Raw genomic sequence first — 138,325 nt, forward strand, 5'->3', positions numbered from 1 at the left:
AATGAAAAGCTAAAAAGTATCCCGTACACGTTGATTACATGTGTACTGCGGTGATTGATTAAATGATGATGTAGATTCTAATGTGGTGCACAGAAATGCGCACCATGTCAGGCCATCATTGAGAAATCTTCCCCTCTTTATGGCGTGAATGGCACACTGATGTGTGTCATTTATTAAGGAATATAAATATAAAGACAAAATGTTGTGGCGCATGATGACGCATCGCCATGTCACGATTACATAAGAGTTAATAAAAAAGCGAGTATTTGTCTTTACACTACAGGTACACGTGGCATTCTCAAAGAATGTAATTGTGGAAGACATGGCAATCATCCAAGATTAATCTATGGCAATTTGATGACTGAACTGAAAATGTAAAAGGAGGAGGCGTTAGCACCAATCACCAGAGAAAAGATGGACAACTAGGATTGCTCCAAGTTCAAAGCGAGATATCTAACAGCACAAAGGTCCAATTGGGATGAATTTTTTAGGGATGTTTCATCTTTACCTCCTCTTTCCATCCATTCTTATGATCCATATATAGATGTGTGGATCACTGTCAAAATCATCTTTCAACTTGCTTTTTCTACTCATGTGGGATGATTGAAAGCTAGTATATTTCGGAGACCCATCAAGTGTGCTCTTGGTGTCCTAGATGTGCGGGAAGAAGTAACATAGAAGAGAGAGAGAGTTTATCTGCACTCACAAATCATCATGATATTGGCAGAATGTAATGATCTATGGTAAGCACATTTGCTTTACATTGTTATTTCTCGACATTGTTAGTAGCCTAGATCGCTTTCACTACTGCATCTCGCTATCACATCAGCTCCATATGTTCTCTAGATCATGTTTTACCAGCTTTGCATCATCGTTATCTCATTCTTGCATTCACTAAATTTTCTCAAACCCAAATTACTACTATTTACTAACTACTCTTCTCAGCTTAATATCAATATCTCACTTCACATTTTCTTAATATTTGATTTTGTCTTCCATACATATCTTTAATCATGGGATTCAAATAAGTAATAGGTCAGATGTAGTAAGAAGCTTATGCAAATGATTGAGTGGTCCAGAGGGGATCATCCGCCCTCAGTGTTAGAGGAGATTGACTCAAGGAAGATGATGAAAAGAATACCCTGGCCAGGGTATTGAGGATATTAGAGAAGGCGTTCTCCAGTGATCCCCGTTGTGCACCAATACTATTCGAATGACAAATTAGGGTTTGACAATAAACCATACCCTAAGTCATATACGATAACCGATGACGGTAAAGGTTCCATAAGAGAGTTCGAGACTACTCGGTATCTTCTAGAGCACGAGGTGTAGCTTGGCACCCCGCGGGCTAGAAACTTCACCTATCGATTGGGTTAAATTGATCATTATTTAATTAATCTATATATTGATATAATTAGTTAATAAGGTTGGCGAATAAATGTTATTGTGAAACTAAAGTTATTAACTAGAATGATGCATGGGCATAGAGGGTCACACACACAAGGTCATAATGTCATTGGTGGATAAATTTAAATTTGCATGGCCTTTGAGAAAAACCTTAAGTGAAATATGAAGAGGGAAAGGGGTCTTATTTTAAACACCCATGCAAGCCTGCTTTGAGAGCCCCTCCCTTTCTCCACTCTCTTCTCCACTCTTCTAAGGAAGAGTGTCTTCATGGTGAGGAGATCTTCAAGATTTTCAATAAGAGTTGAAGAAGAAGACATGGAGATCCAAGCACCGAGTGATCACGTGGATACTTCTAGAGGCCGGACGCATGAATGGCTTCAGAATGATCTCAAAGCAGCAAAGTCAAGGGTGGAACGAGTTCCCAAAAAGATACATGCAATGTTTTGTTTTAAAGATCGATTGTGAATCGATCAACACGCTTCTGCATCCATGGAACGTGTTTTCCATGGACGAACCAAGGCACAGAACCCAAAAAATGTCTAGTCCCATTCATTTGATGAATATAATCCCATAGCCATTAGGTTAGTTTAAGTGGCTAAGGAATAACCTAGGACGGGATGATTTAGGTTATCTAGTTGTATTAACTTTTTCTTATTTAAATAGGAATTTTCTATCTAGGAAATGTGGTAAAGGAAATGGGAGACAGTTATTTTTTTTAGACAACCTAGGCTAATCCTTAATGTTGTTCGGTAGTATCCATGTCGAGGCGATGATGTGTCCTAACCGTGTTTTTGTTAATGCCCCCCACAAGTAGGGCTAAACAAGGATACCAAAAGAAAAAGTAGATGAATTTTTGTTGTCCTCAACCCCTAAAGTCTTCCAGGGAACAATGTTGCTTGACCTACTTCAACTTGGCCCCTAAAGCCTTTATAGCCCCCAAAGACTTAACCTGATAGACCATAAAGATCTAGCAATAACAAATATTTCTAAAAATATGTATTTCTCCTCAACAACAGTTGGTACATAGTAACTCCTTTAGTATCCAAAACAAGGCGTAATTTCTTGTATTTAAGCAGGAATATTTTTTGATAATAAATTAATTATTGAAGAGCTAAAATTTTCGATAAGAACTTCCACACAACAATACCTCCTTTTTTGTAGTCGTTCTTTCCTCAAGTCCTCTTCTCCTCTACATTTCTCCTTCGATCAAATTTATTGATTTGAGTTTGACCTTTGATGTTTGAAACTACAATATCTACTTTATTCCTACATTAGTGAGATGATTCTAATTGCTTCACACAAGATCACACAAAAATCACACAAAATCGTGTAACATGATTATGAACAACTATTATCTCACTTAATATCTTCCATGTTCTTAGTTGACATCTGATTCGTCCACGACCAAGTCCTACCTCGATAACTATTTCAATACTCAACCAAAAGATGTGATTATAATTTATATAGTTTTATATGAATTAAAAAGACATTTCTAACTTATCACAAGGTCGAGCATTAGAGAAATTCAGAGGCGAGCCTTCTTTCCTTTGACTCTTGAATCACCCTATGCCAAGAACTACGATTCTAAGTTCTATAGACTCAGATTGATGTTAACAAAAAAATGTCATCATGAAGAAATGCTGAAAAACTACATGACAATTTTCCAAGGAATGAATTATCTCTATTGGTTGTGGACTATGATTTTCAAAGAACACGGAGAAGGGGAGTTTGAAATTAGAGCTCAAAACTATAAATATGGACTTATAAATCAGAAAGGGCATAATGGTAGTTTATCATTAGTCCAAAAGTCCTATGTATTTATTGCTTATACTTGGAAAATATGAAACGCTAATGATTTTAATTTCAAATTATTATATCTACTATTTTGTGATAAGTTCAAAAGTCCTCTCAAATGTTAGTAGAAAAAACTAGCCACTATGCCAACAAGTTTAGCATTAAAATAATATGAAAATTTTAGGTATGTCTTTATGCCAACATCATTTTAATCCTGATTTCACCATTGGATAGTAATATCTTTATGTAATTTTTTTTTTGTTAAATCATCATGTAATTTTTTTTGTCTTTATGCCAACATCATTTTAATCCTGATTTCACCATTGGATAGTAATACCCAAAGGTAGTAATTAGAAGTTTGACGAAGTTATTCAACCAGTCAAATGAAATGAAATTCAGAAAAATATTTAAATATTGTCAGAGAATATGTTTATCTGTGTATCTCAGTAAATATAAATCCTTAATCCATGATTTAGCTTATTCACCATATGGTAACAATAAGTACCATTTTAATAGAACTAAGGGTGCTAATTGGTCCATGGAATTAAGGGTGCTACATGACATTTTGATCCATGTGAAAACCTGAATGGTATTAAAAATATCTTCAATGAGGTTGATTCATGTCATGGTTGTGTAGGTGGTCCTTAAGACCTAAGCCACCAAAGATGCATTGTGGATGGATGGTGGTGTTTTGACTATCACCTTTGAGTCTCTATTCAGGGGATTTCAAGATGTCCTAGCTCAGATGCTTTGCGGATAGATATTTGATGTCCATTGTAATGAGAGAATATTGACTCAAGGAAGACAATAAAATTAAAACCATGACTAAGGTGCTGAAAATATCAGATAATGTGATATTCGATGATTTCATCACTCATGAGTACTTTGAAGAATGATGAATTAGGCTTGGATGATTAACCATACTATCAGTAATCCAAAAGTTCCACACATACAAAGGATTCTACATTAAAAAACTCATTAAGAGTAAATATTCCATGAGAGAGTTGACAAAATACTTTGTATCTTCTAAGGCACGAGGTGTAGCTTTCTACCCCATGAGCCAGCACCATATCCAATCAATTGGGATAGATCAATCAATTATTAGATTAGTATTTATGTGGTGTAGTTAATAAAAAAGGTCGACCTAAAAAATATTATTCGGCACTTGAATCAATCTATAATGCATGGGCCTAGAGGGTCAATCATACAAGTTGTTTGTGGCAGAAATACTCAACGTTTGGGGATTATTTCTGATTATTCTCATGATGAGTGATAATCTCAAAATTATTGTTTAAAATTGAAATTGACGTTTTTAAGATTATCCATAGAAAAATAAACATGTACTCACTTAGTAATCAAAGCTACCAATGATTAAGGATCGTCTCCATGAGTTACGGTGATAAAGGGTTCGATACTAATAATATGGTGATTATTGCTATGAGAAGGCTCGTAAGTCATAGTCAAAATGTAGTCGTCCACTCACGAGATGTCCTTGGTGTCTCAAGTCAGTGAATCACTTATACAATCGTGACTTGAATCAACCTGATTGACGTTTAGGTATAATACCATTCAGGGATTCGTACGGATCAATTCCATGAGCTCTTTCTCCAAAGATCACCCACTATTTGTCCTTAGTTTTGCCACACTAATAGCCAAAGGATCGGCTATACTTATCGTACAAGTAGGATCAGCTAGTGCTATTCTATTTGGATTACTCGATGTCCGTCTCGATTATCCATCAAATAGGAATATTTAGAATACATGTTTAAATACTAGTGATCACTGTATTATGATCTCATCATAATTCACTAAGTCATTGCAGGTATTCATGGACTTCAATATAAACATCACACGGAATAATATTGAACACAAATATTTTATTCAATGACCACATAATATCCATCAACATTTTCATTTGATTTGGATATTGGGATATCCTTCTTAAGTATACTTCAAATAAGATTGTTTATAACACATGTTTAAATATGAATGATCAATATATGTTGATCTCATCATGATTCATTTAGTCATTGTATGTGTTAATAGATTTAAATTATAAGCATAACACAGACATTATAATGGATATGTATACTAATGAACATTAAATAAGATATGGAATGTGCAGTTGGCTTGCAGACCACATATATTTACAACACTAGATCCTTTGGAGCACTAGTAATTGGGATGAGGGGCATATGGTGTGCATGAGGAATAATAAAATGGGCCGCTTAATAGGATTGATAGGTGGACTGAGGTGGCACCACTTGTTGCAATGGGGTTTATGTTGCCATTGGCTTTGGTCATGATGACCATGGGAATAATGACTAGATCCATGGAGGTTATGCATAAGTTCATTGACATTATTTGTGCTAGCTCCATGGTGGTTATGTTTTATGTATCAACATTAGTTTGAGCTAGAACACTCAGGCACAAATTGACCAAAGTCAACACTGGTGGTGGACAAGAATGTGTGATCCAGATTGGATACAATTAAGGCAAACTATCAGTCCACCTGGTTTGGGAGATATCACATTAGTCTCATAGATTATTTCTTGCTCAAGTCTACCAGATCTTAGCAAATCAGATGCATAAAGCTGACTGAATGGCTTGATCATTTTTCCAAAGACGATTGACTCCAACCAATTATATGAATTGGGAAAGTAGGATCTTCATCACCAATTGACGTAAGATTGTTTAATGTTATTGTATTATATTTTTTGAAGGTTGATGTACGGACTTTTTGGGAGATATCTTGACTGTTAATTTTATGTCATATTAAATCACGAAACGTAAGAATCACTAGCAGTCTAGTTTTATTTTTTTAATTTATCATGGTTATTAGATTCATCTAGGTTGTTGCATCCAATGACCTTTATGAATTTCAATGTTAAAGTGGACACCGCTCATCTTTGTTGACGAGAAAAGACGATGCATTGTCATCATATTTGTGATGACCAAGCCAACTAGCTGATCAATTAAAGTGTTACACACGCTACTAGGGTCTCCTTGGGTTCTACAGAACTCAACAGTCTTCATGTAATATTGCATCACAAAAAGGAAATTTTTTAAAAAATATATTTATATTGAAAAATCAGGTTGAAATGTTAAAAATCATATGAAAAAATCATACATAAAAGTAGGGTGTACAGAGACAAACATGGTAAACCCAAATATGATATGTATTGGGGTTCTCAGTTCCTAGTTAATTGGAATTTAAAAATTGGAGGAAAAATTTTACATTAAATATGGAAGCCTCTTAAATCTTGATCCATTTGCAAAACTTTTTGGGTGGAATCCAAAAGATTTCAGTCTTACAAAGCCAATGAAACTACTCTAAGGTTCATAAAAATGCTTTATAACAAAGTTATGAGCGAAACACTCAATATTTCAGGAGCGAAAAGCTTTGGTCAAGGAGGGATAAAAATTAGACAATAATTTTAGCGGTGGTTGTTCTCGAGGGAAAGACTTCTCTGCATTAATTTGAATACAGATATCTAAATGATATTATTAATAAATTTCTACAAATTGGATTCATGTTATGGCATATAAGTTAACCTTTGACTTCAGACACCAAAGACAAGTTGAGGGACATTTACATTTTAACTATGACTTATTAGTACTTAGGCATGTGCTTTAAATAAGTCTTAGCTTCTATATATTAAGAATTACACGAAGGTGACTGAGTGGACAAGGCAAGATCATCTGCCTTTGGTTTATGAACAGGGTAACCCAAATATGAATATACGCATTAAATCCCTGGAAGATTCGTGGAGAAATGGATAAAGACTAAAGATTTAAACATTTTATTTCAGCAAAATGTATGTTTTTTAATGAATGTTCAAAGTTAAGGATGCCAAGGTACAAACATTCTTATTGATATCAGAAAATAAAGATATGAATATAACCAATTTAATGTATATAAAGACATGTGATGTTTGACCATCAGGTCAGTAGCACCAATCATCGACTTTAGCCTCGAGATTTGTGTGACATGTTGATAATCAGATCATATGTCTCTAATAAAATATTAATGTTAACGACATAACATTTGACCAGTGAAATATAATTTTCAACATGTGCTTATTTACCTACCATGAATATGTATTTCTGAATAAATGAATTAATATAAAAGAGATTGAATAGCTGAATAAATAAAACTTGTTACAACATGTTAAATAATGTTTTAGGGAATTTTTTTATGTTAAAATCATGGATGAGTGTCAACGTTGTAATTACTACACTTCAATATAGAAGAATTTATAGTGTGTTTGTTTCTCTCATAGTAAATTAAAGACTTTCCCTTTCATTTTTTAATAACATATTATCTCTTCTATCTCTTCTTGATGAAAAATAACACTGGGAAGAAGCATAATATATGGCCTTCTTCAATGATTTAGAGGCTGCTGCTTATGAGAACTTTTCAATACTATTTTATCTAGAGTGGTGATGTTTGTGCGGGCTTAAAGAAGACACATGGAGATGAAGACTATTCCCTAAAATTCACGCAATCAGTGACCTTGGTTTGAAGATTGTCAGTTGGACATTTTGGGTAACTTCATTACATTTTATGGAACAGAAAGGTTATTACTAACCTCAATATAAATAGGTAGGGTCTATAGTCACCCTATTTGATCTAGGATTGAATAAATTACAAACACGAGAATATTAGGAGTAAGGAGTTGCATCATTAATGAGCTTTCTCAAAATATCATCATTTTAAGATTTCAGGAAATTTGGTAGTTTTGTTACAAATCATAGTTATTGCTCACATTTATACAAATCAATATCAGCTGAAATCATGCCAAATTATGCACAACTGAAGACATTTCAGATAAACAAAGTGAAGCATTATAAAACCGTAGAGAAATTAAATATCCAACCTCTGAGAAAATTCACTCAAATTCGAATCAGATAATCAACAACTGCTTTTTCTTCAGGTTGTCTGAATGTTCCAGATAGTTTATTCATTCATTTTCTTGTACTATGATGAAATTTAATAGTAAGAGGACAAGGAATCATTTAAAAGGACTCCGACAAGATTTCAAATGTAATATTCTGGTTTCCACTCATCTTCAATTGGTGCAGAGTTTTCTCCTTAGTACGATTAAATCTACATTAACCTCAAAGAAGAGAAAGACAAATATAAGAAGATAATCAAGAGATAGGTAAAAGCAAGGTATATTGAACCATATTGTTATACATGTTTGAATATGGGAATGATTTGAGATTGAAATACATTCAATAATTTATATTGTTGAATATCCTTGATAACTGATTGGGTAAAAATTATCCACATGTGTACGTATTTGGATTAACTAAATATACAGAATGTAAGTCGAACCTAGTAGATTTTAGGGATGAAATAGGTAAAGGCTGTAGGGGCTGAATAATAAAGGGTTTGCTTGCTGAGTTAAATGAGGCCAGGCACTTTCTCTTTGCAAAAGTCGAGGACAATAGAGCTTCACCAAAATTTATTTCCATGAAATCCTTGTTCCACCTTATTTGAAAATGATTTTCTTTTGGGCCATTCACAAACATTTGTTAGGGGCTCATTTTCTGGTGGCGCACACGACCATACATCATCACCAGACACGGCACCACTACCGCAAGAGACGTTCCGTGTCATGACTCATTGCCAGCGTCAACTTCGGGCCTAGGATACGAGCGTCATTTAATTGGATTTGATTTTTTTTAAAGTTATTTAAAATTTCAATTCCCTCTAAGTCCTATATATAGGCCAATGCTGTATTGAAATATTTGGTGATTTTTCTTTGGAATGAAGTTTTCTTCTAAAGCAATTGCCCTAGTCTCGTCTCTATCAACGCTCCCACTGCTTGCCATCGCTACCGTGGTTAAGAGGAAATTTTTTGCCCCTAGCCACCACCAGCGCGTCCACCGCATGCCATTGCAGCCATTGCACACAAGGCCTGTCCACACAGCCACCACCCGTTGCGCCCGCGAGCACGGCCACCGCATGCACAGTTGCTTGAGCCCACTGGGCGCAGCGCAACCTGCGTAGCCCATCGCGTGCAATGTCGCCCGCACAGCCACGGTGTGCAGTGCAGTCGCGCGGCCGCAGCGCGCCGCCACCCCCATGCCCACTGCGTGTTGTCACCCTCTTGCTTTAGACACGTCATCCTCAACGCATGGATTCTGCTACTATGCGCCCTGTTTACCGTTGTCAACCCCTACACCTTATTTCAAAGTGATTTTTTGGTCGAGATTAGACTATTGCATCAGTTGAGTATCAATTATTTTGGCCTACCTTGAAGGGGGATGTAGCTAATATTGTATATCAATGTCTAGTGTGTGCATTAGCCAAGCAAGTGGAACAGAATGCCGGACTCTATACTCCTCTTCTTGTCCCTCATAGATATCGGACGACGTGAGCATCGATGTTGTTTTGGATCTTCCCCGCACTCTTAAGCGTCATGATTCCATCATGGTTGATGTAGATCATTTTTCTAAAATGGCCTATTTCATTCCATGCCCATTTCATTCGTGCTTCCCAACTCTATTTTAATGAAGTTGTATGTCTCCATGGTCTTCCAAAGAGTAAACTATCTGATAGAGATGTACGCTTCACTAGTTATTATTGGAAAACTCATTGGCATCTTTTGGGGACTAAACTCAAGTTTTCCACTACTTTCCTATAACAAAGTGATGGTCAAACTGAGGTTGTTAATAGGAGTCTAAGCAATATTTTATGATCTTTGATTGGGAATAACCTCAAATCTTGGGACAGTATCATTCCACGCGCTGAGTTTGCCTACAACACATGTCAATCATACCACTTGCATGAGTCCCTTTGAAATTTTACATGGTCATTCCCCTCGAAAGCCTACAGATTTGATCCCCATGTAGCCGCATGCTAGAGTCTCAAACAATGGTGAGTCATTTGCAAAGCATATTTGTATGAGGAAATTCATCATCACATCACGAGTAGCAAGGCATCATATAAACAGACCGCATATTTGCACAGTCATTTTCAAAAATTTAATGAAGGTAATATGGTGATGGTGAGGGTAAGGCCAGAGAGATTCTCTCCCAGACGGGCTACTAAGCTTCATGCTCGTAGCGTTGGGTCACTCCCGATCCTCAAGTGAGTAGGGAAAATGCATATAATGTTGGTATACCCTCTGCATTAGGGATAAGCTCCACTTCCAATGTTTAGGATTTGGTTGTCTATAAAGCCCCACCTCTATCATCTAATGACCCATCCCTAACCATGGCCTTTCATTTAGGGAGTTTGCCTTGTCCACTCCCCTCGCGTTATCTTCCAACTGGCATGAAACATCAAGGACATATTGGATGAAGTAATCACTTTCACCGAGGGTGGAACTGTGCAGAGGTTTCTTGTTCATTGGCAGGGCAAACCATCGACAGATGATTCATGGGTCGCGGAAGAAGATTGGCAGGACTATGCCAGATTTGCTGAACCCTCTTGAACTCCCTAACGCGAACTCATCTTAGTCGAGTTATTTTGACCATGAGGGAATTGATGTCCCACACGACCATACATCATCATCAGACATGGCACTACTACCAGTATAGACGTCCCCTGTCATGACTCGTTGCCGCCAGCGCGTGCGCCAAATGGTGTCGTCGCCACTATGTGCAGCACTTGCCCCGCGGCCCACTGCGTGCAACGCCGCCTGCGTGGCTACGGCACGCAGCCACCCACACAACCACCGCGTGGATTCTGCAATTGTGTGCCCCATGGAAAACACCTACATGGCCCCAAGTGCGCACCTGCTGCCCACACGGCTGCGGTGCATAGCTGTCGCCCGCGTGGCTACCGCATGGAGCCACTACCTGCGCCGGCAATGCGTGCAGCCAACGCTCACGGGATCACTGCACAGAGTCGCCACCTGCACCATATTTTACACCGATGTGCTCCACTTGGATCGCTGTTCAGCCTGTCGAAGCGCACGTTATCCGTTCTTGTCAACAAATGCCTCTACAACTTCCTATATCGCCCTATCGCGGTACGCTAGCACTAAAGGTCCACCTTCCCTCTTTGAGGATCCACATTATTTTATCCAGTATATTCTCATGTGCATTTCCACTGCCGTTGGACATAATAGAATAGGCTATTTGATTAGGTTTGCGTCTTCTCGTAGTCGATGCTTGGGATATTGGATTTGGAGCTTTGTTTTCACCCCGGTAGTTGTCAAACAGTCCCCCTGCCGTCGGCCAAGGGAAGGGGCTGCACCATCATCATTTTCTCTAGATTTAAATGTTCAAAATTGATCGTATTGATTTGTGGTTTGTATTATCCATCCTTAGTTGACTTTGGTCCATCCTACTCGCGTTGGTCCTAGTCATCCAGCATCATTATCATCTTGGGCTAGATACCCCCAAACAGCATAAAGGACTAGGCTAAGCTGTATGAAAAAAAGGATTCTAACCTACTATCCACATCATTTCAGATATAGGGAGACCATATTTCACTGATTTAATTCACCAGCTCTTAGGTCATAATCTAGCATTTGAAACTAAAAATGGCATCCTCAAATGATATCCATTACACGTCATTACTAACTAACATCAAAATTGAATATGCGAGGCTCTCACAAGGATAAACGATTGTATATTCACAGTTATTAATGATGATAAATATTACATGAGGGACTTTCTTAAATATTTTTTATATTATAAATCATGAGGTTTAGCTTGGTGCCTCTCAGGCCAGAACTTTAACCAATTGATTGTGTTCATTTGATCATTCATTGATTAATGTACAGTCCGGTATTATCTATTAATAAGGTTGGCCAATAAATATCATAAAGAGACATGTTATAAACTAGATGGATATAGAGGCCTAGGGGGACACACCCATAAGATATATGGACTTTGGCAGATATACTTGTTTTTGGAAAAGTTATGAAGTTTTTTTTTGAAAAGTTTAAAATAAATATACATAGAGGGGGCACCCATTTCAGGTGCCCATGCCAGCAATTTTTAAGCAGTCCCCCTTTTCCATTCCCCCTCTTAAATTATCCATCTTCTAGTGAGACTTGGTTGTGAGAAGATCAACTAAATCTTCCACAAGTGTAGAAGAAGTTTAAGAAGAGACCCAACTAGGGAAGGTCTGTGTGGTGCGGTTTTGTGCAAATGTGCAAAAAATTTTATTGGCCACACCCTCCCCCCTGCCCTCTCTCCGCCGCACCCATGAGGCTTGTCTCTTCTGCCCTTGCTTTCGCTCGCCATCCTCTCTCCGAGAATTTTTCTGAGTTTTTTTTGTGGAGTGAAACTCTGTACTCTCTCCCCATATCTCTTAACTGCTTCTCGTAGTGGAAAGATCCCACTCCAAAGCCAGGGAGGAAGAGAACAGCGGGAGCCTTAACGTTCTCCGATCCTGAAGTTTCATAGTGTACACTGAACTTGGGTTTCCACTCCCAAAGATCCGATTAGGACCTCATCTGCCAGCCCCAAAATCAGGACCTTTGATCCAGATACAATCTTCGTTGTCATGTCTCCAATTGAGGCCCCTGACTCTGCCACATAGCAGTTCATAATCTTCAGAGATCTCGTGGGTCTGGGATTTGGAGCTCGGGTTTGTAGGAGATGGAAGGACTTCTTGTTCACGTGGATTGAGTCTTATGTTGCGTACATACAGCGAGAAGGAAGAAGGGAAGAACAGGAGAGTAGTTCCATCATCTGAAAAAAAGGAGAAAGTTAAGTCCGTTAGTTTATAACAATTTCAGTCTGGAGTCTCTATCGTATCAAGCACTTTTTTCTGCACATCAATTGCTTAAATTTTGCAAAACGTGGAAAAACTATCAATTATTTCCCACGATGAGTTCACTACACTATTAGCCCAGAAGAATTCAGTCTAGATACAACCTCTACTAACAAATACCGATCTTCCGAGAAAGCAGCCCAATTGATTCACCAAAAGTGAAGATAAACTATTCTCTAATTACGCACATCGAGAGATAGATTGCAGGGCAGCGAGGCGGCAGCGGCGCAGGCACTGGTAGAGGAAATGCCAGAGAGGAACGCGGTGATGTGGATGGCGTTCATGTTGGGGCCGACGTAGGCAGACAGCCCAATGGAGGCACTAGCTCAGTTGGAGGGGATGCAGCGCGCGGGGGTGGCACCGCCCTGGTCAGTGTGCTATCGGCCTGCACGCAGCTTGGCGCACTGGCCCAAGGCCGGTATCTCCACGGCTACGCCACCACTGGCAGCGCCACCGTCGAGGTCCAGCTTGGCACAACAATCATCGAGATGTATGGCAAGTGCGGCGACGTGGTGGCGGCGTAGGCGGTTCGAGGGGATGTGGGTGAGGAATCTGGCAGCGTGGACAAGCGTGGTAGTGACGCACGAGGTTGGGGGGGGCACGCACGGAGGGGCGGTGGCTAGGTTCCGGAGATGGAGAAGATGTGCAAATTCATGTGATGTGCGATGTAAATTTCTGCACGAACTCTCACTGCACATTGCACGTACCCTTTCGTGCGATCGAAAATTTGCACAGCGGTGTGAAAATTCCCATCGCACCACATGACCTTCCCTAGGCCCAACATCATAGCGATCACCTGTACTTGTGTAGAAAAGACACACGATTGATTTCAACGTACTCTTTAAGGGAGAAAAATTACAGTCGCATATTCCGTGCACAATAATATATCATACATACTTTAATAGTTCAATTGAGAACTGATTTTCCACATTATGGTGCATGAAATTTGTGTGTGAGTACTCAATTAAAACCGTAGCATTCGACCATATTATCATACATTCTCTCATTCATATTAATATCTACTGTCTTCATACCTTAGCATTTCCCTCATTTTATTTTCTGATATTTTCTATGTATGGCATCTTGCTTCTAGAATCTTCATACAAAGAGTATCATTTTCTAGGAGACGAGCCTTCGACATCACTAGCCACATACATTTCAGCAACTAAAGGTTTTATAAATAGTATTGATTAAACTTTAAGGCCATAAATGATGTACTAATAATAAATGAAATTGTTGAGGTTAATCACATATAAATATATGAACATCTTATTAATCAAAATAGCTTACAGCACACACATTCACCAGCCAATTTTTATCTTAAAGTTGGCCGAGATGATTTGTTATACCAATTAGTGATAATCTTATTTGAGTAAAAGAGAGAGTTCTTTATCATGTAGACCATTCAAATCAGGTTTCCAAGCACAAAGTGTTCAGTTTGTTTCATGTTATGGTCTCATCAACATCTCTGTTATAACTGAATAACAAAATGTGCTACAAGTAACATTATAAATAGAAAAGAGTCCAGTGATGAAACAAGAGAAAGTCTCGCTATAATATACATTGTATGGTGGAGTGAATTGTTTTAACATATAGGATGAATTTTGTATCCTTCCATCTGACCCTTTGAATTACAAATAATGGGCTTCAAACCATTGTGTCATGGGAAAATGTCCAAAATATCAATCTTATCCATAGATTTAAAACTATTCTTTCATGGTATCTTACCAGGTGTGATAACTGAAATCCTGTACGTTTTTTTCTTAAATTAAGGGTTTAGTCCTCCTCCATCAATCAAAATCATCATCATGTTTCTGCATAACTACAATTTAAACATCTAAATCACAAATTTTATTTATCCAATCGATGTTTCACGGGAACTTGTATTTGAGGTTGTCAAGTTATTCATTTGGAATAGAGGATGCACAATCAATTTCAGGAATTTGTGTCACCTAAAGTTGAACATAAATAAAATACAAAATATGTTATTTCCCCATCAAAACTCAATATCCTCTAAGAAATGAGTATTTCGCATCTAAAAAATATATGAGTAGTGTGATGATAAAACTTCAACTCTCTAGGCTTATTATTGTATCAAATAAATAGGAATAGATGGTTATTGAGTTAAGATTTCTATCATGAGTCAAGTAAGATCTTACTTCTACTTGGGAATCTCAAACGTTTTGATGATTTAAGCTATTTGGGAATCTCAAATGTGTTGATGATTTAAGCTATGCTTCTAGCAATCCAAAGATAACAGCGAGTCTTCATAACTTTGGCTTTAAATATCAAAAGTGCATCCCATGATTCTATTTCCTCATGAACAAGCTGTAATTGGATGTATCAACGATAATCTGTAATGACTGTGAAAACATAACGTTTACCATTTTGTCTTGCCATAAAAAATTGTACGTATCAATTGTGAAAAAACCAAAGCATTATTGATCTCTTTTCTCTTAGGGTTGCTTTTCATCAATGCCGTTCATAGAAGTACCAAAGGGATCTATACTTACATCCAAAATCCTTCAATCATGTTTGTGTTTGTAATCCTTCAATCACGAAATCTTTTGTACCCGAATGAAATGGAATTCTTGTTGATTAACTTTCTCTCCTGATCCTTATCATTGCTGACAATCAAAATCCATTCATCAAACACACTAACTCCACGATATCTAAAAACATAGGCATGAATATTTTTGCAAAATATAAACACAATACAAAAGTTCTCTAAAGATTAGTACAATTTAACTCTTAGCATGGTTCAAATATAATTCAAACGTCTCTAAGGTTTCCATTTTAACTGAAATTTTGTTTCTCATGTAGAAAATTTTAATTCTGATAACATACATTATCAATAGATTAATAAGATGTAATTTTCATGTTTATTCACATCAAATTGGTTACCTATGTGTGTTATCAGGCCTAAAATGATTAAATTGATTTTAGAACAATTTTTTGGCTTTTGTGATTCTTTAAGTCTTTCTAGGGTTTTATTGACATCATATTTAAAAAAGGAAATAGTTTGTTTAGTTAAAATATGATTTTTCCTGAATTTTTCAACATTATATTTATAAAGTTGCAACTTTCTTATGACCAAATATATATTCAAACATATATTAGGCTTTATAACTGATTTTCTAGGAATTATCAATGTATGATTATATTTTATTTTCATTGTTCCACCTACCATGATTCAATTTGTTAAATGGCAACCAATATATATTATTCTGGATAATGATTGGCTTCAACCAATCATTGAATTTCATTAATGATTGGTGTCAGCTGGCCATGGAAATGATATGATATGGCATCGTGATAAACAATTCCATTTTGAGCATCAATTATGTCACTTATAATGTTTTTAAAATTATGGTTATCATGTTACCCAGTTGGAAAAAAGAAAACAATTTTGTGCAATAAATGCTATTGTTGATTGATGAGGGAGCATTTAAAACATACATTTATTGCTTAATATTTTATTGGTTTTTAGAGTCAGCAGTTTCTGCACTAATCCCATGGTTCAGCAGACACATAATACCACATGTACATGTGGCATCTATGTGTTGAGTACTAAATGGATGATGATATATAGAGCAGCGAATCACATTGATGTGAGGCCGCTTATCGTGGATTATTTCTGAACCTCAAGGAATAAACCCCAAATGATTGATGGTGTCCACAAGTATGAGGAGAGACAAATCTTTGGATTAAATTAACGGTTAGGAATCATCCAAATTTAGGGATTGATATCCGACAATCGATAAGGTCGATCAAGTTAAAATGTTCAGGGTAGCTTTTTCTTTCTCTCTCGGATCCACAGGGCTGGATCTATAAATTGAGACCCTGATATTTGTAAAAAACATCTTTGACCTTACTTCCTCCTAAAGAAGCAGATTGAAAGAGAGTAAGATTTTGAAGATCCATCAAGAGTGTTCTTGGTGTCTTGAGTGTTTGGAGAAAGGAAACAGAGAACTGGGGAGACTGATCTTCATCAGGAAAATGCATTGCTCCTGGTGGAGCATAAAAATCTAAGGTTAGTCTGTTGCTTGACATCCATCCATCTTCTGTACACTTAGGTAGATCATATACATTCCTCACTCATTTTCAACATCCACTTTCATCACTATGTGTCATCCCATCATCTCCATCACGCCTCATCTTCCAAAACTCATTTAAATCATCAACTCCAATTTCACTATTTCTTTTCATCATTTCCCCTTATTCATCATCTTCTATTATTATCACCTCTTCATTTTTTCCCTTATCTCACCACCCCCTTTTCACTTGCTTTATTTATATTCCACTATCTACCACTCATGGTAACTTCTGGCTTATTTTTATAAAATAGTTAGTATCCGCATATAATCATATTATCTTCATCTTATCACTATCTCTTATCCTATTTGTATCCGTTCTCGTTATCTTACAATCACTAAATCGAGAGAGTTATTTCCCTAAGATCCATTCAATATGGAGATTGAACATACTCATTTTCAATCTAGTACACTTCCTGTATTATTGGTTTATTTATTTTATCAATAAAAATTAAATCAACAATGAAGAAATTTCACCCTAATTTTGAGTTTATACATAGGCCTGATAAATTTCTTCCAAATAGAAACATAAACCAAAAATATATCAAGAGAATGCAAACATAACCTGAAAATCCTTAAGTCATACACTTTCAGTGAAATTTTGTTTCGTGTGTAGAAATATATTTTAGGATCACTCGGTAGCCCAGAATGAGGAAACCCTGTACAGAGATATTAAGATTGGTAGTAATCACGGATTGTCATCACCATGTATCTAAGGGTATGGAGGCAATATTAACTTGAGAAAAAACAAGAGAAATCAAATTAATTTTACTTCCTCTATGATTATTTTACTTGGGATGATTCTTCTTAAAGATTAACTTTTCTGACAATGAAAGAAAGCTGTTACCTTATCTTGCTTCCGTTCCTTTTTAAGATATGACCCACCTGGAACTTGCCTTCGCTTTGATCATTTCGGCATATTTCGATTACAAGTTGTTTAATTAGTCCTCTACTTAGTGGTTAATAAATTTTATTCTTGACAACATAGAGGGAGGAAAACATTAATATAGTTTTTTTCTCGCTGAACCTTATATTCTAACTTGAACTCATCAATATTTTTCATGGAGAGAATCTAGCACAAAACGTATAACTAGGTGAATGTTCTGACAGTAGAGTATATCTCCTTAACATGTTATCCTACTTAGCCCTTGTCATGTTATTTCATGAAGAACAGACTGTATAAAAAGTGATGGATTTCAGTCCATCATGAGTAGCAAGCTTTTTCTCTATTTCTTCGAAGAACAAGGCCTGCTTGATATGATTCTCGAACAAACTTACTGTAGTGTCATCAAACACAAGCTATTCAATCTTTTCCATACCTCGCGATTGACCTTTTCAGATTGAATGGGCTTTTCAGTTCTGATTCTGTAATGAAACTTGAGTATACAGGGACGAGCATCATATCTTTCCTCCAGCTTTTAACGTTGTTGGGATTCAAAATACAAGTGAGGCCTAGGAGTGAATACCTACATAGACAATAAGATAAAGATGTGATCAGATAGTAGTATATATGTTTAGACGTCCTCGCTAATATCAGGAAAATATTTGTTAGTTATCTCATCTTAGCTATCACAAGTCTATGCAGTCTAGTTCAGCACATATTCAGCACATGCCTACGTTTGAGAGCCAGTGACACCATTAGACATTTATATGACATCCAATGTAAAGAGCAAACGACTTCCGGAAGAGAGCCCGGGTTGGAGAGATTTTGCGTTCATCGAATAACTCTTGACGGTAGGTAATGTACTAAATTCATATTCATTTGATGGGTTTTCTGTATGCCCTTGCTTATTTAAACATAGGTAGCCTTTAATCCGATTGAGAACCCGTAAGGACGCGACCAGGTGATTTTTCTTGCATTTTATGCCTTTTCACTGCCTATACCATCTCAGTATGCCCACTTAATGCCCTTACAGGACTTTCTCCAGGCCCCCAGCATGTATCCGGCTGCCAGGATAATTTCGCCCTTCTGTGTCATTAGAGAATGGGAAATAAAAAGGACATGCAGAAAGAACTTCAAGATCCATTATTGCCAGCATAGCATTCCGTACGACCACTGCAAGATAAGATGGAGCGACTACTTTTACTCGCTAAAACCTTGAGTGCGTCACATCGAGTCAAGTCAACTATACTCGTCCGTAAGAAAATATGCAACTGACTCCGATACCGCTTGAAAGAATTAAACGAGTACTTGCGTAGTTCTCACAGATAAGCCCAACTAGAAAACTTAAAGTCTGTGTGGGTCCATCGAGTCTTTAATGGAAAACCCAACACGATCTTGAGGGGTGGTCTTTTGGAGCAGCACGAGATGACAATTATGAATCATTCTAGGTAGTAAGATGCCCAGGAGAATACTCAATAACCCTTGTGACACAAGGATCATGACCCCTATTTGTAAGAAGAGGTAGACTTAATCGTGTTTAGGCTATCTAAACTAATCCCATCATTTACCTAAATGACTTGGCCTCTAAAGATTACATTCAATCACCATACTTTTATTTATTAAGGTCATTATTCCATCAGCATAAGTGATCCTTAAATGTTAGAATAGTTTTATGCATTTATGTGCATACATACATTTGTCCTTATTTAAGACATTAATCTAACACAAGAGTCTTGTGAATTCACTTCTGGAAGGCCAAATTAGTCTAAAAATAATTGTAGGTTTATTCAACCTCCTGGACCTAGGTTTAACATTTTTTTTTGCGAACTATTTCGGTGGGCAGAGAAATTTATGAGACTGCGACGCAAATGAACTTCGAGTCAAATTATTTGGTGGTCAGCCACGGATGACTTTCAGTGTTACGACAATTCCAATGTTCTTCGCCAGATGCAGAGCCACAGTCCAACTGGCATTTATTGAACAAAATAATTGGACAATGCCAACTGTCGGTGTAGCGACTTGACGATTAAACAAGGTAGCCGAACGTGCATGCCACCACCAAGACTCATACGGATAAACCTATCGGTGGATCTCTGTAATTCAGATTTAGGACAGTATCTTACCCAGTTCCTGATTCGCAGTTTAATGACGAGTTCAACTCTTTGGTACGTCAAATCAGTGTTCTAAATCAAGATGAAACCATCACATCGCTTGTCACCCAGTTATCCAGTGGGAAAGATAATTAGAGAGTGATTTCAATGTAAGGAAAATTACTATTGCAGTTTAAAAGTACTAGGCGGCCAAATAAAATGCGTAAATTATTTCATTGAGACAAAGACAGTACAAATAACTGAGAACAAGTATGGGATTCCCAAAAACATAAAAGAACGATGAACGACGGAGTATTTTGTTCAAACGTGAGAGATAATCAGTGGACGAGCTTGTTGAATCTGCTCATCTTCGAGCATCATCTCTCTTCCCCGGCGCAATTGTATCGTTTCCAACGCGATTGGTATCCACAGCGACCGCAACTTTTCATCCCGCGACCGATGCATTATATCGGATTTGTCTCCAAATCCTTCTCCATGGCTTGTCCCACAGGCGAACCTCTCAAAGTTAATGTCAGACATCGACCTGCTGGTGAAGGGAGGAATAGACATTGACTTCGAGGCGGAGAAGCCCACATATCTATCCAATAGGAATCTACCGCGAGTTACACCGCTCGATTCTTCATCTTCACTTCCCTTGGAGAATCGTCTGCTGGATGCCTCTGCGAGCATTTCCGATGTGAGGGAGACAAGATCGGAAGAATGCAGATCACTCCACCGGTTCTTAAAGACGATATCTGATAGAATAATCCGGTGGATATGCTTGTGAAATCCGCCGTTCATCTTTCTAAACAGAGACTCTTCGTTCTTGTTGTAGCTTCTTCTGAAGCTGAAAGCCGAGATAGTGTCCGGCCCTCTAGAAACCCTCTCTACATAAATACCGCTCTCGTCTCCTTGATCCAGCGGTTCTTCAGGGACGCCCTTATTATGGAACAAAGACCGAGAGCTTGTTGAGTACTTGAAGACGGTGGCGTCCTGGACCTCTACTTTGCAGCGGCAAAGTGGACAGCAGGAGTGCACCTGTAGCCATTGGTCAACGCATTTTGTGTGGAAGGCGTGTTTGCAATTGGGTAGCAAGCGAAGAATCTCGGCTTCTTCAAAGCTGGACAAGCAGATAGAGCACTCGAGTCCCTCCCTTGGCCCTTTCAGAGACGAAAATCGAAAGGACGGAAGAGATTCGATCGTTGCCTTGTCAAGCCCAGAGAAACGAGATGGATGAGACACGTTGAACAAGCGCTGCAACTCGTTCTCTCCCTGTATATCGTGCGGAAGGGCGAGCAAATGGCAGTACTTTGTGTATACGACGAGCAAGAAGGTGATGGCGAAGACGATGAAGAAAAGGCCCATTACGATCGCTAAGCTCGGTTGTAAACCGAATGAAATTTCTTGTTGGAGATCTTCGGACGGTGAATCCATGGGTGAAGTATCTGATGGGGGAAGGCCGATGATTTGGTTTCTCTGGGGATAGATGGCTTGCTAAGTTAAGGCAACGAGGTTTATATACGAACATATCGAGACGGGTTACCGCCGACTTGCCCCTATGTTTGTCACCCGGCGGCGTTGAAGTTAGGAAAACGGGGGAAGAAAAACCAAAATCTTGGCTCGTTTCTCTTTCCAATCTTATTAGTAAGGAAACACCATTAAATGTCCATGAATAAAAGAAAATCTCCCTGAGATTCCGGCAGAAAAATCATTGTGAAAGTCATTCCGAAAAGATGCCAGCTAATCATTACGAAATCCAGCTAATTAGTTCATGGACAATCAGAGTGAAAACCCCTTAATTGGTTCATAGAAAATCAAATGTAAGTAAAAATATATAAATTTTAATGCTGGAAATCCATAAAAATTTGAATTCTAACCCATAAAACTGTAATTTTTTCAGATATAAGCATTAATTAACTAATAATTCAGAAAACACCAAACACTTATTTGAAAAATAATTTCATCATTTTAGATTTAATAGCATGCACATGTAATCATTTCAATTCAAATAAACATATAGTCATGTCAACCCAATAATTAGCATGTCATCAGATGTCCATTGAATGATCCATGATATTCTTGTTTCTTCTATGAAGGGAACAGATCTGTCACGTCACATGTCACCGTGACGGAAACGTGAATGATGACGTGACGATGATGGAATGGACGGGTCGTGATGACGACAGTGACACGTGACCGACTGTACGTGACGGTGATGTGACGGTCACGGGATACCCCGAACGTGTGACGTGACGAAATGTCCGTCACAGATGATGGACGTGACGGTTTTTAATGCATTTTAATAATGAATTCATTGACAGAAGAGGTAAATTCTTTATTGTTTTATTAAATACATTTTAATAATTAGTTTGTTTCCGGGAAATGTGTCTTCAAAAAATTTTAATTAATTTCTTGATGAGGAAATTAAGGATTTAGTGACACATTCTTTAGCATTCTTTAGTAATTTCTACTTCTCTTTAGTAATTTACATCTGACAAAATAATAGAAAGCATGATGATGATCTCAATTACTCAGGGAATTCAGTTTTGAAGCAAGATGAAGACTTATTTACTGATGCAGAACATGTCACCTCGTTCTTTTTGTGTTCCTTGCTGTATGATTGGTGTTTCTTTCTAAATGTCATAAAGACAATTTCCAAAAATGAGATGAATAGCACAGTATTTCATTAATCGTCCCTAAAAATGATTATTTTCTATTTTTTTCTTATTACAGGCTTTACAAAACTCCATTCAGGAGTTATCTCCGAGACATGTTGGCCCTGGTCAGCTTTCTATTGACTGGTGTCTAATTTGTCTCTCTAATTTCAGACATCTATTTTTTTACTTGACCGGTGTTTGTTCTTTGATTGGTCTGTTTCAGGTCAAGAAAGAAAAAGCTGAAAGTGAGGTTTTGGACGCTCTTCCTCTCTATCAGCGTATGATCCCTTAAAAACTTTTCTCTCTTCGTCGTTGCTCTGAATAATACCAGAATTTTCTTGGGGTGGAAATTCCGTCATCATGCTTTTCCTTCTTGTTGTATTTTTACTCTTGATGTGGGCCAAGTTCAGATTTCAATCGTGTGACTGGGTTAAGACTGATGAGTTTTACACATAAATGCTTTGTGGGATGTTCCATGAAATTGAAAACTGAAGTTTCCATTACATAAAAATGAATACTTGAATGTCTGCTTCTGGTCAGGTTTACTATTGGGTCTGTAAGGTTAACAGTTTTCTTTATAAAATATCTCGTTACACTTTGAAGCTGCCATGATTTTGTAAACAAACAAACTTAGCTTGGACGATGTCGTTCTCGACTTCTGGTCGAGTTCCAGGCTTCTGACTTCTACCTAAGGGGACTTCGATGCAGAGAAGTAGAAATTACTTCTCCGTGTTCGACGGTGTCGTTCCTTACTTCCGACTTTCGGTCGAGTTCCGGGCTTCCGACTTTGACCTAAGGGGACTTTGATGTTGAGAAGTAGAAATTACATTACTATGTTTATTAACTTAGTAAAATAAAGAACATTATTTCTGTCACCAGTGACGGTGATGGGTTCACAATGACGGTGACATGACAGAACGAGGAGCAAGGGACGCATGATGGGTACGCGATGGAATTTTTTAGAATCCTCAGACGCGTGATCAGACGGTGACGTGACGAACATTTTTTCATGTCACCATTCGTCACGCATCGTCATCCGTGCCGTCACACGGGGTGTCATGTCCCGGACATGCTGTTCCCCACTTCTGTGAATGCTTTTATGTTCTTTAATTTTTATTTATGATTTAGTCATAAGGATTATGAACTTCATTTTGAGGAGATTAGTTCAAATGTTAGATATCAAGAAATTTGCTCGGGATTTAATAATTTTCATGCCCTAATATTGATGTTATAAAACTAACCCCACTTGGCTTAGTTGAAGTCAACTGATAAACTTCACATATTCAACTTTTACTCACTGGAATTGCATAAGTAAATTTAATAATGATTCAAGGAGCCATATGGGAAGAGAATAGTATGCCCATGACACTAGCATATGAAAACATCTAATATCATGAATATTTTCATTCTAATTTTGATTAACATTTTCAGATGAACAAAGAATCCTTGAAATATGCAGATAAATCCTAGAAAGGTAACCTGACGATGATAGAAGGAACAGTTATTAAGATTAGCATGTAGTTGTTTTTTTGTTTGCATCATGTGACGTACCATCCTTGGTAAGATTCATGTTTCTTTAGATCCTTGCTTCAAACAAAAGTATCATTAAATTAGACAGAAAATGAATTTTCTTGATATTATTTAAGAGTATAGGTGATGACTAACTCCGCATAGAGACTATCTTTCGTTTTGAAAAAGAATTACCATCAATTTACACTTCATCAGGCAGTGATATCCAATCCTCATCAATTTACGAAAAGTAATCTAACACCAAATAGAAGATCCATCATATGACATACTCAGGGAATGTAAAACCTTGACTTAATAATGATTTTTCTGGTGGATCTACTACAATACACATTCACCAAGTTCCATCTTCTTTGGGGAAAATTAATGCAATAGACGTACAAGAATTGGGGATTTCACCAATGAAGCCTTTTTCCATAAGTTATTGGACTTTCCATTGTAATTCTTTGATGGAAATATATATGGTTGACAAGCTAATCACATATTCCACATCTCATTTATTGTTAATTAACTTGATGTATCCATAATCATGCTCGTATGATTCTTATAATGAAGTTAATGAACACATGATCCAACTTCGTGAATTATGACGATATCATAATATGACACTGCTAATCTTCAATCATGTGCTCTAAATTTTTGTATTTAAATGATGTTCAGAAGGACATTCAATATCTAGATAGAATAGCATTGGTATGATGAATATAACCTAGTCCCATGGCCATTAGTGTGGACACACTAAGAATAGATAGTGGGTGCTATTTAGTGGAAAGAGTTATCTGAATCGATCTAAATGAATCCCTGAATAGTATTATTCCAAATATATATTATGGATGGAGGGTTGTATTTTCACTATTACCTATGGTTTCTAATTTTGGCATTCTGAACATTCTTAGTTTTGGTGCCACAAGAAGTTCATGAAGATAATGGAGTAGCCAATATGGATCCTCAGCCCTTTGTATAAGAGAAGACAGTGCAAGGAAGACAATGCAATGAATTCATTGGTGAATGCAGTGGAATAACATACAAGAGTTATTCAAACAATGTACCCTAAATCATCCTAGGAGTGTCAAGCCGATGAGGGACTATATGTTAACATTAACCGATGACAAGCATGTTCTACAAGTAAATACATTAATTTGTATCTAGAGCCCCAAGTATATCTTGGCACCCCATGGGCTGGACACTTGACCTATACATGGGTTAAATCAACTTATGATTAATTAATCTACATGATGATAGAGTTAGCTAATTTGGAAGGCCGATAAAGGTGATTGAGCCGTTAGAGTCATTAACTTAACTAATACATAGCCTAGAGGGTCACATGCAAATGGTATTTTGTATGTCAAAAGGTATAATTAAATTTTGAAGGTATTATGAAGAATTCCTACTCAGCAAAAATTAGGAAAGGCCCTAAATAAGATTCACTTGGGCTAGAATTTTTTAACCCCTTTCCTTCTTCTTCGTTTTCCCGTGGCACCTCAACTGTCTTGATGTCATTGGGATGACATAAGAATGACAATGGAGCTTGAACATGGTTCATTCGTCTGAAGGAGGAGATCTGATGTGCTACGATTGTGTAGATAGGTCCAGAGATTGCATCCTGGAATAGTTCAACACATCTCAATCGAGGATCCAACAAGTCACCGATCCAATTTGTGTCTTGATGCTTTGATAAATGACTTTATAAATGTTGTTTCCATTGCTTTCATAATATTCTCCTAAGGAATCCTTTATATTTTATCCAACTCAAAGGCATGGAACCAGGCAGTGGTATGAAAACTAGTTATTCCCTAGATTTAGTAGCAAACAACATCAAAACCATCCAAAACATGGTGCTAAATGTTGCTTTTCCCTTATTTCTGGTCGTTCCAATTGGAGAATTCATCCTTTTCTATTATTCAACCCTCTTTGGGATTGAACCCCTTTCAGATGTTGAACATGATCCATAATGGGAAGAACAGGGGTCATTCAGGCTGAATGGACCCATTCAGCAACTGCAAGGCGTTAGTAGGCCATAGTGGCATTCAAGGAATTTAGTGGATTGGGTTTGATCCAAACTAGTAGCAATAGAGCCAGCCATTAACTTGGTTCATGCCACCGCACAATGATTGGATCAGACTCTATCTACTTTAGGTGGGCCCATCCACATTCAGATGTGGTCGGGAATGGCAAGTAGGGAATGGCCCATCTGGATGTGATATCTCAAATGTGATGGGATGGATGGGGCGTAGTGACAGGAGAGTGTGACATAGATTCTGCCACATCACCTACGCCATCACGCGTCCCAATATTTTCAAAAATTTTGTCATATTTTTGTCATTGTCCTTTGAGCTCTCATCTCATCCTCTTCTTGTCATCTGACAGTGTCCCTATCATAAGTGACATATCTATAATTAAATATTTTAATTCTGAACTTTTAAATATTTAAAACATTTAATCTCTCTCCCTCTCTCTGCCAATCTTGTCTCTCGGACTCCCTCTCCCTCGCTTGTGATCCCTCTCTCTGCCCGTCTCCCTCTCTCTCTCTCTCTACCTCCTTTTTCTTTCGGTCTGCACCCCCTCTCTCGGACTCCCTCTCCCTTTTTTGGTGTCCCTCTCTTTCTCACCCCTCCTCAGATTCCTTATTTTTATCTCCCTCTCTCTCTCTCTCTCTCTCTCTCTCTCTCTCTCTCTCTCTCTCTCTCTCTCTCTCTCTCTCTCTCTCTCTCTCTCTCTCTCTCTCTCTCTCTCTCTCTCTCTCTCTCTCTCTCTCTCTCTCTCTCTCTCTCTCTCTCTCTCTCTCTCTCTCTCTCTCTCTCTCTCTCTCTCTCTCTCTCTCTCTCTCTCTCTCTCTCTCTCTCTCTCTCTCTCTCTGATGTAACACGACGCACTGGGACCAAACGGCTCGTGTTGCACCACAAGGAAGGAGGGCTGATCGGTAGAGCGGCAGTGCAACTGGGTGACGGTAACTGGGTGAACCTCGGCTAGGATTTGTTATAGGTGACAAAGATAGGCGTCAATGGTGCAGAGCGGCAACTGCTTATCCTGCTGGGGCACGAACTTCGGGGCGGTGAACTAGCGGTGCCATGTCATCCGGCTGTCGTCTCCCTTTGAAGCTTCTCTAGGAGACCGTAGCCGTGGGCATGGGATGGCATAAAGGCGCAGCGACATAGGGCGACTGCATCTAGGTACTATCGGAGGTTGGCGACGACGATGTCTGGCATCACTTTGATGATGAAGAGGGTTTTAAGCTAACTACTGGCAGACGAAGGTAGGCAATGGCGGCGATGACGGCGATGGTTCATCCTGCGGCGTCATGTACTTTACGGCGGTGAAGTGGCGGCGGCGGGTCGTCCACGACCCAGTGATTGTTCTCCTCGAAACTACTCTAGAGGACACTGGGCGCGTGTAGACATGGCAGTAGGCTCAAAGGCGAGCGCGGTGGCCAGGACAGCGGTGGCGCAACTAGGCGCAGTGACGAGCTCAGAGGTGAGCGCGATAGTGAGGACGGTGGCGCAACTAGGCGCGGTGATGGGCTTGGTGGCGAGCACTGTGATGAGGATGGTTGAGGCGCAACTAGGCGTGGTGATGGGCTCGGAGGCAAGAGCAATGATGAGGACGGCCAAGGCACAACTAGGCGTGGTGACGCGTTCGCAAGCGAGCGCAGTGGTATGGACAGTGGCAGCGCATGTAGGCACGTTGATGGCTTCGAGGCGAGCATGGTGACGAGGAGGGCGACGGCACATGTAGGCGTCGTGATGCCTCATTGACACGACGAGGTGATAAAGCTGGCGGCTGTAGCTATGGTTGTTACACGACTGCATGATTTTGCGGCTGCGTGGCAGCGGTTGCACCTTGGCTGCACAGTTGCACGGTTGCGGTTGCGGCTGTGGCTGAGGCTGCGTGGCTATGCGGTGGCGTGACTGCGCGGCGGTGTGGCTGCACGGCTACGCGGTGGTGTGGCTGTGGGGTTACGCGATTGTGGCTGCATGGCTACGCAATTGCGACTGCGTGGCTGCGCAGCTGCGGCTGCACGGCTGTGCGGTGCGGCTGCACGGCTGCGCGGCTGTGGCTACATGGCTGCACGGCTAAGGCTTCGCGCCTACACGGCTATGGCTGCTGTGGCAACTCTAGCAATTACGGTTGTTGCCGGTGGCTGCGGTTGCTCAGGCGACTACGGTCTGCTCCGGCAACTGGGGTCGCTCTAGCAGTTGTGGTCACTACGAGCGACTACAGTCACTCTGGCGGCTGCAACCGCTACGAGCGATTGTGGCTATTTTGGCGGCCATGGCCGCTGCAGGCGGCTGCAACCGCTGCTCGCGGCTACGCCTGCTGCTCATGGCGGCGCCCGCTGCTCGCAACGGCACTCGCTGCTCGCGATGGCGACAGCCGTGGGGCAGGCGGTTGCGCCCACAACTCGTGGCTGGGCTCTCGTTTGGTAACGGCGGATGCCCTTTGGTCTGGCGGCAGTGTGGCAAACCTGTGGGCGACGCCAACGGCGGTGGCGGCGCTCTGGCGAAGTCACGATGGATGCCCTAATTTTTCCCTTATCGAGGGGCATTTTTGTATATACCAAAACTCTCAAACTAATAATAAAAACATGTAAAATAACCCAGAAAATACTAAACAACTACATTTTTGCTTTCTTTTTCACTTGGCTCTCCTTCTTACGATGGGCACTCCCCCCCCCTTCTTATAGGGGAAATATGGGCCTTCTCCCTTAGAAAAAAGGGAAGAAGGCCCAATAAGTTTAAAGGAGGGCCCAATTTAGGGAAAAGAAATACAGATACACGCCGGGTGTGGGAAGAAAATCGAAGATATGTCCTTAAGGCTGGATGGTCCCCCATCACTCTCTCTCTTTGTTTCATTTCTTTCTAAGATTCTCTCTCTTTCTCTCTATGACTCCCTCTCTCTCCCACTCCCTCTTTTTCTCTCTCTCCTAACTCCCCCTCTATCTATCTAACTCCCCTTCTCTCTATCTCTCATCCCCCTCTCTCTCTTTTAGTCTCCCCCTCTCTCTCTAACTCTCTCTTAGTCTTTCTTTATCCTTCTCTCTCTCTCTCTTTCCCTTCCCCCTTTCTCTCTTAGACTGTCTCTCCCTCTTTCCGTTTTCTTCACTCTCTCTCACTCTCACTCTCTTTCTTTCAGTCTCCAACCCTGCCTTCTCAGAATCCCTCTCCCGTTTCGGCCTCCCTCTCTCTCTCCATCTCCCTATATATCTCTCCCTCCATGTCCCTCTCTTCCATTTGTTCCCCTATCTCCCTCTTTTTGTCTCCCTCTCTCTCTCTCTCTCTCTCTCTCTCTCTCTCTCTCTCTCTCTCTCTCTCTCTCTCTCTCTCTCTCTCTCTCTCTCTCTCTCCCCCTCTCCCTCTCTCTCTCTCTCTCACACACACACACACACACACTGTCTTCGACAGTACGATCAACCCCACGCGTCGACCACGCAAGCGAAGGGTGCATGTGCCGGCCGCGTGGGCGATGGCCACATGGATGGGCAGCTGCACACGATGGATGCTAGGAAGACGGGGGGAAGCTGTGGACACACAGGCAGGCTGCAGCGTGTGGATGTGGAGGATGCTTGATGATCAGAACAGGACCCAGGGAGGGTAGTCTCCTCTCAGCAATGGCGGCGGTGGCATAGGGAAAACCAAGGTAATTCGTAAAAGACAAAATTCAATTCCAAAAGTCACCAATGATCCATTACAGAAATGGCCTATTTAGAGACCTTGGAGGAAAGAGAAATAACTAGAAATTTCAAACAAATTTCAGAAGTCAAATCTAATAATAAATGAACTTCGGATCCAGGGTCCACGCTTGACAGTGACAACGTGTTATCACACGGGTCATCTCTTCCCGCTTAGTCTTTGTCTTTCCCTCTCTTTTTCTCTCTCGCTTAGTCAATCTCTCTCACTCACTCGCAGACTCCCTTTATCTCTCGCTCTCTTTCTTGGACAATCTATCACGCTCACTTGCGGTCTCCCTGTGTGTGTCTCTCTCAGTCATTTTTACTCTCTCGCTCTGGATCTCTCTCTCTCTCTCTCTTTCTCGATCCATCAATATCTTGCTATCTTTATCTCTCTCAGTCTCAGTCGCCATCTCCCTCTCTCGATTGATCAATCTCTTGCTCTTTCTATCTCTCTTAATCTCAGTCTCAGTCTGCATCTCTCTCTCTCTTGATCGATCAATCTCTCGCTCTCTATATCTCTCTCGATCTCAGTCTCGGTCTCTCTTTCTCCCTCTCTCTCTCTTTCTCTCAGTCAATATCTCTCTCTCGCTCTGGCTCTCCCTCTCTCTATCTCTCTTATTCAATCTCTTGCTCTCTCTTGATCTCCCTATCTATCTCTCTCGCTCTGGCTCTCCCTCTCCTATCTCTCTTAATCAATCTCTTGCTCTCTCTCGATCTCCCTATCTTTCTCTTTCTCAGTCTCTCTTGCTCTCTCTTGATCTTCCTATCTCTCTATCTTCCCCTCTCACTCTCTCTTGCTCTCTCCATATCTTCCTATCTATCTCTCTCTTTCCCTCTCACTCTCTCTCGATCTCCCTATCTCTCTCTCTCAATCTTTTTTGCTCTCTCTCGATCTTCCTATCTCTCTCTCTTTCCCTCTCACTTTCTCTTGCTCTCTCTCCACCTCCCTATCTCTCTCTTTCCCTCTCACTCGTCATGCTCTCTCTCAATCTCCCTATCTCTCTCTCTTTACCTCTCACTCTCTCTTGCTCTCTCTTGATCTCCCTATATCTCTCTCTCTCTTGCTCTCTCTTGATCTCCCTATATCTCTCTCTCTCTTGCTCTCTCTTGATCTCCCTATATCTCTCTCTCTCTCTTTCCCTCTCACTCTCTCTTGCTCTCTCTCAATCTCCCGATCTGTCTCTCTCTTTTTCTCTATCTTGCTCTTGGTCTCTCTCTCTCTGTTGGTTGATAATCTCAATTTTAGGGTTTAAATTCATCGTTGGTGATTGAGATTATTCAATAAAATATATTTGACCATACTTGAAAATACTTAGTTAGTGATGAGTACGGATCGTCTCCACACGGAACGATGATTAAGGAATTACTTTCTTAAACTAGTGATGATCAATGAGCGATCGACAAAAACACAATTCAAGGATATGAGCGAGTGATATCGATTAAGTACTTAATTTATATGTAAAGTTAACTAAAATAAAAGAGTAAGTGATTGTGACGGACACGATAATGAACAATTGTATGAATGAGGATAGTGGTTGGATATGGAATGGCATGATGAGAAGGATGGAGAAATGAGAGAATGGGAACGTATGAAGTGATAAATGAAACGGTGATAATAAAAACTAGAACTATGATAATGATGATGTTGGGAGAGAAACAACGTAAGGTGAAGACACTTACCTTAGATCCTTACGTTCCGCCAGGATCACGGCGGTTTGCGAGTGCCGGTAAGCTCCCCCTCTTCTCTTTTGTCTCTTCCCACACACCCAAGACACCAAGAACACTCTTGATGGATCTCAAAACTCATTGTCTTTCAATCAGCCCACAAAAGTGGGAAGCAAGTTCAAGATGGTTTTTACAATGATCCCAGCCTCTATTTATAGATTAGAGGGTATGGAAGTTGAAGCAATCCTAACCTTTAATTTCTTCTCTCTCCTCATCAATGTCATCAGTTTGTGCCTGTTAAGATGTCAAAGAACTTGGTATTCTGTGGCTTTTCGTATTCCGTGGCTTTTCATATTCCATGCCTTTTTGTATTCCGTGGCTTTTCATATTCCATGGCTTTTCGTATTCCGCGACTTTTCATATTACGTGCCACATGTACATGTCAAAAGGACAAAAAACAAAGAAAAAATCTCTTTCTCAACGCTGACGTGGCGGCGCATCTGCACGCCACGTCACACTATGCCATAAAAAACCAAAATACTTAAATTTCATATTAAATCAAATAAAAGTACAAAAAAATACATATAAATATATATTTTGAATCAGAAAAATCATATCTTTCCAAATTAATATCCAAAAATTCCAAAAAAATCATATTCTTTCTCAAAAAATTATATTCTTTTAGAATATACTATTAGAAAAATCCTAAAAATATAGAAAATTCAGAAATTTGTTCTAAAAATAGATTTAATCATTTTAAGCTTGATAACATACAAATATGAGTAATTTAATGCATAAAGACACATAAATATAATAATATAAGGCACTAAAAATGCATGTTATCATTGGTCAATCTATCTCTCCGCGCTCTCTGGCTCTCTGTCTCCTCTCTCTTAATCAATCTCTCGCTCTCTCTCAATCTCCCTATCTCTCTCTCTTTCTCCCTCTCGGGATCTTGGTCTCTCTTTCTTTTGGTCTCCCACTATCCAGATCCTTCTTTACTGTCACATCACCCATCTTGGATATTTTTTCACATCATCTGTCACCATCACGGATTAAAAAGCATCATCTATCACTGTCACGTTAGCCATCACATATATGTCACCGTGACAAATGGCGTAACATTTGCGGATAACGGTTGTCATTCCCTAATGACAGGAGTCCCCTTGGGAGCCTGCACACATAGTGCCACCTATGTGGCCCATGATAAACTCAAAAATTAAGGTTTTGATAGGTTGTTCAATTTTTTATTTTAATTAATAAAAATATAGACATGTACTAAATTCAGTAAATTTAGCTAGTGATCAGTACCCGTTGCTCCATATGGAATCGTAAGAAGGATTTATTCTTTAAATAGTAATTAGTGAGATGAGATGAGATGAGATGGATATAAAATAGTGTCTTAAACGATGAGAAAATTTACAAGGGAGAGGGTGATAAAATTAAGATGACTACAGTAGAGAGTAGACAGTGATAATGAGGATATTAGAAGAACGAGTGAGATTAAGAAGGGAGTGAGGGTAACAATATAAGAGAGTAAGAAATGAGCCATTAAGTAGGATGATGACAAGGCAGTGATGTGAAAGGGATAACACATGATCAATTGTTATTAAGACGAAATGTGATTGTAGAACAGAACAGCAAAATGCTTGTACCTAACGGTGATGTTGAGAAGAGCCAATGTACATGAAGGATACTTACATTCTGCTAGGAGTGCAACAATTTGTGCGTGCAGGTAAGTTCCCCATCTTCTCTATTGCCTCTTCAGACACACTCGAGACACCAAGAAAAGGCTTGATAGATTTCAAAACCTCACTAGCTTTCAATCAGCCCTCAAGTGTTTAAAACAATTTTGAAGATGAATTTGATAAGGATCCACACCTCTATTCATAGTTCAGATGGCATGGCTAAAAATAAGGGCTGAAGATGAAGTAACATTCAATATTTAAGCTCAATCAACATTCTAGATCATCATATATTATGCTTTCAAGTTGGAGAAATATTTGCCACTAGTTTTTCTCTATCCTTCTCATTAATTTTGCAGCTTCCTTGTTTTGCGTTGGTGATTGAAAGTCCCAAAAGATTCACCACTTTTCTGTTGCAAGAATCTCCTCATCTTTGCAAGTGATTGACAATGATTTTAAGACATGACGATGCATTTTCATGTGCCAAATCATACTCATTATACTTTTTATTGGTTCAGTCACCCCTATAAATAAAAAAGTGTCAATAATCAGAGGGCATTATGGCATCACGATTCGTGATGCCATAACCACACATTTTCACAATGATTCGAGCAGCTAATCATTGCTAAACCTATTGATTACTAACCATTTGATCGAATCGAGTGGCAACCCATGGCAGGGCACACTTATAAGATATATTAATATATCCTTATAAAATAAATATTAAGTCATAAAAATAATATATATATATATAATCCAACTTACAGAATTAATATCTCCACAAATATATATTGCCATAAAATGGATACATTATATATTCTGAATTAGAAAAAAATGTTTAAAAGAATAAGATGTGAAAAAGGTCCATAAAACTACCATTAAATCTACAAAAATCATAATTTCACTCTAAAAATAGTTTTAGGCTTGATCAAATGCATATTAATTAGTCAAATGCATAAAAATAAGTAAATTCATAGAAAAAACCCGATAATAAGCATCTTAATCCTCCCACCCATGTGCCGGGTGCCACCTAGGTTTCACAACCTACATAGCATAACCTGGTAGGCACCACGTGCTACATGGGGCGCTAGGTATGTGCCACAGCTTATGTGGTGAGGTTACACACGTGGGCCCACCCCACATCCAAGTGGATGGCTAGGTTGGCACCACATGTAGTAATGGTCCACCTGTTGGTCACTAGGCCGCCCAACATACGGCAACAAATGGATTAAAACAACCGAACTGTTCATCGTGGGATAGAGATCCTGCCACTATGCCATTATATCCCCTTTGATATAGATATTTACATATATATTCGATACAAAAGTGGTTATTTAATTGACTCAAATAATATAGAAAGCAGTTCCTTTAAATGTGAAATAAATTCTATAAACTTTAAAGAAAAATTAAATGTGAAATAAATAAACTCCATCTCGCTGGCTGATCGTCGTCACGTAGTAGGAGCCCTCATGGCTCTCATGGGGGCACAGCCTGGCCGTCAAATGTGCCATCGCGTCTGCCCCGGAGTATAATTCTTATCGAGCAGCAGGTTGAATCTTTTGCATACAACTTAGATACCCAAGCGAGCTTTTAAGTGGCAGAATGGCATTGATGCCATGATCCATTGAGATCCAGCCCCATGTTGCATGGATTCATCCCTCCCCCTCCTTCCCAATTCATCACTCTTAACTATTGACAGGAGGTTATCACAGTACTTAGCAAATTTTTGAGTCCTGACTCCTATAAAGGCCTCCTATAAAGGATTTTATATAGTTGTGGACACTTAATACACCAGAAAAAGTGGGACAAGGAAGAGGATCTGCATTGCTTAAAGGAGAGGTGGAAGACTCACACATCTAATAGGGCTAAAGTGTTCACGATGCCCAATCCTTCATCAATTTTTTCTTTAATTTTGATATCTTGTGAATTCTCCTTCACTAAGTGTTTTTGCTAATGGGGCATCAAACTTGGGTTAGGGGTTGAATATCCACAATACAGGAGAGAGGAACTAGCCCTAACCTGTACCAAAAGATGAGTGTCAATCTCATTTAACCTTAATAGCTAGCTAGGTGTAATATCACATAATAGGGTTTAAGTTGAACCAGGAATTTAAAAAAGCAAAATTAACCCACTCTTTTAAGTGTAACCCATCCATCATAAACTAACACTTTTTGTTGGGTTATATGGCTTTTATTTGGATGAAACTAAAGTGATACCTAAAGTGATACCTAAAGTTGAAGATTGGATGGAATTAAAGTGGAATTCAAAACCTAATGATTAAATAACATTTGCATGGAGCTGATCCATTATTTCTCAATTCCACGAGTGAGACGTGTTGAGACACTTCAGCTTGTAGCCTCCTGACATATCTACTTGATTACTGGCATGTCAAATCTCCTCCATCCTCTTGAAGAGCCCTGTTCTTTCTCCATGGTCATTATCATGCTATCCCAACCATGTCAGGAATGGAGAGGAGCAAAAGGAAAAAGGGATATGGGAGATGGGAGAAGAATGGTAAGACCCTTACAATGTCTGGCATGTGTGGATTTTTTTCGAGGCCTTACCTATTTATACTATGTGGGATTTTTCATAAATGATATTGTTCAACCTCCAAAACATCATTTGCATATAACCCTCTAGGCACATGTATCATTTTACTCAACAACTCCATTGGCCCAAAAACATTTATTGGTCTTTTAAGTTAATTAAATATATCAGATATATAACTCAATCAATAGAGTGCCAAGGTGTACTACTCCTCTGGCTCTAGAAGATGCAAAGGAGAGTATTGACCCACTCATGCAACATGTATGTCATCTCCTACTATGTACATATTTTTCCATCATCCCCTTGATGCTCCATGAACCAATTAAGGTATAGTAACATATCAAACTGAAATGTATCAACTAAGGTAGCCGAGATGCATTCTGAAATCATTGAAGAACTCTTCTCCAATACTCCATTATGTTGAGCAATGACTTCATCACTTCATATTCCATGGGTGAATGATGACATCGTCACCACTCAATCATATTTCTGAACTTTTCACTGCACTCAAACTAAGACTGTATAGAATTCCATAATTAAGACCTTGCATTCCATAGTTAAAATATAGCCGTCCCTCCATAAAATATCTTTAATCTCTCATGTTTGACAACCAGATACACAACTGAATTCGCACGAATCAGTTTAGTGAACTCTTTACACTAAAGAGCACCCACTGTCTATCCTTGGTATTTCCACACTAAATGGCTACGAGATTGGTGCTACTCATCATATGAGTTTGACTAGATAAATGATATTCTATCTAGATACTTTGAAGTCTTTCTCAAGTATCCTTTATATAGGAATATTTATAGCACGTGCAACAAGATTTGTGACCCTTGTATTATGATCTTATCATTATTCACTACGTTAGATTTTATCTTTCACATTTATTTTTAATATTTATTTGATCTTTCTTATGATATTTCAGAAAATTTTCTCTAATATTTTTTTAGTTCATCTCTTCAAACTAATATTTTAATTTTCCTTCAAAAAATATTTTTATTTTTGTGGCGAATTGTTATATAAGAATGGTATTTCTTTATATACCAGTTAATCTTTTATTATTTTTAATTTCAAATAAATATTTTAGAATTGATAATATTTTACAGTTTAATACCTTCAAATTAAATAATCTGAAATGACTTTGTAATAATCTCTAGTCTAAAATTACAAACACATCCACAAGTCTCTATTATTAAGATATCCATAAACAAATCAGTATTTTTTCCTCTGATATCCATCTATCTCTTTTTATTTTGAAAAAAATAAATTTTCTCATCTTAAAAAGTATTAATCATCATTCAACTCTTATTTACAGAAATAAATTTCCAGAATAAATCTCAACTTTAGTAATATTACATCTATTGATTCAATATTAGATTGCTTTTGATTACTTATAGATATTTTGAAAAACTTTTTCTTGGAAAAAATCATACATAATAAACCATAAAAAATTTTCATTTCATGTCTAGGATTGACAGACATCTAAGACAAAGGGTAAAATAAAGAGGAGATAGAGCCACTAGGGAACCTTATGAAGTCTATCAAGGGAATTAAGGTTGATACCATACATCTAGGAGGCATGTCAGTAATTTCACATAAGATGAGAGTGTCTTTATTTTTTACATGGTCTGGTCTACAAATTATAAAGAAATGTAGCATTTTATAGATAATTATACCCAGTGAATAGGACTCCTAGGTAGGAGGACATATGGGACATTAGGATTCACAAACTCAATAAAAGAATATATATTACTTGCTGAGAGACTTGAAGTGTGTATAATTCAAGAAACAGAAATAAAAATAAGAATAAAAAATATTAATTGACCATAGTCTAGGTCATAACACCACAAATAAGTTTCAACATACAGCATGCATTCACAATATGATAGCTTATTCCCCATGCAGTATAATGTAGCTCATTTTTTAGTTTCATTGTAATGGACTCTTGAGTATTTGATTGTGAAAGATGTACACCTTCTAAGAGAGTTTTTTTTTAATATTTTGACTTCCGAGATCCATAAAAAACTATTGAATCCAAAAACACATAAAAGTTGTCCAAGAAATGAGGGAGAAAACACTATCAGAACCAAGGGCTCTACGATTTAAAGTGCATTACCCCTATAATATGATGCAAGTTATATCATTCCACAAAAGAAACCACAAAGGGCAATGATGAATCCTTAAGTTTTTTTAAAAAATAATATATATTTTATTGAAATAAAATTTATATTAGATTTAATTAAGAAGGACTAAAGTAAGACTGTTCCTTTGGTTTTATTGCCGCACAATCCTCTTTCTATTGATCTCTACCAGAATGGATTAAATATGTAAAAAATATTTATCTAACAATACACTCATAAAATCTCCTCCATTCATTATATAAAGTCAGGATTTCATTCAATAAAATTAATAGGACAATCAAGAGAACTCTTGAGATCTCCTTGATGCATGCGCATGCCATTTTTCAAGAGAGAACAAGGCAATACTTACGCATGCCATTTTTCATGAAAAATTCTCCTGGACTTTTTTTTTCATTTTATAGTATTCTATATGTGCCTTTCTAAGGTCAGGAAGCTGCCTTATGCATATTTTATTCCTGTGGATACTTTTTGTGAATATGTGAAATAAATGGCCAATATTTAAAGATGTTAAATCAATGCAAAAGCCTTCTACACATGGTTAAAAATTGGCATCATATGTATTGGCCACTTATAGATGCATGCCTTCCCCACCTAGGTTCTGAATCATTTTTTTATTGAATCAATATAATTATTGCAACCCCCCATTGTAAGTCTTCGAGGGTGCGTGTAATTTCCAGGATTCATGTAGTTTCATTTGAGGGGGCATCCTTATTTACCATGTGTCACCATCTCATTGGTCAAAATATTATAACCTCATTTGACACGTTGGAAAATAAAATTGACCATAACCTAGACCTCAAGTCATGCATAGAGATAATAAATGTGGAACACCTTTATAGTTAGAGGTGACATCCTCTCATTAGTCCACCTGGCATTTTCCCTTATCCCATTTTTTCAGTATTTTTATCAAGTTCATCTCTTCAAGGAGATCTCAAAAATTTAATACCTGCACTGTTAAAATTATTAATGTAGGTTAAGTCCATAATACTTGCTGTTGAAAAAAAGGCTTTAGTAGCCTTAGATGCATAAACATAAGACAAGTGGGAAATAAAATTATCATGATAAAAAATATGAAAATATATAAAAATACATATATATATATATATTAAATGATGCATTATTTATTTTCTTAAATTTTGGTATAAATCTGCACTAAGCAGCTATCCACTAAGTATACCTAGTCCAAGCAAATCAATCGAGGTTAATGATAAGGATATGGGCACAAGATAATTCTTAATATTTTACTCTTGGTACTACATTTCCAAATTATCTTCACTCTGATTAGAAACTATCCCTTGTTGTTAGTCCCCTAACTAGGCGGCATTCCCTGCCCCGAGGCCTGCGTGCTTATTGGGTGGGCGTGTCCATTGTATTTCAGCTCACGACATTTTAAGGACTGAGTCATAATGGGTAGCGATGCCCAATACCTGATCTTTCAGGCCATTGCCACTGTCGGTGGTGATTCACGGCAGACTGTGCACATGCTCGTCCACGCCCAAGGCGAGACGGATCAGGTACGATCCCCGCGTGTTGAGCGCACGGGCTGAACGGTGTGTGCGCGCGCGCGCCAATGCCAAGCGCCACGCGCGAGCGCCAACGCTACCCACTGCGCGCGGGAGCGGGAAGTGCTGCACGCGGGTGCGGGACGCGCGGGCTGGGTGGCGTGCCGCGGTTGTAGCACGCGGAGTTGTGTGGGGTGCCGCGCAGCGGCCACGTGGGCGGCGCGCGCATTGTGTGTGCGGGGCCCAGGGCTGGGAGACATCCCGCCAAGAGACTTAGGCATGTGGCGCACTGAGAGCGCCAAGACGGCACAGCGGGCGCGTAGCGCTCCCGCGGGTAGTGGTGGGCGTGCAGCGCCCAGGTCGAGGGCATCGAATTCGGCAGCGTCGCGCAGACTGCACGCTAGAGTGTTGACACGGGTGCCGGTGGCGTGTGTGATCGTCAAGGTAGGGGTGGCGTGTGTGATCGTCAGGCCCGCAGGCGCGCAGCGCCCGGCCCGGTGCACTTGTGTAGCGGCAGAGCAGGCGCGCACGCGCAGCGCAACGGCGGCCTTGAGGCGGTGTGGCGACATTACCTCGGCGCAAGGCGCCTCGTCTTGTTCATTGTATCACCCCTCGTCTTCCCCCATGTAATTATCTCCAATGATGATGTACTCTTTATGATATAAATGCAATGATCCTATTCACTGACGGTGCCCAGCACCACCATTTCCTCTAACCCCTTCTATGCGATATTAAGGAATTGCAAAAGCTTCCGCTGCAAGAGATCAAGGCTGCTCAGTGTTCTGCTCCAAGCACTGAGGCCAGCACGCGCCAATTCCGAGCAAGAAACCTAGCTCGAGATTTGACCGTGTGACACTTGTCTATACCCACATTCTTATCAACGAAAACATTAGCAGAATTTTATTAAGTAATATAGATAAAAAATCTAATTCCCGATCTTGGCTAGAAAGGCTTTTGCAACAAGACTCGACATATTCTAATTTTAATTATTTAACCACCAAATATTTCCTTTGGTATTATCTAATATGATGTGTGTTTTGCATTCTGTAGTAAAATCCTACAAGATAAGTAAAAAAAATAAATATATTGATGGCTTTTAAATTAACCAAAACCAATTATCTCAATAGCTCTATCTTTTTTCAAACTTTAGTTAAACATTTTTTCCACAAATAAACTTTTCTAAATAATAAACTAATGTGATCTCTATAAATTCAGGAAAAAAAAGGCTAAGATATGTTCAAAATTATCTATTAAATTAAATTCAACTTGTATGGATCATGTTCGACTCAATATTGTAGTAAGCCTCTCAAACATCGTTCTTTACCACAATATATTTAAATGTTTTTTGTACTTAAGGAGAAGATTGAAGTTATTTGCGTCCAGCCCATAATTATTGGAGCATTTGTCAAATAAGAGGGTGGGACATGGCCAAACTAACACCCATTGATACATTCCCTTCCTTTATTTTATTTTGGGTAAATAGCATGGTACATCCCAAACCATGTCCAAAATCTGCGAGTTAACCTTAGCTTTTTTTTTTGGCACGGTATATCCCAAACTCGCTAAGTCGACGGTGATATATCCTGGTGATGACGTGGAACCCATCGTGGCTGCCAGGTGGATCTTCGGCCAGATTTTGACCTGACGGAACCCACCTGGCAGCCATGCTAGATTCCACGTCATAAGGGGATATGTCGACCTGCCAAGGGTTTAACTTAAAGCGAGAGAGAGGCATTCTAGAGAGAGAGAAGGAGAGAGAGAGAGAGGCAGGTTAGAGAGAGATAAGGGGAGATAGAGGTTCTAGAGAGAGAAAGAGAGGTTTTATAGAGAGAGAAGCATTCTATAGAGAGAGAAAGGGAGAGAGAGGCGCTCTAGAGAGACCCGACCGAATCGAATTGCGCGGGAGAGTGAGGCGTTCTTGAACAGAGACATAGACAGGGACAGAGGGGAAGGTTATCGGCGATCGTTGTAGATATTGGAGAGAGAGAAAGAGAGTGAGAGGGGGGGTTCCGCCAAGAGCTCGCGGGCCTCGGCGGCCGGCGGCAAAAGTGGTTTCGCCTCACTCTCCCGTGCGAGTCGATTCGGTCGGGTCTCTCTAGAGCACCTCTCTCTCCCTTTCTCTCTCTATAGAATGCTTCTCTCTCTATAAAACCTCTCTTTCTCTCTCTAGAACCTCTCTCTCTCCTTCTCTCTCTCTAGAATGCCTCTCTCTCGCTTTAAGTTAAACCCTTGGCAGGTCGACATATCCCCTTATGACGTGGAATCTAGCATGGCTGCCAGGTGGGTTCCGTCAGGTTAAAATCTGGCCGAAGATCCACCTGGCAGCCACGATGGGTTCCACGTCATCACCGAGTTATATCACCGTCGACTTAGCGAGTTTGGGATATACAGTGCCAAAAAATAAGCTAAGGTTAACTCGCAGATTTTGGACATGGTTTGGGATGTACCGTGCTATTTACCCTTTTATTTTTTATTTAATTAAAATCCATCTAATAAAAATATGGTGTTTAATCATTTCTCCCTTTTTATAAACAAGTGTTTTCATAAACTCCCATTTTTTTCTTCTACATGTGAGGACAATGAAATATAATGGATCACATTAACATGGGCTTTTCATTTAAAGTAAATAAAAATATTATTCATATTATTAGACAGTTAAAATAATTTCAGTAAGCCTCTATCATTGACTCCAAAAGTTGCCAAAGTTTGATGAAAAGATACATAATTTATTTAAATCTACAAGAATTTATATCTCAGTCAGTATTTCATTATATTTAAAATATTTTAATGATTTTCTCAAATGGTACAAAACAACCCAGGTTTCTCAATATAGTAGCTATCCCTCAACATGAGATTCCAAATTTTGAGATACCATCTCAAATAGGCCAATGAGATGTCAACTATTTCAAGTTGATTGAGACCACATATTCCATTAGTAGGAACATCATAAAGACCACATCTAGTGTTATGTAGTATATCACCATACTTGTTGCCCTCAGTCTCTAGAAAATTTATGTTCTCCATTATAGATAACGTGTATGAAATTGATAATGGCTTTGAGATGCTACATAATTTGGTGCCGTCATGGAAAGGTCACATGCATGTGCGAACATGTGAATTAGATCCCCACTCCTTTCTCCTCAAGGAATAATTCTCATTGGCTGTATCCCACTTTAAAAAAAACTTAGTAGTTTTTTCATCATCCACTTCTTTGAAAGGCACTGACTGACATGTCCACTGTTGAGTTTCACCTGGCTGGAGTGACTAACCTTTGCTTATTGCAATTTGGTAGTAATAGTTATTAGCACATCTTCTTGTAGATATTAGGCTTATGTGTGTAATTCTTTATCAAAGTAACTACTCATCTGATGTGACATTACTGACCAAAAATGATTGTGATTGGACATGAAATACCATGAATCACCTCAATTCCTTCTTCATTGATTAATGAAGTCAAAATAGTTGGCATCTTCAATCCACATTTCACGAACAAATGAAAAAATGTCAGCGATAAAATACAACTGTGTTGATGAATTAAATGAATTACCATCTTCCTTTAACTCATGCTTTTCACATAGAACCATCAACATGCTATTTGTTGAATTATCCATTTCGATGGCATGTATCTGTAGAAAACTATTAAAATAAAATCAATAAAATTTGAAATTTTATAAATCTATGCTAAAACTCTTATATCATGTTTTAGCTTGTCAGATATCTTAAGTTCATGTAAATCTTTCACCAATATGTTCCCATACTCTCCCTAGATTGGCATCTAGGTAGTTCCTCCAAGTTTAAGGCATGCTCACGTAAAGTCCACTAACCATTGATCTAGTGGAAACTTATCCTTAAATGATGAACTTTATTTTAAGATGTCCAAATATCAACGGTAAGTGAGACTTGGCACAAAGGCTCCAACTTATTTAGCAGTTTCTTGTTCACATCCATGGAAATCCTAAATAATGTGTTCTTCCATGTTTTCATACACAAATTACATGTTGTTGGGCATAATATGATATAATCTCTTCATTGCTTGTCCAATGGCAAGAGTAAACCAGTATGATGTGAAAATAATGAAGAGTATGAGCTCATTTTTGCTCTATTCCATGAATTTTGGACCTTTTTCAGGACTAGGAAATTTTCTCTCATGAAAGGACCAAGGGATTCTTCATAAAGCCAAATGAGATCTCATTGGGCTAATGGGCTTCCCTCTTGAGAGAAGACCCAAGAAGGAGCTCCAAGAGACCCTATAAAAGGATTCAAATCTTCTGGAAGGGCCATTAATGGGCCTATTGCTTGGCCCAAATCTCACCCATCAAATTGATCCATTATCTAAGGCGTGCCTATAAATGCTTTAGACACCTTTGTAAAAAGACATCCTTAAATGCTTTAAACACCTTGGGAATTTTAGGAAAGGGTGAGAATATTATTTTCTTTCTCTCTCTCTCTAGAGTTCTGAGAGTTAGTGAGGTCCAAGTGGGAGGTGAGCTGACAAGGCCTAGGTGGGAGAGAAAAGTCCTTCTCTCTCTACTCCCTCTCCTAAGGGTTCCCTCTCTCTCTTGACATAGGAGCTGCAAAAGGATCCAACAAGTGAGAAACATCTAGGACTTGTGGCAGTAGAAGGAGAGGCCTACCAGCCAGGTAAGCCAATTCTTTCTTCCTCTACCCTTCTCCTTCTTGACTAATCTTGATTTCTTGTGGTAGAAATCAAGATTAGTGGTTCTTTCTCTCTCTAGACCACTGCCCTGTGGGAATTGGATGTTCTTGGCCCAAGTGATGGAAGCATATGTGGCCGGCAAGCCAATCACGCATTCCACATCTCGTTCCATATTTATTAATAGAACATATTCATTATAGTGCACGAGTGATGTTTATAATGAAGTCCATGAATACATGTTCGGACTTAATGAATTATGCTGAGATCGTGATACGGAGATCACTCTTTAAGCATGTGTTCTAAACATTCTTATTTGAAGGATACATGAGAAGGACGTCGAATTATTCGTAAAGAATAGTATTATCTAGCCTCACTCATATGATGAGTATGGCCGGTCCCGTAGCCATCAGTGTGGAGACACTTAGGATAGATAGTGGATGCTCTTTAGTGGAAAGTGTTCACTGAATTGATTCGTAAGAATCCCTGAATGGTATTATACTGAACTGTCAATCAGGTTGATTCACGTCACATTGTGTAAGTGGTCCTTAGACCTGAGACACCAAAGACGTCTTGTGGACATACGGTTGCACTTTGACTATGGCTAACAAGTCTCTAATCATGGGATTCTAAACAGTCTTAGTTTGGGTACACCAAGAAGTTCATGATGACGATTGAATGGTCAAGATGGGATCATCCACCCTCGGTATAAGAGGTGATATCTCAAGGAAGACTATGCGATGAAGTCCTTGGCCAAGGTAGTGAAATATCGGAGAAGAGTTCTCCGATGATTTCTGAATGCATCAGTACTAACTCGGATGACCAATTAGGTTTTCACAGTTGACCCTACCCTAAGTCATCCTAGGAGCGTCCATTAGATGAGGGATTATACGTAAAAGTTACCCGATGACAAATAGGTTCCATGAGTGAGTCGATACACACTCCTTTGTATCTTCTAGAACACAAGGTGTAGCTTGGCACCCCACATGTTGGAGACTCGACCTATTGATTGAGTTAAATCAATCTGACAATAATAAATCTATATGATGATGTAGTTAACTAATTTGGAAGGCCAATAAAGGTTATTGAGCCATTGTAGTTATTATCTAGACTGATACATGGGCCTAGAGGGTCACACACAAATGGTCTTTTGGACGTCAAAAGATATACTTAAGTTTTGGAGTTTTTTATGAAAAATACCCACTTAGTTTAAATAGGGGAAGGCCCTGAACGAACTTCACCCAGGCCAGAATTGTTTAGGGGCATTTCCCCTTCTTCTCCCTTCTCTCCCCACACCCCCTCTCCATCCCCAATGCAATTGGGATGACGTAACGATGACGACAAAGATTGAAGGAGGCTCATCAATGAGAAGGAGGAGATTCGACGTGCCAAGGATCGTGCGAATACATCTAGATGCTGCACACTTGAGCAGCTCAACTCATCTCGCTCCAGGATCCAAGAGATCACATATGAGATATGTGAAAAGGTACTACATTTCAATGTTTTAATGATTTCATTCAATTCCGTACAAGTCTTCCGCTGTGGAATATTTTGATTTGTTCATCCAGATCTAGGCCTATAGAACTCTACACCAAGAACACACCTAATTCCATTCACAACACTTTGAAGATCTCACAAGTGTGGGGTGAAACAATATCTTGCAAATCTTGGTTGAAATTCATGTTCGACCTAGATTTGTTCAAGAAGAACAATTCGAAATTCATTTTCTTCTGAATTTCTTCTTGATTTCATACGGACGAATTAAATCGGGAAACAAATCTATAAAAATACCTAAAAATCACTAAACTGCATTATGAACTTACGTTAATTTTTTTTTACTAGCATTAAAAATCATTAGATGGAGAAATTCATAGTTCACTGTTGTTTACACTATATTTCATCAAAATAAAGTTGAATCTAATTCCAAAAAAATTTCAACACTTCTTTTTAGCTTAAATCCACTCAGATGTGGTATAGTGCTCTCTGTGGTTCGACTCTCATTCCCCTTTTGGTGAGGAATATAAGTTTATTGCTTAATCAAGGGAACTCCTTACTCAACCTAGATTAGTGATACTTAGTATCAATAACCTAAACCCCTAGTTCCCAAATTATCATATCCATTATTTTGATGTGCACTATTGATTCTCCTTTGATACTATGACTTTTTCTCTAGCATTCTGCTGATTTGCAAAGCTCACACAAAAACCCGTCAGCCACTTAAGTGAAATGTTCATATGATTTCGCGACTCGACCATAGTTATATGGATTCTGATTAGCTGTTGTATGGGCAACCTCAATATCACCAACCACCTCTTTTTTTTCATCTCTTAGTCTTATGAAATTAGCATATGAACACTTGCAAATATTGTTGTGAACATGTGCTTATAGGTTTATTATATAATAAATACGCATGGGCATAAAATTAAACAAAACGCAAATAACTAAGGCTGATGGGTTTTTAAAAAATAAATTTAAATTTAAATTGATAACTAATTCAAATAAAAATAAAAATAAATTTAATCAAATTAAAAACCCATGGAACAGATACACATGCTAATAGGAAAATCCAGAATTAAAATAAGGAATCAAGAACATGAATAAAAAAAGAGTTAAATAAGGGGACAGATCCCCTTCCGTATGAGAAATTGCAGTGTTACTGACCAGTTAATGATTGGTTATAAAGGCCACAATGGTGTCTACACCATGTAATTTAAAGATTTAAACTCTGGGGGTCATTACCATATTACTGCATTAATGGATATGAAATTGTCATCACACATGATGATAACTTCAAAGAGAACAAACTTACCCATCAATTACATAAGGTATGAGATATTTTAGACATGGGTGGGTGAAACAGTCCTTGGGCCAACAAACTGCTCATTCCTCCTCTAGATCCTTTGCTCACAACATTACTAAAAAAATGACCAACTGCTTGATGTTGTTTTAGCAGACTACAACTCATTTAGACTCACTTTGATACAAATCTAAAATGAGTACTTGTAGTGTGTTACTTTTTATCCCAGGTTCTTTCAGTTTGTGAATGATAACCACAAGTGTATGAGGAAGGAGGGTTGTGCACTATCCCTTTCGCACGAGCACGATGTCGTGCAGGTGTCAAAGGCATAGTGCATTTTATGAGGTGTAGTCCTATCCTTATGAATCATGAGAGATCATCAGGATGTAAATAAAGAGGGCTTTAGTCACTTACTTGACTTCGCAATTCACATAGGTAATTGGCATGGGTTATACCTCACTCTCTCATTAAAGTGCAAAATCAAACTTCAATTGTGATGACAAGATACAATTTTATCAGTTGCTTGTCTATGTCAATAAAAACTTTTATCTATATCTCCTAAAATGAGTCAATCATATGGTCTTGGATGAAGTGATGCTTCAGTTCATCATATTTTATCAGTGCAGTATTTAAGTTCACAACTTTTTAGTATCAAAAGAAACAACCATTTACAATTCTTGAAGGTGATAAGAACCCAACGTCCTGATTCTTCGATTGATTATAGTCAGAACACGATAAATTCTATCTCGGAGGATCTAAATCGATGTGGGAGACAATTGAATAAATAAATTCGTTCTTCAGTCTCATCCTCGTCCTTTGGTGTGCAATCCCGAAATTCCGCAGACCAGGTTGCTCGATTCTGCAGCTAAACCCTTCAAAACCCTTCCTTTTTAAAGACTATGCCACAAATCGGAGGTATCAGACTTCTTCTTCCAACTGGGTCTCCCGCAAAACCTCTGTCTTCCTCATCGAATCTCTTCAGATTCTCCTTCGCCGCATCGCTCGGCTGCAGACTCGCTAGCGATCAACCCAAACATCGCCAATCAGTGATCATTTGGGCTTCTTCGTCTTCTTCTAACTGGAGAGGGAGGAAATCCGGCAGCTTTCTTCCCCGCAGGAAGAGTAGCAGCGCCAGCGACGGAGATATATCAAGGAAGAACGATAGACGACCGCCGGAAATGGAATTTGAGGGCGCGATGTTTAACAAGAAGCGAGCAGAGGGTTTGGATAGAAGCTCGAAGCCGAAGAACTTGCAGCTCAAAGTCCGGAAGTTGAATCCCGTTAGTACTATCTGCTATGTACAGGTAAGAAAATCTCTGTTCTAGCAAGAGAAGACACTCAAAACAAAATTTCACTTTGAAATGGATCTCTTTTTTCATGTAAAAAAGTGTTTCGCTTGTTTCTGATTGGAACAGGTCTGTTGAAGCGAATTCTTGCTCCTTAGAATCTTTTAGTTGTTTCCGCTTTCTTGTCAATTATTCTTATGAATCCTCTTCTTATGGTTTCAGTTTATTTTTCTTTCTCTTTCTCTTTGCATTTGGTTTCAGTTTATTGCATTTGTATATTTTCCTTTCTCATTCTCTTTGCATTTGGTTTCAGTTTATTGCATTTGTTTATTTTCCTTTCTCCTTCTCTTTGCATTTGGTTTCAGTTTATTGCATTTGTTTATTTTCCTTTCTCCTTCTCTTGGCATTTGGTTTCAGTTTTTTGCATTTGTTTGTTTTCCTTTCTCGTTCTCTTTTTAATTATTTTTGTGAATCCTCTTCGAATAGTTTCAGTTTACTTTCCTATCTCATTCTCTTTGCATTTGTTAGATTCTGGGAACAGGTATGGATACTCAAGATACTTCACCATCCGTATTGCTTTTCTTTGACAAACAGAGGTTCATCTTCAATGCTGGTGAGGTCAGTGCATGCGTTTATTTGTAAAAGTAAAATATAATTCTTCACTAGAAATATTCTTCTTCTTCAAAATAAATATATATATATATATATATATATATATATATATATATATATTTCTTCACTAGAGATAGAGTCCTCCACTGGAGTAGTGATAATCAAGGGATGATGCCTATTTAATTTGTCCTTCAACACAGAAAAACTGGATCTCAATTGTTGAATATTCAACTTTCTCTGTTGCTGTCAGCAGTGATAATTGTTTAATGTATACACCAATGTCTCAAAAATGATGCATCCCATGTGAACAATAGTGTCGGATCTTCATGAAGGAATGAAATACGTTGGTCTTTCCAATTTTCCCCCGTGGGAGGTGTCATGTCCCTGATGATTCCATTTTGTTGTTTCCCGTTTATAAATTTCATATGGAAGCTGTATCATCATGAAAAACTTAAAATTCGTCTTGAGAAATGAAAAGGCACGTATCTTGATGTACGTCTGTTAGTTACTCTCCCACTTAAATATGTCATGAAGGAAGTTTGATCTCATTCTGATTTTTTTTCATTATGAAAGGCGTAAAATTCTTCACGAGGCATGGAAATAAACTTATCTGGATGAAAATGGAATTATCTAACTAGGAAGGAATATCGTTAGTAAGGAGGGATGTCTGCATAGTTATTGATAATCAGTAAAAAAAAATTGTCTCATGAAATTTATCTTTAGGATACCAGGTCCTGTTTTTGACCATATCCATTATTTTGGCGTAGCCTAATGGTTAAAATTCTTATAAATTCTTTACTTAATCCATTGGAATTTTTACAAGCAGGGATTGCAGAGATTCTGCACGGAGCACAAGATTAAGTTGTCAAAGGTTTGTCTTGGTGATTTGAATCCATTCAATGATTAGTTATCTAAATTTTTCTTATTTTTAATTTAATCTATAATTGAATGTCAGATCGATCACATGTTCCTGACTCGTGTTTCCTCAGAAACTGCTGGTGGTCTTCCAGGTAACTTGTGTCTTAGTATCCTCTTCCCCTGACTTGTTGCATGTGCAGCGTTATGATTCTCAGTCAAGAGTCTCAAGTAGAGAGAAACAGATCAAAGGCCGATTGAAATTGACTTTTGGGTTGCAAGTTATCATTCGTTTGGTAGAGTTTGTGGATCCTCTACGACTAGTAAAATTCTGCAGGATAGTAATGCAAGTACAAAGACATCTGCTGGAGTATAAGATTGGACGAAGAAGAAAACCAATGTAATAGATGTCGACATGATTGGGTTGACCACCGAGTTCGGGTGGTCTTCCCTTTTTTTATTCAAAAAATAAATAGATGTCAACATGATAGCATGCTGGAGAATGAATATCACCTCTCATGTCTTGAGCAGTTTTTGTTAAAGCTTTTAATTGGCGACCCCAATTTTCAAAATATCTGTTGTCGCTCTCATGACTGGAGAATGAAAATAGATTCACAAATCAGACCTGCTTCTTTTTCTTCTCTACCAAATTGTGGTCATTGTTTGCATGATTTATTCTTTTGGCTGCACCTGATTTTTATCCTTGCCACAGTTGAGCTTCTTTGGGAAAAATGACGGAATTTGGAACCTATCTTAAAATAGCCTAACCAACGCGACTCACAAACATGGTCATTGCATGACATTCTAATGATGCATTTGAGCTGAGGACTGCATATTGCTTCTTGCTTTGCCAAATGGTAATATTCCTGCCGGTGAAAAAGAAATGGCGGTTGTTTGATCTTGGAACAGGAATGAAGGAAGCATTGCCTGAAGTGAATATCTAGAGGGCCAGAAAGTGAGTGAACTAGAATCAAATATCTTAATCTTGAGTAACAATGTGATAGGCCGCCTATAGTCACTTGTCAGCAGCAGGCCAGGAGAGCAGGATTAGCTGTGCTATCATCTCTGCTGGAAAGCTTACGGGGACCGGCCTGACCCTAATCAGTTTAGGAAAGCCTGAGATTGGGCTAGCAGGGGCAGAGGATGGGGGAGGGAGAACTGAGGAGGGGCTGGACGGTGGACCTTGAAGCTTGGGAGTTCCTGGCATCTCCTCCCCTCTTTTCTCCTCTCCCATCCACTTCTCTCACACTCTCTCCCACGGACGTTCACACCTACTTACATGGGGCTCCTTTCTTGCTTCTGCATTTTAGGCGCTGCTTGAAGGATTTGGCCGTTGTCCATTTTTTGGTTGTTGGTATTATTTTGGACCTTCTCCTCCCCCTGGCTGAGTTGGGCTAACCAGAATGCTTGCTAAAATACTTATCTAATATCTTACAATATCGTTCGCTGTATTCTGCTTGATGGTCAGATTCATTGGGAATAGTCGTAGAGGAATAGGCTGATACACCTGAGCAGACGTTAGAATATGGTACTTTAATTCTACATTAGGTCACCTTGTAGAATTACATTTTCTGTGTGCATGATCCTCAGTAGCCTCATCTCCAAGCTGCTAATAGGATGTTGGCATATCTGAAAGGAACAGCTGGATATAGATTATTATTTAAGAAGCATCATGGCATGGCAGTGTCAGTTGATAGAGATGCAGACTATGCTGGTCAATTCTTGATCAGAGATCAACACCTGGGAGTTTTTCATTTGTAGGGTGGAACTTGATTGCCTGGAGAAGCAAGAAAAAATAGTGATTACAAGGTTGATTGCAGAAGCAGACTTCAGATTTGTTGTTTGGGTATTTCCGGATCCTTGTGGATCCAATCTTCTAGAGGTTCTTAGGATCCAATGTGTCCAATTAATCATGCCCCATCATGATAATAGGTCTTCTCTTTTTATTTGCACTCAACTTGCTTCAAGGCGATTGGGCGAACCATATCTAGGTGGATAAAAACTTTATAAAGGAGAATTGATCTATCAAGGCAACATTCAGCTGATGTATGTGCATTTGATATCACAAGTGGCAGATATCTTTAGGAAGGATATTACGAACCCTTCATGTGGTAAGTTTTGTTGCGAGCTGTGGAATCCGTTCACACATCAGCTTTGGTGGAGTGCTGAAATACGACCATTATTTCAACTCTTTTAACTTTCATTCATCGTTATACCCTCTGTTTACTTTTGTATTTCTACCCTTATGAGACTCATTTTAATAGGCCCATTAGGATCTATTTTTGTAATAATGGTTGTCAGTTCATGCAAAGATGCATCTCCGAAACTAATAGTAAGCATGGAACCCAGATATGCTTTATACCAACTGAAAATATTTGGAGTCTATCCTCCATTCAAGTCAAAGAACTAGATCAATGGAGAAATTCCTTGACCTGGGGCCACATCAACAAGGCATAGAAAGTCCATCCTTGAAGTGTACCGGTCTTTAAATAATCAAAGATGTTGAAGATCACTTAAATTGGTTATGGAAGAATTTCATGCAATAAACTCCTGGACTAATTTCAAGCAAACCCAAACCGTAAATGAGATGATGAAGCTTCTTTATTTTTTTGGGAAAATTTGTTATCTGCAATGGATACTTTTCTTTACAAATTTAAGTTACATGTCATTGGATAAAGAATGGGTCTACTAATACTTCATACATATCCAATATGAAAGATGTATGTACAATATAGCATGAAACAAGACAGAGAACAAATATCCATCTTAATCTCTAGTAGAAGCTTGTTCGATTAGAAATTCCAGCTCATGAAATGATTCTTTTTGTTGCAGGGCTTTTGCTTACATTAGCTGGTATTGGTGAGGAAGGAATGTCTGTAAGTGACCTTTTCCCTTTTTACTCATTCGCCTTCCATCTTTTACAATGTATAATCATTTTGATCATTAACGTTGGAGATTTCTCATTTTCTCTTTATTTCCTTTAAGGTTAATATCTGGGGGCCATCTGATTTGAAATACTTGGTGGAAGCAATGCGCTCATTCATACCCAATGCGGCGATGGTTCACACTAATAGCTTTGGCAGTACCAACGAGACCAACAAAACAGAGTCAGATTCTGGGAGCCACATATCATCAGGAAATCCAATTGTTCTTATTGATGATGAGGTTGTCAAGATATCTGCTTTCCTCCTACATCCCTCATTTCCTTCCCCTCAGGCCGATGAAACAAGGTCTGGTTTGAAACCTGGGGACATTTCAGTGGTCTATGCCTGTGAATTGTCTGAGATCAAGGGAAAGTTTGATCCGGTCAAAGCTCAGGCACTTGGGTTGAAACCTGGACCAAAGTACCGTGATCTGCAGCTTGGAAAATCGGTCAAGTCTGACCGCCTTGACATCATGGCGAGTTCATGTGCCCTAACTACATAATCTTGTTATCTTCAAATATTTCCATATTTAAATTCATTTTCTTTGAATTGCTGCAGATTCATCCAAGCGATGTTCTTGACCCATCGATCCCTGGGCCTATCGTGCTTCTAATTGATTGTCCCACCGAAGCCCATTTGGAAGTGCTCTTGGGCCTCCAGTCTCTCAATCCATACTACACTGATTTTGTTGACCAGTCAGATGAAGTATCCAGATCTGTGAACTGTGTTATTCACTTAGGTCCATCTTCTGTTACCAAGAAAGCAAGCTATCAGAGTTGGATGAAAAGATTTGGTCGTGCGCGACATATAATGGCAGGACACGAAATGTAAGTCTCTACTATTTCTCTTAATCAATGTCTTAGATTGGCTCTCTCACCCTAAACCCTTAAATAGAAAGTCATAGAACAAATGGGATAAGAAATTGGAAGTGAACTTGTATTCTGCGGTTTTGAATTTTCTGTATTCTCAAGTTCATTTTTTTTGCCTTACGCTGATTGCATATCCGGCCAAATGCAGAAAAAATAGTCAGATCCCAATCATCAGGTCCAGTGCTAGAATTACATCAAGGCTCAACTACCTATGTCCCCGTCTCTTTCCAACCCAAGGATTTTGGCCTGTTCAGGAAATTAGTTGCGGCCTTCAAGATTTAAATACTTCGACAGAGGTCCCATTTACGGAAACTTTCACGTTCATACCTTTACGGATGCCTTATTTTTTGTCCTGAAGTTGCTTAATTATTATTTATTTCTCAGGATTCATCTCCCACTGTTTGTGAAACCATTCCTGCGGAGAACCTTTTGAAGGTTTGAAATCTAGAAACAACCTTTTGTAGGCCTTGATATATTTTCTTTTGCAAAAAAACAAAAATTCCACCAGTGTCGAGTTCTTATGAATTTTTCCTTTTCTACCAGTTCAATCTTCGGCCCTATACCCAGCTGGGATTGGACAAATCTGCTATTCCAAGCTGCCTAACTGCCACCGGAATAATCAACGAGCTCATTACGGAAATCCCCGAGATCGAAGATGCTTCCAAGAGCGTCAACAAGCTGTGGGAAAGTTCATCAAACTCCTGTCTTGGATTATCAGCAAACGAAAGTGCTATTGAAGAACCATGGATGACTCCAGTCAATGGATTCTCATCACACAGTTCGCATGACCCGGATGTGCCAAGCTGCCTGGAGAACATCACGCGTGAGGACATGGAAGTCGTCCTCCTGGGAACAGGCTCTTCACAGCCATCAAAGTACCGGAACGTGAGCTCTGTGTACGTCAATCTCTTCTCCAAGGGAAGCATCCTCTTGGACTGCGGTGAAGGGACTCTCGGACAACTCAAGAGAAGGTCATTTTCTTCCATCATCAATAACCAACCAACTGATCTTCCCTACCAATCATCCTATCGGGTCAATGTTCAAAATGTCAAACTCATCAACGTTTGTTGATGAGTTTTGAAGGATACAGAGTTGATGAGTTCAACATTGAAGGTTGACAGTTACCACAGACGTTTGATTCTGCGTCACTGTCAACCATCATTTTCACTCATTTTTGTACTTAAAAAAAATTATAAGCCTCGTCATCATTGTCACGTCTGCGTCAACAAATGATATTGACATCAACGATGACGGAAAATATTTAAATTAGGAGATGTGTTATGATGTTGATGCTGGTTGTGGACATGGTTCTTCTGTTCTGTTCGTTTTCAACTAACACAAAATTCACACAAAAGAACCTCACAGGGCCTTGTTCTTTGTTCTGTTTTTTTTCTTTTAAAAACAAACAAAATTTGCACATTCGCACAAATTCGCACATTCGCACAACGCCAACAAAAGAACCGCACACGGGTCTGTGCGATGTTCTGTTCGAATTTGTTTCTGTTCTGTTCGGAGATCCGAACAGAACGAACAATTCGCACAAATTCGCACAAAAAGAACAGAACGACCATGTCTAGCTGGTTGTTGACTCAAATGCCGTCAATGGAAAAATACCAACCATTTGTCACGTGCCTTTCTGGATGTGCGGCACCGTGGGGTTTTCCTCACCATATGATCTTTGCTTTCCAGATTTGGTATGAAAGGGGCGGACGATGCGGTCAAAGCCTTAAACCTTATCTGGATCTCTCACATCCATGCGGATCACCACACTGGGCTGGCGCGGATCCTCGCCCTGCGCGCAAATCTCCTCAGAGGGCTTCCCCACGAGCCGTTGCTTGTGATTGGTCCACGCCCGCTGAAGCGGTTCCTTGACGCTTACTCCCGGCTAGAGGACCTCGACATGCAATTCCTAGACTGCCGAAACACGACAGCCGCGTCTCCGGAGAAGCCCAACAGCGAGAGCAGTCTGTTCTCAAAGGGGAGTAGAATGGAGAGCTGCTGGAGAAGACCCGGGAGCCTCGTTGACTCTGATGCGTTGACCAACTTGAGTCGAGCGTTGACCCGGGCCGGACTCGAGGCCCTTGTCAGCGTCCCTGTCGTGCACTGCCCCCAGGCTTTTGGCGTCGTCTTGGCGGCTGCTGAGAAGACTAACTCCTCCGGGAAGACCATCCCCGGGTGGAAGATGGTATATTCTGGCGACACCAGGCCTTGCCAAGCCATCGTCGACGCCGCCCGGGATGCAACTATCTTGATCCATGAGGTTCATATTTCTCCCTAAACCCTGAACCCTAAACCCTAAATCCGAAGCCCTAAATTATGTGGGTTGTTGAGTTTCAGGCAACATTCGAGGACGGCCTGGAAGAGGAGGCGCTGGCAAGGAACCACAGCACGACAATGGAGGCGGTCAACGTGGGAACACGAGCCGGGGCTTATCGCATCGTCCTGACCCACTTCAGCCAAAGGTACCCGAAGATACCCGTCTTCGACGAGAAGCACATGAAGAACACATGCATTGGCTTTGATATGATGAGCGTCAACCTCGCTGACTTGACTGTTCTGCCAAGGGTCCTCCCTTTCGTCAAGCTCCTCTTTAAGAACGAGATGGCCCTTGATGACTCGGAGGAGGTCCTTGTTGCTGCAGACAGGTAATTTATTTTTTCCTAATTTTTCGTTGCCCAGAGCTGGCATTTTTTTGTCAAAGTCAAGAGTTACCATTTTAAAAAAATAAATTATGGGACTACGTCTTTTTTGGTTCTTGCCGATGTTTCTCATTTTTCTAATCAAAATTTTGTTGTTCTAAATTTTCATTTATTTCGGACAAGTTTTTATCTCCACGTTATAGAATGTTAATAATAATTTTGCCGTTTTTTCCTGTCGTAATATTCAAGAGAGAATTTAAAAGTCGTGATAAATACAAAAATGAAAGCAGAGGAGGATAATAAATTCGTAATTCCCACGGTGGGGCCGGTACGGCCGTTCGATATGCATCTGACGAGATCGACGGCTAGATTTGTAAGGTCCACGTCGGTTGATGCGTTTCTGGCCGTCCGATGCCAGTCAAGTGGCGAAGAGAAGATGGAAGGGGGGAGATTTGTCTGACGTCTGGAAGCTGCCATCGGAGACGAGGAAGGCGGACGAGACGGAGGCGGTGCAGGCGAGAGCTCGTCTTCACGAAGTCGAAGAGATTTCATCATCGATCGAACGACCGATTGATCGATTGATCTTTCCTCCGTTCTCGCCGTCTTCCGTTGATCCGATCTGACAAAGACGGTGAGCCGATTCGGCCGTCTTCAATCCCGATTTTGGCGAATCTCAAGCCGATTTGGATTGATCGAGTAACCGAACGTTCTAGTCTCGAATTGCATGCGGCTTTCTGCTTATTAAGATCAGGAATTGTCTTTGGAAGGCGGGGATCAGTCCTGGAAGCCCTGGTGTGGGTTGTTGAGGTTTGAATCTTCTGTTTTTTCGCTGTGATTATGGACACAAGCCGAAGAGCCGTTGAAGCGTATTGGAGATCGCGTATGATCGACGGGGTCACGTCTGACGAGGACAAAGTTGCCGCCGTTTATAAATTGGATGAGGTCTGTGAGCTTCTCCGCTCTTCGCACGCTGGCATCGTGAAGGAGGTCTCGGATTACATTATAAAGAGACTCGATAACAAGAGTCCCATCGTCAAACAGAAGGTAATTCGCATTTGCATTTCTCAAGTTCATCCTTCAACGCAAACTCCCGTGTATCCATCTTTCATAATTTTGTATTTTAATTTTTCCTATTGTATACATTTGAATAATGCCTGTCAGAGCTGTCAGATCAGTTTGAAACACCTTTTTTGAAATCAATCTGATTAATCTTTTCCAACATCTGCCTTTTATTCGACCTGAATTTAATCTTTTGTGGTAATGAGAAATATTATTTAATTGCATACTTTTCATTCTGCGTTTCGTATTCTGTATATTAGACGCTGGCATGCTTTCATCCCTTGAGAACACGCCTTTCTATCGTTTTTTGTCGAAAATTAGGGAATCAATCAGGCGAAAGACCTGAAAAGCATAATCTGATTGTTCTTTCTAATTCGTCTCATGATTTCTTTACAGGCTTTACGGTTGATCAAGTTTGCAGTGCCAAAGTCTGGTACCGATTTCAGGAGAGAAATGCAACGAAATTCAACTACCATTCGCCAGTTGTTTCATTACAAAGGTTATCCTGATCCTTTAAAAGGAGATGCCCTGAACAAGGCTGTTCGTGACACTGCTCATGAAGCCATATCAGCTTTATTTTCAGCAGAGGACAGCAAGGCGCCAGTCGAAACAACCAAGAAACGAATGGAAGGCTTTGGAAGTACAAATTTTGACCCTCGCGTAGAGGACAAGAAGTCTTTTCTGAGTGAGGTTGTCGAACTCGGTAGTGCTTCTTTGAAACAAGGACTGAATTCAATAGCAGCAGCACATTCTCTTAGAAAAAACGACAACGGTAGTTACAAAAGTCCTCAATTGCATAGATCTCTGACGACTGAAACAGACAATCGTGACCGATATGAAGGAGATGGTCAAAAAGAACGCTGGACACCCCCCGTGAACCAAAACAAGGAAGGTTCTTCATCATGGACGCAAGATTCTACGGCGAGCTCCGATGTATCTTTGACCAATGGAAGCAACAACGGCGATAAGAGTCGTGAGGAGCGGCTGCTAGAAACCATCGTCACGTCTAGCGGTGTCCGTCTACAGCCCACTCGTGATGCTATTCAAGTTTTTCTGTCCCAAGCTACCAAGCTAAGTCCCATCACAATGAGTAGCGCGTTGGAATCTAAGTTACAGTCCCATCTGTGGCAGGTACGTCATTCTTACTTTTTCTTGCCTCCAAAAATTGTTATAAAAGCCATGGTATTTAATTATATTCTCCCGTTTCACGAAATATTAGAAGACCCTTATTCAGTGAATTCCTTCTCCGCACTTTTTTTTATACTGATCCACTTTCCATTGTGCCTTTATGATGTATGGATTGATCCCTTTCTGCTTCTCAGAGTCGCTTTCCTACTGTGTGACAAAACCCATGAATCTGGTTGTTTTGTCAAATCTAATGAGTTAACGAGCAAAAATATTTCCATTTCAAACATATTTTTTTCAGAAAAAGTATTTGGTCTGCTGGAGTCAGTGACCACTAACCCAACCTGGGCATAAATGAGTTCAAGATTTTTTATGTTGTCTCCTGTACCTTGTTGATACTTCTCTAGCCTTTGAAAATCGTCATGTTTTTGAAAATAAAAGATAACAAAATCTATATCAGTAGTGTTAGGCATAGCTTGGGTCTAGAGATTCTGGAAAGGATAGGTCAATCAGTTGATCAATCATTCAGTGATTTGAAAGATTAAACTGGTTCCCTAATTTCCCTTGTCCATAAAATGATCCGGTCCATGATCTGGCCAATTATATCAACTGAATGGGCCTAGCAGGCCCTGTAGAATGATTGGCATCGCAAATCAACTGGATGATCCAGTCAGCAATCAGTCTGGCTTATCGATCCAATTGGATTGGTTGGGCCTGTTGATACGGAACTTGAATTAGTTCCATATTGGGGAAGGGGGAAAATGATAAGTTGGATGGAGGAAGGGAGGAATCAATGAGGGACAGGATCCCTGTAGATGTGTTGAAGGGTTGATGATCACAGGGACAGAGATCGTGAAAGGCAAAGAGAGAACAGATATGAAAAGGTAGGTCTAGGATTGGAGGGAAGCAGGCTGAAGATTCAATGAGGCTATCGCATTACTGTGGTGATTTCTAGGCAGTTGAGAAGAGACAACTGAGATGGAGAGGGATGAGATAGTGAGCCAAGTGGTAACTTACCTTCAATCTAGACTACCCTCTAAATAGGAGGACTGGAAAGCATTTAAAGAGAAAAGAGTAAACTAACCTAAACGCCAAATGATGAAAATGCCTCCGAATGGGCTAATACGTCAAAGATACCCATCATACCGAAGACAACTCTGTGTTGATCACCCAGTACTGCCTTATCTTCATTCCAATTAGCGAATAAGCCCAGGGTACATCAATCAAAGTTGCCATTTTAGTTTCCTTGTAAGTTGTGACGTCTTTTTGTAGTTTTTAGTTCGCACTCTCTTAAAATAACATCAAGGGAGACAAAAACCATGACCAAATACTTTTTGTTCTTTTTCAATAGTATATAAATGTGACCTGCTTTTTCTCTTTGGGGACAACCCATAAAGGTGACCTGATGTACTCTTCCTTGTAATGCAAGAATACATTGCGCCCATCTTGAGATAGTCTGAAGATCGTTGCCTTTGTGTATTAAGAGTATTTAACGAAACCTTTTTAACGATTTTCTGTTTCGAAATTGTCTTTTGTCTTATAAAATTGTAAGCGGCTGATCTCTCCCCCCCGCGTTATGTTTTCTAGCCTTGAACATTAAATCGACATCTGTGGCTTCGGTGATTATTTTGAATCCTAGTTATGAATCTATTTCGACTGTGGCAGGTACGGATGAAAGCCATTTGTGTTCTGGAATCAATTCTGAGAAGCAAGGAGGACGCATATTTATCTGCCGTTAGATCTTACTTTGTTGAACATGGCGATTGCGTGGTGAAATGCTCCGAGTCTCCCCAGGCAACCCTGCGGGATAAAGCTTACAAGGTTCGTCTCACTTCTTTCGCTGAGATTAGCACGATTGTATACTCGTGCATATCTATCGCTGTTGTTTTGATGTTCTTTGAAACAAACACTTTTTCTGCCTCTGCCATCGCTTTTATTGTCAATTTTTAAATGATTGCCGCGTCCTGTCTTCTCTCTCTCTTCTTAATCTTCGTTTCTTTCTCTCCTTTTATGTTCCCCTCTTCCCTTCGCTCTCTCTATCCCCGGCCCTCTCTTTGTATCTCTCTTTCTGGGTATCTCTCCCTCTTTCTCTAGCTGATCATCGGAACAACATCCTGCCAATTTATTGACCCTCTTTCGTTGATAATCTTAGAGCTACATCTTTCCAGGACGTTCATATCCGAGGTTATTTCTCAGAAGTGAATATCTTTATTCAAAATGAACATTCTCTTTCAATCGCTCATTCTTTTAGTATTTTTATCTTATATATAAGAAGTCGGTAACATCTAAAACATAAACTATTCTTCTGCAGGTTCTAAGCCTTTTAAATGGTGATAGTGCCTCTGGAGTCAAACCAGACGTATTGACGAGCGCCAAAACTCCTGTCCCTCTGCCCGACTTGATAGACACCGGCGAGTCAGACTTACTTGGAAATGATGATAATGCCCTGCGAACCACGCAGCCAGGTGTTGGCTTGCTGGTCGATGATCTCTTTGGGCCCGGATCCACCCCCAGCGAGAGCGAAAGCACCGTCAAGCACGAGAAGGACGACCCCTTTGCTGATGTGTCTTTCCACGTGGCAGACGAAGGGGGTCAGCCAGATGACATCTTCGCTGACTTGGCAGTTGAGCAAAGGAAGCCTGCAGGGGAAAGTGATGGATCCAACTTGGTTGACTTTTTTGTCCCCGGCACATTGGAGACCGGGAAGAACCAAGTCAACGATCTCATGGCTGGGTTGACCGTTGAAGACCCTCCCCAAACCAAAGCATCTGCAACTGGTCAACCAAGTTCCATGGGCATGACCCAGAGTCCTCTGATGTTCCCTTTGGGTTCGGCCCCCTATGGCGTGCTGCCACCTGGCATGATGCTGAGTCAGCAATTCCCCTTCCCTCTCCAGCAGCAGTCGCCGACGATGCCGCTGGGCTACGCAGCGGCGGGCGGCTACGTCCCCCAGACACAGCTGCTCTTTCCAAACTTTGGGCAACTCAGTGGCGGCGTTCCTCCGCCTTCGGGTGCGGCTCTGCCGGACATCTTCCAGTTGTCTAACAGTCAGGCCCAGGCTCGGCCCACGGTGACCAGCATTCCGAAGGAGGACACGCGGGCCTTTGACTTCATCTCGGTGAGATTCTCCTTCTTCTTATTTTGAAAGATTAACCGTGGTTTAAGTGGATAATTCTCGCGCAGGATCATGTCTCAGCTGCACGCAATCAGAAACGACTCGTCTGAGGTTTGGATGGGTTCATGTGATTAGCTCGGTAACTCTGTCTTCACCTACATGTATTTTTTTTTTCGGAGGGTTGAGTTAGTATTAAAGTCATTATGTGATGATAGTGATGGTTTCCGTGTACGTTTGGTCATTCAGTGACGGTGATGATGATTAGGAGTGGAAGACTGATGACGGATGATGATGATGATGATGACAGAAATGATGGGCAGACGACAGAGAGGGGGGGAGTGAGAGGGAATAACTGAGCAGGACTCGTGATTGAATGGTGACGATGATGAAATGTGGATGGATGGATGGATGTCATTTGGGACAAAATGCTGAATGGTGACAATGACAAAATCGGACAGATGGATGATGGTTGGCTAGGAAAGGTCCAAATGGGAGACCGGTTTTTTTTTGTGCGTTTGTGCGGTGCAATGCGAATTTCGCTCATCGCATTTCGCACACTGCACCGCACACCGCACAGAGGTCTGTGCGGTGCGGATATGTGTGAATGTGTGGTTTTTTTGAAGCCCCCCCCCCCCTGCTCTCAGTTGCTCTTGGAGAGTTGGAGTCTCGGTCTCACTGACTCCGTTCTGCTTTCCTCCTCGTCTTCCTCTCTCCGTTCTGCTTTCCTGATCGTCTTCCTCTCTCCATTCTGCTTTCCTGATCGTCTTCCTCTCCCCTCTTCCTGTCTCTCTCGCTCTGTCTTTCCCTCCCTTTGAAGAAGATGCTGTATTGTGCATTTGTGCGGTGTCTACAGACTACTCTCCTTTAAAGAAGATGCTGCCAAGTCTGAAGGCGAAGGTAATTAATGATCAACATTGTTTATTGATAAATGGAATTTGCCTCTCTAACATCATAGATTGATAAATGCGAGATATTCATCAGCTTAAATACATGGGCGAATACATTTCAGGACAGGGGGAGTAAGATCAATGGTTTATCAATTCTTCTTCTTCTTCTTCTGATGATGATGATGATGATTCTGATGTAATCCTCGCATGGGCCCTGTTCTCCACTGCTGATCTTATATTTAATGTTATAACTTATAAATATTTAAAATCCTTGAAAATAGTTTGACAAATAATCATTACATTAGTCCATGTCACTGTGGATCGATCCTTAATCATCACTGTGGAAAGTAAATCAAAGAATATAATTTTCTTTGCATTATGCATAATTAACAATCACTCTTTATCCCCATCTTATGGTTTATCAAATTTAATACCATCAATTTATGAGGAAAATGATGTTGAATACTTGCAAGTTTGCTTGCTCGTTAAATACTTCCAAGTTTTCATCTTTCACAGTTCTTTAGAGATCCATATGTCTGAAGTATGAATTTTAACATGAAAAATAAAATGAATAGTTGTCTTCCCATGTTTGTAAATTTTCTTAGAGCTCTTGAGATTCGTATGTTATGATATATAGATTGCACCACAAAAAGTGTAATATATAATGCTTACCTTCCAAGTTTGCACATTTCCTTAGTGCTTTTGAGATCACCTTCGTGAAGTAAAAATTATAACATTGAATGAAAATTTTAATTTCCATGTTTGTACATTTTCTTTGTGCTTTTGAGATTCATATCTTTGAACTAGAAAGAAAACTTTACTTTCCAATTCTGGAAACTTTTATAGTCTTTTTGAGATTCATATATGTAAACCATCAATTGTACCATGAAACAAATAATAAAAGCTCACTTTCTAATTTTTGGATTTTCATAGTGCTTTTGAGATCTATATATTTGAAGTTATGACTTGAACCATACTAAATAGACTGAAAAGTTTATTTTTTTAGGCCGAAATTTTTCTCAATGAATTGAGATTCATATCTGTAAATCCATTCCCTTCGTTATCTTCTCATATTCTATCTACGTACCTACCTTTCTATCTCTAACCGTGTTTGTTGCTTCTCTTCTATGCCCTAAATCTCCCTGCCCATCTTTTTCAGTTACCTCATTTTTTCTCAACATCTCTCTCACCACATTTTTTCCTTGCGATTCTCTCTCTAGCATTTGTTACCCTTCGATTCATTGTACCCTATTTCAATCAAATCCTGTGTTTTAGCCCAGTATTTCTTCATTGTACTTTACTGTATAATAATAAATATTTTAGTCATGGAATCATAAACAAGCAAATTTTTTCATAAACCTGGAATTGATAAAGTTATTATGTGTTGTTATTTTATATAATTACCACATTTTTGTACATTTCAGTAGTTTAAAATAGGGTTTCTATATATTTACATTCCATTTATTATTCCAAGTGAATGCCTGATTTTTCCCTATTTCCTGGTAATTCACAAATTTTATGAAATTAATTTAAGCCTGGAATAACTCTGTTTAAAAGAAATTGGCAGGATTAAATACTTAGTTTACCAATATAAATTCATATAGAGATGAAGTTAAGAATTTTATCAATTTTTTGGGATTTTATCAGAGTAAGAAAATGGTTTTTAAAATAGAAAAATTAAAGAAAAAGGGCACATCTATAAGAAAAATAGGATTTCCACGCTTATAATTTCTTAAAATTTTCATTCGTGCATACCCTTAAAATGGCTCTCTGTCGGGCGTTGCAGGTGAAAAAATGCAATAAAAAGTTTTTAATGGCGTTGTTGGCGTATTTCAGAATTTGAGCAAATGTGCGGTGCGAATTTCTGCGCAAAGCCTTTCGTGGCTGGCACAGGATGGGGAACAGTGACGATGACGAAATGTGGATGGATGGATGACGTTTGGGACAAGATGCAGGATGGTGGCGATGACGCAATTCCAATTGACAATTATTTAGATGTTTCTTAGTACTTGAATTCCAATATAACCGGAGAAAGAGAGAGAACCGTTGGGAAGTAGAGACAGAACAGATGGACGCCAAGGATTGGTGGGAATTACGTAGAGAGAGACATTTGGGTCAAACATATGTAAGCCAAACCTGATGACATCCTGTCCAAGCTCACTAACGAACCGGTATGGAGGAGCCGGATAGGATCCGCCCATGCTGTCATTAATCTACAGACAAAAACCATAGATATTTATAGACAGAGAAGAGGAGCCAGTCTTGTCCCAGAGATAGAGATAGATTCCGGATCAGCCATGGCCGAAGAGGGTCGCATCACCGGCTACTTCGTCCTCGCCTGTGTCGTCGGCTCTCTCGGCGGCTCCCTCTTCGGCTACGACCTCGGCGTCTCCGGTAACCAACCATCATCATCATCATCATATATCATCATATCATCATCATATCATGATCATCATGATGGTGGGCAGGGGGGGTGACGTCGATGGACGATTTCCTGAAGGAGTTCTTCCCGAGAGTGTACAGCAGGAAGCAAGCGCGGCTACACGAGACGGACTACTGCAAGTACGACGACCAGGTGCTGACGCTGTTCACGTCGGCGCTGTACCTGGCCGGGTTGGCGGCCACGTTCATGGCGGCGCCGGTGACGCGGCGGCGCGGGCGGCGCGCCAGCATCATGCTGGCGGCGGCGAGCTTCTTCTGCGGCGGCGCGGTCAACGCGGCGGCGACGACCGTGGGGATGCTGATAGCGGGTCGGATCCTTCTCGGAGTCGGTATCGGGTTCGGGAACCAGGCGGTGCCGTTGTACCTGTCCGAGATCGCGCCGGCGCGGATCCGCGGCGCGGTGAACCAGCTGTTCCAGCTGACGACCTGCCTGGGCATCGTGATCGCGGACGTGATCAACTATTTCACGGCCAGGATTCACCCGTGGGGGTGGCGGCTGTCGCTGGGGCTGGCGTGCGTGCCGGCGGCGCTGATGCTGGCGGGCGGCGCGTGTCTGCCGGAGACGCCGAGCAGCCTGGTGGAGCGGGGGCGCGTGGAGGAGGCGCGCCGGGTGCTGGAGAGGATACGTGGCACGCGGGGAGTGGAGGGGGAGGTGGAGGGGCTGGTGGCGGCGGCGGCGGCGGCAGCGGGGGAGGACGCGTGGCGGAATCTGGTGAGGAGGGAGAATAGGGGGCAGCTGGTGGTGGGGGCGGTGGGGATTCCGGCGTTCCAGCAGCTGTCGGGGATGAACTCGATACTGTTCTACGCGCCGGTGATATTTCAGAGTGTGGGGTTCGGGTCGGGGGCGGCGCTGTACTCGGCCATCATCACGGGGTCGATGCTCGTGCTCGGCGCGCTCGTGTCCATGGCCGTCGTCGACCGGGTCGGCCGCCGGGTCCTCTTCCTCCAGGCCGGCGCCCAGATGATCCTCTCCATGGTAATCTCTCTCTCTCTCTCTCTCTCTATCTATCTATCTATCTATCTATCTATTTATCTCTATTTGTCTCTATCTCTATCTATCTATCTAGCTTTGTCTCTCCATTCTCTATCTTTCGCTCTCTATCTACTTATCTCTCTCTCTCTATCTATCTATCAATCTTTGACTCTCTCTCTCTCCATCTATCTTTCACTCTCTATCTACTTATCTTTGTCTCTCTATCTATCAATCTTTCATTCTCTATCTACTTATCTCTCTCTCTCTATCTATCAATCTTTGACTCTCTATCTACCTCTCTCTATCTATCTATCTATCTATCTATCTATCTTTCTATCTATCTATCTTTCTATCTATCTTTTTATCTATCTATCTCTATCTATCTCTCTTTGTCTCTAAATCTATCAATCTATCTCTCTTTGTCTCTATCTCTATCTATCGAATTATCTTTGCTCTTATTTCTATCTATCTTTGTCCTCCTATGTATCTATCTATCTATCTTTGTCCTTCTATGAATGTATGTAGCTATCTATCTTTGCCCTTCGATGTATCTATCCATCTATCTTTGCCATTCTATATGTCTATCTATCTATCTATCTATCTTTGCCATTCTATATGTCTATCTATCTATCTATCTATCTATCTTTGCCATTCTATATGTCTATCTATCTATCTATCTATCTATCTTTGCCATTCTATATGTCTATCTATCTATCTTTGCCTCCTATGTATCTATCTATCTATCTATCTATCTATCTATCTATCTTTGCTCTTCTTTCTATCTGTCTATCTTTGCCCTTCTATGTATCTATGTATCTACGTATCTATCTATATATCTTTGCCCTTTTATCTATATATCTTTCTTTGCCCTTCCGTCCATCTATATATCTATGTATCTATCTATCTTTGCATTTCTATATATTCTATTTCTCTATCTGTCTCTATCTGTCTATATCTGTTCCCTATCTGTCTCACGACAAATATTTCGTTGTCGATACCCGTCACTTATGGATTCTTATTCATGTCCCTCTCTCTATATTTATCTCGTTGAAAGTATTTCCTCATCATTTCCCATATCTCTTTAACTTCACCGACGTCCATCTGCACTTGTTTCTTTAATCATTGCCCATTTCTATCTCTCTCTCTCTTTACCGATATCCTTCTCCTTATATTTCTTTATTCATGCACATCCATCTCTCGCGATCTCTCTCTTCACCGATATCCATCTCCTAATATTTCTTTATCCTTGCCCATCTATCACTCTCGATCTCTCTCTTCACCGATATCCATCTCCTAATATTTCTTTATCCTTGCCCATCTATCACTCTCGATCTCTCTCTTCACCGATATCCATCAGCAAATATTTCTGTATCAGTACCCACGTATCTCTCTCCACTGAAATCTCTCTATGCTCGTCTCTGTCTCTCTCTCTCTTCACCGATATCCATCGGCAAATATTTCGTCATCAGTAAGGACATATCTCTTCACATATCAGTAAGACAGTAACCACAAATCTCTCTTTCTTCACCGATATCCATCTGCAAAGATTTCTGTATTAATACCCATCTGCAACTATTTACTGCAATCTCTCTCTCTCTCCTATCTCTCTTTCTCTCCCCCATCTCTCTCTAGTACCTCTTTTTCTCTTCCATCTCTCTTTCTCTCAGCCATATCTCTCTCGCTGCCCATATCTCTCTCTCTCTGCCCATATCTCTTTCTCTCTGCCCATCTCTCTCTCTCTGCCCTTCTCTCTCTCTCTGTCTCTCTCTGCCCATCTCTCTCTCTCTTCGATCTCTCTCTTCGCTCTCTCTCTCTCTCTCTCTGCCCATCTCTCCCTCTCTCTGCCCATCTCTCTCTCTGCTCTCTCTCTCTCTGCCCATCTCTCTCTCTGCTCATCCTTCTCTCTGCCTATCTCTCTCTCTCTCTGCCCATCTCTCCCTCTCTCTGCCCCTCTCTCTCTCTCTCTCTCTCTCTCTCTCTCTCTCTGTCTCCTCTCTCTCTCTCTGCCCATCTCTCCCTCTCTCTGCTATCTCTCTCTCCCTCTCCCTCTCTCTCTCACTGTCACTCCCTCTGTCCCTCTCTCTCCCTCTCTCTGCTCTCTCTCTCTCCCTCTCCCTCTCTCTCTCACTGTCACTCCCTCTGTCCATCTCTCTCCCTCTCTTTGCCCACATCTCTCTCTCTCCCTCTCTCTATCTCTCTCGGCCCATCTCTCTCCCTCTCTTTGTCCACATCTCTCTCCCGCTCTTTGCCCATACATATCTTTCTCTCTCTATCTGCCCAAATCTCTCTCTCTCTCTCTCTCTCTCTCTCTCTCTCTCTCTCTCTCTGTAGTCTGGAGTCTGTTGTCTGCATTCATTTCATGCATAATAGACACGTTGGCGCGAGTTCTCACCGGGGGGTGGGGGGTGCAGGGGGTGGTGGCGGTGACGCTGGCGCTCAAGCTGGGGCGCGGGGAGGAGCTGTCGCGGGGCCTGGCGGCGGTGCTGGTGGTGGCCGTCTGCACCTTCGTGGCGGCCTACGGCTGGTCTTGGGGTCCGCTGGGCTGGCTCGTGCCCAGCGAGATCTTCCCGCTGGAGACGCGCTCGGCGGGCCAGAGCCTCGTCGTGTGCGTCAACCTCTTCTTCACGGCGGCCATCGCGCAGGGCTTTCTGGCCTCGCTCTGCCACCTGCGCTGGGGCGTCTTCCTCCTCTTCGCCGCCCTCGTCCTCCTCATGACCTGCTTCGTCTTCTTCCTCCTCCCCGAGACCAAGCGCCTCCCCATCGACGACGTCTCCCGCCTCTTTGCCCAGCACTGGTTCTGGCGCCGCTTCGCCCTCCCCCCTCAGCCCCCCCTCACTTCCAAGGCCCCCTCCCCTTCCCCTGCCTGACTTGCGCTTGCACCACCCCAACCCTTCTTCTTCTTCTTCTTCTTCTTCTTCTTCTTCTTCTTCTTCTTCTTCTTCTTCCTCTTTGATCGAATCTTCTTAGGTGGTATGGCTAGGATTATCCCTTCTTCTTCTTGCTCTTCTTCTTACTCTTCTTCTCCCTCCTCTTCTTCTCCTTCTTCCTCTTTTTCCTCTTCTTCTCTACCGTGTCCTTCTCACTCTCCTTCTTCTCCTCCCTCTCCTTCTCATTCTCCTTCTCCTTCTCCTTATTCTTCTTCATCCTCTTCTCCTTCTCATTCTCCTTCTCCTTCTCCTTAATCTTCTTCATCCTCTTCTTCCTCCTCTTCTCCTTCCCCTTCATCCTCTTATCCTTCCTCTCCTCCTTCTTCTTCCTCTTCTTCTTCCTCCTCTTCTCCTCCTCTTCATCCTCTTCTCCTTCCGCTCCTTCTCCTTCTCCTTCTTCATCTTCTTCTTCCTCCTCTTCCTCCTCTTTTTCCTCCTCTTCCTCCTCTTCTACTTCTTCCTCTTCCTCTTCTTTTTCCTCCTCTTCCTCCTCTTCTACTTCTTCCTCTTCCTCTTCTTCTTCCTCCTCTTCCTCCTCTTCTACTTTTTCCTCTTCCTCTTCCTCTTCTTCTTCCTCATCTTCCTCCTCTTCTACTTCTTCCTCTTCCTCTTCTTCTTCCTCCTCTTTGATCGAACCTTCATAGGTGGTCTGTCTAGGATCATTCCTTCTTCTTCTCTTCCTCCTCCTTCCTATTGTAATTCTTCTTTCTCCTCTTCTTCTTCATCTTCCTCTTATTTGGTGGTATGTTAAGGATTATCCACTACAGGTGTATAATTATCCTGTTTCTTTTTGTTAGAAACAGATCAGACTCTTCGTAATCTGTTGTTTGTTCCATGAGTTTCTTCCTTTTACAGGTCTAGGATTATGCATTACAGGTCTAAGGTTTTCCTGATGCTTTTTGTTAGAAACAAGCCGTAGACTCTTTGTAACGGGTTGCTGGTTCCATAAGTGTCTTCTTCTTACAGGTCTAAGGTTTTCCTGATGTTTTTTGTTAGAAACAAGCAGTAGACTCTTTGCAGCGTGTTGCTGGTTCAATAAGTTTTTGCAGTTGTTTACTATTTTCTAACTGATCTATGGGTCTGGGCACCATACTAATTGTGTAATATCGATGGTATATACATTTATATATATGCAAGGGCTCTTTGATATGAACCTTGACGAAGGGGGGGGATAGAGAGATTAAGTGCGGTTATTTTTATAAAACATAACTTTTCTGGGTTCCTAGAGAATATTCATTTTGCCCAGAACTTTTACATGCGAAGTGGTAAATACCTTTTTTTCCAAACTTCTTGTTCTGTTGAATGAGGGGTTGTTGGGCCAAGCTGTAACTTGATTCTTCACTCTTGGCAGCTCTTCAAAATTGAGAGGAAATTGCACAAATGGAAATGGCATGAGAGCCTGAAATACACTAATGTGCCTAAGTACCCCTGGGGAGGCAGAAGTTAATAAACTTTTCAAAACTCTGAGAAAATGTGCAAAACCTTCCTCCCCAAAAAACACCCATCAAGCTGATCAAATAGTTGATGGATGGTCATGCGGGGGTTTGGCCCAGCTGTAGGTTTGTCCTCAAAAACTCCGAAATCTTTGCGCCTGATGCTCGGCCATACTCAATGCAATGAAGATAGTCTTTTACTGAGAAGCAAGGAGAATGAAAAGTAAAGCAAGATGATGAATGAGGATCAAGACCAATAGACATGTAATGTGGGAGAGAGTGTGTGCATGATCTTTACCAGACAATGGCCCATGAGATGAGCAAGTAATAAGCCCTTGTTCCATGGGAGAAGGCTCTTCAAGAACAGTCAGAGGAGTGTTGGGAAAAGCCATGCACACAAGGCCTTGCAGATCCTGGCTCACAATTGTAGGACGGAAGAATGAAATTAAGAATGGGAAAAATAAAACGCCATAAAAGCCCCCAAACATGGAACGAATGTTAAAATACTTCTTATTACCTCCTCTTCTGCTTTGGAGGGGTCGAGAATCAGAGACCCTCCTCTCGTCAAGCCGCAGGATACCGAAACTGCGCAAGTTTACAAGAACAAAATGCAATCAGATATGACGGAAAGATTAAGAAGACAGTACCTGACCGTTGACAGACCTGCAAGGTGCTTCAGAGGTATGCCAGCATCCATCAGGGCCATGCATGATGCATTGATTGCACACGGGAGGAGCTAAGAAACCTGATTAAGGAAATTAATTACAGTACAAAAAATTTAACTTTCCGAGAAACTATCCTGTAATTGGATGTTTAAACACGAGAAAATGAGGCTAACATCCAGTTCTCGGTCCTCGGAGTTATATTTCAACTGAGTAAAATATGTCTAAACTTTCTTGATATCTTCCACCTTCCTTTGATCAAGTTAGGAAATAGTGCCCTAGATTTATTTCACAGTGACTTCGCCAGAGATAGGCAAACACAACTGTCAAAGAGCGACACCCTGCTTAAGAGAAACTTGACAATAACCTTGACAAAATTACTTTTGAACACAATAACCTTAACACTTAAACGTGGATACAGCTCCACTATCACCGATAACCTGCAAAAATATAAAATAGTTCAACCAGATGATATGCAATAAGACCAACAATCTAAATGAACTTACTCATTGAGAATTTTTCCAAATGTTTAAAATTTTAATACCTTTTTTATAAGAAAAAAGCTAAAACCTTTTTTCTCAAAAAAATAATATAAAATTTTACATCTAAAAAAGAGAATACAAAATATGGTGGCGAAATTAGAGAGAGAAAGCCATCGAAAAAGGTTTGTCAATGAAACATGATTTTCTGAAAGAATTCACGATGAAACATGATGTAGGACCTTGCGTTGACTTGTGTTAATATTTCACCAATGTACGAGTGACAGTAAGGTAAGAAAATAACCCCGCTAAGGAAATAAAGGCGAAAATATAAGCAAGAGCATAGTGCAAAAGAAATTTTTAAAAATCAGAAAAACTACACTTCACCTGAAGTATCACAGAAATCGTGGTGTTTGGATGAATCGTTAAAATGCATATACTCTGGAGGGTTCTTCTCAAAATCATTTCATACTCTTTTTCTACTTTACCTGAAAAGTAATGCAAATTATAAATAAGAATCACAGGTGTATTTGATCAACCACGAAATTCAATATCTGATTCTTTTCCTTTTCGTGAAACGAATTGATTCACCAAGTCTTACGACCAATTTCCACTGATATTTAAATTCATCGAAGATACAACTTCAATAATTGGAAAGAGAGAGAAAGAAAGAGAGAGGTAGAAAAGGAAAAGAGAAGGATGAAGAGATAGAGAGAAAAGGAGAGAGAAAGAGAGAGGAAGAGGTAAAAAGGGTAGAGAAAGATGAAGAGATAACGAGAGATAGAGGAGAGAGAAAGGACAGAGGGGAGACGGAGAGAGGGGAGAAAGAGAGATAAAGAGATAGAGAGAGAGATATGAAGATAAAGAAAGATAGAAAGAGAAAGACAAAGAGAGAGAGAGATATGAAGATAAAGAAAGATAGAAAGAGAAAGAGAAAGACAAAGAGAGAGAGAGAGAGAGATATTAAGATAACGAAAGATAGAAAGAGAAAGACAAAGAGAGAGAGAAATATTAAGATAAAGAAAGATAGAAAGAGAAAAAGAGAGAGAGAGAGATATGAAGATAAAGAAAGATAGAAAGAGAAAGAGAAAGAGAGAGAGATATAAAGATAAAGAAAGATAGAAAGAGAAAGAGAAAGAGAGAGAGATATATAAAGATAAAGAAAGATGGAAAGAGAAAGACAAAGAGAGAGAGAGATATGAAGATAAAGAAAGATAGAAAGAGAAAGACAAAGAGAGAGAGAGAGATATGAAGATAAAGAAAGATAGAAAGAGAAAGACAAAGAGAGAGAGAGAGATATGAAGATAAAGAAAGATAGAAAGAGAGAGAGAGATATAACGGTAAAGAAAGATAGAAAGAGAAAGCGAGAGAGATATAACGATAAAGAGAGATAGAAAGAGAGCGAGAGAGAGAGAGAGAGAGAGAGGGAGGGAGGGAGGGAGATCAAGGAAAAAAGATCCAGAAAGGTGAAGGATGTCAGGAGAAGAAGAGAGAGGGAGTGGGACCAAGACACACTTCCCGGGTAGAGTTTTTCTCTCGTTCCTTCCCCAGATCCAGACTCTAATTATAAAATATAAACAGTCGCAAACTTAAATGACGATAGTTCCTCTTCCGCGCTCAATAGGCCAAAACTATAACTCATTAACAAGTGGAACAGAAAAACACAAAATATGGAATCTTTCACTGCTATAGAACTGTTTAAAAAAATTCACAAGCGCGGGCAACGAGCTATAGTTTCGAAATGAAGCAGAAAAATCAACCAACATGATAGCTGCAAACTCACCAATCTGTCCAGTTTTCGGCTTCCAAACAACATCGATCGATGATTTCTCAGGATTATCCCCCTTCCTCACCCCGGCTTTCGGCCCATAAACCGCAGCCAACACGATGGTGTCCCCTGATTATACACTAAAACGATTAAAACAGCTAAAACAGCAACGATACACAAGAATTCCCATCGCACAGCGAAGAACAAGAAAATAAGAAAAAGGGTATAGAGAAAAAAGCCTGATTTTTTACCTTGCGACCACTGCGCAGAGCCATGAGCCCGGTGGAGCAGGTTTCGAGTACATCCAAGAGGCCTTAACTGCGTACAAGTGCGACCATCCGCCCTAACTTCCTCTGCAGTTCCCATATCTCTTCTCTCCCAACCTCACTAGATTTACCCTCTTGAGAAAATGTCAGCTCAATTGTACATTGGGGCCACTTACAACATTTGTCCACTTAAAAAGGAATAGAAGAGCAGTATGAATATAGTTGGGTTAATAGCACGGTACATCCCAAACTATGTCCAAAATCTGCGAGTTAACCTTATCTTTTTTTTTGGCACGGTATATCCCAAACTCACTAAGTCAACTGAGATATATCCCGGTGATGACGTGGAGTCCATCGTGGCTGCCAGGTGGATCTCCGTCCAGATTTTTACCTGGCGGAACCCACCTGGCAGCCACGCTGGATTCCACATCATCACTGTGATATGTCTACCTGCCAAGGGTTTAACTTAAAAAGAGAGAGAGAGAGAGAGTGAAGGAGAGAGAGAGGCGTGCTTGAGAGAGAGAGAGGTTTTAGAGAGAGAAAGAGAGGTGTTCTAGAGAGAGAGGCGTTGTTCTCTAGAACACCTCTCTTTCTCTCTCTAGAAAGAGAGAGTGAGAGAGAAGGAGAGAGAGGTTCTAGAGAGAGAAAGAGAGGTGTTCTAGAGAACAATACCTCTCTCTCTAGAACACCTCTCTTTCTCTCTCTTGAACCTCTCTCTCTCTAGCACGCCTCTCTCTCTCCCTCTCCCTCTCTAGAATGCCTCTTTCTCTTATCAGAAAACCCTTGGCAGGTTCTAGAGAGAGAAAGAGAGGTGTTCTAGAGAGAGAAAGATAAGTGTTCTAGAGAAAGAAAGAGAGGTGTTCTAGAGAACAACGCCTCTCTCTCCTCTCTCTCAAGCACGCCTCTCTCTCCTTCACTCTCTCTCTAGAATGCCTCTCTCTCCTTCACTCTCTCTCCAGAATGCCTCTCTCTCCTTCACTCTCTCTCTAGAATGCCTCTCTCTCTCTCTCTCTCTTTAAGTTAAACCCTTGGCAGGTAGACATCACGGTGATGACGTGGAATCCAGCATGGCTGCCAGGTGGGTTCCACCAGGTAAAAATCTGGCCGGAGATCCACCTGGCAACCACGATGGACTCCACGTCATCACCGGGATATATCTCAGTCGACTTAGTGAGTTTGGGATATACCGTGCCAAAAAAAGCTAAGGTTAACTCGCAAATTTTGGACGTAGTTTGGGATGTACCGTGCTATTAACCCAATATAGTTCACCGAGGCGGATGGGACGGTAATTTCGTCCGTGGACGAACAAATCGTCCCGTCCCGGAGTTCGGAATATTGACAAGACGAAGAATCATCCTCTGATCCCCAAATGATACAATTATTTCGTCCATGGACGACATACAGAATGGTTTCTGCATCTTGCCAGAGTCATGTATCGGCATGAGATATCTAGCTGGAATTCGACACGCGTTGTGCCCCGTGGCAAATTCTGAGTGGCCTAATAAACTGTTTTGACCCGGATGTGAGACGGGACGAAAAGGTGTTGGACGGGACAGTATTTGGACAGGACGGGACATGGAAAAAAATATGAGGGATGGGACGAACTCTTTGAGGAACAATTTGGATGAACTTCTAAAAAATTGGAATGTAGGACGGGATGACCTTCGTCCCATCCTGTCCTTCGTCCCCGTCCTTGATGATTGTGTAATGTAAATATGAATGAAGATATGTCTGATAATCTAACACCCTCCTGCAAGTTGGGTATGGATGTTATGTGCGCCTAACTTGGACATCAACTTCTGGAACTGGGGGCCTGGTAGTCCTTTCATAAGTATGTCAGCTGCTTGTTCAGATACTCCGTGTACGTAGGAAAAATAATGCCTCATAAATCTTCTCCTAGATAAATTGACAATCAATATCCATTTGGTTGGTTCTATCATGTTGGATTGGATTTTTGGCAAGAGCAAATGCTGACTGATTGTCACAGACGTACTTACCATCAAACCTAGACGTATTTAGGTCGTCCAGTATGCTCTTTATCCAGAGAGATTTACTGATTCCATGAGCCATGGCATGAAATTCAGCTTTGACACTTGATCTGGAAACAACTGTCTGCTTCTTATTGCATCAAGTGATAAGACTACTAAGAGTAAAGGAGGAATATCCTGAGGTAGACCTTCGACCTATGACTGAGTTGGCATGATCTGCATCAGTGTATATATCCATTGGTGTACCCCATGTTCAAGTAAATAAAAGGCCATAACTGATAGTGTTCTTTAAATATGCGGGTACCCGGTTGGCTGCTTTCAAATAGTTCTCATGCGACTTTTTCATAAATTGACAAAGAGAGCTGATTGCATAAGATAGATCTGGGTGAGTGGGGTTTAGATAAATTAACCTTCCAACCAATGTCTGGAAAAAAACATTTATGAACAAGAGCAGTGTATGTACCAGCTTCAAGTTACACATTAATATCTATTGGAGTAATTATTGGTTTAAAGCTAAGCATACACCATATCCTTGTGCATGTCCAAGATATATTTGTGCTAAGAAATAAAGATGCCATAGAGTGAGCCACCTCAATGCCCAAAAAAACTTCATGGTGCCCAAAGATCTAATGTCAATTTTTTGCGCCAATTCCTACTGTTTGTCTTAATCTATTATTCATCATTCATTAGTGATAAGAATATCATCTACATAGACAATGAGAACTTTCAGTCCATATGGCTGACAATGTTTAAAAAAAGTCGTGTGATCTCCATTGCTATATTTGAAACCACATATTATTCATTGCTTGAGTAAACTTCATAAACAACACTTTTGGAGACTTTTTAAGTCAACACAAGACTCTGTGCAGTTTGTAGCTCATATTTGGAGAATCCTCAAGTTGGAACACATGAGGAATTGACATATATATGTCCTGTTCTCAATATCCATGCATAAACACATTCTTAATGTCCAATATAGCAAGTGAAATTAGGATCCTTTCGAAGTTGAACCATGTTGGGAAGGGAAAAGTCTCAATGAGGATCCTTACTATCCCAATTCAGCTTTGTAGCCCTTGGCTATGAGTCTGCCTTATACCTTTCCAAAGCTCCATGTGCATCAAATTAGTAAGTAAACCCATTGACATCCAACCACCTTCTTCCTCAAAGGGATTAAAACTGACTATCACATATTATTATTTTCCCATGCCACATATTATTATATTGAAAAACAAGGTAAAATCAGACGAACTTCTAGGCATGGAACTAGAGAATGTGTCAGAACTCATATGAACAACAAAGGACTACCACTATTCCAATGGAGCTGTCAGCGCTGATTTCAACAGGTCCCCCGATAAGAGACATTATACTAAAGCTAGCGTGTAACCTAGGGAATGGAATGTCACACATCACGCTATTCACCGCAATCACATAGGCGTGACAGATGTCGTGAAAAAATATTGGTGATGGGGATGTGACAGTAATGGAGGGCCTCAAACAGGTGACATGAAGGGAAGCCATCATAGATGAGAGTGGTGATATATTTTAAAATGACGAAAGAGAGAGAAGAAGAAGAGAAAGAAAGATAGAGAGAGAGAGATATAAGAGCAAGAAAGACCAAGAGAGAGGAGACAAATAGAGACTGAGAGAGATAAGAGGGAGAGAAAGAGACCCAGACAGAGGAGAGAAAGAGAGACTGAGAGAGATAAGAGAGGGAGAGAGAGAGAGAAAAAGAGAGACTGAGAGACTTGTAAAAAAAGTTCATATAACTTTACACCCTGTATGATGGGGATGTCGTCTGGTTAAAGGATGAGGACTAGAAGTGAGGGCACATGACGTGTGATGCAAGTGCGATGGATTTTTTCAAAACCCTAGGTCATGTGACAGGTGTGATAGGTAGGAGATGTGATGAACTATATGTCACAATTCTCTACATCACAATTTTAATCCATGCCATCATGTCTGAAATGTATGTGAGGATAAAGATATTGACTTCATGTAGACGGTGGTGGATCTAATCTCCTATAAACACTCGTCGTCAAGTAGCCCATAAGATTGTATGTTTGATGCAACTCATTGACAGGTCGATAATTTATGATGTGCTCATGAAATTGATGAGAGTCTTCAAGTCTAAAACATTAGTTTATGTCCTTACAAACGATGCCGATTTCGATGATGGGATACGATTAAAAAGTTGAAGTGAAGAGTTCACTATGACATGGTTCAATGTTAACACATCATCAATGAGCTGTAGGCTATTGAGGTAGCATAAAGACATAGAACCTAAGACCATGTAACACTATATGATGGTTGTTTAAAGAGTAGAATAGGACTTATAGATGTGCAATCCCAGGAGTCTATTCAAAGCTCACGCGGTTGAGGGATCTTCTACGTATGATGATATGCTGGAGATGATTGAAATAAAAAGAGAGTGATAGCTACTAGGAGAATGGTTCGCTGTTCAGTTTATTGTTGATCTTGTGATTCAATTCCTTCATGACTCGAACTTAACTTACTTAAAAATGTCAAAGGTGAACTTTTACAAGGTAACATCCTGAGACACCTTATTTGGTATGATCAATAGGAAGGTGTTCCATGTCCTTCAGATGGAAAAAGGAACAAATATTTATACTATGGTCTGAAACGCCACTAGAAGAGGAACTATGCATGGTAACTCGTTAATATTGCTTAGAGCAAGTTGAAACATATGATGTTTTAATTACTTAACATGTCAAAGATAGTTGAGGAAAAGGAAACATGAAGTTGAGGTTAGGAAGTATTGTAAAGGTTACGATGATCATTATTTTAGATAGTGAACCTCAATTTTCACTTTGGAGATATGGTATCTTTGTAATATAATCAAGTTCCTATCATGAAAAACAACATCACATCTATTATGAACAGATTAGTCGATACATGGGGATGTATGTTTCTACATACCTGAAAGAGTACTAAAAATTTTCGATGAGATCAAAGAGAATAATACTTGAGTATGGAGTTCACATAGTTCATGCATGAAAATGTTACCTATCACAACTTAGCCATCCACTTACTTATGAGATGAATGGTTCATCAAACAGATAGATTCAAAGTGTATTGGACATAGTGGAGTTCATGACGAGAAAGTTAAGATTTCTAATGAACCCATGTGTACATTCACTCATTGCAGTTGCATGAATGCTGAAATTGTTAACCATTTAATCTGTGAATTCTATTCCATAAGAGTTGTGGAAAGAGAATGAAGCCCAATTTTATGAATGAAAAGTCTAGCCCATAATATGAGGATCGACTCAGATAAGATGGAGTTGAGGACTATGAGATATGTATTTTATGGATATCCAAATTGAAATTTTTGGATTCTACTTTTACCATCCTAAGGAGAAAAAGTACTTTGTTAGTTAAATATTGTCTTGTTGAAAGACACATATCTTCTATAAGAAGATAGCGGGAGCAAAATTAGTCTCAGAAGGAATTCCAGATCTATAAATATCATAACCTCATTGGATGAGGAGTTATCCCTAAATTTGTTCAGAAAAATACTAAAGAAGTTCAAATGTTAGGTAGAAGGGACTAGATAACTCGATCATAATGTTGGACATCATGATTTTGAGTGAATGTCAAAACACTCTATCTAAGAGATGGTGATCTCTAACGTATGAAGAGGCCATTCTAACTTTTGGAATGAGCGAGAACATATAGATTCTGGAATTTGGTCCACACATCTCAACCAAGTTTTGAACTTGGTCAACACTCTAAGGGTATGGTACCCATTATGATTAAGTGAATATTTTGATAAGGATTATGTGCTGATGGACAAATTGAAATTGTTAAAAGGAAAAGTTCACAGAGGAAGGGTTAGCACTACCTATTATGATACAATCCACCAGAATCGTTCTCGTCATAGAAGCACACTATCATTATGGAATCAAGAAATGGATGAAGGTATATTTGATACCACCTAAAATTATTCATCCAAGTGTGCAAGCTGCCAGAATCCAACTATGGATTGAAGTAGACATTCTGAAGTTATAATATGAGTTTTGATAGAGTGATCAAATCTCATGTCTTCATTTAGAATGAAGACCAAGTCATGCAAGTATACATGACGACCAATGGGAGAACAAATATAATCATGATTATCATATTATTTATGTAGAATAAATTATACTCATTGAGAATGATGTAAGAATGTTATACTCGATTAAGGAATGACTGTCAAATATCTTCTCCATGAAGGGATTTTTGAGAAGTAACCTATGTATTGAGAATACCGATCCATAGAGATAGGTCAATAAGGTTACCACTGCTCTCCAAATCCATAAACGTAGATATCATCACCAAAAGGAGTTTTGGGATGGGGAATTCTGAGAGAGGTTCATTGTGCCATGACAATAAGATTAATCACGCATATCATTCTATGTGCAAAGCCTAAAGTGGCTTAAGCTCTAACTATTATGAGCATTAAAACAATATGAGATATGTTCTTGATGTCGTACGAAGACAAAAAAAAGTGTTTGAGCTCATGGACAAGATGGATTTAATCTCAAGGGTTACATAAATCGAGTTTTCAAAGAGATTAAAATGATAGAAAGTCTATATTTGAAGTTATACTCTATTTTATGGAAGTATAACCTATTGAAAAGTTTTCAAGAAGGTCAAGTTAAAACTTGACGACGAGATTGGAGTACATCATTGTAGTTGATGTTTTCAAAATAAGAAAGAGTGATTGAAATGTTCATCACTAACCCTGGATTCATACTTGATCAAAAATCTATTCCATTGTTGTGTGACACCAATGGTTCTAGTGCACAAGTGAAATATTCTAGGTCTCATCTGAAGTTGGTGAACTTATTAAGACACTTCACATGATTAAGAAGACCATCTTTAGTAGGAGATTACATAATGGACGTGTTCCATTGAACGACATTGTAGCAGATCCATAGGTGAAGCGATTAGCTCAATGTATTTTGAGTATCACTCCTAAACAACGGATTTGTTCACTAAGAGTGATTGGCTTTTGTCCAAGCATGAGATTGATGGAAATATATGTGGCTGGCAAGCCAATCACACATTCCACATCTTGTTCTATGTTCATTAATAGAAAATATTCATTATAGAGCACGCGTGATGCTTATAATGAAGTCCATGAATGCATGATCGGACTTAGTGAATTATGATGAGATCATAATATGGAGATCACTAGTTTTCAAGCATGTGTTCTAAATATTTCTATTTGAAGGATACGAGAGAAGGACATCGAAGTGTCCAGATAGAATAATACTATCTAGGCTCACTCAGAAGATGATTATGCCTGATCCCCTAGCTAGGAGACACTAAGGATAGATAGTGGGTGCTCTTTAGTGGAAAAAGTTCACTGAATTGATCCGAACGAATCGCTGAATGGTATTATACCAAACTGTCAATCAGGTTGTTTCATATCAAGTTGTGTAAGTGGTCCTTAGACCTGAGACACCAAAGACGTCTTGTGGACATACGGTTGCACTTTGGCTATGGCCAACAAGTCTCTAATCATGGGATTCTAAACGGTCTTAGTTTGGGTACACCAAGAATTTCATGATGATGATTGAGTGGTCAAGATGGGATCATCCACCCTCGGTATAAGAGGTGATATCTCAAGGAAGACTATGCGATGAAGTCCTTGGCCAAGGTAGTGAAATATCTGAGAAGAGTTCTCCGATGATTTCCAAATGCATCAATACTAACTCGGATGACCGATTAGGGTTTGACAATTTATCATACCCTAAGCCGTCCAAAGAGCGTCAAGTGGATGAGGAATTATACATACGCATTAACCGATAACGAACAAGTTCAATGAGTTAGTTGATACACCCTCCTTTGTATCTTCTACAACACGAGGTGTAGCTTGGCACTTCATGTTGGAGACTTGACCTTTTGATTGGGTTAAATCAATCCGACATTAATTAATATATATGATGATATAGTTAATTGAATTAGAAGGTCAATAAAGGTTATTGGGCCGCTGGAGTCGTTAACTAGACTGATACATGGGCCTAGAGGGTCACATGCAAATGGTCTTTTGGACGTCAGAAGATATACGTAAGTTTTGGAGGTTTTTATGAAAAATACCCACTAAGTATAAATAGGAGAAAGGCCCTGAACGAAATTCACACATGCCAGAATTGTTCGAGGGCCTTTCCCCTTCTTATCCCTTCTCCCCACACCCTCTCTCCATCCTCGATGTGGTCGGGATGACGTAATAACGACGATGGAGATTGAATAGGGCTTGTTAATAAGGAGGAGGAGATTCAATGTGCCGAAGATCGCGGGGATACGTCTAGAGGCTGCATACTTGAGAAACTTGACTCATCTCGCTCCGGGATCCAAGAAATCATGGATGCAATACGTGCAAAGGTACTTCGTTTCATGATTTTATTGATGCCATATGATTTCGCAAAAGTCTTCGACTGCGTGTCGTTTTAATTTTTTTTATTCGGATTTAGGCCTATAGAACCCAACACACAAGACATGACTCAAGGTTGTTGGAGACCTATCCAAGTGGTTGAAATTTTCGTGTGGTGTGGGTCCTCTTTGGTCATTACTGAGCATTAACCGCGTACACAATGGTCAACTTCCATATAATCAACCAGTACTATCAGTGATCACTCAGACCCGGTCAACGATCACTTAGACCAAGTCAATAGCCGACTTTAGCCCACTCAATGGATCGATGATCAACTCTGACTCGGTTAGTAGTCACTCTTGCACTGTGAAAGGTCACTCCCCATCCAATCATTTCTGACCCAATCAATGATCAACTCTAACATAGTCAATGGTCAACTTTTATCCCTGTAAATGGTTAATGGCTATGATCGATCACTGGTCAACATATGTGACCCTAGTCAACGATCAATCTCTTCCACCCAGTCAACTATCTATCTCAACCGGTCAATAGTTTGCCTAGTTATTATCAACTGTAGTCCAACAACCAGGTCATATCTTTACGTTATTTTGTAAGGTGTTTTATTTATTTTAGTCATTCCTCATATGCTTTCACTAGTGTCATCACGTTAGATTTGCAAGAACTCAAGAGAGCAGCATTTACTAAACTGGGGCGTATTTTACACCACAGTGCTGACAGACAGTCCTCCCATCCTTAACCAAGGAACGGGGCTCTTCCATTACTCATATCCCCATAATTGGAAAATTATACGTGTCTCGTCTTTAGTCATCCTTTGGCATCATTAGTCGCCCTTCCCATGTCCATTGTAGTTGTCCTGGATCACATTCCCTAACAAGGAAGAAGTTTATCACTTTTAATTCGAATGATTCCATTATTATAAAGGTTATTCGAAGAATTCCTTTTTAGTAATTCTCTCTTTTGAATGGAAAAAAATCTCCTCTTGAACTGTGTTCAGTAGCGGACCCACGATCTGGCAAGAATCAATCCCAGATCCTGTACCTTCCTCGTCTTTCATCCGAGCCTCGTTTGATGCAACCGCAGTAAAATCGTCTCTCAGATCGGAGTTGGTAGCATGAACAATGGTTCTTTTAACCACCATGATTACCCGTCATTCATCAATTTTCATTGTTTCTACACGTGGTGGGGACCTTCACTCCGGGGAGAGAGGAGCCACCGCCTAACTCTTACCCTTCTGCGGGTGATCCAATGCAGTGCCTCTGCAGTGCTGCGAGGGAGCAAGAACAGTGTACTGAAGAGAGCAAGCTCGAGCTCTCTCTACTTTCGCGGTCTTGGTAAGCGTTTCCCCTATTTCTTTTGAGAATTTTTAGCGCAGGCATTGTGCTGTAGATTAGAGATTAGAGAATCTCTGCTGGGTTTTTGCCCGACTGAGGGATCGACTCCATTTCGTTCTGTAAACTGGCTGACGCTGATTTAAGCTCCCGATCCGTCGTTTCTGCTCAGTAATGCAGTCTTTGTCGATCAAATTGGTCGCTCGGGTTTGCATTTTTATGGGTTTCTGTTCTTTTTGAAAGATTTTAGGGGTTTCTGTTTTCAAAGCCTTACCTCAAACTTCTCACTTCTCCTCTTGTTTTGGAAGATTTTCCCTATATAATTACTTCGGCATTCTCTGTGTGATCTCTTGATCTTTAAAACGTTGCTAATCAGCAGTTATTGTTCTCGCTCATAGTATCTTGCATCGTTAAACTTGTTCTAAACTCTGCCCCTTTTTACATTTTTCAGCATGTAAAATTCTCTGGACTTGTCCAAACTGTTCTTCAGCGGAGAGAATGGGCAAGAGTTCTTGAGGAATCTCAGCCTGAAACAGCAATATGAGAATTGTTCTGCTGAGCGGTATTCTGGCGTCCATTGTGCTCATCTTCCACACAATCACGCTGCCCCCAAGAAACTCTTTTTCTCCCGAGTTCTTCAGTTCCCAAGAAGAGGACAGTTCATCTTTTAACTTTGCGACAGTAGGCAGACTTTCCCTTCTAAGTGACTCCATCGATGCTTCCCCAGCGGATGAACAACCCTTGGAATATGATGCAGACGATGGAGATGATGTCTATGATGATCTCGACATGGCTGACGCTGATGATCCTGATGATGAATCCTCATCGGTTGATGCAAAGAGCACAATGTCCGAAGAGAAAATTCCGGAATCTTTGGCAGCTGTTGTATTCAATTCTTCTTCTGATTCCAGAGCTCAGGATGCAAATTTGGAAAATGCCAGCCAGATCAATTATACTGATCATGGTTTTTTGAAATTACCTACCTCCATAAACAATACCTCCCTCTCTCAGAGGGTCCCAGTGGCGAAAAGACGAGCAGTACCCACAACATCTGTGCAGGAGATGACAAATATATTGATAAAGAATTATGCTGCATACCATTCCATGGTACCCACTTCGTCTCTCTTAAATGATAATGAAAAGTAGGTTCAGCAAGTCCTGGTGAGGTTGGCTTTGGTTGACAGACAGGTCAACTATCATTAATGCCCATCATCATCAACCATCAGAGGTGGCCTGATTAGCCTCAATAGTCTGATAGAACCCTGCTAGTTTCTATTGTGATGCCGATGGGGGAGAGAGGGAGCCTCCAGGAAGTAGTGCGTCTCCTAAGCTTTGCCCTGAGGGAGAGGGGGGATGGGGAGACACTAACATACTTTAGATTTACTTCTTCTGCACAACCCTCTCGCAAATTGAGGGCTGTTCTAGCTGCAAAATGACCAAAACGCCCTCATTGGGCTAACATGGCAATGGCTGTATAGGTTGTAGCAACGTTAACTGTCAGAGGTGACCGCACCAACACCATTGTCATCATCATAGTCAACCACCCTAAAATTAATCAACCGCATTATCATCTTCAAGGTCAACTACAGTCAATGATGTTGGCGATGACGTTGATTGAGTACCAAACGTGATCGATAGTATTTTTGTTTTCTGTCGTACTCCTCAGTTTCCTCCTATTTTTTTCAGAGACCACTCTGGCATTCACCACGTGATCAAGAGCTTGTGGCCGTGAAGAAAGAGATCGAGAAGGCACCCCCGGTCAAGCATGATGAGCAGCTTTATCTGCCTGCTTTCCGAAATTTTTCTAGGTTCATAAGGTTAGTCGACCAAAATTCAGCACAACAGCTTTATGAAAGGCCTCCTGCTTACTTTTACGACAATGGATACTTTTAGACCATTCATTTGAAGCTAAAATTCAGTGTCATATATTTTTTATATGTTCTATTCTTATTTTACTCAATCTTTCCATTGGCTTCTTCTACTACCCATCTTGGAGAAGAGCGCTGAATTTCTACAGCAACCAGAAATAATATACATAACTAATCTATTTAATTCCATATCTTCCATATTGATAATTATTTAGTTGTCTATAAAGATAATTGTACACACAAACGATCTGTTTAGTTAGAAAGATGTCAGGTTCAAATATGCTTGAATTATTATTATTATTATTTTGAGCAAAAAATATGCTTGAATTATCCTTCATGTAGGAGCTATCAGCTGATGGAGAGGACACTCAAAGTCTACGTTTACAGTGAGGGGAAGAAGCCCATATTCCACCAGCCGATACTGAAGGGTATCTATGCATCTGAAGGATGGTTCATGAAGCTAATGGAGAGTAGCCGGAAGTTTCTTGTTCGGGATCCACGCCGGGCCCATCTTTTCTACTTGCCCTTTAGCTCCCGCCACCTCCAGTTTGTGTCCTACGTTCCTGGGTCCCACAACAGAACATCTCTGCGCGTGTTCCTGCAACAGTATGTCACCTCCATCGCCTCAAAGTACCCCTTCTGGAACCGCACCGGTGGATCTGATCATTTTCTTGTCGCCTGCCACGATTGGGTGAGCAAAAATTCTCAGAAAAGCCTAGTCATGGACTGTAAAACCCTCATCTTTTGATGTCAAATCTCATGTTGCAACATCTAACCCTCATTGCGTAACGTGAAATCCTCATCTTGTAACGTCAAACCCTCATTTTTTAGCATAAAAGTCGCATCTTCTCAGGTGAAACTCATGTTTTCACGAAAAAGTCTTCAGCTTTTAATATTAATGTTTGGTCTTATGACGTAAAAATATCATCTCTTGACATAAAGACTCATCATTTGACCTAAGAACTTTATCTTTATTAGTAAACTATATTTTTTTACTGTTAAAACGTCGTCTTTGGACGTAATAACCTCATCTTTGGATGTGAAACTCACTTATTTTTTACGGATCGGTTCTACTTCGGAAATTATGCAGGCACCATACGAGACCATACACACCATGGGTAAGTCATTCAGGGCGCTCTGCAATGCAGACCTGGCCAATGGCTTCAGACTGGGCCGAGATGTGTCCCTGCCAGAGACGTACGTCCGGTCGGCACGCGAGCCGCAGAGGGACTTGGGCGGTGCCCCCGCTGACGGCCGCCCCATCCTCGTCTTCTATGCGGGAAATCTCCATGGCTATCTCCGCCCCATCATCCTTCAGCACTGGGAGAACAAGGACCCAGATATGAGGATCCTTGGCCCCATGCCGCATGGTGTCCAAAGCAAGATGACATACATAGAGCACATGAAGAAGAGCAAGTTCTGCCTATGCCCTCGTGGGTATGAAGTGAACAGCCCCAGAATTGTGGAGGCCATCTTCTACGAGTGTGTGCCTGTTATCATCTCCGATAACTATGTGCCACCCTTCTTCGAGGTGCTCGACTGGTCTGCCTTCTCTGTCTTCATCGAGGAGAAGCAAGTTCCGTACCTGAAGCAGATCTTATTGGACATCTCCGAGGACAAGTTCCAAGCTTTGCAGCTAGGCGTGAGGCGGGTGCAGCGGCATTTTCTGTGGCACAGTGCTCCCGTCAAGTATGATCTCTTCCACATGACCCTCCACTCCATCTGGTACAACCGGGTGATGAACGCCAGGGTCAGGTGAGTTGACCCCTCTGTAAATGAAAATAAAAGGTTTAATTTGTAGAATAAGACTTGGGCTTCGTGTTTGACTTCTCTCTCCTTGATTTGGACACCTTTGGTCAACGGAGTTCAATGATGGAGGCTCCAGGTGGAGCGGAAAATTCTTTTTGCAGTTACTTTTAATGTTGCCAACATTAGAGCAATGTGATCTGACCCACAACATAAAATATTATTTTCTGGGAGCAAGACTGGGCCCTCAAGTTTGGGCTTTGGGTTTGACTTTTTTTATGAACTCAGTTTTAGGGTTCTAGCATTTGCCTCTACAGAGAACTAATTCTTGTAGATGATTTTGTAGGAAAGGGAAAGAACATATTAAAATAAAGGGTTAATAGCACGGTATGTCCCAAACTTTTTCGAAAATCTGAGATATAACCCAAACTTTTTTTTTGGCACGGTATATCCCAAACTCTCTAAGTGGATTTCGATATCCTGTTTATGACATGGAATCCACCGTGGCTGCTAGGTGGATTTCTGGCGGAATTCACCTGGGCGGAATCCACCTGGCAGCTATGGTGGATTCCACATCATAAACGGGATATGTCGAGAGAGAAATACGTTCTATTAACCCGTCGGAATCGAATCGCCCAAGAGAGAGAGGAGGCACAGAACCGAGACATAGACAGAGAGAGGGGGGAAGGTGGAGAGAGAAAGAGAGTGAGAGGGGGGGGGGAGAGAAAGGGCGTCAGATTGGTGCTGTTTATAGTGGAATCCTTGGCGGTTTATTCTTCGCTGCGGGAGTTCCACGATCTAGGGTTTGTTATGATCGTCAGGGGCTGCTTTTTGGATCTTGTTTATCAGAGAGGCTTGCTCGTCTGGGGCATCTGATTATGTCATAGTGGATTCCTTTTGGCGTGGACTTGGTTGGATCTAAATTTCTCTTTTTCTCTCCCCCACTCTCTTTCTCTCTGTCCCTCTTAATCTTCTTATTCTGCACCTCGATTTTGTTTTATTCTATGTCTTATTGTTTTAATTCTTTAAAATGTGATTCTGTTTTCCTTCTTTTACATTCTAATCTAAGGTTTGCTGTTCTCAGCGATGATGACGAGAGGATGATGATGAATCATCAGCATCCTTTTCGTTGTCACTTGTTTGCCACTAGGAGGACAAGGTTGATCATCATCCTTGTCATCTTACAGCATATGACGCAAGGATGAATACAATGGAAAGACAAGTCCACTCCACCCGCGACCACCTTCCTTGTCAATTCCTGATCTGCTTCCACTGACACCGGTCCCCAACGCTGCAAGCTTCTTGCAGCCAAATCTGGAACTTGAGATTTGACATACAATGTTGAAGAATAATATTTTGAAGAATAATATTTGACATACCAGATCACGTCACAAGACGCAGCATCCGGAACTTCAGCTGAGACTTGTTTTTGGTTCTTGCACCTACAATTCAGTCTCAGTAATTTCGTCTGAAAGAAAATGTCAGGAATGGACGGATGACAGAACAGACGGAGGATGGATATAAATTGCTGGAGTTGATGGTAAGGGATGGAATGGATGATGGATTTCATCCCCGAACCTAACTCCAGTATGTCCTAAATTGTGATGTTAGTGGATGGAAGAGGACGGAACTGGGAGACAGTTCCGTCAGTCATCCAACACAGAGGGCAGTTTTGTTATGTTTCAATCTGACGGCTCGACTGACCAAATGATAGAATGGATGACGGGATGAAGGCCAGGACTGATGACTGATGACAGTAAGGAAATTATTAGACGCTGTAAATGAAAAAGATTAAGAAGGATACTAAATTCTGGAAAATTTTCCTTGAAGTTAAATCAAGTTTCTTTCTCCTTTAGGGACAGATGTGTACCACGTGACCAAGAATCCCCCCAGTACATCTCATCAAAGAGAGTAATTTAACTCAATCCCTTAACAACGTGTCGGCACTGGAACCTACATGAGAAAAACATAATAAACTAGATGATGAAGTGGAGTCATCTTTTTTTCATTTTCTACTCATATAATTGTGAAGTTTATCTACAACGGATGTTGACAATACCCAGTGCAGAAAAACCTCACAAATATTTGATTTAGGAGGGCTACCACCAATGAGTAAATAAAATGACTAAAATTCCCTGGTAAATGTTGAAGAATAATATTTGACATACCAGATCAAGTCACTAGACGTAGCATCCGGAACTTCAGCTGAGACTTGTTTTTGGTTCTTGCACCTACAATGCAGTCTCAGTAATTTCATCTGAAAGACGGTCCCTAAATCTGGAAATAGTTGATGACAAAGTGTTATAAGAATGTATAGTGTGCAGCAATCTGTACAAGGAAAGAAGGATCTCGGAAATCATATTGGCTGCTGCTTTTTGCGGACCTCGGGAGAATCATCTTCTTATGCTGGTCTGTGAGGGTGTATTGTTATGTGTTCCCATTTGATAATGTTTATCCCCATACGAGAATGTATGTGTTCCCAGCTTTTCGCTGGAAGTTGATTGGTTTAACCAGTGAATGGCCCCGATTTAGTTCTCTCACTTTGTTTTAATGGTGATGATGAATCGCTCTCTCACTTTGTTTTAATTCTGTAAAATGTAATTCTGTTTTTCTTCTTTTACATTCTAATTGAAACTTAGATTATGAAGTTTACTTTTTTAATGTTTTTTACAGCTTTTCATCTTGGGAAATGAAAATATTCAATATTGCTATTAGTTCTCCATATCTTGTGATTGATGTTGGCATTGCCCTTGATAGAAGCTAAGAGGGGGGGTGAATTAGCTTATCTACTTTTAATTTGCCTTAATTACTTTTAAAATTCCTTGGATTGTCGCTCACCTTCTTTCTCTCGAACACAAGATTTACTTGGTTCCTCGATCCGCTAGTGATCGAGTCAATCCAAGGCCCCCCTTCGAGTCCTAATTAGGACTCAGGATAACCTTACTAAGGATCCTCCTTTGTAAGGCACCCCAACCAAACTCACCGAGTTGCCTCTGCAGAGGAGTCTTTCGATGGTACGTCACGTCCTTGGGTGCACGAGCTTCACCCCCGAATCGCCTTCGGGTAGACCGTCACGAGCTCTTCCTCGTACGTCCACTTCCCTCGTCACCGTCACGTCCTTGGTGCCACCAACGTCACCTCCCTGCCTTCTCGATCTTCAACACCTATTCAGATTAGTGGAAGAAATGATATACCGCTCCCCGTGATTGATCAAAGGTCAATCACCGCACTCAATGATGTATGAATGATCAAATGCACTAAGATTCAAAGTGTGATATCAAGATCAATTCTGAAAATCTGTCTCAGAAGTACTTTCAAGATCAAACAAATCAATTCCTCTTAATCGCTTTCAAAAATAATATCAATCCCTTCACTATCCTTCACAAAATCTCATAAAAATCACCACTAACTCAATGATTGTGGAGGAAACTATTACCCTATTCAGTAAATGAATGAGTGATGAAAATGAAAAACTTCCCTTGAGAGTAGAGAAGCACAAGCACACTGATTGCAAGGGAAGAACTTCACAAGAGGGAGCACTTTCTTCTTCAAAGAGGAGCTCAAGAGAGATGGTTTTCCCAGTCAGATACCTCGACCCTTGCTCTGAAGGGGTATTTATAGTGCTAGAGGGGTAAATTATATTTTTTTGAGAATTTCAAAAAAATTCGAGCTCAAAAGGAGCTGTAATTAATTTTTTATGATTCTTCAAAGTTTTATAGAAAGTTTCCTTAATTAAAAAATTAATTATAGTAATTAGTGCTAATTAAAGTAGTTAGGTTTAATATAGGAATTCCAAAAGTCGGAAAAAATATGATTTTTAGAAATAACAAATGAATTTTGGAAAGTCAACCGTTGGACCCGACCTTTGGAATAAATCGAATCTCCTAATTCGATTTATTGGGTCCAAAGTAAGTTAAATATACAAATTTTATTTCTATATTAAAGTGCACATGTGGCGCACTGGTAAAGAGCCACATTGCCGGGGCCGGAGGTCGCAGGTTCGACTCCCGCCCGCCCCGTTTTTATTTTTTATTTATTTTTTATTCTATTTAAACTTTTCTATTGCGGACCCAACCGCGGACTTAACTGGTTAAGTCTGCCCGTCGGGTCCGCCACTAAGGCTAATGGGCTCCGCCCATTTAGGCCTTATTGGGCCCTTTATAACCCAAAATAAATAAATAAAAATGATTAAAAAACCATTTCTCATTCAATAAAAATTCTTTTAATTTCTTTATTTTTTGACATTTTAAAATATTTTTTAAAATATAAATCAATGCTTTAAAGACACTTTAAAACCTAAAACACCCTTTATATTATTTAAAACATTTTAAAAACATTTTCAGAATATTTAAAAAGCATTTTTAATTATACAGAAGATTTGAACAAATTATATTAAAAATTATATTAATAGCTCTTAATATTTTAAAACAAAATTTTTTTTGTTTTTTTTTTTAAAGCATTCAAAAACCTTTAAAAACCTTTAACTTCAAAGAACCTATTAATTTATAAAGTCATGATTACTATTGTAATTTAATGTACATTAAAACACAAAAACCTCAACAGCCCTCTTCGGATATTTGATATTCGTTAATTTGTTCTATTTCTTTTTATTCTAATTCTTTGAAATGTAATTCAGTTTTCCTTCTTCTACATTGTATTTCAATCTTAGAATATTAAATTTACTCATTTTTATATTTTTTTACTCTTTTTCAACTTCACATTCCAAATCATCTTCACATTCAGAAATTAAGGTCCGACCTAACTAGACCGAGGTGGACCATGAACCAACTGGTTTGAATTTAAAGTTCAGACAGTAAGGAGTGCCTAAAACCGGACCAAATTTAAGGTCTGGTTCTTCATCGTGCAGTGGTGCTCTCCCCCACCGTGCTCCTATTAGATTGTCTCACAAGTCAAAGTGTAAAAGAATGTAAGTCTTCCCTTGATAATTTAAATATATTACACGCATCATTAGTTACTATTTTCCATTTGTTTCTTAAATAGGGCTGGTGACGAGAGAAGAGTGTTTGGTTCTGATTATGATAGTGATGCTGATTCTAAATATAGTCTATGTGAAGAAAATGAGGAAAGTGATGTGTATACAAGGGATCCCGACGGATATTCAAGCGAAGAATGGAATGATGAATTTGTTGACGGCCAGAGAAATAGAAAATAACAAGTTCAACAACAAATATCTGTTGATGGATATCATAGTGAGTATGCTGATTCAGATGATGAGGTATTAACTCCCAATGATACTGATGATGAGGGTGAAAATAGAAGGAACATATACAGGGGCAAAAGGTATGATCCGAGATGCCCCATTGAGAGGATTATATTTCAAGTAGGTATGAAATTTGAATTGCCTTCTCAATTTAGGACAACTGTGAAGGACCATGCTATATGGAGTGGGTTGAACATCAGGTTTTTAATGTCTGGTGACCAAAAAGTCAAAGTTGTTTGCAAGGGAGATTGCCCATGGAAGATATATGATAGTTGGGGTGGTATGAATGAGGCTTTTGTTGTGAAAACACTAAATGATACTCATAGGTACAGTAGGGCTCTGAGGAATAGACAAGCCAATTATCATTGGATTGCAAACCACTTCTTAGAGAAAATTCGAATGAATATGAATTGAAAGGTGGTAGATATGATGCGGGAAATAAACGAACAGTTTGAAATCGTAGTTTCAAAGCATACATGTTGTAGAGCTAGATCTGCGGTGCGCAAGAAGCTTCAAGGATCTTTGGATGACCATTATCACTTGCTTCCTGCTCATGTTGCTAAGTTAAAGAAGGTCAATAGGAATGGTATTTTTGAGTTGGTGCTTGATGGAGACACTCCTGATTCTTTGGTTAGGTTTAAGAGACTCTATATATGCTTTGATTCACTAGCAAGAGGTTTTCTTGAAGGTTGTAGAAGAGTCATTGGGTTGGATGGATGTTTTTTGAAGACCGAAATGAAAGGCCAATTATTGAGTGTTGTGGGCAAGGATGGGAATAATCAAATGTTCCCTATTGCGTGGGCAGTGGTTGAAGGGAAAAATCAAGCTTCTTGGACTTGGATTATTCAACTGCTGATGGAAGATTTAGGAATTTCTGATGGTCATGGTTGGACTATTATAAGCGATCAACAAAAGGTACTTAACTAACTTATTCATAATATTTTAATTGTTTGAAGTCATATTGCTTAATGTGGAACTACTTTATTGCACTAATTGCTTGCTACTCTCTAACATTGTGTAGGGACTAAAAAATTCCGTGGCATATTTGTTACCACATGTGGAGCATAGGAATTGTGCTAGACATATTTATGCAAATTAGAAGAAGAAGGGACATTCCATTGAGATTCTGAAGAACTTATTTGGAAAGCTGTGAAGTGCACAACTCATGAAGATTTCCAGAGGATCATGAGACAGATGAGCACATTGAAACCACAAGCCGCGCATGACTTTGGAGATATAGGCATTAAGAAGTTTTGCAAGGCTTACATTTGTGAGCGGCTAAAATGTGAGGTGATTGATAACAATCTTTGTGAGTACTTCAACAATTACATCATACAGTCTAGGTCTAAACCTATCATAGACATACTGGAAGATATTAGAGGTGCAGTCATGCAGAGGATAGGTAAGAAAAGGGACTTGTTTTCTGATAGAGCTGATCAATTATGCCCTCGGATAAGGGAGTTGCTCAAAGATAACAAGTTGAAGTCTAGGACATGCACTCTTAGACATGCAGGCCAGTATCAATTTGAGGTTACAAACTTGGAAAACAGATTTGTGATTGATTTACTTACTAGAGCCTGTAGTTGCAGATATTGGGATATAAGGGGCATTCCATGCTCCCATGCTATTACTTGCATTTGCTGGATCAAGCAGGACCCTATCAATTTTGTCACTTACTGGTTGAAGAAAGATGTATACCAGCTAGCTTATAGTTATCGTATCCCACCAATGAATGGAAAAACTTGTGGAGCGAAGTTGAAGGGAACTATGTATTCCCTCCTTTCGTGAAGAAACAACCTGGAAGGCCCAAGCAAAAGAGAAGAATTGACATCAGTGAGAAAGAACTTAAAGGTCAAAGATTATCCAAGAAAGGCATGTAGATGAAGTGCTCTCTCTGCCACCAAGTTGGCCATAGTCGGAAGACATGCACCTAAACAAGGATACAAGCTATCGGCCAAGTACGGTTTGAATTTTTTGTTAAAATTTGTTTACAGGCTTCTTGGATTTTATTCAACGTAAAAGAATGAACATGTATTGATTAAATCTACAGAGATCCCCGGGAGCTACAGAACCTCCACGTATTTAAGTAGATGACGCATATCAGCCAATGATTGACATGTACAATCAAATTGCTGAAAATATAGAACAGACATCCCATTCTCAATGATTGTCTCTCTTCCCCTCTCCTTCTCTCTTTGTCTCCCTCTTCCACTCTCACTCCTTGTCGTTCTTCCTCTCTCGCCCTCTCTCTGTCTCCGTCTTCCCCTCTCCCTCTCCCTTTGACTCTCTTCCCCTCTCCTTCTCTCTTTGTCTCCCTCTTCCACTCTCAGTCTTTGTCATTCTTCCTCTCTCGCCCTCTCTCTGTCTCCGACTTCTCCTCTCGCTCTTTCTTTGACTCTCTTCCCCTCTCCTTCTCTCTTTGTCTCCCTCTTCCACTCTCACTCCTTGTCGTTCTTCCTCTCTCGCCCTCTCTCTGTCTCCGTCTTCCTCTCCCACTCTCTCTTTGACTCTTTTTCCCTCTCCTTCTCTCTTTGTCTCTCTCTTTTACTCTCACTCTCTGCCGTTCTTCCTCTCTCACCCTCTCTCTGTCTCCGTCTTCCTCTCCCGCTCTCTCTTTGACTCTCTTCCCCTCTCCTTCTCTAAGTTTCAATTATAATGTAAAATAAGGAAAATAGAATCACATTTTAAAGAATTAAAACAATAAGACATAGAATAAAACAAAATAGAGGTGCAGAATAAGAAGATTAAGAGGGACAGAGAGAAAGAGAGTGGGGGAGAGAAAAAGAGAAATTTAGATCCAACCAAGTCCATGCCAAAAGGAATCCACTACGACATAATCAGATGCCCCAGACGAGCAAGCCTCTCTGATAAACAAGATCCAAAAGGCAGCCCCTGACGACCATAACGAACCCTAGATCGCGGAACTCCCGTAGTGAAGAAGAAACCGCCAAGGATTCCACTACAAACAGCACTAATCCGATGCCCTTTCTCTCCCCCCCCTCTCACTATCTTTCTCTCTCTCCACTTTCCCCTTTCTCTCTGTCTATGTCTCGGTTCTGTGCCTCCTCTCTCTCTCTCGGGCGATTCGATTCCGACGGGTTAATAGAACGTATTTCTCTCTCAACATATCCCGTTTATGACATGGAATCCACCGTGGCTGCCAGGTGGATTCCCCCCAGGTGGATTCTGCCGAAAATCCACTTGGCAGCCACGGTGGATTCCACGTCATAAATGGGATATGTCAAAATCCACTTAGAGAGTTTGGGATATACCGTGCCAAAAAAAAGTTTGGGTTATATCTCAGATTTTTGAAAAAGTTTGGGACATATCGTGCTATTAACCCTAAAAGAAATCAATTGGAAAGAGAGACAAGGGATAAGAGAATCAATAAACTCAATAATTTTATTAACTGATAATCCGGTTTCAAGATTTGATTTTGCAAGGTGATTTTGAATGTAAAGATGAAGAGTCAAATAGGACGGTTCAAGATTCAAGAAGAAGAGAAAAAAAAAGATTAAGCGCCATCAAGAGAAAGCACCATTTGTTACATAATTTATAGGTCAAACTATCAATGAGAGAGAGTACAACATAATTTATATATCAATCTATTTGTGAGAGTATAGAGCATAATTTATACATCAATCTACTAGTGAGAGAGTGTAGAACATAATTTATACATAGGAAATATTCCACAAATTCATAGGTTGAGAACCGTTTCTTTTCAGGAAATTCCATAACGATTCTGCTCAAAATAAGAACTATTTCAGGCCAACTTTAATAGTTTTAGGTAACCACCAACTTTTTTGTCCATGAATCCTCATGGCCCTAAATCCCCATTTAGAAATATTGCTTGTAGATTACGTTCTATCGGCGAGGTGCTACAAACATAAAGAGTTTCAGCCCGTTTGACCCAGATTGATAGTTTGGTATTTAGCCATTCAAGGATTCGTATGAATCAATTCAGAGAAATCTTTCCACTAAAGAGAACCAACTATCTATCCTTAGTGTTGTTTCCACACTAATATTTTTGAGGAGTTTAAACGAACACAACAGCTAGGGTTCGGGCGATACATGATGGCTGATCCTTTGTGAGGAGAGAATACTTATAAAATTTGATTCACACTCATTAGTTGACATGCTAAGTGTAGGTTCTTGTTCCGCACTAATGTTTGCAGAGCGTCTATAGGAACATTACTAAATGCAAGAAGCGGCATACCAGCATGCACCACCAGCTACACCATGGAAATCAGACGACAGACACCCTTGCCAACTAAATGATACGATATTTGACTCTTTCTCTCTTCTCTACTTAGTAAAACCAGCCGAATGAAGCACATGCCAATCATCACCTGGAGTGACTACTAAAAATACATCACACCCTCATCCCCAATGAACCTTGCTGTCCACATAGCAGAGCTCCTATGATGATACCCAAGGATGGCGATGACAGTGCTGTCTACATAGCAGACCTACTGCTGAACTTGTCTTTTTTCTGTACTTGGCATAAATATGTCCGTATATAAATTGAGATATTCACACTTTGTCTGATAGCGAAAAAATGGGTCTACGAGCCATGTTTCATGCCAATTTTTAAAAAATCCTAATGTAAATTTTCCTAATGTTTAAAACACAAGATATTTTAAGAACTGCAGTATAATATTAAAGTCATACATAAGACAAGAAGGATCGTGGAATTTTCACAGGAAGCTCCTACGACTTTAATAGAGTACATTACTTAAAATACACAACTATATTCTTCATCAAATGAAATAAGTACAGAAAATCAATTATATCCACATCCAATCTGCTCTGTCGATGTGGTAGGTGACCCATCAATTGATATGCGTCGATTAACTTGACACATGGCAGATGAAGGCGACGCCACGCCCTCACGCGCCCTCAAATGTCAACTTCCTCACACGCCCTCAAATGGCATCCACGTGGCAGTCGCATGGGTAGGACAATGACTGCCGGATGAGGGAGGAGGACGAGTTTACCTTCAATGGAGGTTGTAATGGCGATAGCGTTGTTTAAATACGCTTTCAAGCAGCCCTCGCGGGACAGCTTGCGTTTCAGAGAAAGACTAACACTTGTAACGTTCTGCGCCGGCACTTCCTCCCATGATAGCAGACCTCTCGTGAAGAGTGAAAAACGATCGTGACAAAGACGTCCAATCCCATCCAAAGATAATCTCCACAAGAACTTCATCTTCTTTCCCTGCGGGCCTCTCCTCTTGCCAAGCACGCTGAGGTTTGAAGAAGATTTATTTCTTAAAAAAAATATGTAATTCGTGTTGCGTAGAAGTTCTGCATCTTTTCCTCTCATGGTTTTTAATCCTCCCTTACGCGGTTTTGATCTTCGAGAAGGATATTAGTTCTGTTCAGCTTTACCCCATAATTTTTCACGAGAAAGGTTATAGACATGTTTTTCACGAAAATTATTAGTTCAGCTCGTAATATGTTTCAAGTATGATCCCTCAATTTCTTGATTCTTCAGGGCAAGGAGGTATCCGTTTGATCCGGAAGATTGATCTCCGTCTGAGATGCTAAACAAGTACCTTGATCTGCTTCAGAAGATATGGCCCACAAGAACCAGAGTCGTTTTCTTTGTTATGATCTTGACCACCATCGCAGCTCTTGGCTTTTACGGTCAGAACGTTGAACAAGGAGATAGGTTAACGGCCTTATTCACAGTTCTAAGGCCCACGACGGTGCTTATAGATTCTTCGGTCGCCCCTGCTCCGCTCATCAACGGCAAGATTCTTGCCCCCGAGTTTGGTGGATTGGGTGAGAAAGATTGGGATCTCACCATAAAAATAAGCAGCAATAACACAGCGAAACAGCCCGAGAAACCAGAAAATAAACTTCAGAACGAAGCTCCGAAGAGAGATATGTCTCTTGGAGAGGACAAGAAGAAGAGACGGAAGAAGAAGACAAAGAAGAAGATAGATAAGCCGGACAACGAGGATAACATCTCAACAAAAAGCAGAGAATTGATGGAGAAGTGCATTCTCGCTAAGGACCAGCAGGAGAGGGCGAGGCTACGTCAGTCCGCCATGTCTATCTCAGACATGCACCGCCTCGCGTCCCGGAATCGAGAATCCTGTTCAGTGGTACGCCAGCGCCGCGCAGAAAGAATAGAACTAAACTCGTTTTTTTTTATCTCTTCTTCTTCTTCCTCTTCATGCATTCAGTTCACAGGTACCCAGATGGCCGTCTCCTCGAGATCAGGAGATTCTTGACGCAAGGAAAGATATTCTGAACGCACCTGTTATAACGCGCGATGCGGAGCTCTACCCGCCGGTGTTCCGCTACTTCTCCATGTTCAAGAGGTAAGAAGATCGCGTAAACATTTACTCGAAAACTCACTTATCGGAGCCCATTATCAAGAATGCCCACCATTTTTTTTTCTCATGACTTTGTCTTGATATGCCGGAAACGGATACCAAATTTCGACAGCTACTTGGTATCTGCAAGGAATCTGAAGAAATCATCTAAAGTGGTTTAATTTAAAAACTTGCACATCCAGTCGAAGTAAGGATCAGACTCCATTTTAACCGTTTTGAAAGAGCACAATCTCGTTCAAAGGTTCTTTGCATTGGCTACCTTTTCTCTTTAATATGTGAAGTTTATACTAAGTTAGGTAAAGTTAGTAAAAGTCATTATAACAAATATGAATTGTAAATTTATTTTGTTATAATTCAATATTCAACTCATCACCTGTTTCTCAACCCATTTATTTGGCCTCATATTCTCAAGATTAGGTTTATATTAATATAGATAAACTTAGTAAAAGTCATAACATCTAATTTTTGTTATTAAAACTCAGTTATAATATTCAACGCCTCTGCTGTATCTAGACACATTTCTTTGGTCTCAAGTTCGCTTACCTCTCACACTGATTCGGCGTGCCTCAGGAGCTACGAACTGATGGAGAAACTCCTCAAAGTCTACATCTATAAGGAAGGAGAGAAGCCCATTTTTCACGAACCAGAGCTCACAGGGATCTATTCCTCCGAGGGCTGGTTCATGAAGCATATGCAAGGGACCCCTCGTTTCTTGGTCAATAATCCAGAAGACGCGCATCTCTTCTACATGCCCTTCGGCTCGCACCGCCTGCAAATGCAACTCTACGTCCCCGACTCACACTCCCACGATAATCTCATCCTATTCCTGCAGAACTACGTTTCCACCATCGCCGCTAAGTACCCCTTTTGGAACCGCACCGACGGCGCAGACCACTTCCTCGTATCCTGCCACGACTGGGTAACCCTTCAGCCACCTCTCCCCGTAGGCTTTCGCACGTCTCGATTACATTGTCTGACGGTAGAAACTAAAAAGAATGAACGGATATCATCCATTCGTACTCTTTGTTAAGTAGTTCAGTCGACAAAATTTGAAGAAGACACTGACAAATTGTCTATGTCGTCTTCAACTTCAACGATAGCGAAACCTTAATGGCACCCGTCGGCTATCGTCAATGAAGTTGACGTTAAGAACAACATTGATGGCATTAATCGTCCTCGTATTGTTCCTTGGCAGTCAACATACGAAACGTGGCGGCCAATGGGGACGGCGGTGAGGGCACTCTGCAACGCCGACACGACGGAAGATTTCGTCGTCGGCAAGGACGTGTCTCTGCCGGAGACGAACGTTAAGAGTTTTCAGGAGCTGATGAAGAAGCCAGGGGGATTACCGCCCAGGAAGAGGACCCTTCTCGCCTTCTTCGCTGGCCAGATGCACGGCTATCTCCGGCCTACTCTGGTCGAGCGCTGGGCGAACGATACCGACATGGCCATTCTCGGTCCTGTAAGAAGAAGAGGTGGACCGAAGAAGCTGGACTACGCCCAGTACATGAAGATGAGCAAATTCTGCGTGTGCCCTCGTGGGTACGAGGTTAACAGCCCGAGAGTGGTGGAGGCCATCGTTAATGAATGCGTGCCAGTGATCATATCAGATAACTTTGTGCCGCCCTTCTTCGAGGTGCTCGAATGGCAGGCGTTTTCTGTCATCCTGAGCGAGAAGGACGTCAACCGGATGAAGGAAATCCTGCTCTCCATTTCAAGCAGAAAGTACGCGGCTCTAAGGACGGGGCTGAAGAGGGTGCAGAGACACTTCCTTTGGCATACCCGTCCGGTTAAGTATGATCTCTTTCACATGACGCTGCACTCCATCTGGTTCAACCGCGTCTTCCAGCTGAGGTTTAACGAGAGCTTGTCGAGTTTGGAGTAAACTTCTGATTATCAGTTCGCACCAAAAAATGAAACGCGTTTTTTTTTTTTTTTTTTGTGTTTCCATTGGAGATGGGATTCTCGTGTGGAAACGCTTCCCTTGCTTGCAAGTTGCAAGTGGGATGTGGCGACTGACGATGAAGGTACGAAGTAAACAAGGAGACAAGAACGTAATAAATGCGCTGGGGGTCAATGTCAGCTCCCAGCTGCCTGGAGTTGATACGTGGGAAGGCGGCCCCATGTAAGGTTTGCGAGCAGGGGGGGACCAAGGTTTGCATGTTTTTATCTTCGACCGGAGTAAGATGTTTTATTGAGCGGGTTTGGTTGACCAAGACGAATTATAGTTGGTGTTTTTGATTTGTTTGCTGCCCCCAAGATGACTAGGGGGAGCCGGAAACTAATTATGCAAGTTTCAGTTCATCTTCATGTGCAGAAAGAAGAACTCAGCCGTGGAACTCTGCCCGATGGTAATATTCCCACCAAGACTGGAGGCCCAAGTATCCTCTATAACGGATATCGTAGCAATAAATACTGAATACTAGCGGAATAGCGTGTGAGCTTCCACTCCTTTTAACCTATTAGACGGATTCCCTCCAATGTTGCCAATGTGGCATTGAATGTGGAGTCCTTAAGCCTCCTCTCCGGGTCAGTAATAATAGATGGATGCCAATGTAGAGTCATTTATTCCCACTCTCACCGTCCCCAACAAATATTATAGGCAGTTAATGCCTTGGCCCTATAACTAATGTAATTACCCAAGAATGGAAAACATTAAATTTCTCTTACCACTGCCCTGGCAACTTGGGAATTCAAACATTGTGAACATCCCGTCTGATTAGGACACTAAGCCTTCAACTAGATGATGATCTTGATGTGGGCTTCCCTCTATGTCAGCTTGTCGGGGACGTGTCAGCCCCTCCCCCTTCCCCCAATCTTGGAGGGGCTTGACTGGTCAAACCCCAAAGAGAGGGTGTATGTACCCCTCTTTTAGTACTTTTGTTAGAAGGGCCCATATGGAGCCCATTTATGTTGTTATTTAAAGGGGGTATCTCCCCATTGTAAACCCAACTTAGTTTTTACAGCTGCTAGGTGATTTCCTTGTTCATTCTTCTTGTCTCTCTCCCTCTCATCCTTCTCGACCTTGATCTACTCTTCCTTCTGGATTATTCCTTGGTGGTCACTCCCCTGTCTTGGGACTTCAAGATGGAGCTCCTCTACTCTGTAGTTTATGATAAGCTTATGCCCAGCATCAGGAACCTTGGACGTTGATGTTACACAAGAAATGAAGGAGGTTTACTATCATTATTTCATTATAATGATCAAATCTATGTTGATATATTCAACATTTGAACGTAGCATCCTTAGATTTGTTTCAACAAATGGTATCCAAGATGGTTGTTTTATTCGGATTTAATATGGTGTCAGTCAACATCTAATATCAATGTTGAGAAGCTAGGCAGTTAGTTAAACTTCAACATGTGGTAGCACCGACTGCACAATTTGTTGTTCTAGTAAGATCTGACGTTAACCTTGGATGAACCAAAACTTGATAATGTTACGACAGTTGATTGGCATAAGTTTCAGCAAAAAAGCTGTGAGCACCATTTGTTCTTTTTTGTCTGATAGTGCTCTTTATCATGCTCTTGGTGACAAGGATCCCATAGCAATTTGGGATAAGTTGGTGAAGCGCTTTGAGTCAAGATGAGCAAGTTGGCATTGAAGATAAGATTGTTTGGGCTACACATGACTAAAGGTGCTGATGTATTTTTTCATATTGATAGTTTTAATTAGCTGATTACATATTTGATGAAGACAAAGGAGGTGTTCTCCAACCAGAACAAAGTTATAATTTGGGTCGTAACTCTTCCTTAGAAGTAAAGCACCTCTTGATGTTATTACAACCTTGATGGAGTATTATTAACAAAAGAAAAGTTTTTAAGATTCTCATGACAAAGCACTCTACGTGAAGAATGAGAAGGAACATTGAAGGTAGAAGGAGAAGAGAAAATCGGGAGAGAAGAACCATCTGTCCAAATTCAAGAACAATTGGTAAGAGAATATGACATATCATAAGTGTCATGAGAAAGGACATTTGAGAATAGATTTTCAGAAGCTGAAGAATGAGAAGGTGATTGTTAGTAAGACGAGCATTGCTAATATCGCAAGGGTTGAAGAGAGTAGTGATGGAGAATTCTACTCTACTTTGGTTGTGGTTAATAAATTAGTCGACTCCTAGACTCTTGATTCTGGTTGCTATTATCATTTATTTCCTCATGCAAATTGGTCTCACTCTTATCTAAAACCCTTCAAGAGTTATTTCTATGAGGAATGACACCCCTTGCAGGGTCATCAAGTGTTGGAACGATGAAGATCTGAATGTTTGATGGAGCAATCAAAGTCTTGGGAAATGTGTGGTATGTGCTGGAGCTATGAAAAAGATTGAGTTCACTTGGCTATTTGGAGGTGAATGACTGCACTTTCAAGCTTTGAACAAAGTTGTTAAAGTTTCTTAAGAAGTGCTCATGGTGATAGGTGCCTTGACACATCTATGAGAAAATATTTACAAGCTTGAAGCCACATTAATATAGGTGGAGTTGCAGTTGCTACACCACATGAGTCAATGATGGATGACACACTCTTGTGGGACTTGCATACATGCCACTCAGGGAGACATGCATGTAGAAGCTATATAGAAAAGGACTGATAGCTAGGTTGGGAGCTTGAAAATTTGATTTTTCTAAATACAATGTCATGGGTAAATAGTGAAAGGTGACATTCAACGCAGAAAAGAGTGACATTGGGGGGCTAGTTGATGTGATGAGTTTTGGAGGTCCTCTGTATTTTTTTACCCTGTTGATTTTTCAAGGGAAGTTTGATTTTATTTCATGAAGCACAAGTTTGAGGTTTTTTCGCTGTTCAAGACTTGGTGTGCAAGAGTGGAAAACCTGTTGCACGAGGAAGATCAATGTCTTGCGAACTGACAATAGTACAAAATTTAATATTTCTGAATTTGATGATTTTTGTATAGAACATGGCATTCAACTGCACTTTATGGTCAAGAAGACCCCTCAAGAGAATGAAATTGCAAAACACAAGAACCACACCACTGTAAAGAGAGAAAGGTGTTTGATGTTGAATTTTGTCTAGGAGTTTTAGATAGAGGCATTTTAGATGCAACATATTTGGTTCATAGGTCACCTAATTCATTTCCTAAACGAAAGGTGGCTGAAGAGGTATGGACTGGAAATCCTATACACTACTCAATATTGTGTGTATTTGGATGTCCAAGTTGTGTCCTTACCCCTGCTGATAAAAGATCAAGCTTGATCTAAAGTCTAAGAAATGCATCTTTTTGAGGTATATTGACATAGTAAAGGACTATTTTTCGGTTGTGGGAATATGATTTTTCATGAATGAAATGAATTTCAAGTAGTGAAAACTTAAAATTAATTCAGAATTTGTCTCTAAAACATATGATATGTTGAAAACCTTATGGGAAAATGTTTCCACCTTGATTTGCTTCTTGGGAGATATTCTTCAAGCTGTTCAATTGCCCGGCCACTAATGATATCCACGTGACTAGAAGGTCGTTGGATCTCCTCTTTGTCTACACCACTTCTTCATGAAGATCTTGTGAATCTTCTCACCATCAAGGAGGACCTCTATAATGAGTGGAGAAATCAGAGAACGAAGAAAGGAAGGAGCGACCAAATCTGGCTGGCATGAGAACCAAAAATGGGCCCCCCTTATTTATATTTTCAAAGAAAATTTGATAAAATTCATTTCAATAAATTATATAATCTAACATCCTTTTAGTCTTATATGTGTGACCCTCTAGGACCATATATTGTTCTAGTTAATAACTTTAAGGTTTAATAGCATTTATCGACCAACCTAATTAATTACTCATATATATTAATTAATCAATGATTGATTTAACCCAGTCCACATGTTAAGTTTCTAGCCCCTAGGACGCCAAGCTACACCTCGTGCTCTAAAAGATATAGAGTCCTATTTTAACTTTCTTATGGAACATTGTCGATAGTCAGTTATCACACATGTATAATTATTTGTTCGCGCAAGGCTCCTATATGACTTAGTGTATGGCTAATTTTCAAGCCCTATTCCATCACTTAATTAGCATTGATGTGTAACAGAGATCACTAGAGAATGATTTATTGAATGTCATCCCTACCCTAGTTGATCTCCTCATATATCAAGGGTAGATATTTTTTTGACAACTTAATCACCTCCTTATATTTCTTACTATGTCCGAGCAAAGATATACAAGAATTTCATGGTTAGAGACTTGTAAACCATAGTCAATTCAGAGTCATCCATCTAGTGAATGTCATTCATGGCTCATGTCAATAGATCACTTATACAACTGTGATATGAATCATGAAAATCTATTCAGTGAACTCTTTCTCCAAAGAGCACCCACCGTCTGTCTTTATCGTCTCAACACTGATGACCAAATTTTTTTTCATACCTATCATATTATTAGGATTAGATAGTAAAATTATATCTGGATAAGTCGATGTCCATCTCCAGTATCCATCAAATAAGAACATTTAGAATACATATTTAAAGACTAGTTATCACAAACACTATATCATCATAATTCACTAGGTCATTGCATGTATTCATAAACTTCATTGTAAACATCACACATAATATTAATGAAGAAACATTTCATTCAATGAATTTAAAATAAGGCATGATGGTGTGGTTGGCTTGACAACCAGATAATATCTATAAATCTTAATTGGGCTATGGATCTGTAAAACACTTGTGTTCAGTTGGGATGTGGGTTTTGATGAAAATCATATGGTGATGAGTTAGGAGGTAAAAAGTCAGCCAGTGATAATGTCCAAGGTAGAACTTGAGTGGAAGTAGAGAATGTCTAGATTCAATACCATTTAATTGACGATGGAGAATAAACTAACGAAGCCATAGATTATTGTGAGAGTATTGTTGTTAGATGGACAAGACATCATACAAGGTCGTTTGCTCATCTTGATGATTGCCTAGATAGGACTTGAGTGGAAGTAGAGAATGCCTAGATTCCACACCATTCAATTTACATGGTTGTTACTTTGTTTGCACAACATGGAGAACCAACATCTTTCAATTAGTCACTTAATTGTCTTGAGAAAGAAAAGTGGCTGTAGGCAGTGTCCTAGGAACGCACATCCTTGGACAAGAATCTAACATGGGAGATGGAGGGGCTTCTAGTTGGGAAACAAGCTATCAGATGCAAGTGGGTGTTTAAGAAGAACACACCTTTTTCTGATGTTGAGCAACCATCACACAAAACACGGTTTCTCGCAAAAGGGCCTTGCCTAGAAACACAGAGTTGATGTTAATGAAAACTTCTAACCTATTGTGAAATACACATCTATTTGTATGGTTTAGCTATTGTTCCGCATGAGGACGTAGAGTTGGAGCAATTGAACCTGAAGAGTGCCTTCCTTCATTTTGATTTGGGGAAAGTGATCTACATGCAGCCACCCAAAGGTTTCGTCGTACTAGGGTTAGAGAACCTTGTGTATTAGTTGATGAAGTCCTTGTATGGGATGAAGCTATCCTTGAGGCAGTGGTACGAGAAGTTTGACTCATACATGATGTGTATTGGCTATTCTAGATGCGTGTTTGATTGTTCAGTCTACATGATGATATGTTATGACGATTCTCCTATTTATTTGATGCTTTATGCGGACGTATGCTCATTGCTTCAAAAAATTTACATGAGATTGCACGGTATAAGGCATTGTTGATTAGGAAATTTGAAATGAAGGATCTTAGTTTTCAAAGAATTTCTTTGCAATGGAAATTTGTAGAGACCGTGGGAAAGGTCATCTTTGGTTGACTCGGAGAAGTTATCTTCATAAGATTGTTGACCTGTTTGAGATGAGTAATGCTAAAACAACAGATACTCTTCTAGAAAATTATTTCAGGTTGTTAGTCATCGAGAACCTTGAATCTATTAAAGATTTACTGAAATGAAGTCAATTCCCTATGCTACTGATGTGGGATCTCTCATATATGCTATGGTCTGTACAAGTCCATATATTTCTCATGTAATTGGACCGGTGTTCATGTTTATGAGCACTTTGGGGAAGGAGCATTAGAATGTGGTGAAGTAATATTTGATGGATATAACTAATAGGGGAGTTTGCTATTACTACGTGGTTATGATAATGCTGGTTTTGTAGGTGACATTGACAATCTAATATTCACAACTGGTAATGAATTGACTGGTGGACCTGTAACCTACAATTCAAAACCTCAATATACTATTGCAGTGTCTACAATAGTGGCGGAGTACATGGCAGAAAATGAATCTATTTTGGAGGCCTTGTGGTTGAAGGGTTTGTTCAAAGAACTTGATATTTCTCTAGGCAGAGTTCATATGTTAAATGATAATGAGAGTGTTATTTGCTTGACAAAGAATCAGGTCTACCTTGCATGGTCAAAGCACATTGATGTGTGGTATCACAAACCCGTATGTTTTTGAATTCTGAGCAGATTATCCTTCAGAACATTTACACAAAAGAGAATGTCACTGATAAGTTGATGAAGGTCATCACAACAGAGTTAAAATATTGTTTGGACTTGGTGCACAGTATAAATACCTTGATGGAGGTGGAGCACTTGAAACATGGTTAAGCAACAAGAAAACCTAGATTAACTGGTCAAACCCCCGAAGGTGATGGCCAAGGTGGAGATTGCTGGAAATGTGCCTCGTTGCTAGATTGCACTTGTCTCTATCCTTGTTGTTAGATTATCATCGTTGACAACTTCAGTTCTCACCACCATGCATGCCACCTCCAACTTTGCCACTCTTCTGTACATATCGGTCTTCCTAATTTTTGGATCATCACCAACTCATCCACAAGCCATCTGATAAGACGCATTTTTAGTACTTCAATATGACCATATTTATATGTTTATTTGCATTAAATTAATTATATATGCATGTGATCAAGCTTAAAATGATTAAATTTATTTTTACAATGATATTCTAAAAAATCTACATATAATGTATTTTTGGGGATTTTTCTGACATCAAATTCTAAAAGAGTATAATTTTCTGAGTAAAAATATATATTTTCTCAATTTTTTTGACATTTAACTCATATATATTTATTTGTAATTTTGGGTTTTCATTTTATTAAATATAAATTTTAGAACTTATTTTGAATATTTTATTCCCGACGCCCCGTGTCACTGTTTGATTCATCAAATGATGACGAATAATGATAGAAATAATGATTGGTGTCAGTGAATCATTAACTCAATTAGGGATTGGTGTCATTCAATCATTTAGCTTAAACCATAATGGCATTTAATGGATAATGAAATGGTTTTAAACCCTTTTAGGCACAAGTCGATGTGGACCAATTAGCAAAAACAGCTTCTTTTGTTTTGCAGTAAATGCACTATGGGGATCGAGGCAAAGCTAATTAAAATATTATTTCTTTTTCTCCATCTCTCTCCTTGGAATGGTCAAAAAGTATGGCGGCACTTATGTGTCATGCGGCCTATGGCGCCACATGTACATATTGGTGCACATGTGTCATACTCCGATTTGGTTACAAAGGAATGACGTTGATGTGACACATAAGTGCCACCACCAAGGGAGTTAATTTGTAACATATTTAAATAATATACTATGATTATTTTATTCTCTTTTTCTCTAGTGTGACATGTAGCACGACAAGAGCCATCAATAGTGGATGACAAGGAAGAATCTCATTAAATGATTACATTAAATGCTTGGATGAGACAAAACCCTAAAAGATTGATGTGATGGCACTGATGAGGATGAGGAGAGAGAAATATTTGAATTAAATCAAGGGCTAGGAATCATCTAACTTCCAAGCTTGATATCTAATGACCAAAAACTCAGATTGAGCTGAAATTTTAAGGGCAGCTTCATCTTTTTGTCCTCTATCCATTCATATGCATAGATCTAGAAAGTAAACCCCCTATCTATTTAAAAACATCTTTAAGATCTATTCCTCCTAGATAGACAGATTGAAAGATAGTGACTTTTTAAAAGTCCATCAAATAATCCTTAGTGTCTTAAATGCTTGGATAGGTTCAATAGAGAAGTGCCGAGGTTGATCTGCACTGGGAAGATACCTTGATCCCTGCAGAATATAGGTATCTAAGGTTAGACTCTTACCTTACATTGAGTTTACTCCAACACGTTTAGTTAGTTTAACTGTCTCTTTCATCCACCACCTTCACCCATAATCTTCATTCATAACCATCATTCCTCCACCCAGTCATCATCCATTATCATCCACTCTCACCAAGTTCACATCTCCTTCTGCACCATCACGATCTCATCACCTACCTCTATCTTTTCCATTTATGAGAATATTACTACTTCTTTACTCCACTCAGCATCCTATCTCAATATCACTACCTCATTCCTCGTATCCACCACCTACCACACCCCTACCACTACAACCATCACGAATTTATCTTGTTTGTCCATTCTAGTCTACCTTAAACCCTAAATTAATAAAACCCTAATTATCCATTTCTCATCCTATTGTTCAATCTTGCTTTAAGCCATCCATTCTCTAGCTCGTGCATTACAGGTAACGCTTCTCATCTTCATGACTTTACCCAATTGATAGAGCTCCTTCCCTAACATATGTTCCCTACAGAGACAACCCTTACTTGTCACTAGCTAATTAAATTGTTAAAAAATATCGATTAATAAATTTTACTGATTAAACTCATATTTAATGACATAAATTTTCCCTGATTTTGAGTTTATCAATTGGTGTGCTTGTCGGGGAACAGTTGCTGTTAGGGATTTTACTCTACTATTTGGTGATTTTATTTTTCTTTATTAAATTAATTTATATTAGAAAATAGTGGGTAAAAATTCTTTTATACAACAAGACCGTGCATTCTTATTTCTATTTGTATAATTTATTTGTGAATTTGGCAAATTCAATATATCTTACTGAAATGGGTGAGGGAAATGTAAATCATAACCTAGGAAATGAAGTCAAATGGGGAGAAACATCAAATGATAGAGATACCAGCGAGCATGTTTAGGATTATGTGATGAATGTGAACAGACGACCAATAAATAGGAGATAGAGATTAAATGAATATTCTACACCTCTGGGGTGTGAACCACTTACTCGAATCAACACTCTGATTGATGAAAGGTCAAATTTTAAGATATATGATCATATGATACAATCTCTTCCCACTTTTCATTGTTTGTCTCAAGATGAACCTTCAAGCATCTAGAAGAATCTACTGTGATTTGTCGAAGTTTTCATTTTTGTAACGTTACTGGTGAGGTTAACAAAATGAGATTATTTCCATTCAGCCTTCATGGTAAAGCTCATAATTGGTTCACAAATTATATGTAAAATTTAATAGTTGGAAGGAAATAGAAATTGTTTTCTTTAAAAAAATTATTCCGTTGGGTAGACTAACGCATATAGAAGAGCCATACAAGAATTTAGCCGAGGACCCGACGAGTCGCTGGGAGAAGCATGGGAGAAATTAAAATAATTAACACTGAAATGTCCACCACAACATAAAAGAATGAGAGACTGTCCAAACATTTTATGCAGGGTTACAGGATCAAGATCAGAAGATGATCGATGTGGCTAGCAAAGGTATGTTTATGCACAATGAAGCTATCAAGATTCTTGAAACCGTGTCAGAAAATGATGCCTAATATGCCACCCTTAACCAACATGGAAGAAACCAAAATGCTAGAAAAGGTGGAATGATCCAGGTAAGTGTAGTTGAGCCTGATTTACATATTGATCCATTAGTTAAAGCAATTTCTGATTTAACTAATTGATTAGATAAGATGATCACGCATGAGGCACCTCAACCATCTCAAATATACATGTTGTTATGCCATTATTGCTCTGGTGCTGATCATGTTGATATCGATTGTCCTTTACATGAACATGTCACAGCTATTGATAAGCCAAAAATGAAAAGACCTATGGGTCAAAACTCATGAAATCCTAGCGATAACACATATAATCGACCTAACATGCAAAATCCATCTCATCCATCTAACCCCTTATTTTTTCAGCAACAAGAGAAAAGAAACTTATATCCGTGAGGTCCACATTACTCTTTTCAGCCCAACACTAACCTTAACCCTTCTTATGATGAGTTGTATAAAAGTGTACAGTAAAAACAAGATAAGATAGAATAAATGAAGTTCAAATGTTGGGGATGATGCGAGAATTCAAGAAGGAGGTGGAGTGGATGTGAGAAGAGCAAGCAGCGAGGACAGACTATAAATATAAAGGTAAATTGGACTATAATGGCTCCCACGACCATGAACAAGGTTGACTCCCAACTTAGTCTGAAATTAATCTTAGAATTTTACATTCCATTGATAGTCATATCTCTCCCAAAAATAATCATGAAACCATGCATGCTATTTCTAAGTTAAGAAGTGGTAAAATTCTTCCTGATATTCCTGAGAAGGTAGAAGTAGAAGAATATCATGAAGATGTAGAGGATAATAGGAAAGAGCCTGATCATAAAGACTATGTGTCATCTATTCCTTTTCTCCATGCTTTGAAAATTTCGAAGGCTAAACCAAATGCCAATGATGAGCACCTTCTAGAAATTTTCAAGAAAGTTACAATTAAGATTCCTTTGACGGACTCAACATATTCCCACTTATGCTAAATTTATGAAAACATTGTGTACACCTAGTAGAAAGCAAAAAAGGTACCCAGTTATCTGAAATTTGAGATCTATTCTCCAAAACCTTCCTAAAACATAGGGATCCTGGAGCTCCTTTAAACAAGACTGAGAAAGGGGGGATTGTTTTCTCCAAATATTTACTTGATTCAGTAGCAAGTGTTAAAATTTTGACTAAAGCCTTATGCGATAAATTTCATTACGGAGATTGAGAACCAATCTTTCTAGAACTTCAATTAGTGAATGGGTATAGTAGCCAACCCTATGGATTTTTGGAAGATGCACCAGAAAAAATAGAACATTATTATTTTCCAATAGAATTTATATTGGCTGATATGAAGGTCACTAAATATCTTAGGAGTGCTCCTATCTCTTAGTGTGACATTTCTTAAGCACAGTTAGGGCGACCACGAATTGGGAAAATGAGGTTGTTGAATTGAAAGTGGGAAAGGAGAAGGTAGAAATCAACATGTCTAGGCTAATGAAATATCCAGAAAAATCTTGAGAAGATATTTTGTTTATTGATTCTAATGATGAATTTGATTGTAATGTTATGCGTTCCTTATCTCATGCTTTGCAAGATGGTTTCACGTTTGAGCATAATGTTTGTGCGATTGATTCAAAAATTTATTTGAAACCCTTGCCATCTACCTTGAAATATGTGTTTCTAGGAGTGAAGAATGATTTTTTTGTTATTATATCATCATCATTATCATCACATCAAGAAAGTAAACTGCTAATCATGCTTATATATTATAAATCTGCTATTGCTTGGTGTATTTCAGATATTAATAGAATTAGTGCATCTACATGTGTTCATAGAATCTTTACTAAAAAGAATGCTAAGGCTACTAGAGAGTGTCAAAGAAAATTAAATCCTATCATGCAAGAGGTAGTTAAAAAATAAAATTTGAAATAGTTGGAAGCAGGATTTATTTATTCAATTTTAGATTGTCCGTGGGTTAGTCCAGTGCATGTTGTTGATGGAGGCAAATTGCGTAGTTATTTTTAGTTGCCGTTGTATTTTTACTTTGCCTACAAGAAAATAAATTTGATAATATATAGAAACTTAAATGTATAGTGTGATTAAGGTCATCTCCATAGCGGCAGGCCTTTAGGGATGTTTTAATAAACGAGTTGTTAATTAATAAGACATAGTAATAATACTAAAAAAATAATGAGTATAAGAAGAAATAAGTAATTAGTAAGTAGAAGAAAATAATAGGTCAATAAGAGAAGCAGAGAAGAGAGAATATCAGATATTATATGTATATGTATTTTATAGGTATTAAGATTTTAATAACGAATTAAGATATTATATTATATTTAATATGATAGTAATATAAATAGGGAAGAAGTATACATTACTTAAGAAGAGTAATTAGTAATAAGAGGATAGAAGAGAGAAGAGGTGTTAGATAGATGGGTATATGTATACTAAGACAGAACAAGAAAGGTTAGAGAAGTATTTATATACATATATACTAAGAATATATATATATGGAGAGAGTATTAAGTAGTTATCTAACTATAATATAGTAAGTAAGAGTTTATATAAGTATAGAGAGATATTAAAACGGAGTAAAGAGGTAGTAACTGAAATTAATAAGTATTTGTAGTTATATAAAATGACCAAGAGGTATAGAATACTCCTTGAATAGGTTTAATATTTATTATTGAATTAGTATAGGTACTTTTATATGTTTTATGTGATTTATATATATTTATATATCTTATAGTCTATTTAATGGTATATAGGGTGATTTAGTCAAACAAGTGAGAGGTGTTTGACTAAATGCCCGAAAGGAGATCGAAAACTGAAGAGAGATGTAAGTTATTTTTTTATGATATTTATGTAGTTTATAGATTTTATAGAAGAAATTGGTGTAGAAGGGGGTGTTTCTGTCGAATGCTTGTGAGCTGTTCGACATAATGCCCGGTAGAAAGACAGAATCGAGGGGATGAATATGTTTTTAACTTTTTATAAGATTAAAAAAATAGACCTTAGGCAAATCGAAGAATGTTCATCTAATACATAAGGTGTTCGATGAAATGTCACAATGAATCTCATGGTGCAAAAAAATCTAAGAAAAACGATCTCTAAGTAGATTTAACTAAATAAAATACATCCATAATTTTTAATTCAACCGTAGAGCTTCATGAACATACCTAAATCACCCTGATTCGACGAGCAAAGGTGGTGGCACCGATCGCCGCCGCCAAACTTTGATATGCAGTCTCCTTGATCATATCCTCCATTCGGGTGCAAATCCAAGGACAGTCAGACTTGCCTGGACCCTCCCGGAGCTTCAAGAGTAGTTGGAGGAATGTCACACTCCTCCTATTGCTCTCATTGCTGCCCAACTTGTCTCCTGCCGCTGCTGGATCTCGGTGGGCCATCGGACCGGCTTGTGGCCCCCTCATCGACAGTCTCCGCCGGCCGGCCGACTAGGAGGGCAGTCGGGGCAAAGAAGGATGAGATTGCCCCCCAATCGTCCGATCCTTCATTTATTTGGGTTGACGGCTGCGATAAAATTGCAGTCGCAAACCCATCTGGATAGGTGTACCCCATCCTTTGCCAAGTCATCGTGCCCCATCAGCGCCTTGTCAGCCTTTATTTCTTCTGATCCATCCGCCAAGGGGTTCTGTTTCTGCGTCATATGTGACAGCCAATCAAGGCCCTGGAAAATAGAAATAAAAATAGATTAAATATGGAGGATGGATCTCATCCGTGTGATATTCTTTCAAAGGGTGAGATGGATGAAATCATATCAACCTATTTAAAATGAGCCCGAAATGACACAAGCTTTGGGACGGATAGGCTCAAAGCCCTGTCATGGTTTCCTTTAAAATGTGATTGCTTGGTCACTTGGTGGCCCAGCCTGCTACAAATCTAAAAAAGGTAATGGGATTTCAATCCAATATCACAAATATTTGAAATCCAGAATGCTACATATTCTTTGAAATGTATTCCCAATTGAATTAAAATCCTGTACCTTTTGAGCGCGCGACCACGACTATCACTACGTGCCTGAGTGGGCCTGTCTATTGGTGTCTTTGTGGGCTGCTCTGTGTGGCCGGCTGGACTTGCCTGACGGGCGCTGCCCCTTGCTGGCTGCAGGTGGGCCTAGGCACCTGCTCGTCCTCTTGCGGCCAGTTAGGGCGCCGATGCTCCTGGTCGGGCCTTGCTGGCCAAATGAATCCAATCTCTTTTTTTCTTTTTATATATACTTCTTTTTTATTTCTTCCCTACAATAGTATAGCTCACAAATTAAATATAACATTTGAATTGAACCATGTCTTAAATATTGGATTTTATTAAACAATTCTTGAGTATGTTAAACATGTATAAAAATGACATTAAAACACAATTTTTTATCACCTGCTCTATTTAGTGCATGAAAAGCAATATTTCATAAAATTGAAGATAATACACATGAAATGTCCCCAAAATGACTTTAATATATATCTGATTTCATGTCACATTTAGGATATATCAGTTGTTCCTAAGAAAACGGGGATAACCGTGACCAAGAATGAGCGAGGGGAAGACATCCAAAATAGATTACCAACTAGATGGAGGATATGTATTGATTATCGAAAGCTAAATGCATTGACAAAGAAATAGCACTACCCCTTGACCTTTCTTGATCAAATCTTAGAAAAATTAGAAGGTCAAAAGTATTTCTGTTTTCTCGACGAATATTTAGGATATAATCAAATTGAAATTCATCATGAAGACCAAGAGAAAACCACTTTTACATGTCCCTTAGGAACATTAGCATTATGATATTGCTGTTTGGATTATGTAATCCTCCCACCACAATTCAACAATGTATGACTGCCTTGCTTCCATTTATGTTCAACCCTGTTGAAAAAAAGAAAAAAAGATAAAAAATTTAGAAAAAAAATTTATGGGGTTTCTAATTGATTTTGGAAGCATCTAATATTTCTCTTTACGACTTTTTTGTCAATTTATCATCCATGCTTAGTCAACGTATTCCATGTTCATTTCTTTTCTCATACCATTGAGTTGTCATATACGTTTTTTGTCTATCACAGGAGCAAGGTATCTAAGTAGTCTAAGCATATCATTTATACTTTACAAACCCTTTATCTGTTCTTTTGAGACATCCATCAATCTCTTCTCTCTTTACCTATAGTTAGATAGGAACCTCGCCACACTCAATTCCTTGATACACAATTGATATGATGTGTTTATATGAGATGAGAAGAATGACTATCTCTTACTTTTATGAGGAAGGAAACATAGTGGGGAACCACCACCTCTGAGTGAGTAATAAGAGCAAATGAGCGAAAGCATCACCTAAATTATAGTATCATACCTGGAGAGAAGTAGGCTTCACTCCTCATGATCACCAGCTCTTTCCAAAATCACAAGAGAGTCTTTCATGTGCATTCTAGTATTACATGGGTATAATCATACTTAGAGGTATAGTTGATATCATGATTACTTCAAGTTCATATTGTTAAGATTATAAGGTGAAAGGATCAAGCAAGAGACTCTAAACGCCATTGCTAAGGGACTAGCAATGATTTAAGTTGGGGGCTCTGATAACATCCATTTTTAGTAGCTTAATATGTCCATACTTACATGTTTATTTGCATTAAATTAAGTATACACGCATGTTATCAGGCATAAATGATTAAATTTATTTTTAGAATGATATTCTGACTTTTCGGCATTTTTATGAATTTTTGGGGATTTTTCTGACATCAAATTATGAAAGAATATAATTTATGAGTCATAATATAATTGTTCTCGAATTGTTTGAGATTAACTTCCTAAAGATGTGATTTTTCTGAGTCTAAATAGTGGTTTCCTTTCACCTCTAAGTTTAGTTTATAAATTTTAATCCATCTTAAAAAAATTGACTCTTAATTTTATTGGAAGCCTATCGGAATAAAGGATTAATCCCCAAAATTATGCATCTCTCATTGTTGCAACTTTATTATATTTGGTGTGCTTCAAAAACATTTTGTCAGTTTATTTTCCCCATGTTTTTGGTTTGAATGCCATCTATGTAATTTAACAAGAAAAATAATAATTGAATAAAAAACTATGTGAATTGATATTGAGTGACCATAATAGAGAGTCTACAAATTTAGAATGAAACTGAACTTAAAAATATAAATGTGTGGTTTAATATTATTGCTAATAAAGCTAATCATGGTTCAAGAATCAGGCGTCCAATCAGGCTTAAGCAGTAATTCGACGTCCTTGCTTTCTCAAAACACCTCATAATGGCCCAAGTACTGCCTTCAATGCATTATCTTATTCACATGTCTGCTACTGGGCTTTATCATCAACATGTTCTCTTTCAAAACAAAACTCGTCTGTACCCTTTGAAGAGTAATGCCTAAGTAATTAGTCTTGTTTTTGGTGAATTTTGATGAATTTACAACAATTATATCAAGGCAAATCAGAAGTCAACCATAACATAAGTTAATGCGCAACACTAAGTCAAAATGACTTGTTGTCTATGCACATGTAAATAATTATGTCTCTAAAGTGAAACAATAAGTAACCTTAGTAGTCGGAGGTATAAATCGAGTCTTAGGCCAAATCTGATTAAAATACTTTCTTATTTGTTATCTGATAATCATAATGGTCCTAGTGGCGCCTACAGAACATATGGCAGGACATCATGTGTGCCCCTCCTTGGCCAGCATCTGTCACCAGTTGTGCAAAGGAAACCATGCAGCGGATGCCCTTGCAAACCACGCGATACGCTCTCGAGTCCTTCCTCCCTCTACTTCACTTGGCACCAACTCCCTCGGGCGTCTCGTGAATGCCACCGTGTCGAGCACCTTGGCTTGCCGACTCTTCGCATGCGTCATACCCTGTTGAAGGATGGCCCTTACAAGTGGCATATTGCATGGAGCACTAGAGGCGTGAGCGCTTGCCCTCTTGCCTGATTTTGGTACCAGCCGCGCACCTCAACGCTGGAACCTAATAAAGATGGGCAGAGTGCACACACTCCCTGCACCACCATTGCTGAGGGGTTACAACATGCTGTCAGCCCACAAAAACCTTCTCCAAGATCCTCCTAGGGATTGTTCATGTATTTTTTCATTTTATTGCACCATGGGTGTGGCGCGAGTAGGGTCTATGTGTAAATCATCACATGCATTATGTCAATAACTTTTTGGTAAAATTTATGTCTTGGTCCGAGTGGGGATAGCATTTTTTTCTGTATGTCTATAGAGTTTTGAAAATTCCAAACATCTCAGAGATAGATATAGAGGTAGGAATTTGTCGAACAAACTGCACTCCTTCGTATACGTCAAGAGTCCACTGATGAAAAGGGCCAAGGGAAAGCTTTAACCCAATTCCTACAGTGATGAATATAAGCGCAATTGAAATTCCTGGGGAGTTATGCATTTGTGTATTGTTAAGACCATTCACTATCTCTTGAAGCTCGATCTCCCCCCCCGGATAAACCATAGAGCCAAGAGAAACCATGAACCAGAATAGAAGAGCTCGCTCTGCCCATTAGTAAATATTTCGTAGTAGCCTCATTAGACCGTACATCTCTCTTTCCTAGGAAAACGTCAACGGTTTCTGGAGTATTTGTCAAAAAAAATAGAATACGTTATAAGAATTTAATTGGTCAGTTGGATAATCAGGAACCAAAAACTCGTTAAGTTAATGCCAAGATTCGTTTGAATTTTTATTTTTGACAAACCTCCTTTTATTATCGAAAGTTTGCTCAAATTGCTGAAGCTGAAATTGCTTTTTGTATTTTAGTTCATTTCTGTAATAAGTTATGTATATGTGATGAATCAAGAAAAAGAGATATGGATTCGGGGAAAAAAGATATGGATATGAGTGGACCAACTAGAAGAAACGATCTTATGATAGTCAATATGGGTCCTCAGCACCCATCGATGCATGGTGTTCTTTGATTAATCGTTACTTTAGATGGTGAAGATGTAACAGGCTTTGATTAATCCTTTCATTACGGTATTTCTAAACAAGTTCCTGGATGACGAGCCTAAAGGTTATCTTATTGATGATATCGATATTGATGATAGTAACGATATTGATAATGACCTTGAGACGGAGCTGCTAACTATGATGAATGTGCTAACTATGTATATGACGTCAAAAATAGACCGATTTGATATCACCCCTCAATTCGAATTAGCCAAAGCAATGTCTCCTTGCATAATATTGATTCCAAACATTCATGATCTGTATGTGAATGAGCCGAATTACTTATCCCTCGGTTTATTAGTAAACTATCTCTCCAGGGTTAACCTATGGGCTCGTTTCTGCAACTAGGTAACCAGCACTGAAAACCGTCTTTACATCGGATGGTTTGGTGTTTTGATGATCCCTACCCTATTGACTGCAACTTCTGTATTTATTATTGTCAGATGGCATAATTTCTTAGATGTATTACCATATCCGCAAGGGTTGGGCCCACTTTTTACAGTCAATGGAATCTTTATGCCCAAAACCCGGATTCTAGTAGTCATTTATTTGGTACCTCTGAAGGAGCGGGAACGGCTATTTCAACTCTTCTTGGTGGATTCCATCCACAAACCCAAAGTTTATGGCTAACTGGTATGGCTCATCATCATTTAGCTATTGCATTTATTTTTCTGATTGCTGGGCATATGTATAGAACTAACTTTGGGATTGGGCATAGTATAAAAGATCTTTTAGAAGCGCATAACCCACCGGGGGGTCGATTAGGACGTGGTCATAATGGTCTTTATGACACAATCAATAATTCCCTTCATTGTGATTCATGTAACAGGAAAAAGATTTCCCATTCCTTAGCTATAAAGATATGTGGCCATGAAAACGAGATTAAGTGGAACAGAATTGACCGGGCAGTAGAGTCGTGGAAACACTTGTTTATTCCATATTCTTGACCTTAGCTCCATGGAACAATATGCTACTGCTGAAACATGGAAGAATTTAAATCTATCAAAACACTATGTATGGATGATATGAACTGCCTAAATATGAACAATGAATCAATCAAATATATGTTCCCTTTATTTACTGAGAACTTGTGTAAAGAGTAGTTCTTTTGGGTTTTTTTTAAACAAAGCCAGAAAAAAGATAAATAATCACTTTGTTTAGTTGACTTAACTACTTGAGCCGGATGAGAGTAAACCCTCACGTCTGATTTCTATGAATTCAGTTGGTTAAAAATGACAAACCTACTCAAACAAATCTAAGCCTCTTCGATTTCTATGAATTCAGTTGGTTTCGATATTTCATTTCTCAAATCTTTCGATTTAGCTAATATGGTATTGTTTTCTATTACTATGAGAAAGTATCTTATGTCAAATTTCTGAGTCCACTTATTATTCCACCCTACTAGACTTATATGGGTTTGCCTCAAAACAAACTTACTTTATTTATCTTGTAGTAAAAATTAAGATTCACCTTACTAATATGAAGTTCCTGGATTTTCTGAGTCCTTTTACCCCAAAAATGATCCTATTTTGGAGATTGTGTAATTCTTACTCTCAAAACTTTTTGTTTACACAGTAGTGATATTCTTTGTTTCTCTGTTCATCTTCGAATTTTTATCTAACGATCCAGGACGTAATCCAGCTCGAGAGGAATAAAAAAATAAGATATTTTCATTTGAGAATTTATTCTTGCTTTTTTCTAAATCTTTTTGAAAAATCGCATAATTTAACTATGATAAAAATCATCACATGATCTCGGTACTTACTTTTATTCCTTTGATAAACAATCCATTTCACAAATAAAACCCCCCTGTATAAAAAGTGTTACATTTCATAAACTGGGATACTTACACTCGCTCCACACTTATAAACGTTGATAAACAATCTATTTCATAAATAAAAACCCCCTGGATGGCATCCAGGGCACGACTGGCTCAGTCTACGGGCACAACCTTGGGGTTGACCGTAACAAGCACCTTGCTTTTGCCCATAAAAAGGAAGAAATCTATGTTAATAACGCACCAATAACTTTCTTGAATTTTTTAGATGCATAGATTAATGATTATAAGGCTAAGCGTGTTGACCTAATTATAAAGATTACTAAATCTCAATCATGTTTATTATCTTCACTATTTTACCCTTGAAAGAAGTAGACGTCTTATTAAGCAATGTAGGGGCACTTTAGGTGTAAGTCTTGGATGTTCAAAATAAGAAGGAACGTGAGAGGATGGCCTTCACCATCCTCTCAACTCTCGTGCATTTTCTCAAGCGATACGTAGATCTCAATCTCAGGTAAACAAGAGAAGCCTTGTGAACGAGTTGAGTGCGAGAGGAAGACTGTTCCAAAACGATCATTGAGCCAAACAGTTGAGATCACCTCTTAAGAATTAGAACGTCTAAAAGAAACTCGTTAAGGTCAATCTGTCTGCCTGGTTTGCTGGTTTTTGATTCTTGATTGTATGGTTAGCTGAGGAATCTATTGATAGGGTCTTGGGAGGTGAAGCAATCATCAACTGCCAAAGAACGAGTCTCTGGTAAAACTGATTTGAATATTGCTAAATTATAAGTAGGGTACATTATTCTGCACGTGGAATAAAATATATTCATCGGATACATAATCAAGGTATCCAAAATAATTCCTTAACGTGAAACTAAACTCTAATCCTTCAACTTGATTATCAAACTTTGATTGAAAGTACCTAGTCTGATCAACTTCATGAGCATTAATTTCAACGCTCTGAAATTATTTTTTTTGAAATTAATCACGGAAGTTAATTAGTTGCATCAATTGAATCGTGAAATTTAGTATTTAAATTGTCAGATTTTTGCTCTAGTCTTGTGTGTTTTGAATTCGTAAATCAAATCAGATTAATCTTGGAAATCAAAGTGAATCGTACAAGTATAGCTTGAATGAGATCAGATATTTTTAAAAAATTTATGTATATGCTGGTTTTTAATTGAAAGCTATTAAACTCTGATTTGTATAAGGTTGAAACATCTCTTCTTAAATAAGACCATTTGACCAAAATCTAGCTATAATCACTACGTTTAATTTTCTGCCGAAGAATTGAGCTGGGTCAATTTAAACTGAGCTTGGATTGATTGTGATCAATTCCAAGTGTTTAGTACATAACTGTAATTGAAAAAAAATTTCCTGTGTTGGTGCCAGACTAACAATGCAGGAAAGTAAACACATATTAGACAAAGAAAGCAGAAGGAAGATAGTTGAAGGATTTACACAAATCCTTCCAGGTTTGGGTTCATGTGTTTTAGTATTTTTTGCGCTTAAAGCATTTAATTTCTTCTAGGCAGTTAAACATGAAATATTCTTAAAATACTGACAAAACTCTGCTGAAATGTTGAGTGATGTAGGTGGGAAGTTAAGGGTATTGATTGACTCACTTTAGATCTGTTGGTTTGAATAAAAAGCAATACTTGGGATTGAGATTTGCAGGCAGTGATTAAGTGATCATATGACTCAAAATTACAAAGTTGATAAATGTTATTTTATTTGTCAATTATTACTCCTTACATTTTGTGAGAGTGTCCAGCGAAGTACATTGGATATTCATCACACCACTTTGGTTAACACAAGCAAGGAGATAAGAGCATCTCAGGGTAAACACAAATCGGTCCAACCTAGAGGACCTTGGTGGTCCAGCCAAAAAAAAGTCAAGAAGGCGGCCTGAGACAGATCACCATTGGAATTCCTAGATAGGATATATCCGTACATCCCTGTTACCAGGCTGGTTTAGCTTGGGGGGCTATAAAAATTTGGTTGGGGATTGATTAAGAAGTCTGATTGGATATCCTTGGACAGGAATAACGGACTAGCCCTAATCTGTATAAAATATCGAGTGTCACCTTTCCCTCGCTCACCATTCTAAAACATAGACAAAGAAAATATATGATTATAGTTTAATCTACTTGAGGAATTAAAAAGGTTCAGAGGACAACCTAATTCAACCCTCCAGCACAGGTTATCCCAAGACACATAACACCCTTAAGTGTTGGGCTGTTTCATTTGTTTAGAACAATGATGTCATTGTTATCCAATATTGTGCTAGCATCTGTTGATTGAACCCCTGAATCAAAAGTCAACTCATCATTTTCCAGCTCATAAAATCATTCTCAATGATCCATGTCAGAAAGACGAAACCCTTTCCACATTCAAGAGCTGCAAAAAAATATTTCCAAGATTCATTGACATCAAGACTAATGAAAATGGAAGACTAATATAACTAGGGTCGTCATATGGTAAATTATGAAGAAAGTTTCTATCAACCGGTACCTTTGGGTTTGGCCCCATGGCCACGCATAAACATTCCTTAACTCAATGTGTTCCACTTGCTCCAACTTATACCCATCTTAGTTTATAATTATGTGCTGGCTTTATTGCTTAGCATCTTGGGCATCTCCTCCTCTCAGGTGTGTTTCCACCCCACATCCCTAGAGCTAGGTGTGGGAGATCCTCTATTGTAATTTTCCTTAAAACTATTTTAACTTCCCCTCCATTACTGACCTCGTAGTTCTATTTTATCTTTACTCTATTTCATTCCCATAATTCATGTTTTTTATCTTTGCTCATTCAACTTAGTAAATAACTAATGGAATACTAAGATTAACATCAAATAGTCTATTACAAAATTTCCAGTATAAGACTCAAGCTGTAGCATCATCTGTCTTTAAAGTTTTAAATATCAAATCAATGAATATCTTATTTTTATGCACTAAATTATATAAATTTGATGTATATTCCTTTAAGATTTTCAATTTTCAATCTCTCAGGGCACAGAAAATATAAAAATATCCAAACCCATTTCCAAGCTACCTTGGACAATTTCCAAGTAACTATATCCTATAAAGTTTAATAAAACCTAACTTAGCCACAATCTTAAGAAATAAAAAGAAAATTATGAACAGGCTTTGAGCTGACCCGACCCATAGCCTGTGTGATATCAGGTCATTTTAAGTACGCAGATAAAATCTCAGCCTCTTGTGGAAGATCAGACAGTGATATCTGCTTGGTATTTCTAATTCTTTTTCTTTTCATTTACACCCTTTTGAATGGTTGTGACTCATGACACAGCACTTGACGTGGAGAAGAGGTTTCGCAGAATTAAGAGGGGTCCACAGCTGCAATTTAATTGCATCAGTTAACTGCTCGAATACGAGATCCAGTGGCCAACAGGGCAAATATGTAATTTACCCCCTTGGCCATCATCCTCCTTGTTCGGATGATGGTTGTCGCCTAAGTGGGGGCCGCCATGGTTGTTGGATGGCTTTAAAGGACCCTTCGATGGCCAGTTGATGCGATTGACAGCAAGGGGAGGTCCTCCCATGTTTTAAAGCATTTCAGAAGACCTTATGTGGGCATCTTACCGTAGGAGAAGGAAAATGGCGGGAGAGGCATTCTGGCCAGAGGAAGAGCAAGATGAGAGGGTGATTGATGTAGGACGTCCTCAATGACTTTGTACGGTCGGTACTGAGGCGATGCTCAGATACCTAGAAGATGTCGGACGTTGTTAGTGATGACCTTCGATGGATAATTCCCTAACGGGATGTAACTATGTGATGCAATGAACCATAGGCGGATGTACATGAAGGCCCCGACCCATGGGGCTCACCGCGCTCCAAGATCTGGGGTTGGCGACTGATGACGGTGACCTTATGATCCTCGTTGGAGCGATGATGGTGACTACATTGTCGAATGGAGTATCTTCGTTGGCGCTCACATGTAATGGATGGGCTCGACCCGTACTTGGGATTTCGCTCAAGCCATAGTTTTTGATTTATAAACTCTCACCTAATTCTAACCTGAATGCGGTGGAGTGCATCCGAAGATATAGTAAAAGACGTAATATAACAGACAAGCAAGGGGAACTATGTACCTCGTCGGTGGCAACATCCGTCGTCGGTGTCTTCGTCGAGGCAGGACCGTTGTGGGCAGGTAGGCAGAGGCATGCCATTGGCGGGCACAACTAGGCTTGACTGGCAGTGGTGAAGCGGCGCAGGAGAAGTAGCCGAGATCGGAAGCAAGGACACTGTGGAAGAGGCGCTCGGCGGTGAAGCGGCTCAAGCGGTAGACTGATTTTGGCGAGGCAACCTGAAAAGGGGTCAGTTCAACCGATGTCTAACCAGTGATGCAAGCGGCATCAGGCGGCACACGGATGGTGTGCTAGTCTAGGTAAGGGCCCATGGCTAGTGGTGCAACACGCTGGCTAAGTGGTACCATAGAGACTATGGCTCAATGAGGCACAAGACTGAACAGTTGTCGTGTGGTGACCAAACTGTTTTGGGTGCTCATGGCCATGGGCAACAGGGTCAGCGCAGCCGGCAGCTCTCGCCTGTGCACGGGCGTAGTTGCTCGTGCGGTTGGCAGGCCACAAGTGGGATCTTGTGCGGGCTGGGCGGTTGTGGAATGAGCAACCACGCATGGCATTGTTCCCGCGTGTGTTTGGTGGTGATAAGCCTAAAAATGATGTGTAAATACGTCATTGTTTGGGCTTTTAGACTTATGTAATAAAATTTATAAATACCCTTAAATCACTAAATACAGTGTACAGAGCAAGCAAGGGGTCGAACCACAGGGAGACAACAAGCAAAATTTTTCGTCCAATTTTAAATAAATTAAATCAAGAATGAATTAATTTTGAAATTAATAAACCTTCGTTCAAAACCCTCAAGATAGGATAATTTTAATTATAAAATCAGATTAATTCGGATTACTAATTTCCCAATTATTATAAAAATTTAAGACAATTTTTATGAATTAAAATTGGGAATTAATAATCAAGAAGGGGGTTTTGAAATTGGACTTCAAGATGGACAAATTTTTCAATGAAATTTTATATTTAGGTTTTTTATATATTGAATTAAATTTCCAAACAATCAATTTTGAAATCTAGCGAGAGAAAATAGACGAATCAACCTAGAGAGAGAAAATGAAGAATTTGGGGAAAAATTGAAAGCCAACCCTTATTTAAAAATCTAAAAATGCAGAAATGTTCCAAATCTATTTAAAGCTAAAGATTAAAAATCAGATTTAAATCAGAATCAAATTGCAATGCTAATTTCATTCAAAACAACTTCTAGGGCATGTGCATTTCGCCCACGCCAAGGTGTTTTAGAATCTCTCAAGAAGAAGTTCAAAATAAAAATCAGAAACTTACAATTTTGAATGAAGAATCAAGATCAGTCGACTTCCAAAGCAACTCGTGTGTCCTTCCTGGCCAAATCCTTGGGGAGAGCTTCAAAAAGTCAATTTTGCCTTTTTCCGGACCTCTATTTAAAGATCCAACCGTATGGATCATAGAGAGGTAAAAGACAAACATGCCCTCAAAATTTCAGCTCAATCAGACGTCTAGTTCTCAAGTTATCGCCATTTTACTCACATTTAATCTCAACCGTTGGATCTTTTATCTCTCTTGAAAATATCTCATAAAATTGCATTTTCTGATTGGTTGGCGCTTTTTCTTCTCGTTTTCCCCCTTCTCAGATCATGTTATGACACATTGTTGTGCGCTTCCATTGGGCGCAATCATTGGCGATTGATGATTCATTTAAGTGGTTCACAAAGCACCACGTCACCCTCATCAGCACCCTAAAAAATAAAAAAATAATAAAGCAGTGAGCTTACTGCTATTTTTTTAATACACGCAACGTTGATTTTAGCGTGCATTTAATGCACGTCGCGAATTGACTGTGCGTGTATTAAAAAAACGAATCTTTTATTATTATAAGTGCACGTGTCTCGCTTAGCGTGTGCATTAAATGCATGCAGCTAACAAACTAAGCGTACTAGGAATATTCTCGTTTAATAAATGCGCGTGGACATTGATTCTCTGCGTGCATTTATTGCACGAAAAAACGTAAAAATAAACTAAAGTAAAAAAACAAATCGTACCTTTCTCTCGTCGTCAATGCCACGTTGGCGCCTTTTAAGATAATCATTCGCTCATCATGGCATCGCGCATTGCGATGCCATAATGAGCAAATAATGCTCTCTTTCTCTCTCTTATTATTATTAAAAATATGCATCCACTTATTCGCCCGAATTTCAGGCAAATGATGTGGATGCCACATGATATAAATATAAATATATTATAAAATGCCAAATAAATAATTAGGTATTATTTATATTCGTAAAAAATCATTTCTTTGCTAAATATTGGTCAGAAAATTATGAAAAAATATGGGAAAATTCTAGGAAAATTGGGAAAGACCTTACCAACCTTTAGCCAAGTATTCAAGGCCTTGTAAAAAATATTTCTTCAATGAAATGAGGTTAAATACCATGTAAAAAATAAAAAAATTAGAAACAATAATGAAATCAAAGTGTAAGTCATTTATCTCTATTTATATATGATATCATGCAAATATAGCCATTAAATATAAATAAATGTACTGAAATATTCACCAATTAAACATTATAATTTGCAAGTTGTCATACCCTCCCATTTAAATCATTGCTAGTCCCTTAGCAATGTACCATTCTTACTTTAGATGACTTCTTCATCCATCAATCCTCATTCATCTGCATGAAGTGTTTGAGTTATCCATAACATGCTCAAAAGGAACTCCCCTCGACAATTTGGATTTCACCTTGTCAGGAATATGGGTGCTACTCCTCTTTGTTTGGATAGAGCTAATGAAATGAGATAGAAAGTTGTACTTCTCTCTAGATTTGACACTATGATCTATAGGTTCCTTATAGCACTCTTCAAGTGGTGGACCTCTCGCCTCTCATATCAAGATCACTCTCTTCCGGGTAGCGGCTACTTTATATTAATATTCTCCACTAAGTTTCCCCCTACTATACGATAAAAGCTAGACATTCTCCGCCTCCCAGTTAGCACAGAATATCAAATGTTGTGATGGCATGGGCAAGAGAATAAGAACAAACGAAAGATAGAATGCTCAAAGGGAAAGAGATGGATTTGGAATGTATGGATGTATCATTTCAGGTTGCCTTCTCCCAAGACTTAGACAAATGATATAGATATAGAAAGAAAGAAATCATGTGTGATGCCCTCACTAAATACAATAAAAATAAATTGCATCAAGATTGATGTACTAAAATGCCTACAACAAAACAATCACCCTTCTTTTTTTTTGATTCCTCTAATTTTGCTTGAAGTTGAGGACTTTTTTTAAGGGGTAAAGAACATACTAAAAAAAAATTGTTAAAAAGTAGAGAGAAGAGAATGATAATTGACTCTAATGAGGGCATTATGTAAAATCATTGAAGAGAAGAAGAGATATTAAGAAATTAAAGAGCAAAATTAGACAGAAATGGTGATAGAGATGGGATTTAGGTGATCCCATGGAAAGGGAGATAGAATGGCTTGGGAGATGACTACATTCCATGAAAAGCTGTTGGTCTAGAGAAAGGTTCAAGGAAATGGATAGGAATACAGCATATGGAATGGCAAAATGGAATGGAAAAATGGAATGGTAAGGTGGATGGAGAATCAAAAAAAATAAAAATTATGTGCTTAAAGACTTGGAAAACTATCCTCCACCCTAAAGTAAGATTGACACAATGAAAGAATAAAAACGTTCAAGTAGGATCGGCTCAATGAATGGTGGCGTAGTGGGGGTCCTCAATTCACTCAATTCTCTACCTTTTTGAGTCCTAGTGCTTCAATCCTTCGATTTTCCTATTCCCTACACACCCACTAGATACCCTAGCCATTTGGAAATTGACTCCTACATTATCCAAAATCAAGGTTTGTTTCATCTTTTGCATGATCATGATGTGCTATAAAGCCAAACTTCCCTACACATGTAATTCGAATTAATGGATGAACAAGGTCTCCTAAAGGTGGGTTTTCAATTATAAAAGGAATTTATATGACAAAAACCAAATAAAGGTTTGCAATTCTAAGCACATGAAATGTTCTCCCTCCCACTAAATTATGCAATGTCCTCAATGCATGGGAATGAATATAAATATAATTCAAAAGATCAGAATTGCAAACCTGCTTGGGTGTGATCCTTGAATTTCTTTGAAGAACTTACTAATGATGAGCCGACATCTCATTGTGTCGGTATTTGTTGTGTCGCATACAACACAAACACGTATGCGACACAACAAATACTGACACGACGAGAATGAAAACACAAACACGAATAAACGAAGAAGGCGAAAAGAAATAAAAAAATGGGATTTCATGCGGGATCCTCAAACTCGGGTGTCCTTAGTGACACCTTGGCATGCCGATCAGCTGGACACAAACCAGTGGGCTGTCGATGTCGATGACGATGATTCCAATGACGTCTCTGATGCAATAAGGTGGCGCACTTTATCAGTGATGCTTCTTCAATGGTCTCAATGGCTCTGGATGGCTCCAGGGAGAGCTGAGGGAGACTTGGATCTACACCAGCATGAAGGAAGACGAGTAGGGACACACACTGAGGAAAGGGGGTGGCAATCAGCACCCCTACCCCAACTGCCAGAATCAAGGCACATTTGGTAGCTTTTACTCAATCTGGTTGATAAATTTTGGCTAGAAGACCTGAGGTTACACTAGTTTTTATTAAAACAAGAACCGAGTAAGGTTTGTAAAGATTCATAGACAGTTTTCGTATGGGCATTCTATTGAACACCTAGTGTGAACTTGAAGCTTCTCAACAAATTAAATCATTTTCAGTCTATTTCCTCCTACAAAATAGAAAATACTACTTAATTGTATTTCCTATATAGTCCGTATTACTATACATCTAGGATGATCATAAAAATAAAAATCATAAATAAATGCTAATATTCATCTTCTTAATCTTATTAATCCTTCTACCTCTTCTTCCTTTCTCTCCGACAACCTAATTAACCTCTTTATTCTCTTATTAATTAGATAATCCCTCTTATTATTTTCTAAATATCCTTCTATATATACATCAATATCTGTCTCCTCCTATTATTTTCCCCTTTACCTACTCTTCTAAAATCAAGAAAAATTTCAATCTCTCTATCTATCATGCAAATTCTGATATAAATTAGATAATCCCTATACTTCTACCGATCCTTATTAGTCTTAAAATATAAGCATATATATATATATAATTTATTTGCTTAGATTATATATATAATTCTTCCCTTATCAGATCATTAGTTCACTTATAATACTTCCTCTTTTCTTCATTCTTCTTTTTACCTTTTACTAAATTAAATATTTCTATCAATTAACTTCTTACACCTTATTACCATACAATCTTACTCACTAGCTAATTAAATCTTAGCATCTGTCGTAATTATATCAATGTCCTAGCTTACATATAACTTACTAGTAAATAAATAAATAAGCCTCTTATCTCTTATTATCTCTTCATCATTCTATCTATCTCACTAATCTTTTATTCTTCTTCCCTACCTACACTTGCTATAGTATCATTAACTCATTTCAAACATCTTACTTCTTCAGTACCCCTAATATCTATAAAAAGATAAAAATAATACCTTATATTATATCTCTCTTTCCCATATTCTCTCACCCCATTTACTATTCATTACTATTAAGTATTATCTCAATCTCTCATCCATTTGATACTGCCTCCCAACTACTACTTATCATCTACTATTCCACTATCTTCTCTACTATTATTACATCTATTACTCAACACTAACTATTTTCTTTAATTATTCCTGTGGAGACGGTGACCCTCCTATACATTTGAGTGAATTTTCTATTTTTTATCAAATTTATTTGATTTAAAAAAATTTAATTACAATTACGAAACAATTAACATACGTAATTTGCCTTCATTAGCAAGAAGTTTCTTAAGACTTTGAGTATCAATAGATGACCTTGTTATTCCCAATAAGATTGCTTCATCCAAAGCATGACCTGCTCCTCCACTCGCAAAAATATTATAAGTTCTTCAGATAAAAAGTATTAGGCATTCCATATTATGAAGCCACAACTTCTGATTTTACGTGATGTTTAATAATTTATATTAAATCTATACTAGAAGAAAAAAGAGTTAGTCAATTATTTCATGCAACCTCTAAGCCACAACTTACCATATGCATATAATCATTCATCCAGAGAACACTCCTAAAACTGCTTAGGGTATGGTCGACTGTCCAATTCTATATATTAAATCCACTTAGGGTATGACTTAGTGTATGAATAATATTTTTATTGGTAAAATTAAATGGGATTTGGCTGTGACATTTGCTTGTGGTCATTATATAATTAAATCAACCCCCCCTGACAAATGCCAATTATTTTTAACAAAAAATATATTGATTTTTTGTGATTCTTTAAACATGTTTAGTTCTTTCATATTAAACATGTACCTAATCAAGTGATATTTAACCCTAAACAATTTTTAGCTATTAATAAGAGAATGGTTAATTTATTTTTGTAGTTGCACCATTGCTTTCTGATGAATAGCATTTAGGGTTAAATATGACATTAAAGATTATGTTCTACCTATATAAATTTTAGCATTTGATTTATTTTGGAGTAAGGTGATGACTCTCAATATGTCATCAATTATTAATGAGTTTCTTGAGCATTAAGTATCCATTGCATTCATTTAATCTATATTTGTTATCATTCATATGCATTATTTTTCCAACTTACTAACCCCACTTGATTCTTTGAATCAAGTGGATTAGATCTCATGTATTTGATTAATGAGTTCAGATATGGATTAAGCATCCAAAGAAAGATGAAATTGATCAAGAGGAGCTGGCGAAAATCAGGAAGAAGAAAAAGCCCTAAAATCTCAAAGAAACCATATTAAGAGAAACCTATACATAGCCTCACAAGGGCTCATTCTAGGTTGTCCAGAATTTCTCTCCAAAGAGGCTAGGGCTTGGAGAAGAATGATTTCTGCAGACCCTCCAAGAGCTGATGAGCATTGGAGCTGGGAGAGAAGCAAGCTGAGGAATAGCTGGAGCACGACGATCGTCATCTCGCCGGGAGGGGTGTGACACCAGGTGGCGTGAGGGCTCCAGTTTCAGTTGATGTATTCTTCTCCCTACAAAGACAATTGAGGTTGGATTGGAAGGTACTGAGTTGTGTTTTCCAGTTGTTCCAAACAAGATTGTTCTGTTTACTAGATTCATTGCAAGTGTATTTGTTAGAATTGATCTCCCTATTCAATCTCCTGTTCGACTTCACCATCATATATGAGTTTTTGCTTAATTGTGCTGCAAATATTGTTGTGCACGTCCCAGCGGTGGGCTTGCACGTCCGAGAGCAGGTAACTGCCTGCGCACAGGCTGCTACACGCACGCAGGGTGTTTGCTCACTTGTCCCAAAGGGCAGAGGTGAACCGTCAGCAAATAAATTCTCTGTTGACAGTTCTGCTCAGTTAGGTTCTGTAAAGATTACTCTGTAGAACTTAACCGAAGATAAATTTAACTGATTATTTCAACTGAATTTAGAAATCTGACTATAAATATACATTGAATGGAAAAGGAAACTGCTTGATTTACCTGCTCCCTATGGATCGACACCCCACTTACCCTAAGGTTGTGAGGTTATAAATTTTGTTGCTTAAGCTCAATCCTCACACACTTGACTGATAAATAACCAGTAAAAAACCATCCCAAATTTGAGCTTATCATAAGGTTCATATAGTAAATTAATATTAACCTCACAAATGTAGGGATATTGATCCATTTTAAATATTGCTGTGCAAGCTTAGCCGGGGTTGAGCGTAGCTGAGCCACGCCCAGCCAAGGCAGGGCGCAGTAGAGCCACGCCTAACCAGGGCCGAGCGAGGCCCAAACAGGTGCACACCACCTGTTTGTCGCCTGCGCGTGGAGAATTTTTGCGCGCAGCCTCATGGCCGTGAGCTTCCCCTACGTGCAGGAGCGCCGCGCGCAGGGCTCGCCCGCGCGCAGCAGCGCCGCGTGCAGACGCCAAGTGGTGGGCTTGCACGTCCGAGCGCACGTAACTGCCTGCGCACAGGCTGCTACCCCCACGCAGGGTGTTTGCTCACTGGCCCCAAAGGGCAGAGGTGAACCGTCAGCAAAGAAATTCTCTGCTGACGGTTCTGCTCAATTAGTTTCTGTAAAGATTACTCTGTAGAACTTAACTGAATATAAATTTAACTGATTACTTCAACTGAATTTAGAAATCTGATTATAAATATACATTGAATGGAAAAGGAAACTGCTTGATTTACCTGCTCCCTGAGGATCGACACCCCACTTACCCTAAGGTTGTGAGGTTATAAATTTTGTTGCTTAAGCTCAATCCTCACACACTTGACTGATAAATAACCAGTAAAAAACCATCCCAAATTTGAGCTTATCATAAGGTTCATATAGTAAATTAATATTATAATCATGTTATTTTATTTATTTTATTGATTTTAAAGTATGTTAAATCAATATTATAAGTATTTTATTTATTTATTTCATTTATTTAGAAGTATGTTAAAGTAATATTGTAAGTATGTTAATTTTATATTATAAGTATTGTGAATATTTGAAAATAAAAAGCCAAATAAGTTTTATATGATGTATTATTCTTATTATTTACCTTTTTAAAAGAAAAAGTTTCACCTATGCCAGTGATGTGGTGGCATTGGGGAGCTGTTGGGTGACATTTGAAAGCAGGTGATGAGCAGCATGGTAGTGATGTGGCATACAAGGGGCATGCATGAGCTCATCTTGTGTAGAAACCATGGTGGCATGCATGTATGTGCGTAGTTGTTGGGTATATGGCATATAGGCTGCAGGTCCTTAGGCGATCTGTTTGTAGCTCATGCATACTGCCTTCTTATCAATCTGGTTACTGGGATCCAAAGAAATCAGATGGCCATGTACATATGGAAGTGATCAAACCATCACAAGCTATCTATTTTTAACTATTTTGGAAATATATGTGTCATGTAAGCCAAATACAAATTCCACATCTTTTTAATATGCATTGATATCATATAATCATTATGATGCATGTGTGATACATTTAATATAAGTAAACAAATATTTATAAACACAAGTTTAATTATTATTGCTGTGAATCATGATGATATCATAATGCAATGATTATTGAAATATAAACATGTGTTTTTAACATTCCTATTGGAATGATACTTGGGATAGAAATTGAAATATCTTGGAAGAATATCATTTTCTAGTTTTGCACATGTGATGAATATGGCCGACCCCATAGTGATTAGTTTGGAGACATTACGGATAAATAATGGGTGGTATTTGGGGGAAGAATTTACTAAATTGATCTTTATGAATCCTGTAATGGTATTATTCCTAACGTTAATGAAGATGATTCATGTCACATTTGTGTAAGTGTTCATTCAAACTAAGACACCAAGTAATTTTTTGGATGGACTGCAAAATTTCCTAGCTCAAATGCAAAAAAAAGTCAAATAAGATGGTTGTGCAGTCAAGATAATATCATCTACTCTTGGTATAAGAGGAAACAACTCAAAAAACAGATGTGATGATGTCCTCAGCTAAGGTTGTGGAATATTGTCTCTGAAGGGTTTTTAATGCATTACTACTAACTTGAATGACTGCTTATGGTTTTCTTAACCACCATACTGTAATTCTTCCTCGGGGCATCAAGTAAATGAGGGGTTACATTTATACTGAATCTCTCATGCAAATATTAAATAAGAGATTCAATAGAATCCTTTGTATTTCTAAGCATGAGGTGTAGCATGGCACCCCACCAGCTGAAACTCAACTTATCAATTTGGTTAAATCAAACCTGATTACTTAATATAAATCAATAAAGATAATTAATTAGGTTGCCAATAAACTTATTTTGAAGGTGTGAGGAGCGAGAATGAAAGTAGGTAGAAACAAAACTTTCTGTTTGAGCTGTCAACTAGACTAATAAACGGGCCTACAAAGTCACACATAAATAATTTATTAGAGATTAAAATATATACTAAAATTTTAGGGGTTTTTATAATGAAATAAATAAACATAAATAGAAGAGATCCATGAAATAAATTCACCCATCCAAAAATTATTAAGGCGCCTTTCCTTTTTATCTCTTTCCTCTAGAGCTCCTCTCCACTCCCAATGCCATCTGAATTAGATAATTAAGATGGTCGGTTGATAATATATATCATCAACACGGAGGATATAGAATATATCAGAGACCACTTAGATACATGTAGAGACAGAATATTTGAGCAAGTGAACACATCTCATATGAAGAATAAAGAAATCGTGGATCCAATTTATACCTTACTGATTAGATCATCAGGTTTTAAATGTAAATTATGACTTTTGTAAACTTCTTACGCTGCACAATTGCCAAGGTTTCTTTCAATCATAGCCATAAAACTCAAAACTTTGTGGGCTAGGACATCCTAGTTGATCCACTCAATTTGGATCATATCAAACCAGATCCATGATGCATTGGCACCCTAGTGGGCAAAGTGCCCAAGTAAGCCGTAGTAAAAAGATATGGACTTAGGCAATTTTTTGGATCAGGCCAAACCCCATGTGCACTTGCTTGACTTCCCTAGAAAACATGGATGACCATTTTTGGAGCAAATCCAACCCAATCCTTACAAGGTAGTGGTTTCTTTAACTTTCCCAAAGCATTGGTGCCCTCCCTTTCTAGATTGAGTACAATCTGATCCATATAAGGTGGGCCACCACTGGGCATGAAAGTTGTGTATTACATTCATGTGTAATGCAAGCCATCACTATGGGCACAAAGGCCGTGCATAGTGCCACTACCTACTACTAGCATGCATCATTCTAACATTTATGGCCCAATATATGTGGCATTAGAGCCTCGCATCAACGCTCCTACTGATGGATAAAGCAAGATGTGTGGTTGAACCAAGATGCCTTATGTTCATTGCCTGACACTACTTTATATTTGTTCCACAATCAATTTTCAATGATGATATTCATGTAACTGAATATATGAATTTACGTTGATGTTTGAATTTGTTGCACAACATTAAATTATCAACTATTTCGTTTTTCCAATAAGTTCTAGAGCCACACGTGTCCAACATCTAGAGAAAAATTTGTCATGACATTTGATTTAATCCTCTTATGGTTAATCACCACCGTACAAGATGTTTAAGTATCTTCTCACCATTCCAGTCACACCGGAGGGGAGGACGCTTTAGAATTTGGGTGCTTTTGCCCGCAAAACAGTTTTTTTATAATAAATTCCTTGCCATCCATTAAACCTTATGAGTGTGACCATGTCAGGCCATGTACTAGTTTAGTTAATGACTCCCTTAGCCTAATAAAATTAACTATATCCAATATATATGTATTAATCACAAAGGAATAGAACCCAATCAATAGATTGAGTTGTGATAAACCAAAAATTAAGTTTACTTTTGTCGACTTTGACTTATAGTTTATATAAAAGTATTTATAATTTCTTGTACGAGCATAGAGCACCTTAGGGTTGAACCTAGAGGGAGAAACTGTTAAAGACATGAATTCAAGTTTAATTTAAATTTTCAGTACTTTTATTTTGTATAACATTTAAATATAATAAATAAAACCACATTTGTTAAATTTCATAAAATGTAAAATAATTAAAGTTAAATTTTAATCTAAGTTATTCAAAGTTTACAAAAAACATTTAGGATTTTTAATGAATTTAATATAAAGAAATATTAATTATTTATAATTAAATACCATAGCTATCCTTTCAGTAGACTAGGTGACATTGCATGGTGGTGGCACGAATGGAGTGAAGCGGATGAATGAACTATCAACCCTGATTGTGGAGAAGATGGTGGTACGTATATGCCTATGAGCAGTAGAGTGAGTGACTACAATGGGTTTACCCTCGCTAGTGACAACTAAAATGGAATGGGATATCTGGCAATGAAGGGTAGATGTGATGGTGGCATATGTGATGCTCAAAACTAGGCTTTCCTTGATGATGAAGAATTATGAAAAAGGACAAAGACATAAGTCTGAAAACCACACAGATAACACTAACATCATTGTAAGTGCCTTAAGGGCTGAGTGGTGCTTCATTCTCATGAGCCCCTGATCAGAACATCTCCTCCAATTCTTTGCTGATAATGGGGGCAATGTATGGGTCCAAGAAAGTGGATTGATATAATGAACAAATAAAAAGCTACCCTAATTTTTCACCCCCACACTCGTAATTGACCACTAGATATCCTCAATTCTAGTTGAATCTTTATCAACAATGTAATTTTCTCTTTCCTCATTCATGTTTGTGGGAGATTCTCATCATTGAATGTTTTTAAAAGAAGATTAAAAAAATTTAAAACTGTTGAAAATATGATCTAAATTCAGATATATATATATATACTTACTTATAAAAATATTAAAATTATTGATATAAAGAAGAAAATTTAGTAAAATACTATAACTTGGGAAAATAAGAACATCATTGTCAAATATGATAAACCCCTAAAAATATTTAAATAAATTTACATATCTATATTCTGACTTATAAATGTACTAAATGTAAGAAATTGATGTCATAAATTCCTTAAAAATACAAAACAATTGCCAAAAAATTGAATATCATTAAAATATTATAATAAACCCTAAAAATATACTTATAATAGAATCATAACAACATCAACATTAAAATTGAAATGAAGCACTTGCCCATGGATCACATCTATGAATTCTTGGACCCTCGAGCGAGTCAATTTGAGCTGCACGTGTGTGCAGTCTCTTGATGTGTCCTTGTGATCCTTGGCACCTCGAATCTCCTCCTTCACCTTGACAAGCTCCTTTCAAACTCTGTTGCCGTCGTTACACCATCCCAATCGCAAATGGAATGATAATAGACATGGAGAGAAAGGAGAAGAATGGTAAGGCCCCAGAACAATTATGGCCTAGGTGAATTTTGTTCATGGCCTTCCTCTGTTTACACTAAGTGGGTATTTTTCATAAAACCCCCAAACGATTATTTGCATCGTTTGCATCTGACCCTTTAGGCCTATGTATCAGTATAGTTAACGACTCCAATGGCCCAATAACCTTTATTGGCCTTCCAAATTAATTAACTATATCATCATGTATATTAATTAATATTGTATCGATTTAACACAATCAAGAGGTTGAGTCTTCAACCCGTCGGATGTTAAGCTACACCTAGTGATCTAGAAGATAAAAGGAGTGTGTATCGACTTACTCATGGAACATGTTCATCATCGGTTATTGTGTGCATATAGTCAGTCATTCATCCATTTGATGCTTCCTAGATGACTTGGGGTGTGGTGAAATGTGAAACCATAATCAGTCATGCGAGTTAGTACTAATGCATTTGGAAATCATGAGAGAACTCTTATCCGATATTTCACTATCTTGGTCAAGGATCTCATCGCATCATCTTCCTTGAGTTGTCTCATCTTATACTGAGGTTGGAGAATCCCCTCATTCTTCGTGAACTTCCTTATGCGCCCGAATTAAGACTGTTTAGAATCTCATTATTAGATACTCGTAGGGCCGCAGTCAAAGTACGACTTTTCGTCCACAAAATGTCTTTGATGTCTTAAGTCTAAGGACCGCTTACACAACTGTGACATGAATGAACCTGATTGACAATATAGTATAATACCATGCTGGTATTCATACGGATCAAATTGGTGAACTCTTTCCACTAAAGAGCACCCCTTATCTATCATTAGTGTCTTCACAATAATGAGTACGAGACTGGCCATACTCACCATATGAATGAGGCTAGATAGTGTTATTCTCTCCAGATAATTCAGTGTCCTTTTATAGTATCCTTTGGATAGGAATATTTAGAGCACATGCTTAAAAACCATTGATATCTGTATAAGTATCTCATCATAATTCACCAAGTCTGATGATGTATTCATGGACTCCATTATAAGCATTACACATGCACTATAATGAATATGTTATACTAATGAACATCGAATGAAATATGGAACATGTGATAGGCTTGCCGGCCACATATATTTCCATCAAAATCTTGAAGGAATACATATGTAATTATTGCATAAATGCATACTACCTATCCTTAGTGTTTCCACACAAATGGTTATAAGATTGTCCATCTTAAGCATATGAGCAAGATTAGGTATCTATCAAGATATTGGAATGTCCTTATGAAATATTCTATGAATATGAAAGCCTAACATAAACACTTAAAAATAAGTAATCACCTTTGTATGATCTCATCATAATAGGACTCCTAGTAACTACTCGTGATTGTTTACTAAGGTCATCGTTAGTTATAATGACACAAACCGAGTGGGGAATCCACTATTTATTATATTTTCATGTATGCTTGGACTTCATTAGAAGCATCAGACATGTGTAATAGTGAATTTTATTTGTATTAATGAAGACTAAATGAGATATGGAATATCTTGTGGTCTAGTAGGCCATATATTTCCATCATACCTCCACACAAATATTTATGGGATTTATCATTCTCATCATATTAAAAGAGGTAAGTTTTATTAAATCCACATATTTTGATGTCTACTCTAATATACTAAGAAAATCAATATGTTTGATACATGCTTTAAAATTACTAATCATTGTAATATGACTCTTAGTTAACCTATAATTCCACACATCATTCGGCTGTGTTATAAACCGCACATGAATAAGAATGAATATGATTTGATTTAATCCAAAAAAAGATGTTGATATGTGATTTTCTAGGATACTATGCTATTTAATCCATATCCATACAGGTATAATAATATAATTCAAATTCTAATTAATTT

The 138,325-nt window shown here is 39.1% G+C and overlaps 6 protein-coding genes across 7 annotated transcripts; 4 read left to right on the forward strand and 2 right to left on the reverse strand.

The window, feature by feature from the left end:
• Positions 1–20,264: 20,264 nt before the first annotated feature.
• LOC144703114 (putative RING-H2 finger protein ATL12) lies at positions 20,265–21,654 on the reverse strand. Its single transcript, XM_078575212.1, has one exon. It carries the CDS (start codon positions 21,445–21,447, stop codon positions 20,335–20,337), a length of 1,113 nt encoding a protein of 370 aa, XP_078431338.1. The 5' UTR covers positions 21,448–21,654; the 3' UTR covers positions 20,265–20,334.
• Positions 21,655–47,602: 25,948 nt separating this feature from the next.
• TRZ4 (tRNAse Z4) lies at positions 47,603–61,574 on the forward strand. The gene is made up of 16 exons (XM_078575747.1): positions 47,603–48,163; positions 48,674–48,763; positions 49,584–49,628; positions 49,713–49,767; positions 52,445–52,488; positions 52,598–53,011; positions 53,095–53,363; positions 53,554–53,701; positions 53,790–53,840; positions 53,949–54,376; positions 55,095–55,665; positions 55,743–56,030; positions 57,500–58,234; positions 59,894–60,049; positions 60,540–61,346; positions 61,412–61,574. The coding sequence occupies exons 1-16, from the start codon at positions 47,759–47,761 to the stop codon at positions 61,451–61,453; spliced, it is 4,548 nt and encodes a 1,515-aa protein (XP_078431873.1). The 5' UTR covers positions 47,603–47,758; the 3' UTR covers positions 61,454–61,574.
• A 2,880-nt stretch (positions 61,575–64,454) lies between these two features.
• LOC144703554 (sugar transport protein 14-like) lies at positions 64,455–69,410 on the forward strand. Its single transcript, XM_078575745.1, has 3 exons — positions 64,455–64,624; positions 64,699–65,648; positions 68,057–69,410. Exons 1-3 carry the CDS (start codon positions 64,528–64,530, stop codon positions 68,510–68,512), a joined length of 1,503 nt encoding a protein of 500 aa, XP_078431871.1. The 5' UTR covers positions 64,455–64,527; the 3' UTR covers positions 68,513–69,410.
• Positions 69,411–69,926: 516 nt separating this feature from the next.
• LOC144703555 (Ribosomal protein S5 domain 2-like superfamily protein) lies at positions 69,927–73,357 on the reverse strand. Of its 2 annotated transcripts, XR_013581553.1 has the most exons (9): positions 73,166–73,357; positions 72,930–73,043; positions 71,534–71,634; positions 71,087–71,107; positions 70,669–70,741; positions 70,523–70,590; positions 70,304–70,418; positions 70,055–70,205; positions 69,927–69,971 (listed from the first exon to the last, which is right to left on the reverse strand). XR_013581553.1 is itself a non-coding variant. In XM_078575746.1 (8 exons), exons 1-8 carry the CDS (start codon positions 73,278–73,280, stop codon positions 70,105–70,107), a joined length of 708 nt encoding a protein of 235 aa, XP_078431872.1. In that variant the 5' UTR covers positions 73,281–73,356; the 3' UTR covers positions 69,927–70,104. The 2 variants fall into 2 exon arrangements, 1 of the variants encoding a protein (XP_078431872.1); XM_078575746.1 differs by having other exon boundaries at positions 69,927–70,205; positions 73,166–73,356.
• A 9,384-nt stretch (positions 73,358–82,741) lies between these two features.
• Positions 82,742–86,677, forward strand: LOC144703560 (putative glycosyltransferase At3g07620). Its single transcript, XM_078575751.1, has 5 exons — positions 82,742–82,899; positions 83,348–84,003; positions 84,583–84,713; positions 85,107–85,455; positions 85,855–86,677. Exons 2-5 carry the CDS (start codon positions 83,437–83,439, stop codon positions 86,521–86,523), a joined length of 1,716 nt encoding a protein of 571 aa, XP_078431877.1. The 5' UTR covers positions 82,742–82,899; positions 83,348–83,436; the 3' UTR covers positions 86,524–86,677.
• A 10,100-nt stretch (positions 86,678–96,777) lies between these two features.
• On the forward strand, positions 96,778–100,011 carry LOC144703561 (putative glycosyltransferase At3g07620). The gene is made up of 5 exons (XM_078575752.1): positions 96,778–96,981; positions 97,228–97,843; positions 97,932–98,062; positions 98,648–98,996; positions 99,273–100,011. The coding sequence occupies exons 2-5, from the start codon at positions 97,274–97,276 to the stop codon at positions 99,960–99,962; spliced, it is 1,740 nt and encodes a 579-aa protein (XP_078431878.1). The 5' UTR covers positions 96,778–96,981; positions 97,228–97,273; the 3' UTR covers positions 99,963–100,011.
• Positions 100,012–138,325: the final 38,314 nt, after the last annotated feature.

The sequence above is a fragment of the Wolffia australiana genome, chromosome 5 (assembly GCF_029677425.1).
Source record: "Wolffia australiana isolate 7733 chromosome 5, ASM2967742v1".
In the NCBI taxonomy this organism is placed as follows: Eukaryota; Viridiplantae; Streptophyta; class Magnoliopsida; order Alismatales; family Araceae; genus Wolffia; species Wolffia australiana.

Coding starts and splice junctions, on each gene's coding strand:
- TRZ4 (XM_078575747.1), top strand. CDS start 47,759: ATGCCACAAATCGGAGGTATCAGACTTCTTCTTCCAACTGGGTCTCCC. Junction 53,364..53,553: donor ATAATGGCAGGACACGAAAT/GTAAGTCTCTAC, acceptor GGCCAAATGCAG/AAAAAATAGTCAGATCCCAA. Junction 58,235..59,893: donor TACAGTCCCATCTGTGGCAG/GTACGTCATTCT, acceptor CGACTGTGGCAG/GTACGGATGAAAGCCATTTG.
- LOC144703114 (XM_078575212.1), bottom strand. CDS start 21,447: ATGGATTCACCGTCCGAAGATCTCCAACAAGAAATTTCATTCGGTTTA.
- LOC144703554 (XM_078575745.1), top strand. CDS start 64,528: ATGGCCGAAGAGGGTCGCATCACCGGCTACTTCGTCCTCGCCTGTGTC. Junction 64,625..64,698: donor CTACGACCTCGGCGTCTCCG/GTAACCAACCAT, acceptor GATGGTGGGCAG/GGGGGGTGACGTCGATGGAC. Junction 65,649..68,056: donor CCCAGATGATCCTCTCCATG/GTAATCTCTCTC, acceptor TGGGGGGTGCAG/GGGGTGGTGGCGGTGACGCT.
- LOC144703560 (XM_078575751.1), top strand. CDS start 83,437: ATGAGAATTGTTCTGCTGAGCGGTATTCTGGCGTCCATTGTGCTCATC. Junction 84,004..84,582: donor ATGCTGCATACCATTCCATG/GTACCCACTTCG, acceptor TATTTTTTTCAG/AGACCACTCTGGCATTCACC. Junction 84,714..85,106: donor AATTTTTCTAGGTTCATAAG/GTTAGTCGACCA, acceptor TCCTTCATGTAG/GAGCTATCAGCTGATGGAGA.
- LOC144703555 (XM_078575746.1), bottom strand. CDS start 73,280: ATGGGAACTGCAGAGGAAGTTAGGGCGGATGGTCGCACTTGTACGCAG. Junction 71,108..71,533: donor CGATTTCTGTGATACTTCAG/GTGAAGTGTAGT, acceptor ATATTTTTGCAG/GTTATCGGTGATAGTGGAGC. Junction 70,419..70,522: donor CCTCCAAAGCAGAAGAGGAG/GTAATAAGAAGT, acceptor ATTGTGAGCCAG/GATCTGCAAGGCCTTGTGTG.
- LOC144703561 (XM_078575752.1), top strand. CDS start 97,274: ATGCTAAACAAGTACCTTGATCTGCTTCAGAAGATATGGCCCACAAGA. Junction 98,063..98,647: donor TACTTCTCCATGTTCAAGAG/GTAAGAAGATCG, acceptor GGCGTGCCTCAG/GAGCTACGAACTGATGGAGA. Junction 98,997..99,272: donor TCGTATCCTGCCACGACTGG/GTAACCCTTCAG, acceptor GTTCCTTGGCAG/TCAACATACGAAACGTGGCG.